Source organism: Conger conger, chromosome 12 (assembly GCF_963514075.1).
Source record: "Conger conger chromosome 12, fConCon1.1, whole genome shotgun sequence".
NCBI classification, from domain to species: domain Eukaryota; kingdom Metazoa; phylum Chordata; class Actinopteri; order Anguilliformes; family Congridae; genus Conger; species Conger conger.
Window position 1 is genome coordinate 36,711,045 of NC_083771.1, and position 144,179 is coordinate 36,855,223.

Here is a 144,179-nt window from a genome sequence, read left to right on the forward strand (position 1 = left end):
ATTCCTGTTTTCCCCTATGATTGATCTTCTCTGTTTGGCAACTGACTCATGCATACACATGATGGTGTTCAGCTTGGACCAAAGTTGTAAATAAAAACCACAAGGGGGCAGTGTAACTACATCGGAGGTGGATTTGACTTTATATCGTATTCATGTCACTAAAATCAATCTAAAAATGATCACCAGAATAAATAAGTGTTTCCTTCCCACGACATTAAATAGTTATTTAATGGCTGTGATTTTATTATCAGTGTGTACCCTCACTTAGAAGCTTCTCTTGAACTGAACTTTACATCACTTCCATAGATGCGAGTATTTGCATAGTGTATGTGTAGATCGCTGTATAATCAATATATCCCAAATAAGAAATATATTCCAAATAAATTACTGTATGATCTGTATTTACACTAACAGTGCAATTCCATCCTCTCACATTAAATCATGTACAATCCCTTGTGTTTCCTACAGGTGGCACCTTGAACTCAAATATTGTCATTCTTTCATATATTGTATTGTGTCCTGAGATATGGGTGTTTTCAAACATTGTATCCAGCCATGTATTAGCTGTTCATTTGCATGTGCTATTATAGAGTAAATTAAATGGGTACAATGCAACTGCATATTACTGTGGAATCAACCTGAAGTAGCATATGAGTCCCTGGACTGGAAGCCCATGGAAGTATCCACAGTCCTGCTGAGTAAATGGCACAACAGTCCACAGCACAACTAGCAGTGCAGGGAAGTTTTCCTGAGGAAAATCTGTGAGTGTAGTAATACTGATCTGTGAGCACACACCAATCCCAGATGCAATACTTAGATGTAAGGTACGTGCTAATACACTGGTGTCTTAATGTGGTTACAGTACATTACAGATCTATATTGTTTAATTAACCATACTTTTATAACTGTCAGTTGGCCATGGCCCCAATGGAAACAGTATCACCTCTTAACTATTTGGTCTTTGTCAAGCAACAGTGTGAAGGTTAGGGCTTATAAAACATGCTTCTGTTAAGCTAAAACAAGTGCAGCTAGATTAGCTTGATTCACTTTTTCTGAATTGTTGCCCTCATAATGGTTTCTCTAGCCAGTTAACGAAACATCAATTTATCAATATTTTATACACTTATATGCTGTGCCTTTCTACAGCATTATCCCAGTGTAATTTTGGAAGCTCATTGGCTTTCATGGCTGAACCTTTTATTTTATTTCTTTTGTTTGTTCCATTCATTTCCTGATTGAGGGACCATACAAAGGCATGTGACCCATAGACAATTTAACTGATTATGACAAGTTAACTTGATTAAACTGTAGTTGTGTGGATACTGACGTGTCATACGTTCTAAGACAGAGCTTATGCTAAACTGTACAAGGGTTTGAATATATTTGCCAGCCTCCAAACATCCTTGAAGTCCTACTTGGCACATGACTTGTCTCACTCAAAGAAGCAGGAAGGGTGGGCATGTCATTTGGCCATTCTCTTGCTTCCTGTCTTGCTGTGATTGCTCTGGACATTTGACCTTGTATGGGTATAAGAGCAGTGAGCAAGGAATGTTACTATCAACATGTACAGTATCCTGAAATATTTAGCCTTTGTAGAGCGCTTATAATTAGCTTGACTTGACTTGGAGAAGATGTACTAGTGATGTATGAACATGTACTAGTGATGTATGTTAAGGAACTACTTAATACACCTGAGTAGCTTTTTTGGTGTTTCTATGCTTACATAACACTGGGAGCTCAGCTGTTCCTACAATGTAGTTCAAACGGTCCACACACTACAATATAATACTACAATTTTGCTACACTACAATGCCCTCAACCCAGTAGAAAATATATTTGTATTCAAGATCATTATTCATTATTTAACCAATGAGCTGCTTAAAGATAGATACTAGTAAAGATTCATTCTAGTTCTTCCTACATGAGTAGCACACAGAACGGCGATGTGGATCAGTGATTAAGGTACTCTAAACTAAAAAGAAGGCAGCTCATGTAAAAGGTCATACAGTATGTACAATGTAAACAAAGCTGCCCTTTGATGTGGGTATTGTGGGACTGCTTAGTGAGAAAGGTTTCCCTTAGTGAGAAAGTCACCCATCCTTTAAATGCGTTTTATACTCAGACCTGTATGGAGAGATTTTAAATGTAATACACCTTATGAGTCATGACAGATGAAAGATGCTCAGCTAGTTCAGATCTTTGAAGGCATTTTGATTCTGGTATCACCACTTAAATGATTTTTGAACTCTATACATTACACTTGTATGGAATTTCAATGTGTTGGCAGTTTACTTAGCAATAAAATAGTTACCCTTGTAAGCAGGAAAAACACTGTTGTATCCTTGAACAAATACTGATATGCTTCAGCACATTCAAGTGTATAAATGGAGGCTAATATGGCTTACATCAGGCTAATAATACAACAGTATATTGAAAAAAATGTCCTGAGCTGCTGCAATACTGCAGCTGGTTTACTGCTAATTATACCAAAGATTATATATTCTAATATGATTCTAATATGATTCTAATATTATTCTAATCATATAAATCTATTTTCAGACATGTCAAAGTATTCTTATTAAACTATAGCATACTCTTATTCAACTACAAGGCATTCAACAGAACCACAATATCCTTTAACTGCTGTAAACGTTTGCCATATGCTTGCCACAGATTTAGCTGAAAGCATTTTGATGGCTCTAAAGAGCAAGTCAGTATTCTGGGCCTGTGCCAAAGCAGCTGCCTTCCTACACAAACCCTGAGGAAGCACAGACTTACACTTGTTGAAAGGCGTTCCCTCTCCACCCTATTATCTCTTTTGGATCTAATAGATTACCAATACACATGCACCCCCACAAACAACAACAGCCAAAATGGATGGACTGAAATGATAAAAAATGCATGGAATGTAGCTCACCATATGCTTGGAGTATAACTCGGAACAAGGCGGTTTGACGGATTTTCCATAACAGGAACCTGTACAAAAGAGCAACGCATGAGGAATGGAGAAACAATGCACCAGCTTAGGAGTGTAACCATGAAAGGCAACCAAAGAGAATGCCTGGAATCACGTTGAGCCATACAATTTGAGTATTTATTAAGGCTTATCAAGATGTGAAATTGCCAATGGTAAATACGATTAAAACAATGCATACTGTACAAAATGTCAAAAGAGAAGGACACAAATACATTGATTTAAGAATAGGGGGAATAGAAATGAAAAGCCATGAGAACTATTGAAAAAGAAATGTCAACAAGAGCAAATGGAGTGAGAAGTGACCAGTGAGGAAAAACAAATGCCAATGATGGTTAAAACACAACAGAAGTGTAACAGACACATAGATATCTGAAAGATATTACCTCTGTACTGCGTGTAATAGTGTCAAAAGTCCCTTCTAACCAATCTACCTGAAGGGCCAGTATGAGCATTATTATCATGTAATCCTGCACGCAATACATGTTGAGACTGGGAAGCTGTGGCTCCAACAGGGGAACATTCATTTGACTTTGACCCTTTTTGTAGTGAATATGAGTCATTTTGAGATTGTATTGCTATGACCATTTTCCATGGTTTCTGTATGAGCAATTTATCACTCTGATAAAAAAACTGTTTAGCTGATTTTGTTCTTGCCTCCCTTGCTCCACAATGTACAGTATACACTTTGACCATGTCTGTCCTCTGCCCTAAGTTTCTGTCAGGCAGCCATTCTAGTTTAGATACTATATGTGGAAGGAGCCCTCAAAAGGACACTGTCAATGGCAAGCAACTGTGTATATATTATGCAGATATTTGCATATAGCATATATTTGTCCATATACAGTAAATACATAATATAAATTCATACAGAATATCTATTAGCATGTGTTTAATGGACAGTTTTCTTTATCAAATACCCAATGTTTCATAACAGGACCTTACCTCACATTCTACAAGTTAGCACCTAACAAGGTGGATAAGGCACACAGAGACTGTCCAAAACAAACACCAGATAACTTCATTAAGTGGTTGCTTTTATTTCTGAAATTCTGCCATCAACTTCCGTGTTGTTGGGTTCTCTCTTGTTCTGTGTTGTACCAACAGTGAGGACATTGCTAAAGAATGACACAGCTTGTGCTTAACTTGGAAACTCCACACCAAGTTGAACAGTTATTTTCTCCTCAAATGTAGGTTTGGAAATCTTAGCCAAGGCTTAACGTACCAAGATGACAAAGGGGTTAAGGGGAAGAACCTCTGGTTCCTGCAGAAATTATTGAGTTTGACTACCGTTGCTTTGCTACAGCTATAGCGTACAATGCGAGGTATCAGTCTGAACATAAATAAATAGTTACCTTCTCTACGGGACGCTTCTGTTTAGTTTTCGTCCTTTATGACCCGTGTTGTAGCTAGTCTACACATATGTCCCTACCTAAATAGTTTATGTAAAAAGGATCCAAATACGGTGTTATATAGGTGCTTTCATATGGCTGTGTCCGCTGTCAATGTGCTTCGTAATTTAATGAGCATTTTTTCTTTCTTTTTTGTGACATGCATGCACCTGTCGAAGTCAACGGGTTAAACACAGTCAGCCAGGTTGTGTATATGAACACGTGACGCTGTTATTGCCCGTCTTTCCGTGTGACCTGCCCGGAGCCTGAGGAGGGAGGCTGTCTACCACCGCACACACAAAATAAGTGAGAAAGCCGACGAGCTCTGCCACTCTGGAGTACCGGTGCTTTCTGGAGACCCTAGATCTGTGTGTTCGCACTGACTTTCCGGCTGTTCGTCCGTTCTTAAGTTGCGGAATAGGAGTAAATTCGCATTACATTTTTCTTGTTTTAGCTTAACGTGGACATTTCGTCATATGGAAAAGTTGCAAGGATGTGGGAATACTGATTGCTTATCTTGAGACCACAGGTTCTGCTGACGCGTGAATTGAGGTAACGTACAATTTTACTGTAAGCCAAAGCAACTGCAGCCAGCTGACATGTGTCCTTCTTCACGTTGGGTATTGTTACTTTGTAGGCTAACTGTTTTGTAATAGGAAGATCGAGGTGATTTAGCTTGCTGTTAACGTGCATGCTTTACAATAGGAGGCTTTATTGATGGCGGCTATCTCTGCGAGTTAAATTCCATATTAATGGGGGAAAACAAAAACAGCTTTTCTCACTGACAGCTCTACATACAGCATACAGTGTACTGCGAAACATTGTTCAACTTTAAGATAAATGGTAGCAGTGCTCATTTCTTTTCTAACATTGGGTTTAAAAAAATATCTGGGAAATGTTTAACTTTGTAACCTAGTTTATAATTGGAAAGTATTTCAAAGTCATTTCCCAGACAATTTAGCAAGTGACCATGTGGATCATAATAACATGAAACAGTTATGCCAACATGCACCACTTTCTAGCGCATTATATCCAACGTTCATTAGAGCAATTAAGTCTGTTATTATAGACTAGTCTGTTGTGTTGAAAGGGGGACTTTATAATTATTGGTAGTGTTTGTATTCTGTATAACTACTGAATGGTATTTGTACTTTCAATTTTGAATGATTTTGTTAATAATTGTCATGCTCTGATCAATACACCACATTCCTAATACATGTACATTTATATTTAATTTGATGCATATGTTTTTAGCCACTCTGTAAATTTAATTGAACTATGTGGCTGTGTTTGGCCAGTGCTATTTGAATCAGGACTTATAGGCCTAGTGCTATTTTAAGTTAACAAAAATCTGAATAACGGATTACAATTACAATTAAAGTAGTGAGACATTTATTCATCCGTGTTGTCAGGGACCTATGCCACAGAAAACTGCAGAGAGTGTAGTAGGCTGTAGTGGGGTGATGTGAGCAAGCTGGTTTACACAGTTAAGGGCATCGGAGAAGCAGTCTGACTGCCTGAGACCGCTCAGTTCAGCAGAGGGGTGACGGGAATGCACCATTTGTACGGATCATGGTACAGATTAATGTGTGTAGGGTACATTCCCTGCTGAAAATAACAGCTCAAGCTAGGTTTTGAAACAGCTGGTAACTGGATGACCAGTTCAGACCAGCTCCATACTCACCATGGTTTGGCCAGCTCAAGATATGTTTTGAAACAGCTGGTGGTTGGTAATTTCAAGATGGTCCTAGCTGGATTTTACACCCGGGTTGCGTGGGCCTACAATGTAATCGTATGAAACTGTTTGTTTTAGCAGGTTGCTTAAAATATTTCATCAGAACTTTTATTAGGAGAAATTGTTAATGTTAATACACACGTTCAAATGCAGTGACCTTTTCAGATAACCCTTGTGTTTGTATAAGTCCCAGTATTTTAATGTAATTAAGCAACAAGGCTACTTCGCTTTCAATTGCGCAACTATTAATTGTAGATGCATAGTTACTATGTTATGATTTAAAAGTACATTATAAAGTACATTAAAAACACTGAATAAGAGCTTTCATTCAGTTCTGATTGAGTGAGATTATTTCCCCAAATAAATTCAGGCTTCAAGGCAGAGGAGGGCATTATGGGTCACCATTCATTTGCATTGTTCCATGCAACATACAAAGCGCCTCTTTGTACAGGAATACAGGATTGTTTTTCAGATTGCAATAGTTTGCATGAACAAAGAAATATTGCATCACATTTGGAAGAACATTGTGAATATTTTGCTGCCTACTCTATCTTGTAGTGCTTTCTGCTTACTGAAAGAATGTAAAATAAACTGTGAGTGTGTTACCTGAACAGAGTAGCTGTAGAATGACCTTTACAATACAGCACAACATTGGGAGAATCTAAGCATTGTGTAGATGTTAGAAATACCACCAGTTTGTCTCCCCTAGACATGTCTCAATTATAAACTCAATTTTAAGACATTTGAAGGTACATTTAAAGGTACAATAGGTCATTTCAGACTTCTAACAGTGAAGAGAGGAATAGCAGCAACAAACACCTTCAAACCACAACACTGTTTATCCCTCCCCCTTCACTGTAAATGCGCTGACGTTGAAACGCTATTGGCTGTGGCAATTAGAACCAATTTTCAACCATTGAGCTTGAATTATTGTACAGTTGTACCATGCTTTGGTGCAGAGTGTCGGGCTGTCATCTGTATATTTTGAAACCCGAATTTAAGGACTATAAACACAGGCAGAGGATGGGTCAACATGTCAGTGAGCCTTTTTCAATGATAGGAAGGGATTTAGAATGGTCTTGTAACATTGTTTTAACACAAAAATCTTACCTATTGTACCTTTACCTGTGCTGTTGGAGTGTGTAAGAGGACCCTTGAGGATAATCATTGAAATACCAGTTTAGGTGGCGGGAAGGAAAAAAAATCAAAGTTGCCCAAGTTGTAAGCACAGCTTTTTGCAAATTAAACTGAAATGTTGTTCACGTTTATTTAAATAGACAGTTAAATGCAAAAATATTGGGACAGTGACACAATTCTTGTTGTTCTGGCTCAGCACTTCAGCAAATTTGAAATAAAATAATCAATATGATGTTAATATTCTGAATTTTTCATCAAAGGGCTGCAGACCTTTTCATCAATCTACAAATAATTGCTTTGGGAGCTACTGTGCTGCATATCCCAGCAGCATACATTGATGTTTCCTGCTTAACGAGACCATAGAAGTAAATGGTGAATAATGGTAATGGAATGTTATGAGTCCTGTTCTAAAATGTGAGAGAAGTTCCCTCTCACGATACGAGAATAGAATTTAAAAGATTGGATCAGCAATGGATGGACTATTGCCTGAAGCCTGTTCCCACTGATGAATTATCTCCAATTGTGTGATCGATCACGGTAAAAGCAGTGCAGTCATTGTTTTTTTATCAGTTCACAATGTTAGCACAAAGATAAATCTTTTACTGTGCATATTTGCAGCCTGGCGAACATATTGCTGTGACTAGAGATTGAGTTTAATGTCTATGGTAATAATTGTGGCTGACTATGAGGTACCCTGTGTGGCTGCTGGCAGTGGCACCCAATGGCAGTACTAGTACAGTCTGGGTGATTCTGCACACACTAATACTTTATCTAAATATGGTGTGCCACAGATACTTGCTCTGATCTGCCTGTCCTCATCTTAAGACAGAGTAATTGGTATGAAGTAATTCCAAATAATACTCATACACATATTCACTATACAGTAGATAATGTCATGTGCAAAATTAATGTATCTTTTTTTTCAGGGGCATGGAATATTGCTGACTTGGACATTAGTTTATGATGTGACATATTGACCCAGATTGTGGTGGGCTGAGAGAATGAATGGAATAGAAATTTCTAAAACCAACTCATGCATGCTTTATCAGTTCCAGCAGCAACCACAGCAAAGCAAAGCTTGAACCAGATCTATGATGTCGGGGAGAGACCAGGCCCCTTCTTAGGGTCACCTTGTGCCTGTGTGTGGTGAAGACTGCATTGTGATCTGCTCAGGAAGTGAGCACACTGGTGCTGGTGGTGGACAGGAAGGCGGTCTGTACTGATGGCCAGCGGTGGTGGCTATGTTTGCAGACAAACGCAAATTGTTTTCCTTGGTACATCCAGTTTTCTCCTTGTGACACACTACAAATGGTCTAGACCAAGGGATATGTCAGTGACTACTCTCTGCATGAGACTTCACAAACAGATCTACAGAGGCTATACTGCCAGATGTGGGTGGCCTGTAGCATAATGGTTAAGGTAAATAACTGGGACACGCAAGGTCGGTGGTTCTAATCCCGGTGTAGCTGCTATAAGATCCACACAGCCGTTGGGCCCTAGAGCAAGGCCCTTAACCCTGCATTGCTCCAGGGGAGGATTGTCTCCTGCTTAGTCTAATCAACTGTACGTCACTCTGGATAAGAGCGTCTGCCAAATACCAATAATGTAATGTAATGTAAGATGCAAATCAATAGTTAGCTGCAAAACAGGATGGCCACTAGGCCAGGTTACAGTTTGTTATGTAGTACCTAAAAGAGCCTGCATATTTCTGGAAAAAGGACTTGTGGACAAATGAGACCACAATTCACTTGTATCAGAGTTATGGCGAGAGCAAAGTACGGAGGCTAAAAAGAACTGCCCAAATTCCTCCAAAATCATTGGCCGGTGCTTCATCTGGCAATAACCTCAAGCATACACCGGTCCTGTCTTTCTTGTGATGTTCCAAACAAGCCTATATATCTGACTTATTTATATTTCTCAGCCTCACAATGGCTTCCTTGACTTTCATTGGCACAACTCTGGTCCTTATTTTAACAAATGCCAATAACAGACTATAGGTATATATAAAAAGGGATGCATTTCCTTTATGGATCTTCAGATATGGCTGTAGGAACCCTCAAATTGGTGGTAGTTTGCACCTTAACCTCATACTCATTATTTCATTTAAAATCCTATATGCTGGACTGCAGAGACAAAAGAACAGACATGTTCTTTTTATGTTCATTGTATGAATTTCTTATTCAAGTCGGTGTGAACAAATGGACAAAAGATAGAGGGCACATTAAACAGCCATTGATACAAAATAACAATTGAAATAGTTATATTGAAATTACTAAAATTGTATCCTGAATGAAATTATCATTATATAATGCTAAAGGAATAAAACCTTTATTTATAGGTATATACAGCTGCAAATACCAGTAAATATATGAATTACAAAGCTGACATTCAATTCAGTTTAACTTTGAGTTGTCATGGACACAAGCTATTAACAAGTGAGAGAGTTAAGTGCTAAACCGTGAAGTAATAAAACTACTGATAATGTACGCCATGTACAGCAGCCAATTTAATTGCAGAAACCCCTAGATGGAATAACCTCCTGGATTCCCTTGTGAGCAAGCCAGCAGTAACAGTTGCTATGGCACATGAACAGCCACAAAGCTCCAGGAGAACCAGACTCAAAGGGGGAACTGATGACTTATGGATATTTGCATGTAGATAACAGGGTGATTTCCCCATCTGCTGGTTCCGGGTACAATATGTTGTAAAATATAACCTGGACTGCGCATTCAATTTTTTATTGAACTCATGATAAATACAGTGCCCATTCCTAAGATACAGTGGTGTGAAAAAGTGTTTGCCCCCTTGATTTCTTATTTTTTTGCATGTTTGTCACGCTTAAATGTTTCAGATCAAACTAATTTAAATATTAGTCAAAGTTTTTAAATGAAGGTTTTTATTATTAAGTGAGAAAAAATCCAAACCTACATGGCCCGGTGTGAAAAAGTGATTGCCCCCTAAACCTAATAACTGGTTGGGCCACCCTTAGCAGCAACAACTGCAATCAAGCGTTTGCGATAACTTGCAATGAGTCTCTTACAGCGCTGTGGAGGAATTTTGGCCCATGGCCTTTTTAAGGTCATGCCACAGCATCTCAATAGGATTCAGGTCAGGACACTCCAAAGTCTTCATTTTGTTTTTCTTCAGCCATTCAGAGGTGGACTTGCTGGTGTGTTTTGGATCATTGTCCTGCTGCAGAACCCAAGTTAGTTTCAGCTTGAGGTCACGAACAGATGGCCGGACATTCTCCTTCAGGATTTTTTGGTAGACAGCAGAATTCATGGTTCCATTTATCACAGCAAGTCTTCCAGGTCCTGAAGCAGCAAAACAGCCCCAGACCATCACACTACCACCACCATATTTTACTGTTGGTATGATGTTCTTTTTCTGAAATGCGGTGTTACTTTTACGCCAGATGTAATGGGACACACACCTTCCAAAAAGTTCAACTTTTGTCTCGTCAGACCACAGAGTATTTTCCCAAAAGTCTTGAGGATCATCAAGATGTTTTCTGGCAATATTGAGATGAGCCTTAATGTTCTTTTTGCTCAGCAGTGGTTTTCATCTTGGAACTCTGCCATGCAGGCCATTTTTGCCCAGTCTCTTTCTTATGGTGGAGTCATGAACACTGACCTTAACTGCGAGGCCTGTAGTTCTTTGGATGTTGTTGTGGGGTCTTTTATGACCTCTTGGATGAGTCGTCCCTGCGCTCTTGGGGTAATTTTGGTCGGCCAGCCACTCCTGGGAAGGTTCACCACTGTTCCATGTTTTCGCCATTTGTGGATAATGGCTCTCACTGTGGTTCGCTGGAGTCCCAAAGCTTTAGAAATGGCTTTATAACCTTTTCCAGACTGATAGATCTCAATTACTTTCTTTCTCATTTGTTCCTGAATTTCTTTAGATCTCGGCATGATGTCTAGCTTTTGAGGATCATTTGGTCTACTTCACTTTGTCAGGCAGGTCCTATTTAAGTGATTTCTTGATTGAGAACAGGTGTGGCAGTAATCAGGCCTGGGTGTGGCTAGAGAAATTGAACTCAGGTTTGATAAACCACAGTTAAGTTATGTTTTAACAGGGGGGGTAATCACTTTTTCACACAGGGCCATGTAGGTTTGGATTTTTTTTTCTCCCATAATAATAAAAACTGCGTTTTGTGTTTACTTGTGTCTTTGTTGTCTTTGACTAATATTTAAATTTGTTTGATGATCTGAAACATTTAAGTGTGACAAACATGCAAAGAAATGAGAAATCAGGAAGGGGGCAAACACTTTTTCACACCACTGTAGGTAACATATAATGTTCACTGTTCATTTTTCATAAATGTTTGAATGTTTCAATTTGTTTCATGTTTCATATGTTTCAACCTTTATGCCCAGTATTACTGCTGGGTTTTGTGTTGGAAGCTTTTCTTTAGGCAAGCAGTGTGAGGACACTGGCATTGTTACTTTTGTTGTGCCATTGAACTCCCTAGCTGCTAGGTGTGGTTAATGTAGTTTTAATGAATCATTTTTGCTAGTATACGAGAAAAAAGACAAATGGCAGGCCAGTTTAATGACAATGAAAGAAATATGAATCTTGCTGGTTATACACTTTTCCTAAGTTTCCCAGTGTTCAGAGAGTAGGCGTTTCACATAAAAATTATTGGAAAAGGATGAGTCAGACTCATTATACTTTGTTCTACATTTTTGAGAAGATTAAGTTTCTTTCATAGCAAAGGCTGTGGGATATTTTGCCCAATTATGGGAAGGTTTTGTTCACCATTTACAAAAGTTGGAGACAAAGGAACACTACAGATATTATCAGAATGGAGTGACCATATGCTTTCTTTCTATACTAAGGCAGGCGCACTGTGATTGTGGTTCTCTGCCTCAGACTGCAACAGGCTGCGGAGAACTAAAATGGCTCATGACAGACTGGGTGTTATCTCTTGATTGTCTTGTCATTATCAAGCCCAAATTCGCAGAAAAAGAACATTGAGATAGGCACAGATCTCATCTATGTCTGAGAGCTGACAGGTGCCATCCATTGTAATCAGTAGTCTTCCTTATAAAACTGATATTACATAAGAATTACATGTAGTTGGTAGCCTTGTGGATATCTGCTGTAGACAGCTACAGTATTAAAAGATGCACATCATTTGTGCTTGCTTGGAAGATAGGACAGACACTAGGAAAGAGTAGGAAAGATATACAGCCTAAGAAAATCATTATTCTACACAATAAGGACCAGCTTGAGCGGCTTGTATTTTTTTCATATGATGTGCTATTGCCTAATCTGATACTGTTTAGAAAGGAGACTGGTCTGTTTCGCTAGATGTGAAAAGGCCTGTGAGTCATTGATAAAATATGTACAACTGCTTATGGTTTATTCCAACTCAATTTTATTATTTTGTTTTATTATTTGTCTTTTTCTGAGCCTAAGCCTGGCTACTCTGAAAAAAACTTGAAGTGTTTCCATTACCTGTAATGGGTTTCTGTCCACTCCTGCTGTGTAGACAGAGTTAAACTCAGTCTGATTGTGTTGTGTCTGCAGATGCTGACGGAATGGAGCTGAGCAGACACCAAGTGCCTTTATATGTAAGTAGCCCCTCCACTGTCATCCTTGTGACTCGTGTGATCATTGAGTAGCAGGTGAAACCAGAATCAGCGTCAGTCTGTATTCACCCAAGAACATTAGTTCTATGCTCCATTAAAGTGTAAACAATTATCATGTGAATGAAAATAAAACGCCTTCAGTATCCATATAAGTTCACCATTAACTTGTTATTTTTTATTTGTCTGCCTTGGATGAATGTCTGACATTAAAAGTGTTCACAGAGGTTTATTCAGACATGATGCATGATGTTGGATGAAGTCTTCTAAGCACAGCAAGATGTTTGTGTAGCTATTTCTATTGTATTTTTATCACTTTCTTACATTTCTGCGCGTACTGAAAAGTGAATGTAGGGGAAAAGTATGGACACTTTGCACAAATCCAACATCTGTTGTGTGGAGAGCATTGGCTTCGATACCATGCCGCAATGTCCATTATGAATGATCATTTCTGAATAATAGGAGGCGCATCCTGTGTAGTGCGGCTTACTGTTCTGGCTCGGGTTCAGGTCCTGAGCGTGTGATGTCTGGACTTTCCACATGTGTCTGTGAAGTGAGTGTGTTTGGCCCTGAGAACAGTCTGATCTCCCTGCCTGTCAGTGTAGTGTTCAGCGGGAATGTTTGGGTAACGTGCTACTGTTGGCCAGCAGTAAGTCATCACCTGGTTACAGACTGCATGCCAGTTAGGAGATAAAATGAGAAGAATGCTGAAGCCTAAGGCCTTATTCTGAGGGAACCGAGGAAGTCAAAGCCAGGCCAAGTCTGAGCACTTTGAGCAATGTTTGGTTGAACACTGTCTAAACGGTCACATAACAGTCACAGCCCAATTACCACTCTTCATTGTATTCATCGACAGCATTTGCAAAGAAATATTTTTTTGTATTTTTTAGAGCAGATTAACTAGGTACATTACGTTATTGCTTTCTCCTTCATTATTTTAATTTAATGGGAATATTCTAATGAATATTAATTTTTCTATTCACAATTCAGGCCTTTTGTTATAAAACAGTGAGTACCCTTTTGAAAGCTGCATAATACTGCTTGCATAGTGCTGTCTTTTAGAAAATGGTTTCTCAGTTGAGAGGGAAAACAGGAGTTGCTTGGAATGGGTGGGGGCGGGGTGGGGGGGGGGGTGGGTGTGGAACAACAATCTGTAAGCATGCACAAAATCAGAAGGGAGAATGCATCATTTAGCTTGCATTCAAGTAAAACAGTAAGCAGCCATATCTTACTTGGACATTGGTCAGTAGTTCCATTTCCATTCTTCATATCATTAAGTGTTTGATATATTTAATGAAGCCCCAATGAACTGTTACAAGCCAATTCACAGTGCACTCTGAAGAGATTAATTACAATAATATGGAAATATATTTCGGTAAAATGAAGCAATTCCTTTTTTTGTTGGTTTGCCGCAACCTATAAGCAAATGTTCATAAGATCTAAAAATGTAACAGAATTTGCTTTAATAAGAGCAATTATTAGCATTAGTGTTATTAGTCCTGTTTTTAAGAAGATTACGTAGTATTTTTAAAATACATTTTGGACCAGTAAGTTTATGTTTATTTGACATCTGAAATGACCTATGCTTACATTAGTTTGATAGAAAATATTTAGGTTTGTTGGAATTAAATTGGATTTGGGCTGACTGCATTGCTATTACAGTACATGCCAGTTTGCTGTACTGAGCAATTATTCTCTGGACCACACCTTAGCAAGGAAACCCCAGAGTATGCACAATGCAGGAAATGACATGGGTGTGCAGTCTACACAAGGCATGCCCTGTTGAACCAATGTACATTACCTCAGTTCTGTCCTCAACAAAACCCACTCCTGTGCATTGCAAGATTTGCACAATTGATTATTTGGAGTTTGTGTAGTTAGAAGAACTGTTGTGCAAGGGAGACACATCAGTAAATATAAAAGAACACTTTAATGGGAACACCGACATGAGATTCGTTTTCTTTAAATTGATTTGATTAATATGGTCCTAAGTTCATCACCTTTGTTCGATTTTTACTAACCACCACTATTCACATCTGCAGTCACACTTTGCCAACTTCTAAATCACATCCTTCGTCAGCGTCAGAGCCAGATAAATACTTTTAAAAATCGGCCTGTTTTCCATTTTGTTGAATGGCCATAAGTACTTTCCTCTCTCATCAACTAGTACTACACAGTACTGAACTCTTGCTACCAGTTGTAGTAGATGTCCTTCTGAACAGCTTTTTTACTTAAATATTATTACCACCCATGTTCCAGCATTCTGTTGGCTGTCTGGGGTTGTTCAGAGGTCACAGCCAAGATAAACTAAGACTGAATAACAAGCACACATCAACTGTCTCCCCACTGGCTGTGACATAATGCAAGGCCAATTACATGTCTTTCCACTGGCTTCAGCCACTCTGGGACAGTGCGAGTGATTTGCTTTCATGTTGGGGCTAGAATTGCGGCTGCAGTTTAAACCCACCGTTCTTGGTTTTTAGCAGTCTCTGCAGACTAATTATGGCAGGAAACTAAACACCCATTGTCGGGGCCCCTTACAGATGGGAGAGAATCACAGCCTCTCATTCACAATCCTGAGAAATGACTGAAGGGGCAGATGGGAGAGTGACATGTTGATCTCACATGAAAGGTGTTCCTGGAGGATTTTTCCATCATAGATTCTCCAGAGTTTGGAAGTACCAGATGTGCAGGAAACTTTTTTTTAAATGTCAAAAAAAATGAATAAATGTGATGATAAACTTATTTTTCTGATGTTCTTTTAGAAATCATTGCTTTCAATTAACTCATTGCTTTCAATATTTTGCCATTGCTCCCATTGATGGGGTAAGGATTCAAGGTTGTAATGATGTAGGTTTTATGCCCGAAAGAATGATAGGCATTTTCTATTTTTCCAGTCCTTGACAAGTTTTCCATTGGTTTTATTCCCTGACAAGTGATGTCTTTATGCAGAGTGTACCCATGAACATTTTTGTAAACCTTTTCAGTTAATTGTTTGTGTAATGTCAAGAAAGAAGGAAATGCTTTTGTGGTTTTGGGTTCCCAAAAAAGTGCTTTGTTTTGTCTGATGATGAATTTTGCCAACACATCTGCTGTATCATTGTACCTCTTTCCTGATTACCAAAGCTACTACTTCTACAATCTCTTCGATTGCATTGACTACTATGACTATAACTACCTTAACTACAACTGCAGCGCTGCTATTACTAATATTATGATGACTACTATAATTATTTATTATTTAATTTATACTACCAAACTGCATGTCTGTATTCAAGCAAATCTAGCTGTTCCTACCTAGCTATTTTCTTCATAAATTGCTCTTCTGAACTGAATACATATTCTTTAGACTATGCTCCTCGGTAGTACTTAGGTCATTATCTGTCACAAATCTAGCTACAGGCCTGTTTTTACAAGCATATCGCTATCCTTAAAACCTCAGGGAGAAACTTGCCAAGAATAATCAGTGTTACAAGGTCATCCAAGAGGAACAGAAGTGCATGCTGACTGGTGTTAGGTAGGGCTATGTTTATTGCCTAACAGAACAGACCCCCTGTTCCTCTGCATGAGCCACACCTTTCCTGGTCTTGTCCAGTTGCCACAGTAACCGGCAGTTAACCCTTTTAATGCAGGTCCCTTACCTTCACTGTTGTATGTGCTCATGCAAAATCCTGTCCCTATTGCCTAATATTGCAGTGTGAATCCAGCAGCCATTTTAGAACTAACAAATGCAGTCCTCATTCAGGCCTCTTTAACCACAAATATAATTTAATCACTGTCACATAGAGCAACATCATATCTAGCCAGATGAATATGCCCATTTGTGCCCAAGTGTCTTTGTGATATTGGGACAAAATCCCTGGCACACACTGTGCAAGACAATATCTACTGTATATACACTCAGTGAGCACTTTATTAGGTATGTTTAGACATTACATTAATGGCATGTGGCCGATGTACAGTTAATTAGACTCCAATGGCTGTACGGATCTTATTGTGGCTACATTAGGATTAGAACCACCGACCTTGCGGGTCCCAGTCATGTACCTTAACCACTACGCTACAGGCCGCCCGCCTAATTTTTTATTAGGTTGATGCATTGCCACTGTTGTAATGTGTGGTTATTTGCGTCACTGTCACCTTCCTGTCAGCTTCGACCAGTCTGGCAAAACTGCTACTCACTCAACGTTTTTTGTTATTCGCACCATTCTCTGCAAGCTGTAGAGACTGGTTTGCATGAAAATCACAGGAGATCAGCAGTGTCTGAGATACTCAAATCACCCTGCCTGGCATGAACAATCATTCCACGGTCAAAGTCACATAGATCACATTTCTTCCCAATTCTAACATTTGGTCTGAACAACAGCTGAACCTCTTGACCACGTCAATGCATGCTTTTATGCATTTAGTTGCTGTCACATGATTGGCTGATTAAATATTTGCCTTAACAAGCTGGTGAACAGGTCTACCTATTAAAGTGCTGACTGGGTGTATATTTATGTGCATACTTGTGTGTCCTTCTCCCAGGGGCAGCAGAAGGCCAGTGCGGTACTGCAGAACCCAGAGCCTGCTCCTGAGGAGGCCAGATTCTACATGCTTCTGGAAGGGTCCACACTGGAGCACATCTCTGTGGCTGAGAGTGATGATGATGCTCGTACCCTGCGCTTCACTGTGCCCAGTGAGTCTAACACAGAATTGCACACTGCCAAAGATCTACCACTGCTTGGCATGGCCTCAGAATCCATTCTAGTTTACATTTTTCTTTGATGTATGCTAAATTGCATTTTCTTGCGCATATTTATTACAATTATACCACGGCACTGAAGAATAACCAACCACCTAGTTATTCACCATAACTATGTTACTTTGGCAAGTATATACCCTATGAACGGGTCAGTTATGAGGAAATATTTGCCATTCAGGGTGGTAGCACCGTAGAGTATTATCCCTTACATATTATTTAATTGTTAATTAATTAAGCATTAATCTGTTTTGAAATGATCCTGTGTTCTAGCTTTTCTCCCCATTCCAAACTCTGATCTCAAATAAAAACAGGTCCATTGGCCCACCATCTTACAGAGACATGCCTCAGGATCCAGGATCTGAAATCTAACGGGTGTGGTCCCACCGTTTCTCCTGGTGTCATAGTGCCATCTGATATGAGAAATGGAGAAAGGCTTTGAGACGCATACAGAGGCGTGTAGAGTTGCTGAGGGTAACACAACTCCGAGGCAGCTAATTGGATACTTTGAACAGATGCTTCTGGTGTTACGGTTTGGGAGATAAATAATTTCAATAATAAAAGGGAGAATTGCGACAGGCCAGGGCTTTGAAAGAAGTGGTGCCTTTCTCATCTGTGTGGGAGAAAAAGCAGAATGCCCTTTCACGTCTGTGGAGATAAATGAGCCACTTCCTGAGAAGCTAGGTCAAAACAAACAGACTTTGTGCAATTGTTGCGTGAGGCTTTTGCTGTTAATTTTTAATCAGTAACCAGCCTGTATTTGTAACTCTTAGCAGTCAACTTGACTTCCTGGTGTTCTGCATCATAACTGGATCTGTTGAATTCAAAGTACTGTAAGCAGGTGTTCTGAGCAATATTTTATAATCACTAAAATATTGTGTTGCCTAATTCCATAGTGCTTATTTATTAAAATTATTGTGTAAATTTGTGTACTTCCATAATTAGTATACAAAACATACCTGAAGTATGAGTGGTGCTATTTAATAACAAGCTGATGTGTCCGACCATTGTTGTTGTCTTTTCACTTCCAGGCCATAACCTCGCGGAGGTGGTCTCTGTCACAGCTTACCTCTATGTTGCGGGAAGGCCCATCTCCTGTCTGGAGAGATCCTCTCTTGAGTATGTCCTGGACGATGCTCAAGAGCTGGCCCAGCACTTCATCTCCCATGCTCAGTGCCTGACAGCCAGCAGCTATGAGGACCTCTTCCGCAGGTTTGGATTGGAGGACGAAGCCACCTGCAGGAGGCTGGATGAAAATGTCACAAAGGCCATGGTGAACCTGGGCTATCCGACTGCATGGGATGTCCTTGGAAGCCAATCTGGAGAAGGTATTTTTAAATATTTTTTAAAGATTTTATTACTGATACTCTAGTTTATAGACATTTGGTGAGTCTATGGCCTGAATTGCCTGTTCTCACCAATATGCATTCTTATGTTCTTTTTTCTTAAGGTTGAAGGTTCAATGTCAACCTATGCCCAACAAGAGACTATTTAAATTGTGTCTAGACTGTAGATCTGTTCATGCTATGTACCATCAGGTTTCCCCATATCACAGCAATCACAGTATTCTCATGATCAATGCAGACATTGCTTCGATATAAGGAATGTCCTAATTAGCAAACCATTTTCATAGTTAAGCTTTTTGTTTCCCAACATTTCGACTGTGTTTCAAGGTTCAAACTTTAAAGATCTTTGCCTTGATGTCAATGTTATTGTCTTGACTCTTTTTATTAGTCTACATTGTTCTAACTTGAATTAAATGGGCTGCTTACATGATATTCCCTATGCTCTGTTTTGAAGCTATGCCAAGTCATGTTAAGTTTCCCGTGATTGTTTCTGACATCAAAATGTTTTCTGAATGTATTTTCCTAGTCTTATAGATTACAGTTAACAATTGCCTTGTGCCTTATGCATATTTCTTGGAGCAACTGTCTCTACTAATTCCTCATAACATCTCATTTAACAATTGTATATTTTCAGAAGAAAATAATTAAAGCCAATTATCACCACACAAAGCTAACAAACAAAACGAAAATTGTATGCCACATTGTAGATTGACATTGTTATAATATGAAAAAATCTTTATCTAAATATTTTTACATGAGTAATTAACAACTCCCATGTGATGAATTTCTTCTTTTCTTGTGAGGACATAAGATAATCCAAAAAAATATTGGGCAGCTATTCAGCATTTCTGTCTCAAAAACATTGGTACTGGGACAGTTGGGCAGTTCCATCAGCACTGATGACAGGAATGCCATGCGTATCATCTCTGTTGCATTGGCATTCGTACATGTATGTCTGTCTGCATGTTCTGCAGACTGACTGTTCTGTACTCCCAGTGTGGGGACATGCTAGGTCTTGGGTCTTTGCCAATAGGACGGCAAAACAGAACATTGCACTGTAAAAAAAATAAAGAAGACAAGCCCCAAGAGAGCAAAGAAAATGTGTTCTCAAAGATGGGACAATTACAGCCATTAGTGCAAGGAAGATTAGTACAGAAGAGGTTTGCTGAAGGCTCCAGTGTCTGATCCCATGTGTTGAACTCTGCAATAACAGTAATCAGAGAGCTCAGATCTGACTGCCTAATCTTCATAACCAGGGTAAAAGGCCTTGGCTAATACCATGTACATTTTTCAAAGGAGAGATTATGAATTATTTTGGAAACTATCCTCCATTTAAAGAAAGTGCCAATTCACTCTCATTTTGTTTGTCGTTCGATTCGTTGATTGCCATAAAGACCCAGATAGTCAGTGAGAAAGAAGGGAAGGGCTGTAACAGGATAAAATCTGAACAGGATATGATTACTAAAGGCCAGACGTGCTGTATCCCAAGGGTGTTTCCTGGACTGAATAAGTGAGTGTGTGTTTGCTTTTTTAATGCATAGTGCAAATCTGATTCACCTTCTAATGCAATTATGGTAGCTTCTTTTCTGGCATGACAAATGAAATGCCTTTTTTGAGCTGTCCGAGTAAATTCTACAAAACATGTTGAGAAATTCATTTTAAGGAATAATTACTGCATAGCTTCTCAATAATGGTATCATAAAGCATAATTACTAGTCCAGGTATTGATTGGAAGATATTTGAATAAATAATCTACGCAATACGTATAATACCACATGTTCACATCCTGATCACCAGCTGCTATTTGTGAATTTTGGAAAGAAAAATGAGCAATAAATAACATGGTGAAAGATTCCTGGAGCACGATCTTAACTGCTTTGATGTAGTCTCAAAGTGTCTTAGTTACTGGCTGTTCCAGCCTTCCTTTGCAGGAGGAGCGAAAATCCCAGAAGCAATGAGGTGATAATCATATGAAGCTGTTGTTATGAAGAAGAGAAATCACATTATATTGCAATAATTTTCAAGTTTGGTCTGTTTTATTTTATTGTACTATTAGTAACTATTTGAATTGATCACATTGTAAAGCCAGCTCATCTTAATTTATTTTTGTCTTAATGAATTATACGATTAATAATTACCATAATTCATAATTACCATCACTCTTGCCTATGTGTGCTGAAGGGTTCGATTTGGTTTTAACAACATTTGCAAGGGTCATCACATTTACTTATGCAGACAGTTATGGGGAAATGAGTTAATTTAGATGTATTTCTAGTGCAGCAGGAATCATCAGTCTTCACTATACTTACCAGATCTACCCTAACTTGAAAGTATGAACGTCCCAATGCTGTCTTTTGATGATTTATTCTTTCGTGGAAATAGCAAGCTTTTCTCAGACAGCTCGGTAAGACTCTGACAATGCTCATGTGTCTGTGCTGGCAGCCCATGCACTGGGATTACTGCTCGCTTTCAGTTCTAACCTCTGCTCACCCTCAATAGTATATTACTTAAGAGGAGATGGTAGACTGGCACAATAATCCCTATATAGGATGGCCAATGCTGGGGACAGAATGGCTTGAAAAATAACTGTTGAATTAGCACCATAAGATTTCAAATGTATTTAAATGTCTAGCCTGTGGTCATGAGGCTACAGTAGTTTGTTCTCATATGTATGGACCAGGCTTCTTTTCATTATGTTTCATTCTCTTCATATTCTTCTGTTAACCTAACCCAGACATTATTTGAAATGGGAAATGTTGTTTACTATTCTTTTTCGAAAGCGCCCACCTCTATAGTGCAGCACAGTGCTCTGTGGTGTCGCAGTGTGAATAGCTGCGTTGTGTCACTTTGTCCTCTTCACCTTTTGTGTGGGATAAAACGTTTCATGTGCAAAGCTGTTCCCCTCGGTTGAAGCAGGCAGGCATACAGTGTGAATGAGCGGCAGTGTGAGCTGGCCTCCCTGGGGGAAAGACAATGCTGCCAATAGTTGACATTTTTCCAGAGGTTCTTACATAATAGAGTGTGTGTGTGGCAGATTGTGCTGCTGGATTTGTGCTAGGCATTGAGAATTGATTCAAAATTGGTGTAACTGCGAGACAGTTTGATTTAGCAGAGGGATGCCCATTTGATGTTTTCAAAGAGAAACATTTTACACTATTTATTTATTTATTTCATTTTATTTTTTCAAAACGTGTGGTAATTTCAGGAGGCCCTGCAAGGAGTGCTGCTTGTGTCTGAAGGATCTAAAGGCACAGGTTCATATTTAATGAATTTACACAATGCATTGATCATGTTAAATAATATTGTGTGAATCATTGTATCCAGTGAATGTGAATTCAATGAAAAAGAGAAATGGATGCAGTCACACAAGCTGCTGCTGTGCTGTTAGCCTGTAGCTCAGAATATCAGAAGAACTTATTTAGACACGATTACACCTATTTTCTTTTGTCCAAGAAAAAGAAAAAGAAAAAAGAAAAATAGATGCAATCAGAGAAACCTTGATCTGGAGTGGTACAGCAATTGTCAATAATGAAAAAAAAAGAAAACATAAGTACATTGTGTATCTAAAACCTGTAAAAACACGACCTTCAGTACACCCTTGTTTGAAACACTGGACAAACTGGTTTTCTGAAGTTTACTCTGTGATACTTGTCTCCAGGGTCTAGCACGCCTAGCACAGCACTCAAGGAATTGTGCCTGCAGAGTCACATTCTATAAAACCAATCATAATTAAAGTCTTCACAAAGCCAAGAGGAAATGAACAAAGGAAGACGATAAACTGATGACATTTATTTCCTGTTTCCCTTTATTTATTGTCTTGTCTTTAATATGCTATTATCTTTCTTTTAATATAGTATACTTTCATGTTTTGTTTTTTAACATTGCCTTTTATGTTCTTTTAAATTCTAAATAATTAATTAAGGCATTCAGATTACAACATGCCCACAAATTCTATGCCACTTTAACCATTTTATTTTGGGTATGTCATTTTCAAGCTTGTGTTAAGAAAAGGGGGTGATACTTAAGGGGTTAAGTAACTTCAAACAGCTTGTACAGCAATGCTATGCCTCCAGAGGCTGTGTGAGTATATCATGTATACTGCATGATTACTCTTCAAAGAAAAGCTTAAACTTATTTTCTATTGGAATTATTTTTGATGGTACATGCAACATGAGACCACTGCTAAGAAAGAAGTTTGCACAATATAAAATCTTACATTGTCTATGAATGTCAATAAACACTATAAAATTAATGTTCATATAAACAGCCTCTGGAAATATAACATTTGTACATGTTGCTTTGGAGTTAAAAGAAAAGGTTCCAAGGCTCTCACGTGGATATTAAAAAACACTGGCAACCCTGATGAAATATGTTGAGCTGCTATGAATTGGTTGTGAGTATTTTATTTTGTTCTAGCCCATGGAATAAAGGCTTTTAACATGCATGTGAGTGCCTTGGAACTTGTTTCTTTTTATTCATTTTCAGTACCTCTGCCTCCAATGAACACCTGTAGCTATATGCTTTGATACCCTTGAAGTACACAGAGTACTCTTCCTTTTCTAGATTTTGCTTTCTAGTCACTTGAAGTCTATTTTCATTACAAAAAACCCCCCAACGGTCCCTAAACCATCCATTATAAATCCAGCTTATCATCATAAACTTCTGTAAGCATCTAAAATATAATTTATTGCACATGCATGGTGTCTGGGCTAATTTAAAACATACACTCAAACTGAAGTAATATCAAAACCACAGAAGATTAACTATTCTTTCAAGAACAAAATGAGTGTCCCAAAAATAGTATCAATTAAAAATATTATAATGCTGAAATGATTTACTGGGCAAAGTGCCCTTCTTTGAGCTGTGACAAATGCGTTATGGCAAGTTTGTCACAATAAGACAGACAGGAGCAGAATGAGGCCTACAACCACAAAATAAATGTGTCATGTTCATGTTCTGTGATACAGGACAATGTCAACTCATTCAGCTATTATAGATGTTGTTTTTAACATCTCTTCTCCATCCCATCAGCATACATTACCAGTGTAGTCTATCAGTGTATATTTAGCAGGCAGTTGCTCATATGAATCAAACATTGATCTGTTTTGCACCAGAGCAATTTCATGAAATTGCTAGCAGCGCTGATAATGCTGGCTGATTCCCTAAAAAACAGTATGCCATGTATAATCCCTTGACCTTTTCACAGACTAGAGAAGAATAATCTCTCTCTCTCTCTCTCTCTCTCTCTCTCTCTCTCTCTCTCTCTCTCTCTCTCTCTCTCTCTCTCCTGTCTCTCCCTCCCTCACTCCCTTCATGTTTGTCCTTATTGTCCCCAGCCCAGCCCAGAGAGACTCTTCTCCACCTGGCTGTGCGTCTGGGCCTGTTGAGCCTCACACAGCTCCTGCTGCGTCACCCCGAGGCTGTGCTGGCCCTGACCCTGCCCAATGAGGAGGGGAAGACGCCCCTGCAGCTGGCCAGAGAGGCCAGCTCTCAGGCCCTGCTGGAGCTACTGACACAGTGAGTCCACAGACTGCCCAAATCCAATATTTACACACCCTGTCGGGCTCTGCTGGAGCTACTGACACAGTGAGTCCACAGACTGCCCAAATCCAATATTTACACACCCTCTCAGGCCCTGCTGGAGCTACTGACACAGTGAGTCTACAGACTGCCCAAATCCAATATTTACACACCCTCTCAGGCTCTGCTGGAGCTACTGACACAGTGAGTCCACAGACTGCCCAAATCCAATATTTACATACCTTCGCAGGGTCTGCTGGAGCTACTGACACAGTGAGTCTACAGACTGCCCAAATCCAATATTTACACACCCTCTGCCATGACCTGTCTACAAGTGGATAGACAATACACACCATATTTCCATTCTCAATGTCTAGGAAATAGCCGTCTGACCATTGTCCAACTATAACAGTTTGACAGAGACAAATAAGTGCATTATGTCACTGACAGTTTTGTTTGGTGTGCTATGACATTTTGTCCCCACAAACCAAAGACCTTTAAAAATATTGTTTTATGTGCTTTTAAAAATAATAAATGCTCATAAAAATTTAATTTCAGTCCACTATGCACACTATGCAGTGCTCTCTCCGGTGGCATAGTTTCATAGTCCATTATTTAATCATAAAATAGCACAACCTTCAATGCAGCATGTATTTTCACTTTTGTTTGACCTCTAGAAGAAATCATTTTGAATGAAATTAAAGCTGAATAAAGCTAAGGTAAAGTGATATGGATGGACATCTCTACCTCATATCAGGATAGATTTTCAATAATTACCCCAGAGAAATCTAAGAAACAAAAGTTCAGAGGAACAGAAGGTGAGTCATGGCAGCATGACAATCTGTAACAGAATTATTTTAAAATAAAAATCTATATTTCCTGGCTGGACCAAGCACTGCAGCCTAGAGATAGTCTGTTTCACACATCACAGCTTTCCCTTCTCTTTTTTTAATCATGAACCTGAAGTAGCAGACCACCAACACATCTGTTATGTTCGGTTAAGTAGTATAATCTGTTTGTTATTTTTAATGGTCTAAATGTGTCCCTTAATGCTGAATTATGCTGACAGATGGCAGTGTCTTTGTTGGAGACGGACTGGTTTCCCTGAGTCTGATCCAGTGCCCCTTGCTGCACTGCTTGTCAGAGGCTCTGATCCCTTAACTGTTCAGAACTGCCTGCTCTGCGAAGCATCAGTTTCTGATACTCCATGCATTATGCTTACTCTGACATTTATGCTGGTTTCAAGTCTCCATCGGAACCATATTATATTCAACCAGAACAAAAACACAACCCCCACATGTTTATGTAGCGCTAGGCAGCCCACCTCCTGGACTTCACTCAATATTTCACCAATGGCCACATGTCCATTGCATAGATTCAGTGTGAAAACCGATCAGACTGTGTAATTAAGCCTGTGTGCTGGACTTCTCCACCGGTGCGCCTGAACACAGGCACAGGTGTCTTTTTAGATCTTTTTATACATTAAAAATAGTGTGTACTCATTGGTTAAAGTTCAAGCACTCCAGGTGTGTGGTGAGGGCAAGGAGTTAGTACACATATGGAATATTTCAGCAGGTCTTTGGCTATGATAAACAAAATAGTCTACAGCTATTAAACACAGCTAAAATTGAGTAAATGGTTTTGACCTGAGCAAGTTGTGGTGAAATCTGCAGTAACAGAGCAAATATGATTTTGTCCATTTGGTCAACTGCATGTGTTTTGACAAGGCAATGCAAACCTTTTTTATGATTTGGGATTTCCAAGGCAACAGTATGACATCATTGAGCAACCATGGTGACCGAGGTCACAGAGAGCGCACAATATCTAAGTATGGTTTACAGTTATAAATAGATTGAACCACACTACCGTACCTGCACAATATTGGCCATTCTGTGTGGTTTATGTCCCCTAAAAAAATCTCATTTTCAGCAAAGGAGGAAGGTGGTTATTTAATTTATTTGGAGATGACACAATAGATCATGAGACTTAAAGGTTGAACAGGGGTCTTAGCAGTTACAGCTCCTTGAAAGGAAAGCATGAAGGGCAGTCACCCTGAGGCCCTGAAAAATCAGTTTTAAATATAATAAATAAATGGCAAAAAACAATTTGTGCTTGTTGTCTCAGTGATATGTCTGTGTTTAAATGTATTCATGAAATCGCTTGTTAAAGGAGCAGACCCACAGAAGGAGCACTCGTTCGGTGTTTAATGGAAGTGTTTCACTCTGCAGCCCCCCTGCCCCGCTGGCCGTCCCTCAGGCCAGCCTGGCCCCGGTTTGGGCCGACAGCTCCCACACGTCATGGTTCTGCCAGGACTCAGAGACCCTTACAGTCCAGCGGGGCTCTGACCAGAACCTGGAGGCCAAAATTCTGCACTTAAGGAAGCACTTAAGGGATGATAACCTACTGAGGAAAGTGAGTAAAATTCCTGGCCTCACGAAAGCCTTCATATTACCTTCTAAAGCATGGATTATTAATAATTAATCACAGTTTTTTAAGTTAAGTAGCTTCGGCTTGTGTTGTGGTTTTATAGCAATGCAATGCACAAAAATTCTATCCGCTCATTGTCATAGAAAAACACAGTTGTGCTTGCTTGTATCCCTAATGTTGTTCAATTGAAACACATGTTGTTAGACAATTAAACATATGTATAGTTATTTTGCCCTCAGCTACATTCAAGGCATATTAGCAAAGATTTTTACTGGAATTCCTTTCCAAGACTTTAGGCTCTCATTCAATAGACCAATTCAATAGACCATGCAGATCCAGCACATTGCATTCTAATTTTTGCTGGAATACATTCTTTCTGTGACTTTCTTGTAGAAGAAATCAGATGAAATAAGTGGATTGCATGATGAACAGGAAAAGGAAGTATCTGGAGAAGAAACAAACAAAGGTTTGACGTTTTCTGTTTATTGTGGAATGTTTTTATGCAGAGATTAGTGTTTTATGTTGCTGTCATCTTTTCCTTTACATTTTAAGAGGCAAAAATCTTGAGCTAGAAATGTGGAGCTAGAAAGACGTCATGTATACATTAAAACAGAATGTTATATCATGCTCTTTTACGTTACATTACAAGAGCGACGTACAACGAAGTGCAGATCAAACACAAGTACAAGTGTGAAGAGGACAAAACACCTCGTGCTCTTATGCACTTAACACAACAGAGCGGTCATAACTACAGCCAGTCAAGCCCAAACGAATCTGCTCTTCCTCAGACAGTGAAATATAATGATTTGAATTTAAAGATTGTAATTTAAAGAATGTAATTTTCAATGCACAACATTAAAAATACATTACATGCTGCCACTTTCATATGTATTATCCTTATATTTCGGAATTTATTGTTTCTGTAAGTTTGCTGGTGACATTATAACATTTATAGCAATTATTCACTTTAAACATTTTAGTCCATATGTTAATCCAGAGGCAAATGCGTATGAATACAAGTTTCGTCTGTAACAAAGGATTGGACATATATTTTTGGTCACTGGAATATTCCATGCTGTCTCCCTCTGCTGGTCAAGCTTGGCGCAACACAATGTTTTCTTTGGATAATAAATTGGCTCAACGTGCATTTCCTGGGGTAAACGGTCTGTTTGATGTGCTTTCAGTGGCTGTAATGTCAGCTCTTATCTCTTTGGGACATCAGAGCATGTGGTGTTTTGCGATGTTTTGGCTTGGCTGAAATTCTGACATGCATCCTGTTTCCTTAAGCACCGGTTTGGACTGTAGAGTGTAAGAGCTATGACAGCACCCTGTTCAGCGTGAGCAGGTTGTTCCTTTCTTTCCTGTTGTTTGTTTGTAGAAGAACAGTTTTCCTTAAAGGCGCAAATTGAAACTGAAAGGGTTGAGAGCCGGACCGGACACCGGGGAGGCTGATAGATGGCCTTGTTCTGGCCTTCTGTACCCAGCGTTGATGCTTGAATATCAGCTTATTAGGTTACTTCAACTCAAGCCTGAGCTGTGATTTTGAAAGTGTCTTGAGGGGTTCAAGCTGGATACAAGCAAAGTGACACAAAATGCTTATACCAGGATTACTTTGGCAAAGTCAGGCATCATATTCAAGCATTCCACAAATATTATATTATCACTGATTGGCTGAAGACTTCAAAATGGTGTCTGGCAGAAAAGCCCTTGATGTGGAATGGTTTGCTGGCTGTTTTCCTGTGAAAAAATCCTGTCTCATTTGTCCGGATGATTCCTTGTGTAAACAGTTCAGCTCAAGTGCTGTCTGTGTCTGCACTTGGAATGCCAAACTAGTGACCTAACCAATAAAAAAATAAGATAAAAAATCATTGGGCACTAAAACAATAAAGCTCTACAATAAATGTCTAGCATTGTGTGTGAGTTCTTGGTTTTGCAGATGTCTACATGCAAGGGTTGCCCATATTTGTCTTACCTGTGTTGACTGGCTTTCCTGGAATGAGAGATTACACGTCTCATTATCTCAGTACTCATTGCTGATTTATCTTTTTGTTAGCACTTTCTATGAAAGATACTGCAGAAGAACTACAAGAAGCCCCCATAAACTCTGAAGGACACCTCCAAAACCACTGACACTGACATTGCCTGTCGTAAGATATGAAATTAAAATGTATTTTACATCTGAGGCCTGACCAACATACACATCATTTGTAGTAAGCACTGATGGCTATGCTTTATGTGGGTCATGCATGCAGGATCCTTCACTAAACATGTTGCCCTATTTTCTTCTTCAGTATCGCTAACTGAGATGGCATAGTTGACAACCAAAGTAATTGTGATTGCCAGCATGAAATTGCGGAGAATGGTAGGATATTTTCTTTTTTTACATTGCAGAAAGTGGCATACAAATCATTGGTGTCCGTGCCAGGACTCCTTGATAAAAGCCAGATTGTGATGTCTGATTCACTAATCACTATGAATGGCCGCTGGATTGTAATGCCCCCTGCCTGTGACTGTGCGTGCATTTCCGATATGGGTCGAAGGGACTGGCCCCGTGGCGTGCCGCGCTGGTCCCCTCAGTTAGCCGCTCTGCCAGAGCAGGGGAGACAGTGAATCGGTTTGTTTATGACATTATTCGGCGGACACAAACAGGCCATTGTGAAACCTCGGCAGCGTTTCCCCTGGCGTCTCGATGTGGAAGAAAAAACACACTGGGTTTCCCCTGGGTGGGCCAAACCAGTGCCTCAGCTGCAGTGGTGCACAAACATTTAGTCACTCTCTGCTTTGTGGATCCCAGTTCCTGTTGCAGGTAACCATAGTGACAGGAGGGTTGATTGCAGCCCCATTAGCTGGGTGGCTGGAGGCAGCTGTAAGTCGATACCGTGTCTTCTGTGTCTTCTGACCTGTCATTAGCTGCAGGACTGAGGAGAAAATGATTCAGTTCACATATTTTTTTTGTCTGTGGGACACTCACGGAAATTGGCATTAATTACTGTTGTGAGTGTTGTAAAAAATATTGATTTGTTGAAGACATTGATTTGTATTTGTAAATGGAATATATTTTCAGTAATAAGGACAAGAAATTACCTGTTATCCTGTGAAATTACCAACTTTTTGTTATATCTGGTGTTTCTTACCAGTGGGAAACTGGTTAGTATTCAAATCCAGAGGGCGAATCAGAATCCAGGTCCAGCTGTATTCTTAATATGTTCATAGACCTAGAGACCTGCTGAGAGAATAGCTTTAGTATTTACCCTTGTACTCACTTACTTCATTTGAATATATTATATATATATACATAATATATTTTTCAATTAGTTATTTTTTTATCTATCAGCATATTACTTGAAAATACGTGCACTTACAAAACACATATAATGTGTCATACTATGTATATATAATATAAATATATGTATAATTTCTATGTTGACTTGCAGATTCGCAAGACATTATATTAATTGCACTTCATATACAATTCAGAGTTGTAAAGTATAGCCAATTCATATAACAGTTGCAATGAGTATAGTATGCAATGAGTATAGCCAATTCATATAACAGTTGCAATTAATTACTGCTAAATGACACAACGTTAGACACAATTGGCCAGCTAGAGAAGCATGTTCATTCAGTTGTGCTCTCACAGGAGGTTCAGTTCAACCATAGAGCTGCAGAGATGAGCCAAGTTGGGTGGGCCCTGCTGGACTTATAAGCGGTCTTCAGAAGGTGATTGGCTGTTCCAGCACCGACCGGCAGTTTCCAACACCAGTGAGGTGCCAGCATTTGGGCCCCTGATTGGGGTCACAAAGGCAGGGTGCAGGCAGGCAGCCAGGCAGTGCAGTGGAGAGACACTGTCTGTGCTGTAACAGGCTGATGGCAGCCCTGAGAGTGTGACACACGTAGGTCTGTCAGGCCCCAGCTGTGCACGTGCTACTGAATCAGTGGCTGATTTCTGCCTTCACATATCCTGCTTTTTCTATTCTCTGTCAGATTCCCCCCTGGACTGTGGAGTGGAGCATGCACTGGCAGAGAGTGTGAGTATGACCATGTTAATGCTGGTATTACCTGACCCACAGCAGGTCATATTTACTTCACTTTGGGACTTTGGTGATAGCGGCACTAATTTGCCCAATTACAGATAACTGTATCTTTGTTTAAAGATTTAAAAGATACTTTGGTCTTTTACTAGTGTTATTCCTGTTATTTTATTGCCCATTTTGAATGACCAAACTTTAAATAAAAAAATCAAATTTTATCTTTCATTTTGCTACATGTTACAGAAAAATGGTAGACATTTATTCAGATAGTGTTTTCATTAAAGGTAGATTTACATTACACCTAAACAAGGCAGCCCTGTGTCCTTTTGCCCCATTTGCCAGTAAGAAATTTAAATAATTCATGATTCAGCTGACTGAGTGTTCTTCCTGAAACGTGTTGCCAGCGATACTGGCTGGCGACATTTTGGCTGTTAAGTTGTTGGCACATCCAGTAGACTGACTCCTGACTGAGGACTCAGACTCACCACAGAACATGAGTTCAGTTATTTCAGGCTCAGCATGGACTTCCAGTTATCATTTCCTTGCTTCTTTTGCTTATGCCTTGGTGGAATGGCATCTCCTGTGATTAGAGTCTGTACATGCACCAGAAATGTGCTTGGGTTAGTCATACCAAAGAAGAGGGGCAAAGTGCCTCTCTTCTGGGCAACCCAAAGGATTGAACTGAATATTCATCACAATATGCAATGGAAAAATGAGGGTACTTTTATAGAAGTCCTTGTTGACTTCTACTGTTCGTGTTTATGCACCTTAGCTTATGTTTGTCTATCAGGTTGAGTCTGTGCCAGGAAATCAGAATTGTATTCAGGACAAGAGATAATACTTATATTGCCCGCAGGTACTGTAATTAACATTAAACCTGTGCAGTGGAAGCTCTATTGAACTGGTGCTAGAGAGTGCTGTGTTCTCTGTAAGTGGTTTTCTGAGAAGTAGGTGGTCTGTCTGCTAATGGACTAAACAGCCATACTTCACACAACTCTTTATTTATTGCTTCAAGAGGTGCTGTGTGTGTGTATGTGTCTGTGTATATGTGTGTGTGTGTGGGTGTGTGTGTGCGTGTGTGTGTGTGTGTGTGTGTGCGTGTGTGTGTGTGCTGTCCGGCACTGTCACGTCTGACAATGCTGTCTCTGTCCCAGGCTTTTGAAGAACAGCTTGTGCCTTCCCTAAAAGAAGATGAGGAAGCTACATCATTTTACTCTAGTAAGTTTTGTATTTAATATGCTAAAATAGCACCTACGTGCTGCAGGCTGGCCAGAATTTCTTTGGGTTTATTTTGTAATCACAAGACAGTTTTGACTACACTCTAATCTAAGATTTGAAATTGTAACTTAAAAAATCAGAGATGTAGCAAGGGACATAGGGTCCAAAGGAAAGGCGGGTAGTTGTAGGCTGTGTTCAGAACCGCATACTCCCATGCTGCACTACATTTCAGGCTGATTTTCATTCAAATGTAGTATGAGTAGCATGCTGAGCATGCGGATCGCGTAGTCTATCATGGTGATATAAAATGCATTTCTACATTCCTACTGGTTCTGCTACTACTACTACTACTACTACTACTACTGCTGCTGCAGCTGCTGCTACTACTACTACTGCTGCTGCTGCTGCTGCTGCTACTGCTACTGCTACTACTACTACTACTGCTACTACTGCTACTGCTACTGCTGCTGCTACTACTACTACTACTACTACTACTACTAATAATAATAATAATAATAATAGCTCATATGCTCTTCGTACAGGATGTGTTGCTGATTTTATTAAGTGCCGTTTCCAAAATTGAATGGAATTAAGAATCAAGGACGCTGTGTTGAATTTTAACAGTGGTAACACTGTCTTTAACAACCACTGGAATATCTCCAAGTGCTATCTGCAAGTGACTTAACAGATGGACAGCTTGTGCTGACATCAAAACATGCATTTTTCATCCTTCATCCGTCTGAATGGCACCTGGGATGGCTCACTCATGTGTGTGATCTGATTAGGATCTGTTTGCAGTAGATCTGCAGTTTCTCATCTTCTCTTGCGGAAGATGCTGCCAGGAGACTAGACTGTGTGCTGAGCACTTCTTTGTCACCTTTTCAATGTAAAAGAGAGAGTCAGGAAGATTATACATTTCTCAGGATTCAGGAACAAATGCTCCTGACATGAAAGGATGGTTATGTGCCTACAGGTAGAAAGAAGCAAGCGAGGTAACCAACATGAACCGGTCTCTTTGAAACGGTTCTTACTGAAGCAGTATAACAGGATAACAGGTTTCTGAGCTGTGCTGCGGTTCTAGACCTGCTGAGTGCTGTGTGGCAGACGCAGGAGAGGAACTCTGTTCAGGCCTCTTTCACGTTGGCAAGTCAACACATCTCTGAGCAGACACTGACGCGCCACGTTGGTGTTTATTCATTACTCCATAATGCTGCCTCAAATGAATTTCTGTCATTTCTCAAACTTCAATTACTTCAACTACTGTTTGAGAGATTAAAATACAATTTTCTTTGCTGGTAAGTAGGCTGCCTATGCTTGTTTCATGTTGACTTACTAACTTTTTTTTCTTTGAACACTATTACTTGTTGGATAACAAGCAAATGTTTGTTGTGTGATAATCTTGCTGCATTAGTTGGGTGTGCTGTATATGGTACTCGTGAAAATGTTTGGCATTATGGGATGAAGAGAGTTATTACCTCTGTAGCTGAGGGTTTTTGGGGTAATGCTGCACCCTGGCTGTTCAGACGGGTATTGTTGAAGAGAAAATGACCGGACAGGATCATTGCCATTATTAACTTATGGTTTGGGGTATGGCTTATGGGTCATGGTTTGCAAAATAATGGACTCTCTGATACTGTAAAATGCCACACAATATGAATAAGTGCTTCGGGAAGCTGACCAGAGTACAATGGTAATGCTCACCCCTCCATCTCTAATCTAACTCAATCTTCTGCTCCTTACATACTGCCTGCTTCTCCGCCCTCCCTCTCCCCTCTTCCCTCTCCCCTCTCCCCATCTCCCATCTCCCCTCTCCCCATCTCCCCATCTTCCATCTCCCCTCTCTCCATCTCCCATCTCCCCTCTCCCCTCTCCCCATCTCCCCTCTCCCCATCTCCCCATCTCCCCTCTCCCCATCTCCCCATCTCCCCTCTCCCCTCTCCCCTCTCCCCATCTCCCCATCTCCCATCTCCCCATCTCCCCTCTCCCCTCTCCCCATCTCCCCTCTCCCATATCTGTGTACCAAAAGCATCAATCCAGGAACGTACATTTCTAGTAGCAGATTATGTTGATTTCTTGTCTTACACATTACAGCCACCATTCCGCTGGCTACAATATGGATGAATTAATGAAAATCTGTATTTAGTTTATGTAGTTTTATTATTTCTCAAGCACTGACTTAGTAGACTTAGATAATTGAGATTGGGACTCCTTTGTTCAGAAGTGTGAGAAGGCAGTATAGTATTGTATAATGCATTCAGAAATCCACAGTTAATGTTTTTGTATATGTTTAACTGGTCTACTGATTGTGTGCAATTATAATTATTACAATTATAATTATTACTTAATAGGCTGCCAAGAGGTGGGGTTGCAGATTGTATAATGCATTATATAATAACAGCAGGCATCCAGTCAACAATGTGACAAGCCTTTCTGGCGAGAGGTGTTAGAATACGAAAGCAGTCCCTCTCATGCAGTGGTACAGTGTTGCTTTGCTGACGTTTCCATGGGACTGGGCACAGATCTGCAGAGGTGTCCACCCTGAGTCCCTTACAATGAGAAAAGACACCACACATAGCCCTACAGTGTGGTTATGGATGTATCTAGGTATTTGAGGCCACTTCCTCTGGGATTTTAATGCTTTTGACATTAATATACTGTATGCTTAAAGGAATTTTGTGACTGTAAGCCCAGCATTATTCGACATGCGCCTGTGTGTGGTTGCCCATTGTTTAGCGACAATAGCTTGCTGATTTAGGTATTGTAGTTGTAAATGTTTGTGGCCATTTACTTGGCTTGGAAAGTGATGATCCATTGTTATCTGAGCCCTGGATTGCCAGAAGTAGGCATTTTTCATAAATATTTCTACATTATATAAGTATCTTCTTGCTTCTGTCTGAGCAGTCCTTATTATTCTACTCTTAATGTTCATTTATTTATACAACAGAATGGCATTTCCCCGCTAATTTGATCATTATCATTATCTCCTGTTACTGTGTACCTTCTGATATTGTATGTTCATGAGTGCAATTTTGATCTGCTCACACCAGAAGAAAATGAATGGAGTACTGTACCGTATATATTAATGCTAAGAAGCGCTCCATCGCCTGAGTTTATTTCATCTCTGGTACAGTGCCCATGGCTGTGGCTGCGACTCTTCCATTACATGATGATTGCTCTGTATTTACATGTGCAGAGCAATGCTAGCTCTTAAGTATGTTGATTAAGGGGGTGGTATACATCATGTAAAAAGTACATGCTGCCAGCCATATGTGTAATTACATGAGCCAAGTAGAGCCTTTCCCACGCTATGTGGTTTTGCCATTGGGATGTGGGGTACTCTAGGAGTATATTTCACACATAATGATGACAGCCATCTTCATCACAACATTAAATCACACTAATAAGCCTCACACACTATGCGATTGAGTTGAGTTCTACTCAGCTTCAGCCTGTGTTGCAGCAGAAAGTATACTTTCACTGACTATCTGTGTAGGCGGGTGTTTTTCCAACCACCTATGCATGATAATGTGCAGACTGACACACTCCAGTTTGAATGAGTGAAGAAGATATCTGTCCAATGTTATTTTTCCACTGTGAGCAGGCAGCACCTTTAGTCTGAAATTACCTTCTTCAGCTTCCATGGTTTCACACAACCAAAGAATCTTCAGAATCTCATAAGCCAAAAGCAGGAGCTGTCTTTTAGCTGGAGTCTCTAGCCAGCTCACAAAAAGCACGATTATTTAATATACCTGTTCACCAGAGACCCACACAGTATATTTAGCTGTGCTGTTATGTAGTCCATTTTCAATATTACAATGAAGGTCTTGAGATGTTTTATAATGTTACCTGTAATATCATCCTGTACATCAGAGTCTAGTGTTTGCACTGAGGATGTAAGTATAGGGCTCACTCACAGGGCTTAATGTTATATTATATTGCACAACATTACAATGTATGTCATATAAGCAGTCATTTTATAGTTTCTGTTTGCTTTCTGAATGGTGCAGTAACATTTTACCGACAAGAGATAGATTGATACACTCAGTAAGAACTTTATTAGGTAGACCAGGACACCAGCTTGTTAATGCAAATATTTAATCAGCCAATCATGTGGCAGCAACTAAATTCATAAAAGCATGCAGATGTGGTCAAAAGTTACAGGTGATCGAAGTGACTTTGACTGTGGAATGATTGTTGGTGCCAGACAGGGTGGTTTGAGTATCTCAGAATCTCCTGGGATTTTCATGCACAACAGTCTCTAAAGTTTGCTGAGAATGGTATGAAAAAAAAAGCATCCAGTGAGCAGCAGTTCTGCGGGCAGAATTGTGTTGTTAATGAGAGAGGTCATAGGAGAAGGCTACAGGCCTCTAGTACAGACCGTGTAATTCAACAGTATAACCCTAACCCTAACCCAGTCCAGTTTTAAATGACCTATATAGGCGACATTTTAACCAATTACCTAACATTCCACCCAAAGTACAAGATTCTTGTAACAAGGCCGAAGAGAGCCCCTAGGGTTGCTGAAGTCTGTTGGACAGATTTCAGATTACATGTTATAGGAAAACAAAAGAAGCCCTCATGTAAAATGTATAGCATCTCTTTCCAGTGTGCAAATTGTGATGGAATTTGTTGAATGAAAAGTACCCCCCAGGCCTGGAACATTCACCTGGATTAGTAATAACCGTTTATCTCACTATCAGTCAATCTATACAATGGCATTCAATACAGTCCCAACAAATAACTTCACTAAATACTTTGTACTTTGGAAGTTGTATTTTCCAGAGAAGATACTGGAACTGCTACATTATTCCCTGACCACATATGAAAAGCTTGATGAGAACACAGCTGGAAGATGGTGTGAAATATTATACCATAAACAACAACAGATATTGCACCATCACGATGCTTCAACACAGTATTCAATTTACAGGAAAATACACTATTCACAGTTTGATTGTGTCTCAGAACCTGGGTTTACAGACTGCGGTCCCCTTGGACATTTGAGGTTGAAGTGCTTTAGTTAGAAAATGAGTCCATTGTATGGATTTCACTTTGTGGCAATTTTGATTGTGCACAGATGTTCATTGTTGCTGTTTCTAAGGTAGCATTTACTGAGTCATTTTGCAAATCTTTATTACCCTTGAGAACTCCTGGTCATATTCATATGCAGTAATGAGATCATGCATTTCCAGGGAAAATAACAATGAATGAAATGGAACATTTTTGGTTAATTATTCACTTACAGTAGTTTAGCGAGACCCATTCCTCAGCAAACAGAAAAGATTTATTTTGACTTAGCAGACAGCAATGGCACTTCACCGTTGTACAGTGAGGACTACCAGGCTTTCATTTGATGCTTATGACTTAATCGTCATATCTTCCTGCTCAAACTGCTAGCCATGTAGCTGTATAATTTACACTGTTGCACAGCATATTTAAAAATCACTTTCTTAAAATGGATGTGTGAGTGACACCAGCTGCTTAGTCTTGGCTGATGTGAAATGTTTTGTTCTAGTCACAGTGCCCAGAAGTAACAAGGGGGAGTAATTCCAGACAGAGGATGGAAAAGAACATGGAGCTTTATTGCATACAATTGTTTAGTGCTGAAGGGTGTCTGACAATTGTAATTAGGCCTGTCAACCTCGCAATTAACTTGACCTGTATTGTTTAGACTCATTTAGCAGTTTTTTGTATTTTACATTTTTTTTATTTGCCAATATAATAATAAATGGTGCACACACTAATTTAAGTAAATGACAAAATGTAAAAATGGAGTGCAGTACCCCATGTTTCTCGAGTTGAACATTAGGGTCTCCTTTCACAACAAAAAACGTAAATAACTTTCCTGAGAAGTAATTTTCAATTGCTGAACTATGTATGGTTTATCTAGTGCAACCTGTATGAATAATTTTCTCAAGTTGATGTAATACATCTCTTAATGCAGTCATGGTACGAATGCATTGGGATGTTGCTAGGTGATCCAAGGTATGGGAATCTTTAAAGCAGACAGCACACACACCGCAGTGGGAAAGCAGGTTTATAGAAACAGTGGAAGCTTGCAATCTGTACAGCATGGCCTCTTTGTGACATGCTGTTTGGTTTTCTATGCAAAGAAATGTCTCTCGCAGAAAAGTGTGATAGATTACTTTTCTGCTCTCTTAGACCTTTAGATACAAGTCACATCAGTGAACTGCATGCCAGCATAACAATTTTAATGAGAAAACTATTTAGCTACCCTGTTTGCTTTTCTTTATGGGTGCATTATAATGTCTTAACCTTTTATTTATTGGGTTTGCACAAACCTAAAACGGTTACTTAGTAACACATTTATGTAGGTTGTTCACTCAAGTGTTTAATTAAATAGACTCTCCCTGTCAGACAAAGAGGTAGGGAAAGCAATTTCAATATCTGGCAGAACATTATTAGCAGGTTTATATTTTATCGTACCAAGCCTTTAACTAATCAGAGCTGCTTTAGCACAAATGTGTTTTTAATATTTTCATCATTTAGAGGAGCTGTGACGATAACACAATATGTAGTTTCCAATGCTGCGCGTGATTACGGCGGTGTCCTGCTGTAGGTGTGTGCGGGGGTAGGAGTTGTGCGTCAGCAGTGTGAGCGCAGGGCACCGTGGCGGGGCTGTGTGCTCTGGCCGTCAGGCGCTGAGACAGGTGCAGAATGTGTTGTGTATCTGAGAGAAGCCCTCTCCTGCTCCAGCTCCAGTGAGACATTCTACATCCTGCCTGCTGCTCTCCCATGGCCTCAAAACCAGGGGCTATCTGTGCTAATGGAAGGCTAAATACATGTTTTCTCAAATGAAAAGACGCACCACTTCGGCGATTTAGGTTCGGGAAAGTGTGTTTTGTATGTGGTTATTGCATCGCATTTGAGGTGGTTCCTTGTTTGATGTGATGGATATGGCATATGATGGCATAAGTTATCTTTATGAGTAGAACGGACAAGATGAAGTAGAGTAATTGGATTGTGAATGCTATTTTATTTTCATGTGGGAAACACATGAAAGTGTGTATTCCTGCAAAGGAAGGTTATAGGGTTTCTGTAGTATTGTAGTATTGGCATATAATGTATGTTTACTTCTGTATTATGTTACCCTAAATAACTAGTTTTTCAAGAAATATAATGAATGTGGTGTTATATGTGGTGTCGTTACTGTCCTGTTTCTTCAAATGAAACTCTTGTTGTATAATTTCACAACAACATTTATACGCACACAAATAAATGATGAAAGATGAAGTCCTAGTTTCCCATCCTCCATGTTTAGACTTCAGTTGAAAATGAGTGAGATGTAAAGGCCTTGATGTCGTGCCCTCTGGCTGGGAAGGTCTCCTACGTTGTTTAGATTTTGAGAGGATGCTAAACAAAGCCCCTGTTTGTTTTTCTTGGGGTGGAAATGTTGGTAGGTTCAGTTCTCAAATTATTGCTAAACAAATTACATTTAAAATAAAAGAAAAGAAACTAAGAGCAGAGAAAATACATGCCCTGCAAGCACATTCTTCTGGATGTTACTAAATTGATGAAAAATTCATTCTTAAAATGATTAAGTCTTACATAACTACAAGCAGGTAATAGGCAAATGTCATTCAACAGATGTACAAAGTAATGTCATTACTATGAATTTATGGGTGTGGACTTTTGGTTTACATTGCAACAAGCTCTAATTGAGCAATTTTTTATTACATCAAATGTTGGTGTTCTGTCAATTTACTATACAGTGAAAAATATTTTCCTGAAGTTTGCAGTCAAGGTGCATTTGTCAAATGCTAGTGGTAAGAGTGGGAGGTATTTTGGTAAATAGTCAAACTGAAATATTTCTTGCTTATGTGCTATGTGTTCATGCATTCGTATGTGCGGCACCATATGTCCACCAAAGCAGTACAATGTGCCAGTGTTTCAGGTAAACCCTGGTCTGTTTAAATGAAAACAAATTATTCTACAGCAAACTTGCTCAGTGTCCAATGTTTCTATTGACATACCTCCTATTGCACTGGCCAACATACAGTATGTTGACACAAACAGGGTTATTACAGACAACAAAAATACGAAACCTGGAGCAGGCAAAAAATATACAATGAACAATTTCACTTGCGTTTTCTCCAAAATAGGGCCCATTGTGCGCTTATTTACCGATAAATATTTTGTTGATAGTATTCATGAATGTGAACATTGAAATTCTGTGAGTTATCAATGCTTTGCTGAAAAATGAATGAAAAAATATTTTTGCTCTGCATTGTTTAGTTTCTTACTTAAAATTATGTTCTAAGAATTCAGATTCTGCTTTATGTAGAAGCCCTGTTCCTGCTTAAACTCCTAAGGTTAACATCATGTTTTGTTTTATTCAGTTCTGTTTCAAATGGCACTCAGATTTGCTCCATGGAACAGAACAACCTAGCGACCTTTAAAATGGTCGTTGTTTTCCAGTCACATTTTTAAGTAGGATTATCTATAGCTGACATGCTTTGACTTCACTACGCTGTGTAACTACAGCGCACGCATTTGCGATGTCAGCAGGATACAGGGGGGGGTGGAGGCCTGTCCCATCTCCCACTCTGGGCCCCAGTTGTGAGACTCATAATTGAACTGAAATCAGGAATGTTAACAAGCTCAAATATCATGTTCTTACCAAAACTGGCACATAAGATGAGCCACTCATTTGTTCTTTTCTCTACAACCCCCCCCCCCCCCCCCGTCTCCCTTCCTCCCAGCACTCTCCACTCCCCTTCAGTCTGCTCCAACTTGCTTCCACACTGCTAGCCACACACCCCCTTGTAGCCCCAAGGCCCAAAAACCCAGGAGTGCTGAGGGGAAGCCGTGAGGGAAGTTTAATGTGAGTTTAGTGAACCTCTTTTTTTGGGCAGTCTCGCTCTCCAGCGAGCATGTATGGAGCACTGGAAGAAAGGAGTTCTGTGCGGGTGAGAAGATGCGGGGGGAGGGGGTTGCCAGGGCCATGCTGAATGCTAATTGCTCAGCGAGTTGTTCTGGGAGACTGTATAAGAATGGAGGACTTGTTGTAAAAGCTGCCGCTGGGGCTGTTGTTACCGAGAGCAGAGGTTGTAAAAGTGCCAGACCCCTACGCTGCTGACTGGGGGGGTTTGCAGGCTTCACCAGCGCAGGCTGACTGATCTGAGAGCCAGTGGAAACAGTCAGAACTTATTCAACTCTGTCCACTCCTGGAGGACTGCCCTCCCTCCCCCCAAAAGGACCCAGGACTGTTACCAAATCCTTCTCTCTCTCTCTCTCTCTCTCTCTCTCACACACACACAACCTCTCACTCTCTCTCCTGTCTTTTACGCATCTGCAGTCTTTCAGCGTGTCTGTGAGTGGCGTGAGTGACATTTGTAGCGAGGGTTATCTCGCTCTCGTAGCTGCCAAGCTCTGCTGTCTGCCTGCGGTGCGCACTGAGGGCGGGGGTGGGAGAACGGGGGGGGTCACAGCATGAGGGTAAAGATGGAAAAAGCGTGGAAAGAAACCTGTGGCTCTCCTCCTGGCCCGCAAGTCTCTCAAGTCAGTGTTTGTGCATGGAAAAGTAGGCTGTAGCTTGGTGGAACGGAAGCCAAAGACAACAGGAGCTCTGTCACAACACTCACACGTACTGTATCCAGCGTAGCTGCCCAGGACGTAGACACAGCTGCTAGCCTGAAGACGCAGACCTCCTGCAGAAGCCTCTGCTCCGGCAGTGGGGTATTAAGAGTTTTTCCTCCGTGGGGTAAAGGGGTGGTCCCCTACCTTGCGAACTTGCTAAACTCCTGCGGCTCACATTTGCATGGGAATTGAAAAGGTGAGTTAATGATTCATTGGCCTTGGCTGACCTTCCGAATTCTTCTGGACACTTCGTCTCGGCTCCTATTTGTCTCCTGGGAGGATTTGAGGACTGTCGTCTGGTGGGGCGGTCCCTGTTCTCCGTGTACCTTCAGACCCCCCCACTCTCATGTCAGAGTTACGGATGTCTGCGCAGCCAGTCCTGGAACATGAACTCAGTGCTACTGGAGAACAAACTGCAACTGGACCCTAAATCGGACACCATCTGGAGAAACACCGTTCTGTTGTGAGGAATGCTGGGGTTCATTGCTCCAGCTGAACTGTCTTTCTGAAACACACCAGAAACAGACATGGATTCTGATTCGGATTCCCCCTTTAATTATTCCTGGCCCTCCTTTCCCAGAATGCGGATCCGTCCAAGGACGTCAAAACAAGGTAAAAAGCTTGGGAATGAGCAATCTAATGACGCACTAATTCATGGGAGTTATTTAACTGTTATGGCAGCTGCATTGAATAAGAAAGTTGTAGAGAAATATAAGTGTACACCACTGCCTTTAAATACCTCACCATGTACTGCTTTCATCTGATTTACTGTAAGAAACTGAATGCACAGCAAAGTTGCATTGTCTACCTTTAAAAGCAGTGTTAGAATAGTCATATACAGTTGTCCCAAGAACTTCTATAGGGATCATTATACTATCTCATATGTTTTAGGGCAGTTTGAGACCTTTGTTCTCCTTTACCAGTGCTGAGTTCGATGTAATTGGGACTGTTCCTTGGTTGTATCGATACGTTAGAATCTTGTGAGTGAACTTACTGCCTTTTCCATATGTGCATGTTGCAAAGCAATTTTTTTAATAATGACTGACAAAAGGCCTTACGGTCATTCTCTGAATGTCAGATGGGTCTCGTGTCTGCTAGATGTTCTCATTAAACACTGTGGGTTCTTAGCTGACAGCAAGTCTGTTTCTGTACCGCAGGAAACAAAACTGCATTTAGCAGGCACTACTCACAAATTGATAAGTCCCAAAGGAGCACTCTCATCCCCCAGAGAAACAAACAGACATGTACAACCTTTCACTGAATGTCTTTTTCTGGAGGGTTGTGGCGGCGATGCCTTGTGGGGTTCAGGCAGTTCAGGCATAGTGTTTTCTCCTGAGGTGGAATACCATCAACTTACGGCCATGTTTGTGACATAGGCATAAAGCCAGTCATCTGGCCGTTCTGTTGGGTGGATGATAACAGTAACCAATTGAACTTGAATAGTTTTCATCATTTTTCTGCAACATTCATAATACTTTCAGTGTTTCATGTCATTTTCAGTTAGATAAGTGGACAACCTTGTCCTTGGTGGTTAATCATTTTTTGGTATGAATTCAAATCGTTCATTTGATGTGATCTGGCATGCTTTGAAGGCAGTGATAGCTATCTTGTCTGGAAAGTGTATTGCAGTAGAGGCAAGTTTGGCAAGAAAAAGCACGAGAGACATATTGCAGAATGTTTTATAAACTTTATCCTCAGGACTTCATTTTATTATCTAGGGGTAGCACTTGGGGATATTCAGGTGTGACAACTCCACGGAAGTGTATGGGAATATGGGGGAAATAACTGGAATATATTTGAATTATTGTGAATAAAAGGGGAATTTGTACAGGCTGCATTTACCATGACATACCTGTATGCATATTGAAACATAAACCTTTTATCATGAGCAGATACAATTTTAAAACCTTAACAATTCACTATTTAGTTTTTATTCTACAGCAAATAATTGAAATGTTGAATAATGTATGAGATAAGAGAATGCTCTCTGTATGCAGATGGTCCCATTAAATGGAATGCTGGCAATTATCTGTGCTTGAGATGGAACAATGCATTGCATATGCCATGCCAGTTCAGGATTGCAATTCAACTTATTTTTTGGGGAGTTTTAACCAAAACTTGCTGCAATACCTATAATGATCTTTTATGTATATTCTCTTTCAAAAAGTATTCACTATTATATGCTTATATAAACATTTTATATTGAAATTGGGAAGATTTTCCCAAATCCCCAAGCTTAACTTCCCATGGAAAGTTTCCGGAAAGTTTCTGGGAATTTACCAGAAATGTTCTGACCCTTTACAACCCTAGTTACCACATTCATCCAAGAATCAATCATCACCCTGCTGTGAATTACTGTACTCTGTTTTTCCAACTTTTTAGCAAATACTGTACAGCAATGGAAGCATGATCAGATTTAGGTTTAGGAGCAGGAATTGAGATTGTACACCCTAGGAACTGGTGCTATCGTTCCTTGTCGGGTTTCTATATGCATTTCTGTACAGTAAATGGGCTATGAATATTTAAGGTATATAACTGTATTGAAGGCTCCTTGTAAAATGGAAAATATATTTGTCACTGTATGAATGTCTTTAGTACTGCACATAGAGGGAACCTTTTTAGCAGCTGGCTAAATTATGAAGCTCTTTTACAGCTGACCAGAGGACACACATATCACACACACAAACCCCTCTTGGTAATTTTTTATTTTGGAGGCTTCTTCTGTCTGGTGATTATAAAGAAGGATGTTGCACATGGTCTTTTAGATACTACTTTACTTCACAGCGATTAAGGATGTTGGCAGTTGATCCACAGAAGGTTCTGCCCCTGCTCTGTGACTGAACCCCCTGTCCTGACAGATGGATAGTCACCCTCCTGAGGTCCTAGGCTACCCACACAAACACCGATCAGCTTGACAGGAGCAGTACTTCAGCAGACAGTCTGCGGTCACAGTTTCAAGATAGAAAACAAGCAAGCATTAATGAGATTTATAGCAACATTATATCATAGTACTGTAAACCTTCATGCAAGCCATATGTTTTACCTACTTTATATTTTTGAATGATTTTGTCCACTCTGTTTGGCTCTTGGTGGGATTATGCTGGATACAAATTGGCTTACCAAAAAATCTAAATTGAATTATTTATATAAACAGAGGAAGAAAAGTCTTTATTTTACATTGTAAACACTCTTTGTCTTGCCATCAGCTTTGCCTTCTTTAAAAGACACACTCAAACTCTTAAGACTTAAGACCATGGCAACACCAATGAAACGCAAGAATAATTATGGGCTGAACTCCACGGTACAAGGTTGAAAGCATTGTGCTCCATCCAGTTAGTATAAAGCATAAAATCTTTTGTTACCATCCCATGAGCATTTATGAACATTTGCGATGAACGTCTGACTGTACAGTGAGGCAGAACTGGCCACCCAACTGAAAGGGGTTTCTGCTTTCATTTTGTCTTTTGGGGAGTGTATTCACTGGGTATTCAAAGTTTCCCCATAATTATAAATCAGCCACAGAAAAAAAGGACTGTTGAAATTTCTCTTTTTCGGAGCTTTTGTGGGGAACAGTGGGAGCTTGGCGCAGGCCAGCTTTGGAGTGCAGCTCTGCTCCTAAAGCTTGGTGCTTTAAGCTGATGTGAGGGTTTGTTTCATTTTAAATGCCCTTGTTCTATTACCCTGGTTGTGAGTGGAGTCTTTGTGTCCCTTTGTGAAACTGGCTTACAAGTGGTGCTGGAGACCGTAGATTGCTTTCCACCGAGAGGCTCTTTTTAAATACGGATTGCACTCTATAAGGGTTCTCAAAACAGTGGGAAGTTGAGTAGTTTGGTGCAGCTGTTCATGGCTTGATGATGGCAAAAATGGGAATGACAACTCAACTGGGGCCAAATGGCCTCTTGGCATGGTTATTACATTTCTGCTCGTGTGCACTTCTCTGACTAAAAATCCAGGATGTAAACCAAACATGTCATGAATCAAGTCTTGCGTTTTTTGAGAAGCGCAGTGATATAACAAGGACAGCATAATAGTGTAAAATGCTGAATATACTGTCTGATTTTGCTTGTAGACAAACATTGTCATCAAGTGATTGTGAAGGCTGGATTTACATTTCAATATGAGGAGCTGTATAAAGCATGCAAACACCATTCGGATTGATCATCCCCCAGATCCCACAGTGATTCTCGAGCATAGAATACAGTATAATAGAGAGTTTTATTTTAAGACTGCATTTCCCACGTCTGTTTGTTGCCATTATTATTGTGGCATTTTCTTTGTATGGCTTGTTCTGTACATGTTACTGGCAGTCAGAATCATGACTATCCTATGCTAGTATTTAGTCTTTTTTGCAGCTGTTTGATCTTTGTGAACTGTGAAATTCCTTTTTCATGTCTTGTGGACAAGCACTATTATCATACACAAGTATAATTTTGTTTGTTTTGATATTTACCTAATTAGTTTTACAACGGTCCAGTGACTTTGGGGTTGTCACTTCTTGATGCAATTTGCTTCATCACTATGCCATTAGGCATTTGTATTTGCAAATACATTTTTATTTTGTACAAGGAAACACATACTTTCACTTCTACAGATGACTTTGGGACACATTAAAAAACATCTGTAATTGTTTTTCCCTTGGATTTGAATGACTTGATTCACAGAAAGAAAATCCTAATGGTAGGTTTACACATGCACATGATTCATTGCTTAATTTCTACACTATTTTGGTAATTCAATATAATTTGTTTGAATAATGTTTTATGCTATTGTAAAGACCTATTCAAACACGGTCACAGGTGTATTAAACATCTGTGGAAGGTCCAGGAACCATAAAATAAATTGTCATCTTACACTGTTGCGCGCGTGTGATTAATCTTTATTTGCACACCATGTTTCAGGCAGTTATTTCTTCTGTCACGGGAACCAGATTTCACTGGCTAGTCACTATTAACTTTCTCTGCAGCTGTTCAATGTATGTTATGCAAAAGAAAAGCTATTAATATGCATGTTAAAACCACAGTTCAAAAAATGCTATCACAGAGATACTGAAGAGATACAGAATGTGGCTTGCCACCCCGTGTTCACCTTTCCAAGGAATCCTGTTACAAGTGCAGGGCAAGGCACTTATTGCCTGGCAGTGAAATACAAACTGAGTAGTGTTCTGTACATGTGGCGAGCAGCTGTTGGTCCTGTTTTATCTGGTGTGGTTTGAGATACACCTCGCCTGTAGGCCCAGGCAATCAGTGGCCCGGGCCCCGGAGTGCTCCCGCTGCCGCGCCTGCCTATTGATAGCTGAAGGAGAAGCTAGGAAGGGGGACAAACCGTGCGTTTCCAAATTGTTTGGCTGGATTTCAGCTCTGCCCCTGCACTGTTAATGTCCTCCCGCTGCAGAAGAGAGAGCCCCCCCGCTGCGGAGAGCTAATTCAATCCGGAAACTCACACAGCCCGGCGGAGAGCTCAGCGTGTGTGAACCTCGCAGGGCGCCGCTTTCCTGCCCTGCTTCGTTACACGCTCCTGTTTAGCGCAGGAGTGACGGGAGCTGGCTCTGGTTACAGCTCGGGGGTATAATCCATCCAGGTGTCAGGTTATTGACATGTTTTGTTGTAAAACATTACAGGGACAGCTTTGTGGTGCTTTTCAAATGTCCTCATGAGGCCGAAAACATGGTTTCTTCCTCGAAAAGGCAACAACATATAATTTTTGCAAGTAAAATGTGATGCAATGTTTGTTCTGTGACTGTATGTCTGTACTCTGTGACTGTGTCTGTGCTGTATTTTTCCACTGGTTGATGAGTTATTGTTGGAAAAATCCTCAGTGCTGGCTGAATGTTTCAGTTCTGCATGGTTGTTGTCTATCCAGGCTACTCACCAATCCGGTCTAGTAGCGATATGTCATATATTCTTTTCATACGTGAATATTTTAATTCACATGTGAAAATGTTCCATCGACGTTGTGGTTTTCATCTGGGAAAAGGCTTATTTTGAATTTGACTTTTCCCTCATCATGTATATATTAATTCTCCTCTGGCCTTGAGACAATCTGTTGATGAGACAATCTCACACCTTGACCAACTGAATGCACATATTCCCTGCTGTTTTAATTCCCAGTTGATTTATAGTTTCATGGACTCTGTTGTGCATTTAACTTTGATTAACACAATCCTAATGTTGTGGAACTGGAAGGAAATCCAGGAAGTCTCTGCCTTTTACAGTATATCTAAAGAACGAATGCTGGAACACTATATTATTATAACTTACATTGGTGTATGCATTGTTTAATATGTCCGTGCTCCTTCTGCACGTCCATACACTTGAATAAACATGTGTCATCATCGTTCAACTATGCTATGAGCCGCATTCACAACTTCAGAATGTGTGCTTATGTATGAGGGGGGATTTCCCCATTGACGACCTCATTGTTTGAATGTGGTCTGCTGTGGGCATCTATGGAGGAAATTCCACTCGGATTAATATTTTCCTCCTTGCCGTCACATGCAGTGAGGTTAGTTTGAGACATCAAACAGAGTGCTCAAATGATATGCTCCTTTAGAGGATCAGTCAATCCCTGCCTTTTCATAACGAGTGAATGATCCTGGTGGTGTTTTCACAGCTGTGCAGAGCAATAGGAGTTTAATATGTGTGTGGTAAAAATCAACACCGAGGCACTGAGGTCATTTCAAACAGAAAAGTCCATTTGTAACATGTTTCGCTGTACTCATTTTTCATTGTAGTGCTTTTCATCGTGTTCAGATTGTGTTCTATGAACAGACACACGTTGTAGGTATTTAATCACATGCTTATCTGTTTGCTTGTCATGCTGTGTCTATTGTGCATTGCATTTCAGCTGTTTAAAATAAATTCAGTAAAACATATTGTTAGGCCCTTCGGTCAAGCTCAGTTTCGGAAATTTATTTTTCTTGTTTGACTCAAAAACAAACAAGAAAGGTGATGCATCATGGGAACTTGTCGTAGACATTCCAGTTAATTGTGTTTTAGCCTCTGCTTTATATCAGTATATTAGCCCTGGGAAAGATAAATATTGGCTGCTATTCAATGACAATATTACCTATAAATAAGCATTCACCTCCATTCCTTAAATTATAGTGTATATTGTTTAATTGACAACAGTTTTGTCACTTTTCAATGTTAGTAAAAAAAATTTTTTTTAAAGACTAACAAGCAGTTAATATGTACCTAGTAAAATAAATAGTGATAGTGTACATCATTTATTAGTTAACCATTAATGAAGTAAGAATTAGCTTCACATCAGAGGAAGCAGGATGTCAACATCAAACCCATTTTTTATTGTGCATGGTTTATTTATGCATGTGACTAACTAGGAAGAATCATGATCTGCAAATACATATTTTATGTCATGACACATAACTGCAGTGGATGTGGTGGTAGAATTATGGTAGAATTATGCTGCTGTACAATTACGCAGCGCATCAAAAGTCTAGAAGTGAAGCAATATAAGCTACAGTTTGAACCCATAGTGTGGGGTCTGGGCTAACAGTATGAGCTGATGTTCTGTATTTGAGGCCAGGTTCTGTATATTATGTACCCCTCATAGATAAGAACTGTAACTTTAAAGGAATGAAAACACTTTCATTTTTGTCATGACATTTTTTTCTAAATTACATTTCAGACCCACGCAGAACATAAACACAAGCAGAAAATCACTAATTTAATTTATGAATCCGTGGAAATGGATAGTGAAGAAACAACCAATAACATATCAAGGGAAACGAAGTTAACGCATTATTTATATGTGCTTTTTTACGGTAGAGAAAAGCCAGTCTGCGTCCAGCAGCAGACACCCAGGCCGGTCCACGTGGTCTGCTGCAGGGAGACTCTCTGCCATGATCAGCGGGAGGGACCACGTCTACGCCAACAGCATGCTGGTGGACCAGGTAAGCAGTGGGCTCCGCAGGGCTCCTGCAGCTGTAACTGGCCTAGGTGCTCACCTGAAGTGCAGGCTAACTCTCCCCCTGGTAGTGTGTGCTCCGGAGGTTGGGAGCTAGTCGCTGGCTCACGGGCCAGTGCTTCAATGGAGTGTAGTCTCATAAGCTGCAGTGACTCTGTTGTGGTCATTTGTAGATAAAAAAAAGGATTCTACGTTCCCTTGCATATATATTCAACCTGCGTGCAAAGTACACTTCAACTACTATTTGCTTCCAAGAATATACAAATGTTTTGCCTGGAACTCAGAATATTTTGAAATGTCTCACATAATATATTTTCCCCACAATCTTCAAGCTTGGCCAATTTCACAGTAAATTGACTACTACAGCAATAAAAAACAAATCAAAAAACAAAAATGTATCCTTAAAATACTGTTAAAATGCATTCAAAATATATATATATCAGTGATGAGTGTCCAATGCCAAGGATTTCAAGGCTGCACTCCTACCATACCATACCGCCCACAAGCTCAGGTCAGAGGGATGAGTCAAGTTGTTTGTTCTTCAGGGAAATTACTTGATTTCTTTCTTCAAACACTTGTGGCACGAGCCCTGATATAAAAATCCTTCTACTCAGCATGATGAATGGAAAATAAATTGTTTGAACCTACAGTGAAAACAAGGCTGTCACACATTTGAATTGGAACTGATTTCCTTTTCTAAATAGTATACATGGGGGTGATATATCACAGAGAGAAAAATAACACAATGCATCAAGTGTTGTACCAGGCTATTGAATTCAAGCCTCAATCTTTGTTTTAGTTCTCTCCAGTTTCACTGCAAGCTAGTCTTATTTCAATAACTGCTGTTGCTGCTCTGCAGCATAGGTTATATGGGGCATACTAGCCTATAGCCTAGTGGCTAAGGTATATGACTGGGACCTGGAAGGTTGGTGGTTCAAGCCCCAGTGTAGCCACAGTAAGATCTGTGCAGCTGTTTGGCCCTTGATTAAGGCCCTTAACCTCACTTTGCTCCGGGGGGGGATTGGCTCATGCTTAGTCTAATCAGCTGTAAGTTGTTTATTTTGTTTCACAGAGTAATCCAGTTGAAAGCAGGTCCCTTAGCTGAGGTCCAGTGAGCGGTACTGGCACTGTTTTCTCCCTGCCGTTGCAGGTAAATGACCTGGATATAAAGTACAGCATCGCGGGGGTGACTGCAGACGGCACGCTGACGGACAGTGAGGGGTGGGACCGTGTCAGGGAGAGATCCTCTGAGCCGACACCCGAAGCCCAGGAGGTCCGATCCGGGTCTCACCTCTCTCCTCTCCAGGCAGAGAAATCCCCCCCTCCCTTCTCCTCCCATTTGCCGTCCCCCTTCCCCGCTGAGCTGGCCCTGGAGCGAGCAAACCGCCCACCACGAACCCGGACCTCTAGCGGGGCCACAAATCCACTACAGGAGACCTGCGTACTGAGGTGAGAGGCTCGTCTCTCTCTGTCTCTCTCTCTCTCTCTCTCTTTCTCTCTCTCTCACACACATTCACTGAGTGTCATTTCATTATTTTGTCAGTTCTTCCAGTCTGTGTGCTCCTTCCCTCCCCTCATAGTGCTACGCAGTTCTGTATGGAGGTTTGTTCTTCCCACAGCCCCAGCTTGGTCGCACTGGAGGTGGACAGTGAAGAGGAAGATCTCTTGGACAAGTCGCCCTGTTCCCAGCCCTCCACGTCCCCCCGTTCGGGCTGCGTCCTGCAGGCCAGCAGTGGAGATGAGAGGGACTCCTTCGACACCTCCCCTGACCTCAGCTGCAGCCGCACACACTCCTCCTCCTCATACAGCCACCCCCCCTCAACGGTACTGAAGGCTCTGGTGTGTGTGTGTGTGTGTGTGTGTGTGTGTGTTTGTGTGCGCGCATACGCGTGTGTGCGTGTTTGTGTGCATGTGTGTGTGTGTGTTTGCGTGCGCGTGTATGCATGGGCATGTATGTGTGTGTGTGTGCGCACGCGTAAACACAATAGTGATGTTTCTGTGGTTCTTTTTAAGATTCCTCAGTTTCTGAAGTCTTGCAATGCAAATATGTCAGTCCTGGTACCTGTTACTCATTACGCCGACTCTCCTCAGGATTCGGGGGATTTGGGGGTCCGTCTGCGCTCCTACTCTTACTCCTCCCCAAAGATCAGCCTGGTGCGCCCCCGCTTCACCCGTGATGCGACCATCTCTGACCTCAACGAAGGTCTGTGTTTCTAACGGTCACCCCCCAAACTCATTTCAGTCAGGGCACCACTAACCTCCAGCAACACGATACTGCTTATTCAACATTTATTCAGACGATTGTGTTTGCATGAGAGGATAACTAACTTTGCTCAGAGCATGCTGTATGTCTTGTAATGAAGGAAATCTTGAGAATGTTCTATTCTGTCAGGAATGCCTTTTTTCCATGATGGTTTGCATATGTGTGATGCACAAAAAAAGCACTCATCATTGCATAGAGGAATGTACATCAGCCTCTCCAAATGAATAGAGAATTGTTTGTAGTGCACTTTTCTGCAAGTTTCTTTTATTTGGGACACATCTTTGTATGTGTCTGTGTGTCCATGTGTTACGTGTTTATAGTACACTTGTGTGTATATGTAGTGAGCTTCATAATCTTTGGGACAAAGGCATATTTTTTCTTGATTTGGCTCTGCACTAGTTTAGATTTGTAATCAATGCGATTGACATGTGGCTATAGTGCAGATTCACAGCTTTTATTAAAGGGTATTTTAAAGGTTTAACCATGTAGAAATGTCAGCACCGGACACCTTAGTTTGTATAGTATAAAACAATCTATAGTTTTTATACATTGTTTTATACAGTAGTCCCCCCATTTCAGGGCACCATAATGGCTTTGCGGATGTTTTTGATTAGTCAGGTCTGTTTAGTTCCTTCCTTAGTGCAGGTATAAGAGCTCTTGATTCTAGCCTTTTGATTGCCTTTGGAATCTGTTTGTTAACATGAAGTACAGAGCCAAATCAAGAAAAAAATATGTTTGTCCAACAGCTCACTATATCTATAGTATATATGTATATACACACACCGCATATACAGTATATCTGTGTGACAATGACTCAGTTTTGGCCTATGTGAAATGTTAGCGCTGAGCCTAGCGTGCGCTGTTGCAGTGAGCACCGTGTCCTTGCCCTGTAGATGGCGTGTACAGCAGCAGTGGTCGTTCCCTCCTTCAGGCTCTGTCTCTGTCTAAATCACTGTCTCTGCTCAATCCAGTTAGTAAGTACACCTCGCACAATCAAGCGCTGACGCCACTCCATTAACAGCATGTACCGTAGCGCAGACCGCAGCTTACTGTAATATACAGCCACATAGTGCCGCTAAGCTAGCTATGCTGTGCTTGAGCCGGAAATCTCCGTCCAGCAGATGTGCCCATTGTCTGTTTCACTGGTGACATAGCATTTTTCTGGTTGTATTAATTGGTGTCAGAAGGTTACAAAATGCAAAATCCTAAATGTTCAACCAACTAATAGATTTATTTGAGCCAAGCTGTGCTAATTGATCGAGAGAATCAGGGCCTAGACCGAAAAATAAGTCTTGCATTTTGTACCTTAAGACAATGGTGTGGTACTTTTGCTTGGCAGTCGTGGCCAAAGACGTCATTGTTCTTGTGTTTGTTTTCCCTCTCACCTCTGCTGAGAGCATCTGTTTCCATCACTTCTCTGCCCCTGGGATACTCTGCTAGTGTAAATGAGTTTTTTGTTTCCCATGTTCAAGTGATATATTTCCTGTGTCATTTTCATTTACACTTTGCATTGCTATCCCAATGTATAGATCATGAATTGATGCATTAATGTCTCTTATGTATTTATTGTAATGCGATTAACACTTTGGGATTGTGATCAGGGCTGTTTGGGGATTTCTTTTTTTTGGGATCCAATTGAAAACAATGTGCATTTGTACTGATGTTATGTTTACCTTGTTACTTTCTACAGAGCAGCGTGCTTTCAGCTTACCAGAAGCTCCTCAAGAGAAAAGGTATTTACATCTTCTCGTCTGTTTCAGAAAATATGACTGTACTTTTTCTATGTTACCTAAACATTTAGCTTAACGTTTGCTCCATTCTTACTGTAATTACATGTTATAAGATGCTGTGTTATGATTGTGTGTGCTTACTGTAGCTTTGAAAGGTCACAAAGATCATGGTTCTACCCAAATGTCGCTGCCATTCACTGCTGTTAAATGGGCCTTTGGTCTTACTACGTTTTTGTGCTTTGCACTAACAGTGCTCCTTTTCAGTGCAGAGAAATCGGCAGTAATTTAAATAAAAACAAAACAAAATGAGAAGTGGAAGAACTAAGCCAGTATACATTGCAGTGGGCTGTATTCCCCTAAGCACATGAAGAAATAATTGAGCATTTTACCACAGATAGTATGTGATAGAATCCACAGTTAGTCCACACAGTGAATATATTTATTTCAGTCAAAGAAGGGTACTTAGTATTCTATAGATAAAAGTGCTAATTTCTCAGGTTATTACTGTTGACATGCTGACCACCCATTGAGGGGACTGGACTGACCTTCAGTCCATTCATACTTTAAAAATGTATCCGGACTTTTCCTATTTTGGTGATAAGAGTGGCAAACAGAAACTGTGGGGCCCCTATGACACCACCTCCTGCTTTCCTGTCTTTCTCTCTCCAGACAGGGCTTTTAGCATTTTTTTTTTTGTTGTTCGATGACTGAGTAAGGTCAGTTCACACTGTTAACACTCCATACAGAGTAGTGTGTGAATATTCAGCCATATGGCTCCCTGCAGACATGTGGAACTCACAGTCTGCCAACAACCAAATCTTATTGTGATTAAGATTCCTGCTGGTTATAATAATCTTCGATTATGTTGTTAAATCATTTTGTGTATTGTGCAGATACATCCACACTTACCACATCAGTCCTTTTTAGGTTGTAATTCATAATTGGTGCAAGTATTATTTTCATCTGGATTTAATCAGTATATGTCCTAGGCTTTGCCTCAGATGCTGTTTGGCAAGTTCAGCAGTTGCAAGTTCAAAGTTAAGGGGAAATGTTGATTTAATTGAAATCCTATTTATTGATTTATTTTTATTTTTTATAAGCATAACTTTTATGTTGAACAAAACTGCACTAACCATTTAAATGCATTTTCATGTTTAACTGAATTCACCAATATGTCAGTGTTGATCTCACTAACTGGTGTGAAGTTTAACACATTCACAATTTCCAACATTATACTAAAGGGGCTTTCATGAAGTTGAACGTACAATAGCACAGGCAGTCAATCAAAGTTTTTTCTGGAAAAGGAAAACTTAATTTCCTGTGCTGTTCTTATGTCTTGGGTTTCAGGTCAAAAATGTTGATTCTTATTTTGATAAAAGGATTTAATTATTTTATAATTATTGTCCTACTGCTGCTCATAAATGCAAACATTGCATCAAAATGCAGTTTTATCATTTATAATTTTGAAGCCAGCTCATGTTGCTTTGGTGTTAATCAAAATACTCCGTTTTTTGTGCTGGTTAAACAAGTATATGTTATTGTAGCCAATTTTACATTCTGTATGTTTTTTTAGTTATGCTATAACTGACTCATCGACTTTCAATTTTCCATTTTTCCCACTAATATAAATTTCATTGTGCATTTAAGCTTTTTTTGGCTTCACCATTCTTTATTTCATTGTATTTCTCTTCAGATGGAGCAATATGTGCAGACAGATAAAATGTTTTTTTAGACTGAGCAGTATTCATTTCATAGACTGTCCCAGTTATGCAGTTATTGCAGCCCCACCTCTGAAACCAAGCTTTGTACTTATTTCCCATTTTCACTGAGGCCAATCGTAATCACGCAAACGTGGCCTTGGCTCGCACGCCCACCATTTGCACGCGACAGACTTCAAAGCCGCTGCAGCGTTAGCGCTTCCGTCAGAAGCCGATGTCCAGGCATGCGAAGATGTGTGCGTTTCCCCTCTCTGGCCTGGCCACGTTGGGAGAACTGTGTTGTTTCCTGTAGGGAGATAAGTTTCCGCAAAAGGGCACAGTCAGCTGAGGACGAGGGCAGCGTGGCATTGGCAGACTCCCTCCATCACCTCACCCTCTCCGAGTTCCTCAAAGAGTATGTGGGAAGAGCCTGCCTCCTGTGCCAAGCGCACGTGGGTCAGCCTGGCATGACTTATTAACCATTAGTGCATCCTGCCAGCCTTTCCCCTGTAACCACTCTTACTGTTCCCTCACCCCTGCTACCTACCCATAATGGAGCTTCTGCTGCCAGTGACATTCAACTACCTATAACAAGCCTTAACTGTCTTACATCGTATCTTAGTGCCGGTAACTAGAAGAACCCCTAGTGTCTAGTATCCTAGCACGGTTAAGCATCATGTAGGATGTTGGCTTCCCTTTGAACATAATGAAACTATGATTATTTGAATGAGAAAAGAAGGAATGGTTTGTGGTAGCCTGCTGAGAGTTCCATGGTTTTTGCTTTGTCTTGCATGTAATGCATGCCCTGGCTTACCCCTTTAACTCCACTGTTTAAAGGTTGCAACCACCAACAGTCTGAACTAACCAACAACTGTGTTGACATAATAGTGCTATGACAGAGATGGTCTGACACATTACACTGAAACTATTATTCCTGAGGAAGTGCTCGCATATAGCATGGGTTTATGAACCACAGGATGAAAGGACTGTGTGTGGAATTTTAGGTTTCCACTGTCACAAAAACGTACGTCCTTCTACTCTGCAAAAAGGAATGACTGTTGAAAAAATGGGGGATTCTGTGGTATCTGGGGATTCTGAGCCTGGTGTGGTTTTAAATATATATTTTTGACAACAGAATGGAAGAAGAGGAGTGGGATAGGTACATTATCCCATCAAAGGCAGAATCAGAGAAGTGCAAAGTGAGTCGCACTTTCAGCTTCCTGAAGAGCAGGATGTCAAGCACTCGTAACAAGAACAAGGTAACGCCTATGCTCATGCCTTTCTCTGTTGGTTAATATTGCGGTGCTTCTTCAGTTCATTCTGCTTAGCACTGTACCAATTTTCCCCAGTTTTAAAGACAAAATGGTGGGCTATTTATAAGACGGCTGTCATTTCTTCATGTTGAAACCAAGATTCCAAAAAATGTCCTTTAATAAAAGCTATTCCTTAACCATATTTGAATTGTTTGATTACAAATCTAAAATTATGGAGTGCAGAGCCAAATTAAAAATATGTATTTGCCCCAAAAATTATGGAGGGATTGTACTTCAGTCTATGTTTACGAAAAATATGACACTCACAAATAGCTTTGCAAGCAGATTTCCCTCTCTAATCATTAACTCTTGTGAGCCTGTTAATGGTCAGCTGATTTAAAGAATGAGTACTTCAGCTGCGGACTTTAAAACACTTAACCGAGAGAACCAGACCACCAGTTCTGATGTTGATATGGATCAAACGCTTATGGTGCTCGTGTGTGATCACCGGCATCTGCTCGGCTTTTCCAAGGGCAAGGGGAAGGACAAGGAAGGGAAGGAGAAGCCAGTGAACGCGCACCATTTTGCGGCCGGGTCTGGCTCTAGCCCCACACTGTGCTTAGTGTGTGACAAGCCAGCGATGGCAAAGGACCTTCTGCAGTGCTCCCGTGAGTGTTGTCTCCATTGCCTGCTGGTCTGCAGCCTCTTTCCCTTTCAGAACATGCTCACTGTTTACTGCCATTCACATTCTGGACAGAGAAAAAAGCTCTACTTTCTATGGTTTCTATGCTTCTCTGGTTCAGTTCAGCCATTGCTTGAAAATTTCTGATTTAATTATTATTATTATCATTAGCAGTTGGTAGTAGTAGTTATAGTACTAGACTAGAGGTAGTAGTAGTAGAATATTAGTACTGTGTAGCAGTAGTAGGCAGCAGTATTATGTACAACATGTTGTGTAAATTTCTGGTATTGCACAGATTGGAAAAGAGCCGTTCAAAATGGCTCCAGCTTTGTATTTTTTATCTAGCTGTTTGCAAATATTTAATGTGGTGTGATGTCACTTCCTTCCCAGACTGCACCATGAATGTCCATAAAGGCTGTCGAGACTGCGCAACGCCATGCTTGAAGGTAGCGTGTGACTGCTCTGTTACTGTGATGGCTGAAACAACTGTCTACTCCTGTAAACTGGCCACAATTTAAACACAATATAATCCACTTCAGGAGTGGAATTCAAAATAACCTCATAAGAGACTGGGTATGAGTGCAGTACACTGGAGTCATGAACCTGATGTACATACAGTGTCCATGTGGCAAAATGAGGTTTTGCTTATATATGGCTAAGCACGTCTTTGTGTTTAGGTATCCCAATGAATGGCAGACCATAAATCTACAGATATCATCCTTTCTGTAATAAAATATGTCTTTAATATAAAAATGTATTGTGGATCCATTAAAAACTGTATTTTGTGTAGACTTGCACCATGACCTCATGTGGAGAACCTTGTTATGAATCACTTGCCACAAATCATTGCCATGACTCTTCTCCTTTTAGATACTTCAGAATAGTAACTCAAGTTTCAGGATATGTTGCAAGTAGATTAATCTGAGTGTTCACAATTACAAGTACAAAATGAAATAGACATAGCAATCAGACAAATAGCACGCACATACTGTATTCGCACCACATGTGTTGGACTGCATCTTTTCTTGAAGTCATTAAATGGGACTGACGTACATGTGAATCATATTTTATGTGTTTCATGTCTGCACAATTCTTACCAGACTGTTTTTACAGAAACTTCAGGACAAGTATGCAGTGGTGACAAAGAACAGAGCCGCTTCCCTCCCACAAAGTGAGTGAAAAGTTAAAGTTTTCCTGCTCCATTAATGTTTAGCACGCAAGATTAACATCGAGGCACTGTAGTGAGGGAGAGCCCGGAGGAGGAAGTGCCTTTGGATTGTCTGTTCTAAGTGATTAACATTTGCACTGTAAACATGCATGTCCTGTAAACAATTCACGCATTCATCTGCTGAGAGGAAATACAAGTAATAATGCAAACTTATGAAAAAGAAAACACATGTTAAAGCAAAGTGCAGAAGAGCACGATAATTTGATGTAGTCTGTATACAGAAATAAGACCATCTCCCTAATATGAACATATCCCTTCCCTTGTCTGACATGAAAACCATTCACTTAACCTTTGTCCTTGACATGTGCTTCCCTAGAACTGAACTTTTACTTCAAAATAATACACAGTAAATCCAGTCAACATTTATGCTTTTTAAGACTGTTATGGTCATACTGTTTGTGTCCTTTTCTTTCTGCCCACATGTGACATAAAGCCATTTGCCTGAATCATTGAGACAAATAGTACTTCAACCACCTGATACTGAGTGCTTCCATACCAGCATTATATAGCCGATCACATTCACTCAGAACCCAGTAAAATGAAGAAACTTATACAGTGAGCTTCATATGTCATGGGACAAGGACATATTTTGTCTCAATTTAGCTCTGTACTCCACAATTTAACATTTGTGATTGAAAAATCCACACGCCTAGTGCTGTTCTCAGCTTGGGACAAATGGCTGATCAGGTGTGTTCAGTTGTTTCCTTAGTGCAGATATAAGAGAACTTTGAGAATCTAGTCTGTTTCTACGCTTGTGATTGCCTTGGAGTCTTGTTTGTCATGTCTGACTGCCACAGATACACTTATCTTCATTGATGATGTAACTGCTGATAGCTGCCACTAATGAATTCTGAAGTGTACAGAAGTATGTCATATGCTAAAGTTCACAGAAGTGCCTCCAAACTCATTGCCAGGAAACTTATCCCAAACATATAGCTAACTGCTAATACATTCTTGACTGTCAGTAATCTGATCTGATCTGGTCTGAATCCAGTTGAACATGCATTTCATATGATGAAGAGAGGACTTAAGCATGAGCTGAAGATGGCTGCTGTGCAGGCCTGGCAGGGGAGATACTCAGCAGCTGGTGATGTCTTTGGGTCACAGACTGCAAGCAGTCCTTGAATTCAAAGGATATGCCACAAAGTATTAAACATGACTGCTTTCATTTACGTAGCATTCCTATTTATCCAACATTATGGTGCCCTGAAATGGAGAGGTATGTATAAGAATTGTCATTTATACATGCTGAAAGAAACAAACGTGTATAAAAATACCATACAGTTAAAACTTGACAATGTACACTTTAACCGCGTGTGAAATATTTTATTACAAATGAAAAAATTGTGGAGTGCATACCCAGATAAAGAAAAAAATATGTCCTTCCCAACACTTATGGCGGTCAGTGTATATACTGCGTCTGTGACAGAGCTGGAGCACTCCAGGAGTAGCTCTTCGGTTACTTGACTACAACATTTTGTTTGTGGACCCTGAGTGAAAGTGGTGTTGTAGACTGGAGGAAGAACTGGATCAAACGCACTGTGAAATGCTTTACTTTACATGTATGTCTTGCCAAAAAATAAAAAAAACACTCCTGATATTATTCAGCCTGACATGTTACGAACCTGTGTTAGGATGTTTGGTCTGACAGGGGGTTATGCGGGTGGACAGGTTCACGTCCAGGGTAGGGCCTTGAACACTCCTCACTTCCCCTCCAGGTAGCCCTGCGTGGGACTGTCCCACACCCTGCTCTATCCCCACATCTGCCTCTCTTCCTGTCATGACGTCCCGGGAACGGAGGGATCAGGTGTGCCTCCCAAACCCCCTGTCCAAGAGCGTGCCTGCAGTGTCTGAGCGGTGAGCCTGGGTCTCTGCACACATACAGTACAGCACGGCTGGGGGAAGACCTGAAGAAACCCTTTTATAGATTACAATACACCATACTCAGTAAAGCAAAGTGTTTTGAATCCAAATGCTGACACACACACCACTAAAATTAATGCACATCTATTTTATTATGTACTTATGGTGTGACATACATACAGTACATATTACATATTACATCAGAACTGTAGAATCTCTTCCCACCTTCAAGCGCAAACTGAAGATGCACCTCTTCAAGCAGCACCTCTCCCCGTCCCTCCCTACCTCCCTGTGAACCTTAATTGTTGTCTTTCTGTGATTTACTTTTTTTGTGTATCGGTATTTTTAGTTCGGCTAGGTAAGCAGTGTTTGGCTAGTTAAGTTTGGTCACTTTTGCTTTGTTGTTTGTTTGTTTGTTTGTTTGTTTGTTTGTTTGTAAAAAAAAAAAAAAAAAAAAAAATTCAAATAGGCCCTGGTCCTTATCTTTGTTGTACAGGTAGCAGTTGAAATTGTACTTCCCTCTAGGGTCTTTCAGCGCACTTATCCCTGGTTGTGGGTATGCACTTTGTTGTACGTTGCTCTGGATAAGAGCGTCTGCCAAATGCCATTAATGTAATGTAATGTACATTTGTAAGTGTCATATTATATATAATTGCAGTATTTCAGTTAACCTGTAGTGCTCCTTAGCCACTGGTGTTGTCTCACAGGAATCACAGTACACATTTACACAGTGAATGGTGCCTCATGGTGGTGCATTTTGAGTAGAATCTAAAGAAAAACTGTATTCATTAGTGAATGGATTTACACAGACAGTATGTAGCTGCCCAACATGAATATGCTGAATTGACTGGCCATGGTGTGTGTCCCTTCCAGGAGGATGAGCGAGAGTCTGGAGGGAGACGCTGAGGCCAGCGTGTGGAGGAACCGCTCCCAGTCTGAGGAGCTGCTGCAGGTCACAGAGTCCTCCCCATCCACCGACTCCTCCATCAATGGAGGTAAGGGGACCCAGCTTTCTCAAGATATTTCTGCATGATGTCTATTTGCACCATATCAGAGTGGAAATACTGTCTTTTAATGTCTCTGCAATACATGTAGATACATGTAGAACTTGTGTTCCTTTAAACATAGGCCTAATGAAGTAGAACTTGGGTATTAGTTTACCCAAGTTCTAGCATTTCTAGCATGATCTCAGGAGGAACACCTCTTCTAGAATTTGCAGTTCAGCGTAACCTCTCTCTATATTTGAGGCATTTAACCTTCGATTAATTATTTTGTGAATGTACACTGTGGTACATATAAGATCAGGCAGACTTAATGTGAGGTGTATTATGTTTCCCACTGAAGTCCTGTGCTACGCTGGCTGCCTCTCCTCAGACACAGTGGACGGCCCTCTGCGCAGCGACCTGAACGCTGATCTGCTGGACTACGAGGCCGAGTCCTGGAGCCTGGTTGTGGACCACGAGTTCTGCAGGAAGCAGGAGAAGAGCGTCATCAAGAGGCAGGATGTGATCTATGGTGAGTCCTGCTGCCATCTCGCAGCCCAGACTGAATCTCCTGCTTCGTCTGATGTTTTGCTGAAGCAATATGGCTACTGCTTTCTTGTAGATTAAACAGTTATGGTTTAGTTTAAAAAACTATAGTGTGATATAAAGAGTGGGGCCTATGCCTGGGGCCGTCTAAATCAGGGGTGTAAAATTCCAATCCTGGAGGGCCTCAGTGTCAACAGGTATGTGTGGCTTCCTTTCAATCAGCAGCCAATTAAAGTCTTGAGAACGAGGTGTTTGGACTCCTTAACCAATCAAAGACTCAAATGAATCATTCATGCTGTAACACACTGAGCAGCCACTGTGCCCCTCCATGGTCTGGTCTAGATACCAGGGAGGTTAGTGAGCATCAGTGCCTGTAACAGAGCTGCATGCTGTGTGGCTTTCTCAGAGCTGATGCAGACGGAGATGCACCACATCCAGACCCTGACCATCATGGCAGAGATCTTCCGCAAGGGCATGAAGGAGGAGCTGCAGCTGGACCACGAGGCGGTGGAGAAGATGTTTCCCTGCCTGGACGAGCTCTTCCACTTCCACAAGAGCTTCTTCAGCGCCATGAAGGAACGGCGGCAGAGCTGCACCCAGGAGGGCAGCGACAACAACTTCCTCATCAATAGGATCGGGGACATCCTCGTGCACCAAGTGAGTGCAAGAGCCGCAGATAGACTTCCACCGAATGCAGAAGCTGCAGGCCCATTGTATCACACGCAACGGCAGCACAGGTGCATGTGTAGCGGTAGGATCTGTGCAGAAATGGTAACATCTCTTATTTTTGGTTTCAGTTTTCTTGTGACAATGCAGAAAGAATGAAGCAGGTGTACGGGGACTTCTGCAGTCACCACATAGAGGCCGTGAACTTCTTCAAAGAACTCCAGCAGCAAAACAAGAAGTTCCAAGTGTTCATCAAAGTAAGTTCATTTCCACTGTCAGTCTCTTCAGGTCACCCGTAGCTGCAGAATATGAAATGACATGTTTGCTTAACCATTTTGTTTTTGCTGTGTGCTCTGATGATGTTTCTCCAGCAACAAAGTAATAACTTACTGGTCCGGAGGAGGGAGATCCCAGAGTGCATCTTGCTGGTGACACAGCGCATCACTAAGTATCCAGTACTGGTGGAGAGGATTCTTCAACATTCACAGGGTCAGTTTGGCTCTATATTGCCATCTAGTGTTTTACTGAATATCGCCATAACCAATCCTACTTCCCATAACAAGATGGGGTTTAAAGACCTTGAACATCTGCCTTTTCTTACAAGATAATGATGGAAAGTAATACAAAAATGTCCTTTTTAAAAGTATTTATAAATATGAGCGCTGGAGGTCTGACATGGCCTGTCCATTCTTATGGGATTTAACCAATGTGATTACTTATACAAAAACATTTTACTTTGAAATTCCATTCATGCAGCAGGCAAATGGCGTATCTAGTGAAAACCCTTCCTTTGGACCCATGTTTTTTCACTTTCATAATGTTTTTAACCAGACAGTGAATTCTTTCTGTTCTTGTGTGCAGAGGGCACAGAGGAGCATGCAGACCTCTCGCGAGCGCTGGTTCTGATCCGAGACGGCATCGCCGCTGTGGACCTGAGGGTCAGTGAGTACGAGAAGGAGCAGAAGCTGCTGGACGTGGTCAACCGCATGGAGAACAAGACCTTCGCCAAGCTGAAGAGCGGCCTCACCTTCCGCAAACAGGACCTGCTGAGCCAGGCCAGGACCCTCAAGCACGAGGGCCTGCTGTACTGGAAGACCGCCACCGGGAGACTCAAGGGTGTGTGGCTGGCAGCCATGTTTAATTTCATTCTCCTTTGCTCAATCTCAGTTCTGGTGCTTTGCACTCTTGTTTTCACTCTGACTGAACGGTGCTGTCTTCTTCCACAGATATCCTGGCACTCCTTCTCACAGACACCCTGATATTCCTGCAAGAAAAGGACCAGAAATATATATTTGCTGCTGTGGTAGGTCTAAAACTAGTAAAAAAAAAAAAAAAAGTTCAAAATGTGAAGTTCCGTTACAGACTACATACAGTTGTTACACTGATTACTATTGTGAAGTGTTTTTATAGTTTAGAAGATGGTTGGAATTGAACAGACCTGGGTCAATTATGAAATTATTTTGGATTAAAATACTTTAACTTGTCTGGTGTATTGGAACCATGAAATACTCTCAAAAAGTGAAAACCCTTCTGGACCTCTTGGTCAGCTCATTTGCACAAGGCAAGTCAAGCACGGAAAAGTATTTGGACCTAAAAAAATGTAATTGACTCAGATCTGGAATTAAATGTTCATCATATGAGTGGATTAACTTGAGTGGAAGGAATACATTTTTGATTCCATTGTAATTTAAAGCATATTTTAATTAGCTGACCTACCAAATCGTAGCTAGAATAACTTAATTTAGAAGAATGGATTGGAATCATAATGGATTGAACAACCATTGTTGAACACTGGTCAGAATAGGACCAGGACCAGAGCTGAATGTATAATGGTTGTAATGTTAATGGCCTGTACAGGACCAGAAGCCCCCAGTGATCTCCCTCCAGAAGCTGATAGTCAGGGAGGTGGCCAATGAGGAGCGAGGGCTGTTCCTGATCAGTGCGTCTGCCGCCGGCCCGGAGATGTACGAGGTGCACACCGCCTCCAAGGAGGAGCGCAACAGCTGGATGAGGCTGATCCGGGAGGCCGTGGAGAGGTGCAGATTACATCACCGTGCTGTAATATGTCTTTATTCTGTCCCATACCCGTGCTGGACATTAGCCTGAGCTTTTCTGTGCATTTGTGTGTGTGTGTGTGCCATGTGTGCATGCCATGTGTGTGTGTGCCATGTGTATGTGCACGCGACAGAGATATATTATAGATTATTTATGTGTTAATCTGTCTGTGTGAATTTAACTGTGTTTTTTCCACTCAAACTGAGTCAGATTATGTGTTTATTTGTGTCTTTGTTCAAGTGTATTTAGTTGTATCCGCACAAACAGAGACAGAGATTATTTATGTGTTTGTCTATCTGTGTCTTTGTACGAGCGTGTTTTAGTTGTATCAACACCCCTAACTACATCTTCTTCTCTCAGCTGTCCTGAGGAAGAGGAGCAGAATGCCAATGAGTCTGAGGAAGAGCGGCGAGCAGCTGAAGCCAGGGCTCAGAAGATCCACAGAGTTCAGGGTGAGTGGGAGGACTCGTCTGGCCAGCATCCCTTTAGCTGTCCAGTCATAGTACGCGTATCACGTGGGGTAACTCAACCGTATCACCACGTGGTGTGTTGAGGAGTAGCGTAGATTTGAGCGATGACTCTGACAGTGGTCTGCGTTTGCTCTGTACAGAGACGCTGCACGTGCAGGACCAGCAGATCTGCACGCGGTTAGAAGAGAAGCTGAAGATCTACACAGAGCTGGCGGGGCTGAGCGTGAAGGAGGAGCCTCTGGCACAGCCCCGCCTCCTGGTCAAGCCCAACCCGGACCAGGCTCCTCAGGCCATGGCCATACTCACCGCTGCTCTCCGAGAGGGTGAGCCACCTCTTCCTGCTGCGTCCTGTCACACTTCCTGTCCCCTTTAAAAGGAAATGACTCCACATATGGTCTCGAACTCTCCACTCAATGGCGCTTTCCTGTAGGAAGTGAAGTCTTAAAGTGAAGACTGAAAGAAAGAACATTCCGCACATTTTTGTATGTTCCATTGTGTCAGAAGCTTATATTGGTTGAAAAACAATGGGGAGTGGAACTGTTCAGCTGTGTCTTTCCCAGTGTTGACTGGGGTGTGTGAAATGGATTCTCATTGTGTCGTATGTTTCCAGCGGAGAACCTCACCGCCGCACTGAGTTCGCAGTCCTGTCCGTCATCCTGCGTTTCCCTGGAAACCCTCGGGGAGTCTAGCAGCTTCAGCAGCATCCCAGCATCCCCCACTGAATGTGAGCGAAACCCGCATCCTTCCTCGTCCTCACATAGCCTTGTTTTCACTGCCATCCCCTGTATTGTGCCATTCACGCTATTCTAAATGACATTGCAAGATATCCTGTTTGCTTAATGTGCCGTCCTTACCTCTTAATGGGTAACAATAAAACTTCAGCTCTGTTCTGGAATGGTCACTGCAGGTGCTGTTACATTATGCTGACTATCCATTGTGTATGACGATTTAACCATTTAGGCCAAAAAATGCAGCCCATATTACTCAACCACATACAGTATACAACAGTTTGCAGCTATTTTTCAAACTGATTCTAAAATATTATTTTCCAAAATGCATATTAGTGTATAACTATCAACTTGGTTTTACTGTACCACACTTCTTAGTCTCTGTAAAGCTTCCTTAAGGCTAAAGTCCGTTTAATGACTTGCTAGATTGTATCTCCTGCTATTGTCTCAGTGGTTATAATGCTGATAAATTGTCTCATGGATTTAAAGCCTTACGCTACTAATATCATTTTAATCTTTCCCTGTTTTCAGCCAGTTACTTGGATACGCAAAGTTCAAGCTCGACATCACTGGCGTCAGACTCGGAGACAAGAGACGGGGAGTGGATGGGAACAGACTCCCTCATCCTGCAGTCTCTCACGCAGCTGAAACAGGGGGAAGCCAACAGTCTGAACCTGAAAGTAGGTCTCACAATTTACTGTGACAGACCGTTATCCCTCAGATCCTTTATACATATTTTTTCATTTACAATTTAATTAGAGCCCTTGGTCACATTTCAAGACATTCTGGCGTCTTTGCATTTCACTAAGCATACCTGATCTATTGCTGTGAACATGAGATCAAACAAGAAGGAACTTTGAAGAAACTGAAGAAGAAACTCTTGTCTCCACAGATTTTTTACTTGAAGCGTCTATGAGATGAATCACTTCATCTGAGAGATTTGTTGCTATTTGAACAGACTGGTAAAATGAAAGCAAAAGAAAGGTGCATAGATCTGATAAAACCATTCATTCATTCGACCGGCTTCCTCAAATGCCTCAAGCAGGATTTTTTATCATTTCGTTTCTTTGAATGCTTGAATATAGATTATATTTTTGTTATTATTATTGGCTGGGATACATTTTAGGCTTATCTATTTTACCATATTTGTTTGATTCAAATTATTTATTGTACTTTGTACACTATATTTATTGTATATACACACATACTGTGTAGCTACATTTTGTTAGGGAGTGCATAAATATTATCAATGAAATAACATAGAAAGATCATTATCACATCATAACACACTGTTCATAATATATAATATAACCACAATACTACCCCACGGGTCAGGGGAAAAATCATAATCAGTTCTTCACTACAGTTGGCCTGTAATACATGATTTTTTACAATTCATCAGTACGCCTCCACATTGAAGGAAAATACATTTGTGTGGGCCAAGACATCCACTTTGAGCACATAGCTGATAGCATCGCTGCCTTGTGGTTGCTCTTCCCTGGGTTTGGATGTAGTAACAGATAATTTGCTGTGCAGTCTTCCAGTGAATGCATGTAGTTCATATTTTCTTCCATTCCCCAAGGACACGATGATGAAATCATTAATTATTCATGTGAGCCTATTAAAGTCACTCACATGCCTAAAGTAGTAAATTATGCATGCCTGGATAACAAACCAGGAGTTCTTTTCAGGTCTTGAATACTGTTCCATTTTTAAAAGGATGCTAGTCGTAGCCCGTGTCATTTATCATTCTGTTCATTATATCAGTTATACCTGATAGGATGGTTGCCTGAAAGTCATTTCCATGACAAAAAGAGAAGAATGGAAACCAGGTGTTGTTGATAATGAAATGTGATAATTGAGTGTGAACCACAAGGGGGCACTCACAACGCACTGAAGAACATATAGAGCAGTGTAACAAATGCATCCAATCATAAGTTTCAGATAGGAGGATAATAGGATAGATAATCCTATTTGATAATCCTGTGTGTGACATGATGAAGACAAATGTTTTAATTAACCGAATCAATAGTTCTGTGTAAGGCCTACGGCAGGAGTACCATGAAATACTTACAGACTCTGAACTAACCAGGGCAGAGCTAGGATGGGAGGATATAGAAAGAGAAGGTTATTGCGAGGGTGTTTAGTTTGTGCCATTAGGGGGCACTATTCCCTCCCTACCAAATTATCACCACGATGCACTGCAGTGAAGGTGTCAAACATACGCTACCAGATGCCATATTTTGGATGACATTAAAACTGGAGAGTCATAGACGGGTTGAGAACCGGCTGCGACATGGTCTCCCAATCTCTATTTGAGTATGTATACTGTATATGTACGCACGCACACACATACACACACTTTCACATATCCTACACCAATCTTCTGTCGTCAAGCTCATTGCTTGTGGTACTGTATGTAGCTGGCAGTAGGTCCCATGTTAAAGAAGGAGATGGTGTATTTCCTCATGAGGACACTCGAGCCTCACTTTTCAGCTGGTGTGTAATGTCCTATTGCAGGTGGTACAGAGTGTCCAGAGCCTGACCCAGTTGCTCTACAGTCTGCAGGTAAGAAAATAACAGCCCTTCACCCTTTCCATCTCTCATGTGGCCAACAAAGTGTCATTTAGCACCGTGCTTAATTCACTCATCAATCTTACAGATTATCACTGATTCTCAGTAAATAAATGTACATTAACGTTTATTGTTATTGGGTTGATTGGATGTTATGATAGAGGCATGTACTGTTCTGCGAGTACATGTGTGTTAAATGTGTTTTTTTGATTTGCGGGGCACTCGGTCATTTCACACCTCATTTGCTGGCAGAATGAACCGTTAATCCTCCAGATTTCACTGTGAAAAGTGAAAGAGACCAAACAATACATAGCATGGAGTGCGTACACTGTACAGGAGAACAGACTTTAGAAGAAGCCCTGCAGTGTTTCAGTTCGCATACGGTGTCCTTCATTGACTCCGGAGTTTCTGAACATAAATATTCAGTATGCAGCCATCTTGCTGGTCTTCAACCAACATTGCATTATTTGGCTGTTGATCTAGTTTTACCATTTGAGTATCCACTGCTGCAGTTCAGTTTTTAGGTGTTTTTTTTTTTTTGAACATATTCACTTTTCTTCTCTCAGATCTGAGAACTGAGCAGTGGCCATTGGACTAAGTCACTAACCTTATAAATGAGCCTCTGGAGTGGACAGTGTTCAGTGTTTTGCACTCTGGAATGCCAAGTTTTGTTTGTGAGTTTGTGCTTATTGGCAGAACCTTCTCTGTCAGCCGGGGGGAGAGCGCAAACATGCGTATCCAGTCCACAACACAAGATGTGGGCCGCTGCTTGTTTTCGCTCCACAGTGCAGCAGTTACCTCTGCGGAGACTTTGAGTCAGTGGAGGACATGTCATGTGCAGCTTGTGCAGGCAGACTGTGGCTGTCTGACAGGGTCAGGGGGCAGGGGGCCATCTGTGTGTGACGAGACAAGGACATCCCATAGAGCGGACTATACATATGCAAACCAACAGGTGACAGTTAGCATGGACTGTGTGTGTGTGTGTGTGTGTCCCAGGCGGCGGTGACCATGCAGGACAGCTGCTTCGAGGTGCAGAGGCTCCTCCTGCAGGAGAACGAGCGCTCGCCCCGGCCGCCCTGCCCGCGCGCCAGCGTGCTGCAGGAGCAGGAGAAGCAGCGCAACCTGGAGAAGCAGCGGGAGGAGCTGGCGGGCGTCCTGCGCCTCCAGGGCCGGCTGCGGCAGGAGCGTCAGCGCTGGGAGAGGGAGTGCGGCCTGCGGCAGCGGGAGCAGAGCGAGCAGGAGGGCCGTCTGGAGCACCGCGAGCGCGAGTGCCAGCAGGAGGCGCTGCGTCTCCGCCGGGAGCGCCAGGAGCTGGACGGCCAGCGGAGGGAGTACCAGCAGAGCCTGGAGCGGCTCCGCGAGGGCCAGCGGCTGGTGGAGCGCGAGAGGGAGAGCCTGGAGGCCCAGCAGAGGCTGCTGCAGGGCTGGAGGCACGTCCGCCAGAGGAGCCTGCCTGTCATCATGATGGCCGCCAGCCAGCACCAGGTGGGTACGACCGCGCCGGCCTGCGCATCCACTGCATGCGCCACCACGAGAGCCTGACTGCCCTGCCACCAACTCTGGCTGCGCTACTGCACTCTCCCAGATACAGGGATGAAAGGTATCTCAAAATATACAGTGGAGCGGTACCCTATAGGTACGTAAGATTGTACCTCTGGCAAACTATTTGAAATTTGTATTCTTTTTGCTTGGAAAATATGCTAATTTGTACCCAAAGAGAACATTTTTGTCCTTTCAGGGTACATTTGGGAAATTTGATCCTTGAAGAAGGAAAATGTCCCTGTCCCTTTATTTCTGAGAGTGCAGTCACCCGGACTGTGCTACTGGATGTCTCTGGTGCAAGGGGCAATAACAGTCTCATCATTCATAAACATCGTTTAAACATCAGCCGCATACACAGCTCTTTTAATCTTGTTTTAAGATAATCCCCGTCTGCATTTTCCGCATAACCTGGCGGGGGAAAATCAAACACGCCCAGTAACATGAAAACGCTAAAAAGATCCAAAGCACAAGCTGTGATGTTCATACAGAGGCGACGTGCCAGGCGTAATCTGGGAATCGCCGCGTCGCAGCCCACCGGATGCGGGTACTGAAGTGGAACTTTCCCAGGTTCAGTCCTTTTCCAGTGTTGCCAAAACACCAGGGAATAATCTCAGGGAAGCTGTCTGAAGTTTCTTTTGTCTACTTGTAGGAAGAAGTAAAAGTGTGAGAGAGGAGTGCTATAAACGAGAGCTCACACTAAAACAGCTCTGACCTGAAAATAACATGCATGTTGCGCTCACAGAAAGGACATCAACTAGACTACTGTACTGTATCAAAGCATTTCATTTTGAGTGAGAATTTTAATATTGCATTATTGATTTACAGCTTACATCTGTATATGTCAGTTTATATGGATATTGAAGCCGTTCACATTAAGTGCCTTGAGCTACTGTAACATAGCTGAATCCCCGGCTGAATCGCCCACTTGGGATTCAGCCGTGGAGCTTTCTGGTCCAGTTCCTTTATGGGTCGTTGAATCCATTTCCTTAACCTCCGTATTGCTACCTATTCAACATTCTAACAAAGCTTAATTACTCCACACAAGTGGCCTGCAAAGTTGAAAATTCCCTCATTCTCGGGGTTAGAGTGTGTCAGTGGGTTCACTGCCCATACACCAGAGTTAATTGAAACCTTCATTGAAATTTTGACAAGGTGCCGGATAATGGGAGCAATTTAAAAATCATTAGTCTTAATGTCAAGCCTCTCGGTGTTTAATAAACAAGGCGGTGATTGATATGAATTAAACTACCTGGGCTAAAACACAGACAAAGTCATCGCAGCAGCACCCATTCAGAACCGAACCTATTCACCAAAATCCTTGAAAAGACTTTGATCATTCATATCAAAGCCAAGTCTTTCAGAGTCCGAGGTCAGAACACAGAACTGTAGCGCTCAGCAGAAAGCTAAAAAGCGAAACAGTTACTCATCCAGCAGTTTTCTTCACTTTCCCTCAAAGTTCTGCATCAGGTTTTCCTTTTATGAGAGTACTGATAGATCCTCTTGACAAAGGGCTTTGCCAAAGAGAGGCTATAACATTCTGAGTGACCCAAACCTGTGGGCTTATGGTGGTGCATTGAAGTATTGTTTGGCAAGAACAGTTTTCCAGGGCGGTCGACGTGGTCTTTGAGCGCTACCTGGCATTTGGGTTCAGCGGGGGTGTTAGGCAGACATTTCCTGATGAAGATGTTGTTCAGCACTATAAGCGCTGTGTCCCCAGATGCTCCTCTCCGCCGCTATAGGCTAATTTCATTACGCTCGCTTGGCATATCTGCTGACTCTGCGTTTCCTGGCGTTCAGGGCGGATTATGAGGGATTCCAGGCCCCGCCGCTGTGGAGTAAATTAATTTAGCTGTTTACATCCTAACCTTTGTCATTGAAATGAGCTCAGTGAACACTGCACAGCATCGCAGAGCAGGCAGGGGTGCGTGGAGGGGGGGGGGGGGGGCGATGCGTGCTGTGAGTCACACATCCTGACGGTGCTGTCCGCCCCAGTTAACAGCCCGCACTTGGCCGAGCACTTAGCGGTATCGCCGGCCGCCTACATTTTGCTGCTTTCACACAGCTCACGAGCAGGGCGCCATTAAAAGTCTCACATATTGTACTCACATTCATTATTCATTAATGCAGTCCAATATATTTCATTGCACATAATGCTTTTTTCATTTAATTATACTTGATGAAATATGTGAGTCTGTCTTGAAAATCCCTTAATTTTAGCTGGATTGTATATTATGTCTTCGAAGTTTACAGTAGCTGTAGTTTTAGAAACTATAGTTTAGTGTATTTCATGCTTGCTTACATGCATACTATATTCAAATATGGATTGCACTGAAAATTAGTGCATATACTGTCGTCTATAATTCTAATGCCTTGAGGTGATGAAATTTTAATTATCCATTGAGGCATTGGGTTGATTGGTCGAATGGATTCTTGTCTATAGGACTCCAGTCACAGCCAATCCGCTGTCTCGGACGAGGATGGTTCGATTTTCATCAACGAGGCGGCGTTCCATACACCTCGAAACAACCGGCACCTTCGGCAGCGGCAGAAGTCCGAGTCGATGGCGTATCCCGACACGCCCAGTGCCCACAACAGCCTCAACTCACTGATGGCCTGCACTGAGCATGAGAGAGCATCCTGTCACCAAAACCACAGCAGGACAGGGGCCGTCACGTTTCCCCCCTCAGAGAATGTGAGCCAGAGTGGGAGAAGGCGGGATTGGGACCCGGCAGACAATGGTGAGAATATCCATTACTCATGCACAGTGCTGAAGTGGTGGAGGGGATTGTAGGTGAAAATCTACTGAACCTTTCTTACTCTGACGGGAAATGAAGTCCATTATCAGTTTAGATGTGCTCAATAGACAAAAAGCTGACTTAGTCTCCCATCAATAAAATATTTATTCAGACACAGACTATGATATTAGACTGGACCTTGCTGTCTCCTCAGAGTTGTTTGTAATTCCAGCAAGATGTCATTGTAAATTATAGAACATTCATTACTGTGGGTTTGGCGTGGGTCTTAAAGCACACTGCGAATCAGCAGTGCTTGGATCATTGTGAGGACTGCTGTTTGGAGAACACGTTACAGATTCACAGTGCCAGATGTAATGCTGGCATGGTTGCTGGCTTACCTCACGCATGCATTAAAAAAGCACTTCCAGACAGCAGTGGGCATGATGTGAAGAGATGCAGTGCCACCATGGAGAAATATAAACAGCAGTAGATCCCAGCCTGGGGTTTCCACATGAGACCTTGTCCATCCTTCTTTCCTAGTTAATCAGTGTCTACTGACAAAACAGCGGTCTTTCCCCTGGCCTGTGAATCAATCGCTCCTTATTTATTGAGCACTGGAGCAGGCAGCACTGGGCGAATCACTGGGCTGTGAGCTGTACCTGACCGATTGGAGAATTGATTGGAAAATCTTTACCAAACTCATTTACAGCTCCACTTGTCACTGCAGGGAAGATTAAATGACGGGGCACGCAAATATTTAGCCGCACGTTATAAACGAGGGCGATGTCTGTCGACCGCTTCGATGTTGACCCATCTGCATAGCACTGAAAAGGCTGGGTAAAAGTAAAAACATGTTGTGCCACATGCGTTGTTTCACTCAGTGACTGCAGTGAATACATTATGCCACCAAAACTGTTAGAAGCATCAGCTTACATCCATCTTTAAATTATGTTGTATAGGTACTTCAGTTTACATCTTTTCTTTTGAAGAACAGTTGGCAAAGCCATAGTTTTTATTATTATTCACAGATATTATGTGCATTGACTTGGCTTTCCTTTGATGCATTGTTTGGTTCCAGTTGATGCCATTTTGTGCGGTTCGTCGACTGATGTTGATGAAAGGCTGACAGTATGGTGTTGAATTCAGAGTGCTTGAGTTTGCAATACCAGGTTGCTGTTCTACCCTTGGGCAAGATATTTAACCTGAATTGCTCTCATAAATACCCAGCTTCATAAAAGGATAATTCTCTCTGTTAGGGCCTCGACTAAGCAAATAAATGAATGGAAAATAATGTTAACCTTTCATGGTATTAACGCCTCTCGGGCCCCAGCTAAGCCATCATTGTGCAGTAACAAGATGGAGGCTTTGTCTACAGCAGAGCAGTTGGTACTCACCATCATTTGCAGTATACCCCAGGGCAGATTCTCACCAGCCAGACTCACATCTTCACAATCACTTTGATCTCAGCAGTTGACAGTGGAATTAATGACAATTTCTTGTTATTCCTGTCCTACAACCAAAATGATAAGGTCATGAGGTATTTTTACGCCCGTACAAGAAGGATTATTCTGGTTTTCTTACCCATGCGAAAAGGCAATCCAGATTTTTTGTGACGATTGTTTTGTTTTTCCTTTTTGAAATAAAACTATTTTTAGTATAGAAATCATCAAGGCTTGGAACGGCTGTGAAATGTACATTAGCTCAGCCCTTATCAGTAGTGTTTCTTGCAGCTTGTGGAGCGAAGCGTGTTATCCGGGGGGGGAATGTGAGTTAACACGTGGAGATCGTGTGCGAACGGAAGCTACACTTAAAGGTCACCAGCCATTTCTGAGCTGCCATTGTGTTTTACAGCATAATTATTGGAAGGGTAGAAAAGGTCAATTCAACACCCAATATAAGCTGCGCTTTTACGGTATAAAACCCCGGTCTAAACCTGGCCCTTCTTCTCACCTCACTGACAGCCGTGAAAGCACCTGGGAAGAGCGGCGAGTGTCAGATGACAGGGTTTATGTCCCTCTAACACCACCCATCCCACGCCGCTGTACGAGCGTGGCTGGTCATTTATCACAGCCCCGGCAGCAGCCCGCCCCTGCGGTACACTAATGAAGTGCCGGGCAATTAATCACGCGGGAGATGCCTTCCTGGTGAGTTACAATGAGCCGATTCAGGGCCAGCTCGCTGACGGCAGGCTGTGGAACCGAGCCTGGCCTGGGGCCCTGTCCTCTCCCCTCTCCTCCGGTCACAGGCTCCCCGTGTCTGGGTCATCCGGCTCCGAGGGTGAAGTGTCACTGGAAGGGCAGCCTTGTGTACGGGGCTGTAATGGGCAGAGTCGCCGTACTGCATTACCCAGGGGGCTCTGGGGCCCTCTCACCTATTCACTTCCTCTGTTTATCGATGCCAGGAAGTCCGAAATCTCCGATTCGACTAACCATGCCCTAACCCAGAAACCAAACTCTTGAGCGTTACGATTCAAAATTCACCCTTTCCCGAGAATAAAGACCTGTTTATACGTAGGTTCCAAAGAAGCTGCATGGTGTAGGTATTTTATGACTTCTGTGTTGGGAGTTTGACAGCCCTGTTAACATTCTATTGCTCTGAGTTGTTGCCAACCTGTCAAGTTGAAACATGATGCTGAAATACTATAAGAGCAAACCACCAATGTGCAAAGAATATATATTTATGAAGTATTGCAAAAATGCATTTGTGTTTGAATGCGTGCAGAAACTGCCTGTGGCAGTGAAGACAAATATTTACTGTGATGAGAACAGAGTATTATTTACTGTGGAGGAGAACAGCCTCATTATTTGAGGAACAACCATATTGCTAGAACTGATTATCCAGCACAAAAACCACACTGCCTTCTTCATAGACCAACCATAGTTGAGTTCAGTCACCTCACCAGGTACAAAGCAAACCGGTTTATGTATGCCTCATAGGAAGACATTTGAGACTGAGAATGACAGCGACATTTTAATGGAAAATATATTTCCTTATTACAGGCTGTAAATAGCATATTTCATTTTAATGTCCATTTAAGGATGATAGTATTTTTAATGACTCCGGTTGGCTAAATGCCAAATGCTTTATGCTCCACTTTTGTGTTAATAAAATAAACGATCCTGACCCAAAAAATTCAGACCACAACAGCCATTTAAAAATTATTATTTAACAATAAGGTTAACTGGTTGTTATTGATAGTGATTATTAGATTATTGATAGTAATTTAAACTGATGTAGTGTGATCGAAAAACTATTGATACTTATCGTTCATTGGAATTTGTTGAAAGTGATATTTTAATGTTGACTGATTGTGATCGTGATTCAGGTTGGATGATAGTGATTGCTAGTTATTAAAAGTGACTAATAGATGCAGATTTCTTTCTCGTTGCACAGTCTCTCCTCCCCACTGAATGCATGGAGAATGATTAATTCACTGTAGCCTTGTAATTGATACCGGGGAATAAAACTAGCAGAGATGGTTTAATGGGTCCCCTCTTGGGATCCTTTTTGTACTCCCTATTTAAATAAGACAGAAGCTAAGTATAATTTATTAAAGCTATTTGACCTCTGGCTGGAGCAATGCAACATCAAATCCCAGGTGCAATGTTGCCAGTGTGCCCTTGAGCAAGATTTGTGACCCATAAAAATTCCCATCTGTAGACATTCATTCTACAATTTGCGCAATATAGCAATATAGCAATCCACACTTTGTCTTTGTCTTTGATATGGGCTTTCTCTTAAAAACTAATGATGAATTATGCATTATTTGATGCAGATGTGAACATGCACAGCTACAACCCGGAGAAGTGGTCTGTGGGAGCGGCAGTGAGTGGGACTGGGTGTTATATGGGGTTCCCCCCGTCTCCTGTGGGAAGCCCCCTCCGCCCCCAGCCATACATCTCCATGGAGACGGAGAACGGGGAGGACGGGGGAGAGGAGAACATTGTGTACCTCTGAATCCCGTTTGGGGAGGAGGGAACACTGAACCATGTACCTGTCCCTCCTTCAGGATTCCATGTGGAAACTGTCTATAGAATTTTTGTGCATTTGTGTATATACTGTGTATGTGTGTAATTAATTGTATATTGGTTGTCCTGTAATTTTGGGCTGAGTATGGTTGTCTTAGGTTGTATATTTGCTCCTGTCATTGTGTTAATGAGCTGGCTGTATGTGCTGTTGTTTTGGAGGTAAACACAGAGCAGTTCTGCCTTTGTACTCAGCTCAGGTCCTTTACTCTACCGAGACTCTCAGCAATCCCTGCCCCTCTCTGATCCCAGAGCCCCAACGGCCCGCTCTCGCTCCACCCCAGTGTCCTGCTCCTCGTGCCCGGTGCCAGAGTCCCTTCTCTGGCCAGCCTCCCCCGCCGGGCGTCTCATTCATCCCTCCCTTCCAGCCGTGAGTGTTTGAGGTTCAGAGGCTCCAGTGTGGCTGCGAGCCCTCAGCCTCTCGTGACAGAATAAGGTCGCTCAATCCCAGCCCACGCCGTTGGGTTCCCGCGGTGCACACGATCACTGGGAAAGGAAAAGGACTGCTATCGCTGGAATCGCTCCGCTGGCTGATCGTCTGGCCCCGAAAAAAGCAGCGCGGCACCGTACATCAGACAAGCTCTGTTTGCGAAAGTGGCAGGACCCAGGAAAGGCATTAGCAATGAATGATTAGCTCAGCCAGTCTTGCGGTGAAGCATTTGTCCTTTGTTCTTGCCCGGTCTGCTAAAGTGCCTCAAAAAAAAAATCATTTTATTCTTACATTTCTGTTTGGTAGAGGAGTCTCTTTCACAGATCTGGAGGTAGTGTCCTCTTCTTACCCTTTTGCAAGTTATTTTACAGTAAATTCCTATCAACTTAGCTACAGTCTGCTATTTTAATCGTAGCTATTTTACATGTGGGTGCACCAACCGCATTTGAAAATATGTTCTTACATATGCAAACTTAAATGTAAAGCACCTGTGGTTTGTACCCTTGTTTGCATATTGTCGTTTGTCTGCCTGGAGGTGCAGTATTTCTGTATCATCAGGGCACTTTAATTAAAGTCATTTAGACTTCAGCTGGAGCTGAATGATTCTCTGAATGTATTTGCCATTTTTGTTTTACCACAGTATTTGCAGAGCCAAAATGACAAATACTCAAGAAATACAAACCTAGCACGGGTAACATCTGACAGTTCAGCACTCAGAATGGTAAGAAGGATACAGCCTTGTTTCAGCGATTGCTCTTCATCTTCAATTTATTTCTCCGGTGCGTTCAAGTGGAATGCAAATCTGTTTCCGTTGAAGCATAAACATTAATCGTCTTCATTCACTTAAGGTGTTCTTGAAAATCTACAGTCTACACAGAAAATGAATCCCATTCAATGTCGTATTGCGGAAGAACTATCAGTAGCAGTGAGTGCCTAAATCATTGTGTAAAAGAAAAGAGACAGGGAAAGCTGTGCAGTCACATTGTTCAATAACCTTATTCAATAACCATGCTTTGTTATACCATTTAAAAAATAATCATGTCCCCAATGACGTGTGTATTGATATTTTATGGCAATGTTGTACATGTGTAGGATGTAACAATGTTCATGTCAGTAACAGAAATGCGGACATAATTATGTATACTTATCTGGATTTTGCAAGTTATTGTTATGCAGTACAGTGAAAACTTTTTGTGATAAACCTGTTTTTCAATTGTTTTTATTTATTTCTGACACTTCATTTTTTTTGTCTGTGTAAATGCTATGTGTCAAAATGTTCTTGTTTTGTATTCTGTCTTGTACAGAGGCCGGTTGACCAGAATATATTCTTGTGAGCACTGTACTGCTGTATATGCCCTGGTACATTTTAAGCTCCCATAAAGCTAATCGAGCCTCTCCTTCCAGTCCTCTCTCTATGTGTTTCTGTGATTGCTGGTTGTTATAAAATATTGATGACCTTGGATGATGGATGACCAGTTCCGTATAAGCTCTGCACTTTGGTGACCTCATTTCCTGTTGTTTTCAAAGGTGAGAGGGTACAGAACTCCCTACATTGCTAAAGAATTGGAATGGCATTTCCTGTTGTTTTCTATGGAGAGCGGGTACAGTAGTCCCTACATTGTTAGTTCATTGTAATGCCATTTTGCCCGCAGTGGACATGCTGCCCATTGTGCTTATGATGACCATTTACTGACTGCACTGCCAGTTCATGCTTTACCCCTCCAAAAAACTGAGAGACTTCAACAGTGAAGCACACCTCCAAAAACAACTGCCAATGAAAATATTCTCATATGAATATCATAAATAACTAAATGTCTCAGATTCCAGTTAACCAAAAATGTATCTAATTGTGCATTTGAACTCGTTTTCTATAAAACATAAATTTTAATAGTAATTTGAAAGTATGAGGTAAAGGCTTGGTTGCAGGCACTGAGAATCAAACCAAATCAACAGCCTACTGTGAATTTGCCCATCATTCTTGTGTATAGCAAACTCTTTCCCTGGAATTGATATGCTCCCAGAACTACCCTAGGTGCCTTTTAAATATTTTATCAGGCGCAGATGTAGAGTACAGTGCTGCTGCAGTTATTCAGAAGGCTGTGTGCTAGGTCAGCTCATTGAAACCATTTCCCACTTTGTGGGAATGAGCTCAGCAGAGGTTCCGTAAGCGGAGTGAAAAGACGGATCACTCTGGCCTGAGTGTCGGAGCGTCTCTGCTCTCTAAGTGCCTGGCCCGCCATTCAAAGCTGCCTGGTCTCTATCCTCACACGAGCATTGGGAGGGCTCTGGCTTCAGAGGATCTATCAAGTCAACCTTAATGCCCCATTATGACCTACTGAAAGTCTGGCTTCAAGTGTAAGCCAGTTTTATATTCCCACATAGCTGTGCCCTTCACCAGCATTAACTTAGCAAAAGCCTGCACATGATTTCCTCTTGGGCTGACAGAATAATAGTGACATGCCGGATGAGGTTTCATTGAATTGTCACAAATCAACCGAATAGCCAGCATCAAAACACTGCGGAACAGCGTGATACAGTGACTTTTTTTAGGATTCAAAAGCACACAATGGACCTCTGGATGTTACCATGGCAACAGCTCAGGATTCCTTGAATTACAGGAGAAAAAAAATGGGAGCAGATGTTGAAGTGTGTGCTTCTGTGTACTTTGTGAGGCTATAATGAAGATATTCGGCAGTGCAGCACACAGCCCAGAATACTAATGGGTCTTTTAGGGAAAATGTGACTTAGCTGGTGCCAGGTCACATGGTGTCATTAACACTGCGGAGTGAAGATTGCTCGCTGCCTTTTTAGCGTGTGGAACCTTTCTGTCACCGGTCATTATTCAGGTCAGTCTGCAGCGCTGTGTCACAAAGATAGATACTGTAGCTCCCTTAATTATGCGCATATTTGATCTTTAAACTGGACCAATACACTGGGCATGCTAATGCTTGACCACAATTACTGTTCTCAATAAAATGTCTATTTAGCAAATGTTGGTATATCCTATAAGCCGGGAAACATACTGTAAATGTAAAATAACATGCTAATTGGTGCAAATATTATGAACATGCTCTTTGTGGACCTCACAGCTATACTGTATAAAGACCCAAACGTTTTTTTTTGTTGTCTTTAAGCTCTGCAACAGTCAGTGTATTGAAGAAGTGATTTTTATAAAGCTTGTCTGTGAAACCATGGCTATGAAGACCAAATGGAGGCACCACAGCATCTCATCAACAGAATTTTCGTGAACAAAGACACAGAGATTCTCTATTGTCCACCAAGAGAATCAGAGTAGGCGTAGCAATTTAACATCATGTACGATTGCAACAGCCCTAGAGAGGGACAGAATACCTAGCAGGTCTCTTCTGAAAATATATTCCTTACATGCAGTCTTTTCATAATGCAACACCATGTCTCAACACTTCTTGTACACAACCAAATCCCAAGATTTACGTTCCCTGCATTCACCACCAAATCCCAACATTTACACTCCCTGCATTCACAACCAAATCCTCACATTTACACTCCCTGCATTCACAACCAAATCCTCACATTTACACTCCCTGCATTCACAACCAAATCCTCACATTTACATTCCCTGCATTCACAACCAAATCCTCACATTTACACTCCCTGCATTCACACCCAAATCCCAACATTTACATTCCCTGCATTCACAACCAAATCCTCACATTTACACTCCCTGCATTCACAACCAAATCCTCACATTTACACTCCCTGCATTCACAACCAAATCCTCACATTTACATTCCCTGCGTTCACACCCAAATCCCAACATTTACACTCCCTGCATTCACACCCATATCCCTGTATCTCATTCTCAGTAGAGAGAATAAAATCACATATGTAAGGATGAAATCAATGTGAGAAATCAATGTGTCACTTTCCTCTGTTCATAAACAGGCCATTGGGAATGCATCCCACTCAAGTGCACATCAGACTTGGCGTGGGCATTCTTCAAAAGGTAGCAAGAACAGAGCCTGACCATCAGCCTGAAAGTTGTGGAAGGTATTGTAGAGTTCACTTTGTTGCCCTTTTCTTCTTCTTGAAACTGTTCACAATGCTGCAAGCAGTTGATTTACCCTTGCAGTGTCTGACAGTTTGAAGTGTCTGGCTCTGACAGGATTGCACACCAACGCATGGTTTTTAAAGCAGTATGAGCCATCAGAAACTTTTCTTTGTAAGAAACGGAAGAAAAATCTAAAGTAGATAGATTCAATATTAAATTCCTTTAGGATCAGGATATATTTAATATTGCATTCCTTTAGGATCCAAGCACAATTCACCCTCCAACAATAGTGAATTATGCAATGCTGGCTATTCTGCAATATCAGATATTAAAAATATGCGATTATATGAAAGATATGCTGTTGTATGTATGTGTCAGGGTGTGGGACAGAAGAACCCAACGCAGACTCAGGGATAACGTGAAGAAGGCTGGCTTCATTAGCAGCGTAGATCCGAAACGTAATCCAGAAACAGGCAAAGGTCGAAACAGAAAGGTACATGAAGGGTAAGCAGAGCAGAAACAGGAGTTCAGAAACAAGGTAAACAGTCCAAGCAGGCAAAAGTACGAACAAGAGACTGAGCAGATGTTGTTTTTCGCTTGACCATTACTGTGTAGTTTTTCATGTATGGAAAATTGTATTGCCAATTTCATTTGATTTTATTTACAGTGATTGATTTGGCTGGCAATCATTTTCAGAAAAATATTGATTACTTTTTAAAAACATTGTTAAAAACATATAGATTTCCCATGTTTGAACATAACATGTATATAACCTGTATATTATTATCTGTGTTGTTCATTATCTCCAGCCATCGTACCATTACTGTACCGTTTTAACAAGCTACTGTCACTTTGTGAACATCAGCAACCATAAATTCTATTAGCTAGCAAGCACTCACTTTATCATCTAAACTTAATTTTATCATTTCACTGAAATGATAATATGTCGTACATAGTGTTACGAATCCCTCTAGCTGCTGGGAAACGTATAGATCAAATTAAGCCTAAAAGGGGCTGGCCAAACTGTAATGCTCCTAATTAGACTTACTTTACAGAGAGATTCCTAACCTCAGGTGTGTGCTGTGGGCCTAATGAAAAGGAAGAAAACAAAAGGGCTTGGAAAACTTCCACCATTTCCACAGGTGACTCACCTTGGTTGGAAGACGACCCTCCTGAACACACCTGACTAATCAGAAACAACTGAGAGGCCATTTGTCCCAAATGGAATGGCGCCCTGAAATGGGGGGATGGGGGAGGGCTGTAAAAGTGCTGTAATTTGTACTTGGTGAAACCAAAATGCATACACACACACACACACACACACACACACACACAAAGTTATTGATGTTTTTGGCTGGCAGGTTTTATAATCCTGGATCAGTGTCAGCTGTATACACAAGTTATTGGATCCTTTTTACGCTGAAATGCAGGGGTAGGCTTTTTCTTGCAGAATAAATAAAATATCACACAAACACACACACACACACACACACACAATATAACGAGGTAGTCTAAATGGAAAATTTTCAGAAACCTCTTGCCCAAACTATTTTCCCTTCAAGCTACCCATACTCCAGTGTTCTGTCTCCTGTGGATGACAAATGTTTGTGTAACAGTTATGCAGCAGAGGATTTTGGTCAAAGGCATTTATATCTCAGAATATAGCTTCCTGAGGGTAGGAATGGTTATGAAGCGTGATTGGATGAACTCGTGAATTTTCACCATTGGCAATGAAGACACAAATAGCGGCCTATAAACAATCTGTCATGATGACTTGCCTCTCTATCTGTTCTGGTGAGACAAGGACAGTCACTTCTTTAGATCTATTTGAGGAGAAGTTCGCTTATAAGACTAGGATGCAGGAAAATTTGGACATCAAATTGTGGGTTTCTTTTTCTTAAACATTGTGTTCAAATAACAAACCTTGAATGAAGCATCATGTTTTTTGGAAAATAATGAATCAAATTATTCATTTTGCAAAGTGAGACTTGCAGGCTTGCATTGGCACCACACAGATTTTGAAGGTTGAACCACACAGATTTTAAGTTAGCTTTCCCTAACCTAATTTGCTAGTACTAATTAGCTAGTTAGCTAACGTAGATTCACCATGTTCTGAAGACCAAGTTAGCTCACGATGTTTCGAAAGTGCAACTTTCATGACAAATAAATAAGAAAATACTTCCAGATCAGATTTAGTTTTTTGTATGTGTAAATTATCATTCCTTCCGTTTTCCTAAAAAATTAGTATGAATCATATACACAATCCATTTTAGCATACAGTGACAAGGTCATGGTGCTCACCTGTGACAGTGTGGTGGGGAAGCTGTTGCTAACGAGCGACTATGAACCGGGCAGGCTTATACGGCTCAGCCAAAACTGTTAATGGTAGTTGTGCTTCAGGTGCTGTTCGGAACATCATGAATAGGTGTTTGGAACATTGTGTGCTAGGCACTTTGTGGAGTTACGTTTTCTCTTACGTTGATGTACTTGGGCTGGGGTAGCTTTTGATTGACAACTGTATGCCGACTTGATGAATGATAAATGGGCAACATGATGCTAATGAATGATAAAACGTGGCTCTGTTCATAAATCAAATAATCAAATTGCATATGGGGATTTTGCTCATTCATGTGGCCGAGTTTTCATGCGATGGTGTTGCTTAATTCACCTGTTGCATTTTCATTATTAGACATGGTCATTTGATAGTTGGAAATGAGGCATGGAAAAAGCTTCCATAATATAGTGCTCAGAATATTGACATTGATCTTAAGCAACCCTGAAAATGAACATGATTAAGCATTATTTACTAGCATTACTTTCCTACAACTTCCTTGCAATTGTCACATTTTCCTCATTAATCAATGTGTTTGTTTTAACAGGTTAGAGTTTCAGTACAATTCTTCAATACCAGTTTTAAAAAAAGTTTCAACAATGAGATAAAATTGTTGTTTTCATAAGGATGCCTCATCCACAATGCTGACGGTCAGGCGTAAGAGGTAAGTTTTTATTTTTAGCGTTTGATATGAGTCAGCTGGCATGCAGGGATATGTGAGTATCCAGGCAGATACTCTCTTTCATGACTTGTTTAGGGGGAAGTGAACAGCCTCAAAGCTCAACTGTGGCTTCAGCCACCGTGGTGTTGTGTGGTGAAATGGTAAAATCCTGTCACTGAGTGAATCTCTGTGGTCTGGTCTCATCTGAAACTTACAGAGGGCTGATCCCTAGAGCCTTTGGAGAGACATGGTACAGCAGCCCTCTAAATTCCAGCTGAAATCAGTGGAACAGAAGTGAACATATCATTGTAACTATAATCTATTTTATTTACTCCAGGGTAGGCAAATAAGGTGATATAGTCTACTGTGTGTGCGTGTGTGTGTGTGTGTGTGTGTGTGTGTGTGTGTGTATGTGTGTGTGTCTTCTCTTTGTGCCTTGACAAATTTTCATGAAATAACTGGAAAGTGACATTACAGCCAATGATAATTTGTAATGTTTTGATCACATTAATGTTTCACATGATTGTATGCATGTATTAACATTGTAGGGTCACAGGTCACAAATTCCACCACCACTTTAGCTGGGAATTCAACTGTTAAACTCTGTACCTAGAAATTATTACTGTAATTATTTGTAACATTTACTGTTGCCGTCTTATATAACACTGGCACGCTATTAAGGGTTTTTAAGAATGTGACCCTTTGTTGCATTTCGTGCAAACACATAGACACAAACCTGTCCATACAGATGCATTAAAGTAGATTAAGAGTAAGCTTGAAAGTAGGTGATGGAAAAGCCTTTCAAATTGAATTCAGTTGTATGCTACTCTAGTTGAGATGACAAGGGGTCTAACTGTTACAAGGTTGGACTAATCCATAACTTCAAACACATTTGCACCCCCTGAGGATGCCTTAGGATGTTGAAATGTTGATTTGAGTCACTTCAAATTGTGCTGCTGTAATCACCCAGCGATTTATCAGCTTTGGTTGGTTTCACAGCCAGGTACATGCTGTTTCTGTGCTTTGTCTTCAGGAGTGCAGTTTTTGCTACCCAAACCATATTGTGCTAATTCAAATGTTAGCAATCAATATTATTTAATATCAAGCTATTATGCAAGTTTAAATTTTTTTTATTTTTTTTATTCACACTTTATATAAGTCTTGTGGGACTTTAGTATTGTAAGACACTTACCAGCCTGTCAGATTGTGACTTCAAAGAAAAAATACAAATTCAAAATTCTTCTGAAGAATTCTAACCTACAAAACACAAAGATCACATCTGCTCATTTGATATTAACATCATATTTTTCTTCAGGTTTGAGTTGACAATGCTGTTTTTCCAGCCCTCAGCAGCTAAATTCAAGTAAGTGTACAGTCAGAGTTTAAATCCCAGGTGAAGCTCTTGGATAATATTCTACCAGTGAAGGTATGTTGAGCTCAGACTGTAGCAAACCTCTTTCCTCTGAGCCTGAAACAAAATTTCCAATGTTGCATAAGTTGTTCAGACAATATATAGATTGTGATGTGAAACAGGTGCAGACTGTCACTATGGTTAAGGTTGGTTCCTTATAACATATAGTATTTCTTCTGAAGATATGGTATATAACAGGGATCATGAAATCACGGCCCTCGAGGTCCAACGAATGCTGGTTTCCCGATTTGATGTTGGCAGGTATATTATTACAGTTCGCAGTATCATTAGTGACCTGGACTTTGTGAATTGTGCCTGAGCCGTTCCCCCTCTGAAACGCAGCACAGCACTCTACAATGAGGGACACAATGTGTCACAGTATATGCTTATGAAAAATGAATGAATCAATCTTTTTTCTCCTGGGTTGAGTCACGCTTGACGTCATTCATGGGACTTGTGTTGTGTTACCTGAGCCCTCACATTTGTTTTCCAATTGTTACATTACATTACATTATTGGCATTTGGCAGACGCTCTTATCCAGAGCGACGTACAACAAAGTGCATACCCATAACCAGGGATAAGTGCGCTGAAAGACCCTAGAGGGAAGTACAATTTCAATTGCTACCCGTACAACAAAGATTGTGATCAAAATAACCTGTTTTCTTTTTTCAATTTTCTCAATTTGTTCAAATTTCCTATCTGCTATATACCGTATATATATATATATATATATATATATATATATATATATATATATATATATATATATATATATTATATATATATTGTTGTGCATGAAAATCCCAGTAGACCAGCAGTTTCTGAGATACTCAAACCATCCTGTCTGGTACCAACAATCATTAGCATGGTCAAAGTCACTTAGATCACATTTATTCCCCATTATGACATTTGGTCTGAAAAATAGCTGAACCTCTTGACCATGTCTGCATGCTTTTATGCATTTACTTGCTGCCACTTCATTGGCTGATTAAATATTTGCATTAACAAGCTGGTGTACAGGTATACATAATAAATTGCTCACTGAGTGTATATAATATTTGGTAACAACCCAGTATGTGGACATCTGTCTTCCAGTAATTTCAAAAATAATGTGGTGTTCCAGGCAGACTAATGTTTTGTTTGCTTTCTGTTCCAGATGACTGGAATACCAACAGCTGTTCTAATGTTTCCTGAGAAAGAGAGAAGATAGCACAAGCATTCCTCTCATACCTATGCAATGAGGTAACTCTGAGATACCTTGAGATATTCCTTGATTCAGTGTCTGAGAACCTCCAGCAGCTAAAACAAATAGGTTACCACACTACAGTTCTGTGCTGTGCTCTGAGCCCATTGCATCTTGGGTAGCATAATGTGTGGTCAGAGCTTCTTGCTCTTTAATATTCTAGTGGAGGAAATGGATGATTTATATTCTTACTGATCTGTTTTTGCAGCACTGTTTCTCTGGGGGGGGGGGGGGGGTTTCTCCTCCTAGAAACATAGGACGGACATACTGTCTAAGGAGGCATGGGTGTTTAACCCAGTGAGGTGCAACACTGCTGTTGTTTCCTTGCGCAAGGTGCGTACACCGAATTATTCCTGAATATATAACTCTTTGAAGTAGGAAGTAGGCATGGTGAAGAAGGGCCATCTTATTGCACCTGATATTAGCCATGTCTCTTGATAAGTTCAGAAATTACAGCTGAAGACTGTTCCTGTGCTCCAGCATGAAACATCTTATTGGTTAAACCAGCATGAGTGTATTCAGCAGATCACCTCATTTGGCTTGTGTAATTGGTGACAACAAACACCTGCAAACACACTGGCCATGTTATTATAGTTTTGGGTTTCTAAATGAGCTTTTACTGCCTTTCCGTTTTAAATTTTCATTTGAAATTCAGTTTAATCAGTTCCAGTTTTCAATCCTGTTTACTAGTCTTTGTTTCATTTTTATTTCTGTTGAATAGTAATTAGTATTAATTTTAATAAGTTAAATTTTAGTTTCAGGGACAGAATATATTTTTTTCAAGAATTGAGTTGTAGCCGTACAGCAAGTGAACTATTTTTCGTTTCAGCTGAGAAAAAGAGAAATAAACAAACAGACTTGTGTGTTTCCCCTGTGCCATTGCATATGATATGCAACATATATTCTATTCTTTATTAGCTGGATAAGTCCATTTGCATATAAAAAAAAGAAAAAAACTTTTCATTGTTACATAAAAACAAGATTAAATATAGGATTAAATACAAGAAAGGAGGCCACTGTCTTTCTATTGTATAACTTTTCAGCTATGTTTATGAACTCTTAAGCAGTATACATGCGCCTGTCATCATTTCTTTATGTGTGCTGATTGGCTCCGGGGGAACTGAACAATATTGCATGCAGGACAAAGAAAGGAAGGCCTTGAGACACAGATGTCCTGTTGACAGAGAGGAATTTAATCATGTGGGGCAAATTGTCCTTTTAATCTGTCATCAAGGGCAATAGCATGATAGTTAACAAAAGAGGAAACGTGCTTGTTAACACAGCATTTCTCTAAGGCTCTTTTTAAAATGGTAACTATAGTGCACTGGGAATAGAAGCAGGTCAAAGGCAAAGCCAGTTCTTAGGCTCCAGTGACAGGAGTCAACCTGGACCATGTCACTCATTAACTGGATGCATCCAGCTGACGTTCTCACTGAAAGAGGCGGCCTTTTGTCCTCCAAACCCTGACAGTTTTTGGAGCAGACCACTCTCCAATTAAGAGAGTAGAATTCAAGACGTAACAACGGGCAAAATTAACCAATCCTTTGTGGCGTTTTGTACCGAGACACTAATTAGGAATGGAGGGCGGGTGCCTCTAGTCTTTAGGAACCCAGGGTAATTGAAAAGGGAACAGGTAATTACAGTTCACAGGTCACATCTTATTACTCCTGAATGCCTCCCTTTTGAAATATTGTATAGATTATTTTGTCTTTTGTCATTCTGTAATGAGTGTCATGTGAAGATTGCCATGTCAAGTCTGTTTATCCTGCAGAGCTTTTTATTTTTCCACTGTTTAGTTATTTACAGATATTTTGTATGTCAACCTAAAGTAATGGTAATAGTCTGGTGTGTGTGTGTTTGTGTGTGTGCCTGCGTGCATGTGTATGTTTGTGAGTGCGTGTATGCATTTGTTTGTATTTGTGTATGTGTCTTTCGGTAGTGCGTGTGTGTATGTGTCTTTGGGTAGTGCGTGTGTGTATGTTTGTGCTTGCGTGTGTGTTTGTGCGTGCGTGTGTTTGTGTGTGTATGAGTGTGCTTGTGCATGTGTGTCTGTGTTTGTGCGTGTGTTGTGTGTGTATGAGTGTGCTTGTGCGTGTCTGTCCATGTTTGTGCATGCGTGTGTTTTTGTGTGTATGAGTGTGCTTGTGCATGTGTGTGTTTGTGCGTGTGTGTGTGTGTGTGTGTGTGTGTGTGAGTGTGCGTGTGTGTGAGTGTGTGTGTGTGTGTGTGTGTCCATGTGTTTCCCCACATTCTATGACAATTTCCACACATATTGTTAATAATGTATTTGAGGGCAAAGAGAAAGAAAGACATTTCAAAAATGCTTGCATTTATTTATGTCTTCTAAAAATTGTTTATGTTATTTTCTTCTGGTTTGCTGGTGTGTGGGTAGGGGATTCGCTACGGGTTGTTGTGTGGTGGGTGGATTCATCCATGTTTGATCTGTGGCTTGAGGGGTCCATACACAGATATAGTTATTTACTCAAATATTTATTCAGAATATTTTTACTTTATTAAACCTACTTATTCATGCAATTGTGAAATCAGCCAATTGTGTGGCAGCAGTGCAATGCATACAATCATGCAGCCATGGTTCAGAAGTTTTAGTTAATGTTCATCAACCATCAGAATGGGGAAAAAATTGATGTAAGTGACTTTGACCGTGGGATGATTGTTGGTGGCAGACAGGGTGGTTTGAGTATCTCAGAAACTGCTGATCTCCTGGGATTTCCACAAGCACTAGTCTCTTAGAGTTGACAAAGAATGGTGCAAAGAGCAGCAGTTCTGTTGCTCCTTGTTAATGAGAGATGTCAGAAGGCAATGGCCTGACTCGCTACAGCTGTAGAAGTCTAAAAAATTAGTCTAATAAATACCTAATAAAGTGCTCGCAGTAAGTGTATGCAATAACTGTATTACATTAGCACAGTTGACCGCCAAAGTGGGAGGTGGTGGGGTTATTAAAAATAAAAGTACAAAATAATGCATTGGGCACTGTATGAAACTAAAATCATAACCAGGCAGTCAAAGGGAAACTTGCACTTGTTTCAGAAAGTCTTCAGCCACATTCCTCATTGCTGACTTTCTTGGTATGACACTAAAGTATGCGCTTGTGTGTTAAAAATATGGTTAGCACCTTGTTTAAATTTACAGAAATAAATCTCTCAGCTTTCAGGTGGTTTCATGTCTGGCTTTTTCCTCTGTATATTTCTGAGGAAATTCCAAACAGATTAGGATCGATCAGTGCTGGGTTGCAGGAAGGGAAAGCGGTTTCATTTTTTTTGTTGGCCAGTTCCCTGGAAAAACTGATGTAACTATGTGGTAAATATGGGTATCTCTGAACGACATTTCAAAAATGTTTCATCGGGACTGATATAGTCTTATGACTGATATTTTTCCTCAGCACACGGGCAGCTTGCGTCAGAATACCTGGAGTTCATATTCAGGTGAAGTGACCCTCATGGAAGGTCACAGTGTAACTACAAAGGCCACTGTTCCAATAAGATGCCTGCTGAGCCACGCTGTATACTAACAGGTAATTTCCATAATACCAGCGCCTTCTGTTCATGTACTATATGCAACTCACTTAATAATATGCTACATTGCAGACTTCTTATGGAAGCCTTACATTAAGTCTGCTTATTTATTTATTTTTCACCTGAAATATTTTCCTGAAGACCAAAACAACACTTGTGAATAACAGGTTGGAACCTGGCAGTCCGTTTCATTTATTTCAATCCCACCTGTCACCAGCTTAACAGCACATACTCCAGTACGCTCTGTCAGAACCTTATGTCAGCTTTGAATCATACTCACAGACAGCACCTCTTATCTTTAAGGGCAATGTAATACTAAATACATTTATTTTCAGAGTTTCTTTGTAAAGCATGCCTACAATATGTGTGAATGGAGCACTTTTACAGTAATTATTGTTTTACCAAGTCTACGAGGCAAGCCATTTTAACATGACTTAAATCCCATTACTTCAGTGAACTTCCAGGATCAGGTTATAAAGTAATTACAACCTAACCTTTTAAAAGACTTTGCCCACCCTCTTTCATTTGCAGACATTTTTCTCCCCGTTTCAGGGAGCTCTTCTTCGAAATGATTCACGGAGCACTCAGTTCCATTAGTAGGAGATTAATCACACGGCAGATCTTCCTTCCACTCTCCATCAGGTGAATCAGCCTTCATAGTGACTTTCAAATGACAGGAAGTATTCTGTTCCAAAGGGAAACAAAGCTGTATTTGAACCAAGCTCTTACTGAGGAGAATGAAATGGCTAAAGCTAAGCTGCATTTGTCGAATTTAGTCTGATATTACCTCAAATTTGCCAGCAAAGTCCATTTCAGGAGAATGATCTCTCTGAATGCAACTAGTGTATTGCAAGCTCTGTAATGATCAGATTTGTGTTACTGGCCAGAGCTTTTCGGATTTGAAAATCCTAAAAAATAGTATATTTTCAGAATAAATGATTTATTCTGAAAATATGAAACTTTTCCATCATTCTATGAAATAATGATTGTAGAGTATCAGTAATGCTCTCCCTCTGTGATCTCATGCCGATGAACACTAATGACGGCTGAAGGTCATCCAGTACCACCCTCCAAGGATGGCTGTGTGCATCACTTACTGCAGCACCATTACAGCACACCCATTATACTAAACCCATTACAGTTTGTGGTAACTCCCACCCAGAAATGGCAATTTCTCAATAAAAGGGTTCTGTCCATCTAATGGAGGCAGGTGAAAGAAAGGAAAAAAAAGGAAAAGAAAAAGACCATCTTATGCATTCTGTATGCGACTCACATACACTCAGTGATCACTTTATTAGGTAGACCTGTGCACCAGCTTGTTAATGCAAATATTTAATGAGCCGATCATGCCGCAGCAACTAAATGCATAAAAGCATACAGATGGGGTCAAGATGTTCAGGGTGGTTTGAATATCTCAGAAACTGCCAATCCTGGGATTTTCAAACAAGAGTTTGCAGAGAATGGTATGAGAAACAAACTGCTGCTCACTCAGATTCAGTGAGCAGCAGTTCTGTGGACAAAAATGCATTGTTAATGAGAGAGGGCAGTGGAGAAGGGCCAGATGGAAGCAGACAGGAAGGTGAGAGTAACACAACACATTACAACAGTGGTTGTACATCTCTGAACACACAACGCATTAAACGTGTCTAAGTGGATAGGCTACAGCAGCAGAAGACAAATTATCTGATAAATACCCAATAAAGTGCTCACTGAGTGTATTTTGGATACCACACATTTAAAGTTTGGCTTTTTGTTTTGAATTAATTTGTTAGTTTATGTGAAAGAATCAATGCAATTTAAAGCTGACATTTGCAACAGAAATGTCATATATTTCATGAAAAACTCAACAATCCTGCCCCGAAGCCTTCAAAACTTTTCAGTTGTTCACTACTAAAGCCCAGGGTGCCAAATGTTATGATTTTCCTCCCCCTTGATGGAATTTTACATTTCTCACCTCAGAAATCATTGCTCAGACTCTGTCATAAATAAGAAACTTATTTTGATTGTTATGTTTGCGTTGGTAGAGCTATAGGCTGGTTTAGGCATCTGTTTAGAAGATAAATAACATTGATTTATAAAGTCCTAATGGTTAAAATTCAGCTGAGTGTTTCTGACCTTTAAACCTGTTCTGGCTTAATGTCTCCTTTCGCCGAGGGATGTGCAGTGTTATCTAAGCCTGAGATATGTGCTACTCTCAGCTTAATTCCTGTCAATATTTGAACATTTCTGAGAAGTACCCCTGCAGACATCAAATACGAAGGGCGATTCCCTCTGAAGTTCTCCCTGCAACTTCTGCCTGCCTTGGCCAGAATAACAAATGAATTCAGCACATTAAAATTTGATGGTGCTTTCAGGAAGAAATCTTATTTCATGACCAGAAGATGCAAAGTAAAATCCCACTGTAGCATCTAGCAAGTTCTTGATTAATAGATTGTAAAGATTTATGCAGACAGGCTTTACCAGTGGCATTAATCAAAAGTTAATTCATAATAGGCCATAACTAATGAATAACCCACACGTTTCCATTAATCAGAGACGCAGATCAATACAAGTGTTACACAAACATTGCTGAGAGCCAGGGAAAAAAGAAAGATGGCTCAGTAATGTGCCATTGATTTCCAACAGATTACTTACTGTAAAGGGATCACATTATTGGAAAGGCAGTGCATTAGATTTATTTAACAATCATTTGTAAACAAATCACAAGTCACTGCTGTTTTATGGCATTAAAAGTCACATACACACACAGCCACACACACACACACACACACTGATGGAACTAGAAATAGCTGCTGACAGGATCTTGGAACATCTTGCACAAGGTATAGGACAGCTCATCACCAACTTAAAATATGTGCACTGATGTCTGAGAGAGGCTACCTTAACAACAGGACTTTTTGGATTGTTTTCAGTTTGAAAGAAATGTCCCTTTACAGAGGAGTGCTGAGCTGTTCTTCCAGCAAGACTGCACACTAACAGGGCCATTGAATGAGCCTTGCGGGAGAAAGTGAACACTCCCTCTGCATCCTGGTATTGTTATTTCGGACTGACAGTTGGATCTTCACTGGGGGGCTTGAAGGATGGAGATGAAGACTATGAGATGGACACTGAATTATTTAGTTATTTAGAAAATGGTTTTGTCACTGCTAATATTAGTGCAACATAATTATTAAATTGAGAAAAAGAAAAATTCACCTGCCTTTGCCTATTTGGTGATAATTTCAAATAAAATGATAGACAGTACTTATAATAATAAGTGCTTAATAATATAAGTGCTGCATTGCCTCAGGAACTGTGCATGTAATTTTGGTAAGGTTGTGTTTCAGTTGTTGGTTGGGTTGCCGTTGACCTTTGGGATTGTGTTAAAAGCACCGCAGTCTTTGTGCCTGTCTGAAAGGCTAACTTCACAGAAGCTCAAATGATATCTGTCAGTCTAATCCCCCCCCCCCATGTTTTTCATATCTGACAGGCATGGCCCCCTAGTGCTTTCAGTTTAACCCCACATGTCTGTCCTGGCCCTGCCAATACGCCCGTGTGGACCGCAGAGCCCTTAGCTCGATGAGAGGCAGAGAATGCTCTCATTAGGGATGGAAGTATGGGGGCAGGACAGTAGAGATCAGGCTTGTCAGTGAAAATGGCAGAATGTCAGTGGGGCCATTCTCTTGTTAGTGTAGTACCCTGTCTGAGACAGGCACTCAGACCCAGATTGGCAGGTTATCCTGTAGTTTTCCTGACTGATATTGGTGGCAGGTGCTTCATCCAAACCCCCCAATAACAAATTAGATTTTTCTCAAAAACACGATTTTAAATGCTTGATGAATATCTGGCTGTAATATTAGATTTAACATTTTCACTTGTTATGCTCCAACACGTTTATTCATAAAATACCACCAGCCAGCACTGAATGAGAAACTCTAATAGGAACATGGCTTGAATTGATTTTTTATAATCTATATTTTGAAATGTATAGAATAGTATAGGGTACACTAACTTTATTTATCCCAGGGGGAACTTCAGGATGTACAGTACAGTAATGTGTGTGTGTGTGCGTATGTGTATGTGTGTGTGTGTGTATGTGTGTGTATGTATGTGTATGCGTGTGTGTGTGTGTGTGTGTCTGTGTGTGCGTGCATGTGTGTGTGTGTGTGTGTCTGTGTGTGAGTGCATGTGTGTGTGTGTGTGTGTGTGTGTGTGTGTGAGTGCGTGTGTGTGTGTGTGTGTGTGTGTGTGTGTGTGTGTGTGTGTGTGATATAGCTGCATGTTAAAGAAGGCTACTGCCTGAAGCATCAGTGCGAGCATGCAGAGCCACTATGCTTCTCTCTGGGGGTGGAACCTATCAGCTGGCAGCAGGAATGACTCATACTGCTGGGACACATTTGTGTGTGACACATGTGTGTTCGCTGGCTGCTAAAATTTATACAAATGTATCTTTCTTAAATATGGTGTGTGAATTTACTGTTCATAGGTTCATTCTGAGTATGGATGGAGCACCAGCATCATAGCGTTAAGGAAAACTGAGCTTTTTACATGTTGTCTAATAATATTGTCGGTTATGGGTCAAAAAGCGTACTGTACTCAGATTTGGCTTTTTGAGCAGAAATGACAGCTCCTCCTAGGGGCATTTTGCCATTGCTCAGAACAGCTGAACAGCTAAAACAAATTGGGATTAAACACACCAGCAACCCAGGCTTCGGTATTTGGTGAAATGTCTCTTTAACAATCACTCTCATTACCCCAATAGAGCAGGAACTCTCTGTTCTAGCCTGTGCTTTTCACACTCTCTGAGTCCCGTCCAGTGTGTAAAAGGTCCATTATGGGGGAGGTGGCTTTGTTGCGCTCTCTTTTGATTTTGGCGGCCAGGCCTTGTTATTTCTGTACCGCGGCACAGAGAGAGCGCGCTCACGGAGCCCTGCCGATCCCGACACCCACGGCTGCACTTACCCACGGCTCCCCCGTCACTCCGATGCCTTTTAATTACAGACCTCAGTAACCAGTCCAGTGAAAATTTTACAAACTGTCTGCCAATTACTCCACAGCCCAACTTAGATCCTAATTAAAGAGCTGTGGAATTAGAGCTCCCACCAGCCTCCTGTCACAGAACAACAGTCTCTTCTCCTCCTGCCTTTTCCACGAGGTCTCACCGCCAGCTTTGCGCCCGTTTAGCGTCACACCAAGGGCGGTTTAACAGAGTCACATACACCATCTCACCCAACAACTTACCCTCACATAATGTACATAAGCTGAGACGAAAAGGCTGAATTTGGTTTCACTTCACTGTGTCTAACCCATTCATGCATACATGTGTTTTTTTCTTTCTTGTGGCTCAAAATAAGGTCCGGAAGAATTCCATGTCAGAGGCAGACATCATCTGACTGACAAATAGTTAACAGATTATTTTATATTCTTACATCCACTGTGGCTTTTTCATAAAACACTCTATAGTCTATGAGTTAATTAACTGTGCACAATAAAACTATTTTGGTGTTATGCAGTCACTGAGCAAAAGTTTCTAATAGTAGAGAAAGACATTACTTCAGATTTAACTGTGGAAACTAGGAATTAGTGGTTCACAGCAAGCAGTGCAAAATAAACCATTTAGACACATTTATCCTTGTAGAACTTTATGGAAAATGAATTTAATGTTGACTGCATTTATAATACAAATACATCAACAGTAAACTTTGATGGTGGTTTGTAAACTGCTATATAGGATTAACGCTGGCTGAAGAAACTTTTCCCCAAGCAGATATTCTTTGATGTGGGTATGTTATTTTACTCTTTATGGTTGTGACTAGTGCTATTTGGTAAAGAGACAAATTCAGCATACCACTTCCCGAGGCAAGTATTGACTGAAAAACCATATGGTAATTTCGAATGACCAAGGCATGCATATTTCAGGGGTCATGACTGAGGAATGAATTGATTGCTATTTTGTTATTCAGATTACTGAATGATATTGATATTATAGCTCTGTAATTCCATGGGGAATTGTGATGCTTGCATACATTCCACTCTTCAATTCTCTTGCATTAACACCTTTTCTCTTGAATCTTAAACAGCAGCTTTCAAAAGAACAAAACCCAACCCTTTGAAGTGACCACACTTGAGCCAAGATGGAATACTGCTGAAAAGATATGAGTCTTCCTTCAATAGTGGGAAAGCTCACTTGGGTATGCCAAGATACACTTCACTGCAGTTTAAGAGCATGGATATGGCACAAGGAAAGGGAAAGCTTTTACTCTTATTATGGAGTTTACATGCATTACAGTATGCATTAAAAACAGTAGGCTACAAAGTTAGTGAAAAAAGTGGCATCAAAGTAAGAAATAGCTGCCTATTCTACTTGATGAGGGAAATAATCACCCACTTAAGGGTATACAAATAGCTTTCTCATAGGATGAATGGTTGAGAGCTCTGTTCCACAATCTGCACCACATGGTGCTACATAAGATGAGAACTTCATCTGTGATTCACACTGCTGCTGATAAACAAAGAAGCGATCTGGAAAATCGTTTCACATTCGTGCCGATGTAATTGTTTCAAGTGCCGCAGCGTGGTATTATTTTGTCGGCTTGTTCCGGTTGTTTGCCGCTGATCAGACGAAATGAAACTCTGCTTCAAAGGCAGCGGGGGTGGCTCTCCCGCAGGGGCGAGCCACGCCCGTAGGGCGCGTGGGTGCTCGGAGGCGCTAAACTCCTTCACCGAGCCCCGAAGACTCCCCCTGACCTGGATAGCTACATGTCCTTGGAAAATAACGCAGCTCTGCAATTTTGATGATAGAATAATGGGCCCCGCACCAGCGGGAAAGGCGGGTCGTCAGGAGTGACAGCTCTTTTTCTGGTCTAATTGATGTTCCCGGGCCTCTCCCGCTGATGACCTCTGTGATTGCCTCCGGGCTATTGAGGAGGCAGGGGCCTGCCACATTAATTGTCGCTCACAGCCATGTCTCACTCAGTCATTCATTAGTGTCTGAAGAGCACCGGTCGGCCTGTGGTTACGGGGGTGATGGGTAATGAATACATGGGAGGTGCGTGTGTCACACTATGATTTCCCCCAGGCTTTTGTTTTCTTCTCCTTTCTGCTATTTTTCTGTCTATTTCCGTCTCCCTGTTCGCACAGAACGGAGGCGTCTCCCCTGTAATTGTGGGCAGGGAGGCCTCTGATCCATTGAGCCGCGTGTCCCTCTCCTCCTCAGTCATGCACGAGAGGCGTGGAGACGTGCGTGACTTGTGTTGCGGGAAGAACCACGTTTCTTTTCAAATCCTTCCCCGTGTCACAATGTAAGTCCTCCCAAAGTGACAAGTTTGGTCTGCGTGTGCATACAGTTCCCTGTATGTCAGTCCCACTAGTTTGATGACAGTCTTTTAGTTGGGTAAAGCATTAGGGAGTTACATTTAACCTGTTTGATGGATGGGCTGATGAGAGCAAATTACCATTGTGAGAATCTAAATACATATGTTCCAGCTATTATGGAAATCTATTCAACCATGAGTCAAAAATTACATCTGTTACCCACAGCAACTGTCAGTCAGCAAACCCTGAACATTCTATTTGTAAAATATGCAATATATTCCAAAGGCAGCCAATGTAAACAAGTAGACCATGTGTGATGATGAAATTTACTATGTGTTTGTGGATGGGCACTCACTCCAGTACCATATAATATTTTGTGGTACTAAATTACCTGCATGTCAGAGTTGCCTCACTGTATTTCTGTCTCAAAGATATTAATTTATCTCACATCAGTCCAGCATCATAAAGAACTTATATATACATTTTAAAAATATACAACTTAGTATATAACTGAGATTTTTGATAGCAACTGTACTCTTGGTCTAAATCACCAAAAGTTACTTGCCACAGTTTTCATGGAGAAAAATGGAAAAGGTTTAGGTTATTGGTAAGTCAATGGGCATATGTTGATTGATACAAGACCAATGTAATGGGATATTAAATGCATGTCTTTTGTTAGGTTAGGTTGCATGGAGATTTTCTGGAAAGATACTGTACTGATACTCCTCCTCAGACACATCAGTTGGTTCTAATACCAATACTTGTTGTTCAAAGAGGTTTGATTATTTTACAATACCAGACAAATGCATATTCCTTCATATCTTTTCTTCATACTGAATATGTTGCACAATTATCAGAGAGCAGACAGCAAACAGAGCCAATGTATGGAAAATGTTAGATGCAAATCCTTAGACAAGCCTCAAATGAAATCTGAGTGTTTTTGCAGCAACCTCATTAGTTCATTAAAGCAGATCCACCACTGTGAGGCAAGCACATTTCAGCAGAACTACCAAGCAAAACAACAACATGTATAGCATGCATAATTAGCACATTTTGCTTAAAGCTCCACGGAATAAAACCAATTTATGCATTTTGTATCATTCTCTTTGCAATTTACTATTTCAATGCATGCATTTTTATACACACTACAGTACATGTGCTTAACACTTGTGGTTTTTATCCTGTGTACTGGTGTGATTCATGCGTGCATTCATTCCATTCGTGAATTAATTACCTCCACATGAGAGTTCCACAGAGCAAACATATGTACGGTATATGTAAAGTATTCTTCTCTCTATGCCATTTTGAAGCCCTTGGTGGCATGTTAATGTGAAGTCGCTCAAAATAACGATATACAGTAGATGCTGTACAAGCTAATTTTATATTTATGCTATATTTATACTCATTATGTTCTCTGTTTCTTGTTTACACCTCATCAAGTCAGTGAGGTATGTCTTAAATAAAACAAAATATTTGCTGAGAACATTTAACCCTTTACAATTCATTATATTTCCAGACATGCATCGCTCTTGAGTGTTATTCGTTTTTCTTGGTTTTCTTGTATCATGTTTTTTGTCCCAGGTTTTACAAAGATCTTAAATAATTAGGCATTTAAAAAAAATCTCTCAATTTAAATGTAGCTTGTGTGTTAATTATCATTCAGAGCACATTTTTCTGCCTTTATCTTAATATCAAAAGAGTGGGAATCAATCTTCAAGGGTTGTCAAGATTACAGAACCACAGGTGCACATTGCACATACTGAAGATCATATATCAGGAGTAAATGTGTTCAATTTTCACATTCAAATGAAATGTGGATGGATGCTCACAGGCAACATAGATGCTTTGTATTTCTATGGTACACTTATTAGTGAGTGCTAGTCAGTCAGAGGAAGACTAAACTTTCAAAAAGGGCTGCAAGAATTCAAATGGTCTGAGTGTATCATTATCAAGGACTTTAGCGTTGTAATATAATTCAGATCGCTCTTTTGTCTGAAGAATTGCCTCTGAGGATCCATCTTTAGTCATTTGCTGGCACATGTCCTTGTGAAGGACAGGATGCAGCTGCTAAGATTAATGATATGATACCATTCATATCAAAGCACGCTTCCAAATGGGATGACCAAAGCCTCAAGGCAATCTAGCATGTTTCACAGGAAACTGTATTTCCAGAGTGTATTGAAACATTAACATTGTGTCAATATAAAAAAAATCTAAATAAATAAATAAAGAACTGTGCATACATACACCACATGTTTAATGCAACATGTCTCGTGGAAAACTACAGTACTATATATAAACAAATGAAGCTGTCACATTGCACCCCATGCTTTAAATTGATGCATGGCTAAGGTGACCTGATTCCACTTTTGGGCTCAATAGAAATACATGCATTGGATACAAAATAGGATATTTTTATATACAAAAATGGTCATGTTAGATATCTAAGCTGAGATGTACTCAGACTTTAAAAAGTGAACAACAAAATGGTGTCATGTGGAGAAAGCAGAAGGGGAGTTGCAACCCGAGGGAAAAAATGATTAACCTTTTCAGTCTTCTCTCTTCATGTCACCATTATATTGTACTTCAATTTAAAAAAATTGGTCTGTATGTCATTGCAATGTAGTAATTAGAAAGGTGAGTGGGTATATAGTGATTACAATTAAAAAAGATGATTACAATGAATCATTTTGTAAGTATAATCTTTTTGGTGAATTAATGTTTTTTTAAGTAAGGTGTTCTGTAAATTGCCTGCAACACACTGAACACATGTTGTCCATAATTAGTCAAGTGCCAGATGATTGCATCGGCACTCTCTGTCTCTAGGAACAGAGCAGTCCTCCCCAGGTGTGGCACGGTTATAACGGCCGCAGACCTCAGATGAGAGGCAGGCAGCTTGGTTCTTGGTTCAGCACTGGAGTATCCTGTGGAGGGTCCATGTGGCGATGGAAGGAATGGTGTTACACCAATACTGGAATGTAGGTGATGCTGTGCTTATTACTGGCTCATTGGTGACAATGTGAGACAAAAGCTACTTTACTAAATACTTGGGGAAGGGGAACACATTTTTGAGAAGCATTTTCCAACCTAACTATTAGGGATGCCCTTAGAATTCTCCACTTGGGTTACAGTATGTACAGTTAGACATAAACATATGCAGAACTCACTGACTCACTCAACTTGAGTATGATTTTAATATGGTCCATTAAGAACTTACATCACTGGTTATCTATTTGAAACTCATTTAAGAAATGCACATACTGCTTGGCGCTGCTTATTTTATTGAGCCTATTTATTTTGCTCAATCAACATTCACAGCAGTAAATACAAATATATATATATATATATATATATATATATATATATATATGTAGGGACTACAACTTCCACATTCCCACAGGAGAATTCTGCGACGTCCACCACGAATGACGTCTAACTTGGTTCAGCCAATCCCGTAATGGCGGGAGCAATAAACGGTCCCGTATAAGAGCAAGACACGTTCTTGGGATCTCTCTTCTGCTTCTTCTGTTCTTCTGCTTCTTCTCTTCGACGCACCCCTTTTGGCCAGTCGCTTCAGCTCATCTGCTCCGAGACTCGGACAGAGGCTGAATGCTGCACAGCGCACTACCAGGCCTACGGACACACCCAGTTACCTCGCGATAACTACGTGGCCTATAGTGAGTGGAAATTGTTGTACGCGGAACGCTACATCAGTTTACCCCAATAAAGCCCAACAACGAAACAGCAACGAACTTTTACACCTGGAAAAGGACCAGCGGATCAGACGACAACGCGCTCGGACACCATTCACAGCACCATCGCCGCTTCTACAAGGACAGCATGTCTTTTGGATCCAGCAATGCGTATGGACTCAGTAAGAAAACAAACATTCAGGCATAGCCAGTGTTTAGTTTAGTCTTAACTGTTTTTGTGAATCTGTGTTTCAATATTTACCATCCAACCATTGTAATGTGTTTGGTTAGCTACATATATATGTACGTGAATTGATTCGCCGTCTTTTGCGCATATATAGAGTAAAACTACGCAAGTAGTCCCTTCTCACAGCTAACTCTAACTCATTACCACACCCAGAACTCTAGCGACACGCGCGCTTGCGCGCGGCACACACACGCACACACACATACCAAACTAAATTTCCTTACTAACTTCCCGTTAGTTTATCTGTTATGTGTTTGTATGTTTGTTTAATAAATATATTTTATTAAACCCCGGTGTCCGTTTTGGAATCGCATAGACATGAGAGCCGAGTTAAAGCAGTCTTTCGAAGAACTTCCAACCTTCAGGTTATCGGTATGTTCAATCATTAATATTGGTTATTTTAATTAATTGAAATACTATATTTGTGGTTGGATATTTCTGATAACAGTAATTTTATGAGACTGATTACTTTTCGCAGTTATACTGCAACACAACGTTTAACTGGCGCCCCGGTTTCGTAGAGAGTAAAATCCCTGCGTTATTTGGCGGCCCGTGCGAGGACCCTACATAATTTGGAGTCCCGTGCGAGGACCCCTACATATTTTGGTGCCCCGTGTGAGGCAGACTAGCTTTGGCTCAAATTTCATGTCTTGTGACTTCATAACGAATTCCCCTTCCTAATTTGGCGCTCTGCGTGAGAAAGACGAGCTTTGGCTCATGTCACGTGACTCCAGAACGAATTCTCGGCATTCTTTCTCAGCTAAATTGCCACCAGTGCAATTTTTTGAAAATACCGCTAGATGTCACCCTTGTACCATTTTTGAAAGCCTGCATGAGCCGCTTTCTCAATATACTGCCCCCTCGTGTAACATTGTGGCATTACATTCGTAATCTTACACGGTAGTTTGTTGATTGGCATTTGCCTTCCGGTATAATACGTATTATCAATAATAGTATTATTAGCCGCACTGTATTATTAATTATAATTACTTTGTCAAAGTAATTTTAATAATTAATTGAATTTTACATTTAAATCCAAATTTAATTGTAATTTCAACCAATCACATTCTGGTATTTAGGATTAATGTGATCAGCATCACAGTTCCTATTTTACGGTCTGAATATCCGCCATATGTTCGGTCATTTTGCTGTTGTTGCATTGCAGTACCGCTAGTGCAACTCGAGTCCCTGTGTGATGCTATAGCTACCTTGTACTATAGTTAGAGAATATTCAAAGAGCGTTTTAAATTCTTTATCCTTCATCACAACTTGTATGTTGGATTGTGATTTTGGTGAACAATTCATTGCCAACTTTTAGGAGCTCAAGGCCCTTGTGAAATAGTTAACTTCAAGAGTACCCTCTTAAGTTACTGATTCAGCTTTTAGCTTTATTTGGCGTGAGATATGGAACCCATATCTATTGATGAGTACCTTTCCTTTTTAGCCCAAGGTTTAGCACCTGGCTACGTAGCTTTCCTGAATCAGATGAACCTCACTGATTGTAGGAAAGAAATGTTCTCCTTAATCAACGAGAAAGGTCACTCCCCCACCCAGTCAAAAGACCCAATTCTAAGTTGTCTGGTCTTGAATTTTGCCAGACAGATTAGTCTTGCTCTTCAGAGCAACAAAAACTTAGAATCAGAGATGGCATACCTCAAAGGACAACACACCAGTGTTTTACTTGAGCTTCAAACTGTTGGCAAGAAAGCAGTACAATACTTGCGTGATCTGCATTCAGCCGAATCAGATCTTTGTTCCTACAGAGAGGAATTATTTCAGTTGAAGAGTGGATGCCACAAGCTACCACATCCACTCTCTTCTGTAAGCCTGCTTTCTCAGGCTTGCCCAACTCCAACTTCTCCTGCTTCCTCCTTACACCACAAGGCAGGGGAAGGGGGGTCACAAATTGATTCGGGTTTGTCAGATCCCGGTTCCACAGCTTGCTCTGATGGAGACTCGTCAGTCTCCTCAGATTGCAGTGCTGTTGACCACCCATGCAATGGTTTGCCCACCTCTTCCCTGGAGAGGGAAAGGGGGGACTCCGTCCCAACGGTGGTCCATCTCCGCAAGGGAGAAACAGTCAGGCAAGTACAGGACTGTACCTTCCATGCCCACCCCTCTCGTGAGGAGGTCAGGGAACCCTCCCGTGGACACGGTAGAGGAGATCTAACGTTATTAATTGGGCACACAAAAAGCAACGCTAATCCCGCTAGCTTGCCCTTTATAACTGAGAGGATAGGTGACAGCTCTGTACAGTACACTGACAGCGACAATTCATCTTCTGCCAACCATTGTGAGAATGACAGTTTTGTAGCTCCACCCTCTAAACCAAACCGAGGACGTCGAGCTCCGCATGAAACGCATTCACATTCAAATGTGATTTCAGGCTCTCCTTCTCCAAACAGGCAGACTAGTGCAACTTCACATGGTCTTCGCTTTGAGGAGCTAGAGGCCATGGCGAAGTATGTCCACACGTTTGACCCCAAGGACTCTGAATTTAACATTCAGAGTTACTTGAGAGAAGTTGACTACTGTCTCTCGGATCTGCCCAGGGCAACCGATCGAGAAAAGTTTCGACTTGTATGGAAAACCTCTACCAGAGAGATCCATACATTTATGGAACAACTTCCACCACAGGTTCGTTCCAGCTATCCCAAGGTTTGTGAAGCGTTGGTAGCTGAGTACCTGCCACGGTTTGATCAGGCCACAGCCATGATCAAATCTGTGGAGGTTAAACATAGCCGTACCGAACGACCAAAAGACTTTTACCAACGACTTAAACATGCATTTTTCCAGGGCAGAAACGGACCAGGCTTAGATGAAGATCAAGCCTTCAAATCCCTTTTTGTGCACAACCTGCACCCCTGCGTCCGAACTCATGTTTCACTGTTTTCAAGGGGCCAACACTCAGCCCTTGAATTAAGAAATGAAGCCCAAATGGTCTGGGACACTTTAAGGATTGTGCCCAGGAACGAGGTATTGGAAACAGCTAAGCACGTTGTTCCAACCAAGCCCGCCGGCACTTCCCAAGTTGCCCCATTAAAATCTAATGGCTCAAAACAACGGCATGTGAGTAAGTTCCCGGTTAAGAGCCACCGTGGTTGCTTCTCACACTCTGATTCCAGCCGGAATTGGAGAGAAGACCGACCCGGTAGGCCCAAGCCTCAGAGTCACCAGCATGACTCTGATAGGGAAGATACCTTGTCTGAAGAGAGCTTCTTCAGTTCCTCGGAGGACAACTAAAGCCTCTAACCTTTGTTCAGTAGTGTGTATGCCTTGAGTAACCACTCCAAAGAGCTATCTGGTCTTGTTCAACCTCCATCAAAAGACTGAATAAGACTGATCTATAGCCGTGGTCTCCTCACAGGCAGACTCCCAGCTGAAGCTTTGACCACTTTCTTTTGCACACCTTTCCTACCAAAGGGGGGTGGCAAAATAAACTGGTAGTTTATAGCAGCCACTTAGATTTGCATGTAGCAGCAGCAAACGCAGATCGTAAGTAGGTACTGTAGAGTTAAATCCGACACCTGTTATAACTCGTAAACGTTCATTGCTTCTTTCTACACCTACTGAACCATCGTAAAGTATTGCATGTAGAAACTACAGTGTAATCTTTACAAGTATATTGCCACACCCCAGTGTGCCTTACTCCACCTCTTCCCCAAGCAAGACAAGACCACTTGTGAGCTTACCACATCATTTAGAAATGAGACCACCTCTCCATTTCCTTCCTGATGACACAGCCATAAGGTTAAGCTTGGATACAGAAAGCTGCCCTAATTTGAAAATGCCCCCACATATTTCAGATGACAACCCTCATCAGCAACCTGACTGTAGGGACTAGAACAATTGGTCAGTCTGAACAAGACTTCCAAAAAGGCTACAGCCTCTCCATCCTAGACCCCTACATCATCTGAACATTTTCATGGCTGGGTCATTCCTGTTGGTGCTCCACCTTCTGGACACCATCCAATAACTAACAAAACACCTGAACTAACAAAACGACTAACCCTTTCACCAAGGTTTCTCATGTTTTGTGACAATGTATTCACTGTTCGACCTTAGTGTTTCACATTGTTTGTATCATGTGTTTTAGACCAGTTTAGTTAATTGTTGATAAATGCCTGGATGTTTGTCAGTCAATTGTGAACTGTGTTACCGACCCAATGTACTTGACCTGTGGACTGTGAACTGACTTTTGTGCTCTCGAGGAACACTGGCTTCAGCCGCATCCTGAGACCACAGGGGGGATGTAGGGACTACAACTTCCACATTCCCACAGGAGAATTCTGCGACGTCCACCACGAATGACGTCTAACTTGGTTCAGCCAATCCCGTAATGGCGGGAGCAATAAACGGTCCCGTATAAGAGCAAGACACGTTCTTGGGATCTCTCTTCTGCTTCTTCTGTTCTTCTGCTTCTTCTCTTCGACGCACCCCTTTTGGCCAGTCGCTTCAGCTCATCTGCTCCGAGACTCGGACAGAGGCTGAATGCTGCACAGCGCACTACCAGGCCTACGGACACACCCAGTTACCTCGCGATAACTACGTGGCCTATAGTGAGTGGAAATTGTTGTACGCGGAACGCTACATCAGTTTACCCCAATAAAGCCCAACAACGAAACAGCAACGAACTTTTACACCTGGAAAAGGACCAGCGGATCAGACGACAACGCGCTCGGACACCATTCACAGCACCATCGCCGCTTCTACAAGGACAGCATGTCTTTTGGATCCAGCAATGCGTATGGACTCAGTAAGAAAACAAACATTCAGGCATAGCCAGTGTTTAGTTTAGTCTTAACTGTTTTTGTGAATCTGTGTTTCAATATTTACCATCCAACCATTGTAATGTGTTTGGTTAGCTACATATATATGTACGTGAATTGATTCGCCGTCTTTTGCGCATATATAGAGTAAAACTACGCAAGTAGTCCCTTCTCACAGCTAACTCTAACTCATTACCACACCCAGAACTCTAGCGACACGCGCGCTTGCGCGCGGCACACACACGCACACACACATACCAAACTAAATTTCCTTACTAACTTCCCGTTAGTTTATCTGTTATGTGTTTGTATGTTTGTTTAATAAATATATTTTATTAAACCCCGGTGTCCGTTTTGGAATCGCATAGACATGAGAGCCGAGTTAAAGCAGTCTTTCGAAGAACTTCCAACCTTCAGGTTATCGGTATGTTCAATCATTAATATTGGTTATTTTAATTAATTGAAATACTATATTTGTGGTTGGATATTTCTGATAACAGTAATTTTATGAGACTGATTACTTTTCGCAGTTATACTGCAACACAACGTTTAACTGGCGCCCCGGTTTCGTAGAGAGTAAAATCCCTGCGTTATTTGGCGGCCCGTGCGAGGACCCTACATAATTTGGAGTCCCGTGCGAGGACCCCTACATATATATATATATATATATATATATATATATATATATATATATATATATATATATATATATATATATATATATATATATATATATATTTTTTTTTTTTTATTATTCAAAGATTTGAAAGTTTCACATAAAAGCTTTAGAGATCCATCTAGTTGCAAAGATTGTTGCCAATTTTATCAGACAGCACGATTGCTTGTTGTGGCTACAGCTAACCAAATTGACTGACAAGCTGTCCTTTCCTGCAGGTAGCCAGGCAACGAATATGGATGGGGCTGCAGTGCTGAAGGGGGGGTAATCATTTGCGGAATCAGGCACAAAGACCATCTGAGAAAAATAACGAGCAAGAAAAAACAACAAAGCCATGTGGGGCTGAATAGCAAACAAAGCACAATAAATATGTACCTGAAAATAGAAAAGCAAACAGAAAGGTGCTGCTCTGTGGCATGCAATGAGAAACTTCCTGTTTTAAAAAACCTGTTTCCCATAAAGCCAAAGACATGGGAATGGAAGAGAAGTCCAATGAAATCAACTCAAGTTTTTAATTGCAATCAGAATGTGTAATATGTTGTCCTATACCAATTGGATTCAATGGCTGTGTGAGAAATATTTTTTATTATTGTCAATTTTCCTTTTTTCCCTGCAGTTGCTTGTTGGTGTTTTTAACACCAGGCCTCTAGCCCTCCAGTGCAAATGCACAGTGGCTTAGTGTATAGGGAACTCCTTAAAGGAAAGCCTAGATCATGTACTACATTGCGTTTGCATTGCAGAGATGTTTTAGCGAATGTAGAGTTTTTGAATGTTTGGATCTCACTGACGGAAGCTGGGGAAGGCCTCAGGGAGATGAAACAAGACCAAAAGGCCGCACTGTCAACTCAGAGTGAACCAAACATGGCACACAGAGAACAAGAACACACTGCAGGAGAATATGTCAAAACAAATGTACATATTTCTAAACTTAAAAGACTATATCTTTCTCAGTCCTCCAACATGAGATATGGGGCTGGATAGTAATGCAAATCCAAGAGGTGATTTATATATGTATTTGGCCGTTGTCTGTTGCAGACAACCCTATTTGTACTTTGGAGTTAATCATTAACTCCAACCGGCACTTTTTTTTGCGTTAACATCAGTCCAAATAATGTAATTTTGCATACATTTGTTCTTAGGATTATTTTCAATTTCACCAGCAATAGCCTAATCTTTGAGTACCCAAAACAAGCTCACTAAATAAATACTGCATGGCTAGCTGGAAAGAATCAACAACCTGAGGCTATAATGATGTAAAATAACAATGTGTTGTTTTTGTGGAAACTCTTTTCCTCATATCTCCCTATCATGTGACTCACAAGCAGTCATTCTAAAGCAGTGAAGGTGATGGTAAGGTATGGTATGGGAGGGGGAGTTTTATCCTTAAGGTGCAATCCTTGATCTATCTTGATCTCTCAGAGATGGGAAAGGAGTTGATGATTGACATAAACAGGGATCTCAGAAATTAATATGGAGTTGATCTAAGCTCCAGTGTAAAGCTGCCTGCTGCCTCTAACACTATGAGCAATGTGCCTAAAATTACATGCAGACTGATGATATACCCATTCAGCCTGGGCATGACTAATGTATGTGTCTGCTAATACCAGTTTAAATGTCCTCAATGTCCAAGTCTTCAGGTGAAGTCTTCACCTGCATCTAAATGTAAATACATGTTTGAGAATGAATGGGTGTGCATCAGTCTCATAGGTCAGGGTGTTTAAGTGAATAACTGTTATATCAAGCCCAAGATTCCAATTAAAATATCAGCCCCAATCCCTTACTAGCAAACACATGCACACATACTGTATCTGTCCAATTACCAGATCCTCGACTCAAAATGGCTCTATTTGTGAAAACATTTCATCTTAGGCCTGTATCATGAAGCACAATTACTTAGTTAGCTGAATGATTGTACTGAGTTAAACCCTCTCAAATCTGGAACATGGAGTAAATAGAGCTGTTGCAGGTTTTACTCCAGGTGCATTCATTTAACACAGTAACTTTGCTTCATGAAACGGCACCCAGATTTATGCTACATGTTGCTAAAAAGACAATGTCATACAGTACATCTCAGAGCCTTTACATCACTGATACATACAGCATACAGGTACATACAACAACATGTTGTATAAAGCACAGATTGCATACTTCAAAATAATTTTATGTATCAAAATTTGTATTCTTTACTCATTGTGCCTTTACTTTGTGACCCTCTTCATCTCTATTCTCTTTCAAATTTTGAGTCCTGTTTTGTTCAGCCGTGTAACCTTGGAGCTCACTCAGACATTATTGTGCCCTAGATTTGAATAAAAAATGACCTTAGAACGCCATGTAGGTGAGCAGATGGGCTATACCTGTCAACATGCAAATAAATATCAAGAGTCAGTCTTGCATATTAAAGTCTTCTCTAAAACACAGTGCTTCCCTGAAGTGCCTCTAAATTTAAAATGAATTATCTGATAAAGCATTGGAGCGAATCAATATGTGGAATTAATTTCAAGCTTCCATATAATAGCTCCATAATTTTTACAATTTTAATTTTATATCCAAATGATTCACATGTGGTTAAAGTGCTTTTATGAAATAGTATTTCTATCCCGTGTATGTCGAAATTAACTTTTTATACATTTCAGGGAGCCATAATGAAGAGACAAATGTCTTCACAAGTGTTTTAATTAGTGTGTTCAATCACTTCCTTGGTGCAGGTATAATAGCTTTAATTATCCAGGCTTGATTCCAAGCTCTTAATTGCCTTTGGAGTCTGGTATTGGTATCTAGTATACACTATTGGCATTTGGCAGACGCTCTTATCCAGAGTGACGTACAGTTGATTAGACTAAGCAGGAGACAATCCTCCCCTGGAGCAATGCAGGGTTAAGGGCCTTGCTCAAGGGCCCAACGGCTATGCAGATCTTATTGTGGCTACACCGGGATTAGAACCACTGACCTTGCGTGTCCCAGTCATTTACCTTAACCACTACCCTACAGGCTGCCCCATACATTATCTGTATACTGTATATATATATATATATACTTAGCATCATATTAGCAGAAAGGTCAGGCCAGTGATTCAGCCCAGCCCTGATATGATTTCATATGGGGCTCATTGCCTGGGTGTTTCTGTCATATTTTCTTGCCTGGAATGAATTATTAAACAGGGTTGTGAGGTGCTCTATGAGTACCTGTGTATGTGCGATCTGAAGAGAAAAGTAGGAACTAACTCCATAGGGTACGAGTGAAAGCAGCACAGATCAGCATGGCATCCAGGCCTCCAGCACACCGCACAGGCCCTAATAAACCGTTCAGGTTGTGTTTTTATTTCACAGCCCTGGAGCCTCCTTTATTCCAGTGTTTCCTGTAAATTGCTAGGATCTCCAGAGCAGGGCGAGCCATGGAATCCCCTCTCCAATAAAGCGCAGCCCCTGTACCATTTAATGTAATGGAAACTTAAGGGAGGTGATGCAGTGGGACAGGCTGGCTTTATGCTCCCTCTTTCTGTATTTACTATAGAGGCTCAGTGCAACAGCAACTGAAATTCAAATCTCCCCGGTCAGCCTGGGGGTCACCGCCTTTCACGGATGAATTATGAGAGATGGGTTTGCATATGAAAAGCACATTTCTGCATTTCCTACAGAGCTGCTACACAACAGATAAGCAGAGGATAGCCAGGGGGATTTTGATAACTTATAAAGGATACATCCTATATTGCAATGAGCCAACTCCCTTGAGTGGAAGCTAATGAAAAAAAAGTTTGTATTAAATGTAAAAGCGGATGCTTTATTGACATGTGCTCAATGTACGTGTAAGTATGTGACTTTATTCATTCTACACTCTGTGCTCACTTATTTCTTTGAAATCCCAGATAATAAATCTGACAAGAACCATGATGTAACACATACAGTGGAAGTTCTTTTTGTCTGATATCTAAAGAAAGTCAAACAATCTACAGTATACTGTATGCCCCAGTTTACAACCAGCATGACTCCAGTCTTTCCCATATTTTAGGAGTGATTTTAGTCAGTGCTGAATTTTTTGGAAATGAGGCCAAGTTTAACTTCATTCAAATGTAATAGAATATACATATGTAAGCATACTGAGAGATCCCCAGTTAATTGAATTTCTGGTAATGGCTTTTCAAGTGCCAATGAAACAGATAAGGTCAGTAGGCTACTGTGGTATGTGCTGGTCTGTTCCTAATTTAGTCTGATTAAAATGCAGGTGTGCATTTAAAATATACTGCAGAGTGAGGGTGAATGAGATGTTATTAAACCATTACGTGTGTGTACTATTTACTATTTGCATACAGCCAAAGGTTTTTCACCAGGATTGCAAAGATGTTGTTGTCTAATAGTTCCCAGACTGGCCACAAAATAAATGGCTCTTGTGATTTTTTTTCAAAATTCCAATAGCACATCCAGAAGCATAGTCAAATTAACTACATCAAATAACAATAACAACTAACACATGTCTGTATTACCAGAGCACAGCATAATATGCCAACACAAAGCCCAATATGAAATCTCTGGTGCATAACTTTGCAAATACAAATAAAGGAAAACAATATACCAGGTTTCTTTGTATATCCCTGAACACATATTTTACCCGTTCTGTTGAGCAGAATATGAAAACTGGAAATGCATAAAATAATGGGGTAAAAAAACACGACTACTTGTCTTGCTCTTGGCTGAGCTTCTCCTACGTGTATGAGAAATAGTTTCGTTTTTTGTAGTCATCAACCTCAGGTCACAGATGTGACTCATAGCTGTATAATGATAGCTTATTGCTGATGCACTGTCATGTCTGATGGCATCACAATTTATTGCTTCTCCCTATGTCTGTATCTAACATTCTGAACTCTATTCTACACACCACCCCATCTCACCTTTCACCTCCAGACTGGCCTGGCCATAGAGAAGGTGAGCTCCGGCCATTACATAGATCTCCTGATAAATATGTCATCAAAAGTCTTCTTCTTCAAAAGTGTTCATCATTCGCGCATGCAGGTAACACAAGGCTCTCTGTTGATCTGTGCCTACCTCAACCCCCCCCCCCCCCCCCCAACCCAACCAAAATGAGGTCCACCATTGGCATAATTGTGCCCATTAGCAGTAAATTGGGCAAGGTTTGTAGACCCTTTGAAGTTTTGCTGAGACAGATGAAAGATTTATGGCTTTAATTTTCAAACTGCACTTGCTACTGACAATTTAATTTTATGTTGAGGAAAAGGAGCTTACAAATGTTGAGCACAAATCTTGGTTAAATTGATTATAACGTAATATTTCAGTTTAAGCTGATTTTAATGCAATATTCGTGTTTAAGTTGATTTTACTTTAATATATATATTTTTTTTTTATTGAAAATTCACCCAGAACTGCAAGGTTCTGAAACTGTGAAACCATTTTTATTTACATATAAGACACTGGATGAAATGTGTTACATGGGAAAGCACTTGCTCAGTGTGATTCATTCACAACTACAACTTTGAAATAGTAATCAACACAACCAGCAATTTATCGTCTTTGTTGAAAGCACAATGTGAAACAATAAGGTAGTATATATTTTATGTATCATTGTCTTAAATCAGCCACATATTTACGAGATATATTGTATATCAAATATTTTTGCTAAAAATATACACTAGTGAGCTCTCCATTTGCCCTACTTCCATAGTTCTTACCAATGTGTAAGGGGTGTACTGGAATAATGCAAATTAATGGTTTTCACTGAGTTTCTGTTCATTTTTCCTACTTTACCCGCAGTCTGGGAAAGAGAACTATGCATCAAATGAAGTTTAATATTTATGTGAAGACATATTCTCAAGTCATTGCTTTGCAAGCTCGTGCCTACAATAATCAGACACAGCATAATTAGACATATCACTCATGAGCTGAAGTGTGCAGGCTTAGAAACGAAATTGCATCTGATCCCATTTTGAAGCTTAGAAATGTGCCCTGCCAATGACATCATCTGATTGAATAATAGATGCTGGCAGTGCTTTCACGGGGCAGGAGATTGACTGATTGATTGAATCTGACAATTTTAAAATGCATATGCACTGTAGTAATTACATTCAATTAACATTATCGAGGATAGAAAACACAATAAAGTCAAAATGGTTATTGCTATTGTGGTCCCTCTAAACACAAAAATGGCATGACAATGACTTACAGACAATACAATCATTTTACAGGCAACGAATGGCAGGCTGGATTTTGTTTTATGCTCTCTTCATTTATAAAAAGCTACAAATAGAGGCTACTTGCTACTTAGTAGCCATCTTTCCAATAACACTGCAGTATACTAAAATGTGTTTTTACCCACTGAACTCTTAAATGTTAAATCTACAAGGTGTTTATTGAACTGCCTCTGGTGTCATATGTGACTGCCTCTGATCAGTGTAAAATAATTTGGAACTGTGTTTTTAAAAGTGAGGATCATCTTAATATAGGTGACCATTTTTTCATTGGTCAGCCATTTATATACGCTTTCTGAAATGTATAACTTGAAGACTTGAAATGTATAACTTGTATGCAGATGACATTTTTAAATTACCCTCATTAGCCTTTTGTCGTTTTTTTAATGAGTTATGGCATTCCATTATACCAGGAGGTATCAGTGTAAAAAAAGACTTTGAATCAAAACTCCTGCGAGTAGTGTTGTGCTGTCAAGAAAATTGGCCTTGCATTACATTACATTACATTACATTTAGTCTGTAGGTACTTTTATCCAAAGCGATGTACAAGCGCATATCAAAGGCTGTTGGACCAACTACAGAACAGGTCGGATAAGGTAGTATTTACATAAAATATCAGTTGTCTACAGCCATAAGCATAAAGTCTAGTTCACATGGTAAATATAGGACAAGTCAGTCGGTAGAACATGTCAAAATAGAAGCACGGCATGATACAATAGATATGCTAACAGCTACAGCAGGGTGGATCCAAATGCAATATTACAGTGCTAGATGAAAATAGAAAGTACAACAACAGAGGGCAAGAATATTAAGACACACAAGTTATACATGAGTGATACTAGATTAGGGTACTTTTGCAGAGGAGTTGTGTTTGAGCTAGTCAAGGTACTGTTTGAAGAGTCTTCAGACTGAAATGGAAAATGAGCAGAGACTGAACAGTTCTTAAAAGAAAGGGGAGGTCATTCCATCACTCTGGCATTTCACTTAGGGCAGAAAGTTCATTGGCTTACTGCGGCCATATTCTTTGGAGTGGGAAATTTATTTGAATAACTTTTAATAAGGAGGATCTCCTGAACAAAGTTGTCCAAGGTATGTGCCAGTATATCAAATGACCTTGGAGGAGATCCAATGTAGGGGACTTGCTTGGCCTTAGAGACACATTTGTTCCTTGTGAAGAGATGTATATTAACAGAGATTATTCACAGCTCTGGTCAGTATAAGCAAAATATGGGGAATTTTTGTCAATCCATATACATTTTATAGGCATTTTCATAATAATAATAATAATAATAATAATAATAATAAAAATAAAAATAAAAATAAAATAAAATAAAATAAAATAAAAATAAAAACAGAACAATTACATAAGACTTCCAGCAGCTTTGGTGCCTGAACCCAAAATAAAAAAACGCACAGTACCAAAAACCTCTCCTGATCTCCCTCTAAATGAAACAGCCAAAGTGAGCTCTTAATGCCTCTTATGGTGGACTGGCTATCAGGCCTCAATGACATGAAGTACCTTTTGTGCAGACACAACTAAAGTGTCTGAAATCCTGAGCAGAGGTCAAGTGTTGATGAGAGCAAGAGGATTGTGGGAAGGGAGCTGCTGAAATTCCATGGAAGTGTTTTGTTATTGGTGCTGGCACTTGAGCTGAGGAAAGTGAAAATGAATGGAATGATTCAGAGAAAATGTGACCTGCTGGCAAGCCATCAGCATGAAACTGTCATCTGTAAAAGGGTGCCGAGAGCACAATGGAACAGTGACAGATTACGCCTCTGAGAGATTTGCCCTGGAGGACTATTGTAGCATATTGACTTGCGCTGGTTTCACTTAGCTTGTGGTTAGGCAGCTATGCCTCATCAATACACCTGCTCACCTTTCTCTGCATGGTTACAGAGAACTCCTGTTTCAGTCTTGTTTATCCTGTTTTGAAAATCAGCAAGATAGGCTGTTCTGGCTACACAAATAAATATATAATCAAGGTCATAACAACAGGTTCCTCAGGTTAGACTAGTGAAATATTCAAAGCCTTCCAGTTATAGTTCAATAACATTTTGAGCTCTTTGAGCAGCACATAAAATGAATGAATAAGTACTTTAAGCTTCCAAAAACATCAGACCAACCTACTGTGATTAAGGAGATTTAGCCTTTTTTCCCTCCCTTGCTAGGCATTTAGCAATCTAAAAGTAGCACATCAAGTGTTACATTTCCAAACCCAGTCATGACTTTATGGATATGGGACAACCCACCTATTCACAAAAAGTCCCTCCTTTCCATCTCAGCAGGCCAAGGTGAGGTGCATATCTTTGACAGTGATTTCTCACTCATTGAAAATACATTAATTATAATAGTCCATTCTTAGTGGATACAGAGACTTTTAAGAACGCCAGAGCACATCCCTGGCCTTGCTGACCCCTGCGGCCATGATGGATTGTGGGCCATGTGCACGCTGACAGAGTGGGAGGAGTCTCAGGAATAGGGTCAGAAGAAATGACAATACTCCTGAGACTGTCATAGACCCTGCGACCCAACCCTGTTCACATCATCCCGCTCTGTCTGCACTTTAAATATGATGAAGTCTCGGAGTTTGTTAAGATATGCATGCTTACTGCGTATGTGCATGTGTGTGTGTGTGTGTGTGTGTTTGTGTGTGTGTGTGTGTGTGTGTTTTATATATATATAAAACACAGCCAATCGCCGTCGGTGTGTGAGTGTGTGTATGAATGGGTGAATGAGAAGCATGAATTGTACAGCGCTTTGGATAAAGAAGCTATATAAATGCCAACCATTTATTCCTGCCTTTCGCCCAATGTATGCTGGGATAGGCTCCAGCCTCCCTGCGACCCTGTTCAGGATAAGCGGGTTAGGATAATGAATTAATGAATTAATATATCTATATTTTATCCAATTTGGCTGCCAATTGCACCCTATCTATACCAATTACCCATGTTATCTAGGATACACTGCATACATATGACCACGTCCCCCGGCAGCACAAATGGATCTAACGATCCGGAGAGTGACGCCTTCTCCTTTATTTATTTAATTATTTATTTATTGCATCAAATCAAAGTGAGCAATATCATGTTCAACTGTTTTACATACTGGCTCAAAGGGCCCCTTTTAAAGAAATCTAGAACATACAATATTTCTGCTTTTTCTTCTGTGAGGCCGTGTTCTCAAAATGTAGCCAACATGTTAGGGGGTAAAAACTGGATGGAAATCCTTTAACAGTTAAAAAGTTAATTATACATACATAGTATACCTAGGCAAGCATTTAAATGACAAATGAACTGCAGTGAGAAATTGTCACAAATAAAGAAAATATCACTTGGATATAGAGTGCCATGTTTACATTTTAGCACCAGGTTTATCTCCTCAGAATGAAACCATAAATATAAAAATAAATCGAATTATGTTCAGCATAATTTTTTTCCCCAAATGCGAGAATAAGTACTCCTACCTCAAACATGAAAGAGCCCGTCTGTATAGGCACATTCTGCCCGGAAATGCATACAATGTGCTCCGTATTTCACTGATTATAGTGTGGCAATTCCTTTCCAGCAGAACCCAGCTCACTGGGACCATTTCACAGTCAAATGTCACCTCAGTGACCTGACCCCACATCCTGAATGCTATCCTCCAAGTTGTTTATTGTTTAAAGACTTGAACAGCAGTTAACAAATGTGAAATCTCTTCCTGACAGTCATAGCCCATTAACATTTGATAGTTTCCAGTTTCCCTGCAAAGGTTTTTTAAGTGATGTTTTTGCCATTGCAGTTGAACTTTACCTTAGGTCTGTTCCTCTGCCTAAATACCACTGGCAAGAGAAGGTAGGACTGGAATCATGTTTTTCTTTTTGAGCTCATCAGCAAAAATCTGTTCTAAAAACTTCCATTTTTAAAGTAGTACCAAGGTTTGAAAATACTTGGTATTTTACTTTATATGAGGTAAAATAATGAATTGCGCTGTCTGTACGGCTGTTTACAGCTGTACCCTGTCATATCCACTGTGTAGTCTGTGACTCTAGACACATAAAACTGATTCACACGAGTAGGATTGAAGTCTACAGTTTGTAAAGCCTTTGTAAAGGGGTTAGGTTAGCTTTGAGCATTTTTAATATTATAAATGAATGCAACATCTACATTTAGTAGTCACTGTATCATAGACCTTGTGGTTATTTGTAATTACCAATGCTAATCCGATGCCAGCCTTGCATTCACATCACATGCCCTGCTAGTTTAAGGTCAACTGACTTTTACAGAATGTGTGAACAGACCATTCAGCCAGACAAAGCTCGTCTGCACACTGCCTTGAACATATTTCTCTATAAATATGCACCAACCACTAGTCAACATCTATTGAGCAATAGTGCTTGCATGTGAGAGAGTGAGAGAGAGAGAGAGAGAGAGAGAGAGAGAGAGCAGGGAAAGAGTGAAAAAGACCGATTGTTAGTTTCTTTGTTTTGACCATGGAAATGTCAGTACTGTAAGTAAACAAAGACATTGACATTTTGCAACAGAGGTACAAGCAATAAAAGCAAAAACTGGCTAGGATTTGATTTGAAGTAATGTGTGAAAAACGTTTTGAAATTCAAAGAATCATGGTTGACGTAAATTTGTATTACGTAAAATTATGAGTAAAGCATACAGAGCCATGCATGTTGCTTAGAACATATTTTATGTTGAGTGTATGAATCTTAACCAGAAGGGATTTATCTTCACAATGAATTAGGCTAATACATTTCCAATGAGCTAAGGCATTTTCATGAATCATAAGTCATAGCTTGTGTCTGATATATGGGTCAGACTCACAGACAGTTTCAGCAACGCGCTAGGAAAAGAGGTCATAGAAAGTACAGAATACACTAACATAGACCTCTTCTCTCTTTTAAAAAAATACATTATCTGTGGTGTGACAATATAACTGTAGTCCCCCTCTTCTAAAAATGTGATATAATTGTCTCCCCTGCTCTCAGCTTCCCCTCTCCTGCACCAGCCCTGCAGTTCCCCAAACAAGGCCATCATTCCTCACACATCCTGTATACTTATAATGCTCAGTGCCAGACAGCACTATCAATTGGACAAGGTTGCCCACACAAGGATAATTGACACGGAGCAACCCACTAATTGACATGGAGCAAATTAAATTGCTTAATTAAATTAAGAAACAATTAAAAGTGCAAAAGCACTCTTCAACTTGCTCACATACTGCAACTTATTTGATTAGTGTGTGACTGGCTGGTTGTGCACATACAGGTATAGCTCCTTATAGATCCCCTGATTTGATTGTCTGTTGAAGCATGGAATGACAGTGTCCAGTGTCCTGAGTTTTCCCCCTCCCTCTTATCCTGTATTGTTTTTTGTCCAATATTGTAGTAATTGTAATATAGTATCATTACAATTTTCTCAATGGCCGTAGGTTGTTGAGTTAATATTTTACCTCAAGATTGATATCCCCTATATTGTAATGATACTATATTACTATTTTCTCAATGGCCGTAGGTTGTTGAGTTCATATTTTACCTCAAGATTGATATCCCCTATATTGATATCTGGCTACAGAGCAGTTACTTGATGGTATAGCATTTTTTAGAAAACAGGTATTTGTTGAAGTATTGACCTAAAGTACGCTGTTTCTTTAAGGCACTCAGTATGGCTTCCCAGTTGACAACAATACAATGAAACAGATTAGGACATCAGATGCTCAAACAGTCCTTTAAGACCTACGTCATTTGATGTGTCTGTGCATACTCTTTATACATAAATAAAAGCACTATGTTCATTATGTAAATATGTAAATGACAATGCTGCACAGCAAAATGTGTGGTGTTAAATCAAGTCTGTTGGAACATATTTGACTCAGAGCTGCTTTAACATGCTACATCATGCTATGCGAATAAACACTGCGGCAATCTGTTGCCTCTTCAGTTTTCAATTTTCCCATGAATACAATGACAGCATCTGCCCTTGGCTGGCATATAAACCACAGGAAACAAGTAGCTGAACAACTCTCGCCACCTTGAAGACTTTCTGCTGCATTTTGATTAACTGCTCCATTATGTAAATGCAGCTAACAGCCTCACAAGTAATCTGTCATGCACAAGGAAATTTAAATCATTACAGTATATTGGCATGCCATTTTAAAAGACTTTAATAATGATTAATAACTGAAAAAAACAAAGGTTTGTTTTGAGCAATGTAATCCATCAATGGCATGAACATTGATGAAGGTAACACGTTTGCAGTATTCATAATTGCACATTCATGGCATACTTTTTATGGTCTGATAAGGGACTTTTCATATTTTATAATTGACAAGGGTATTTTGCATTGTGAATGTTGTGGAATAACTGCCGATATCTGGGGCCATGCAGAATATCAGACAGTGTTAAACAGGCTGAGAGGAGTAAACAGTCCTTCTCTGAGGCAGAGCAGAGTTCCAGGCACTGCCGAGAGGAGTCTGACGGGATCATGTGCTGAACACATGCTCACCATCACCCCCACCTAGGCTGAGAGTGCACTGAGATCATACCATCTGTGCTGCCTTAAGCCACGGCTGGGAGATCTGCAATTACTGCTCAGGATGAGAAACTGTTGAAACCCAAGATTACCCCTGGCTCAGCCGTTATTTTATATAAACCACTTTTTTAAAGTGTAATACCAACCAAGGCCTTCAGCTTCCATGTTATTGACAAAAGCGCATCACATGATCATATGGAAGCTGTACAACCTTTCTGTTGATTGGCTGTCTTATAAACACCCAATCAATATCAGTGCTGATGTTTTTTGAAGCATTTCATGGGGCTTCTAAAATTTGAATGTTTACTACCCCAATAGGTATGACTAAAGAAAATTTTTCTAGAAAAGACGGCAACCTATATGCAGCCAATATGCTGCGTGTTTGCAAAGATTGTTGTTATACTTAAAAAACATTTGATAACCATCAATTTGGCATATTACCCAGCCGTGCTTGCATTATGCCATACAAGACCAGTGGAGATTGACTGGGCAACACTTAATTGCTTCTAAGCAACAACAACAACAACAACAACAGCAATCAGCCATGAGCAGTGTATAACAGAACCACAGATTCACACTTCTGAATATACTAGATGTCTGGTGGTAGAGAGTAGTGAACAACATGTACAGTATGTAGGATGGGGTCATTGTCATGGTCTGTGTGCTGATTTCATACATCTGGAAATCAGTAAAGGGCAAAAGATGTAAAGCTGAGGATTACGACAGCAAAACTGGTGCTTTGCTTTCATATTAAAAAATACCTTGAATCTGATTTCCAATAAATTACCAACATGTCTATCATTTTAAGTGTAATCTTGCCACTGCAGATCATCCCGTAACAGAAAACTGGTACTAATGAACAGTAGGTGCCATTATAGGTTTCTCTGTGAACAGATAGCATAACTTTCCTGTCACTGGTATACATATATTAAATATTTGATTTAAGAATGATTCATGCGTGCCTTTCATTCAGATGGTGTGTATGTTGAATAAGTTCAGTATTGCAGTCAGGCAGCCATTAGTACTGGGCTGGCCCCTTAAACTGGCTGGATCTCCACAATGCTCCTTTCAATTCTCTTACAATTTGGCACTCACCACCTTCGGGGTCTGGCTATCTAAACACTATTGACTACAAGTCTCAGGACTGCAATAATTGAGAGTGAGCAGTCAGCAAGACTTGCATATGCATGTGAACAATGGTGAATCTAAAGAAACCCACCTGTGTCTGAAAATTCAGCCTTGACAAGGACATTCCTGCCCGGTGTCAGGTGACAACTTTTAGACCCCCAAAACAGAGCTTCTGCCAGCAATGGTGTTTTTTGTTTTGCTTGGGTTCATTTTACAGACCATCAGAAAGGTCTGAGTTTAGCTTCCCACTGCTTTGGACCTATATCACTTATACAGCTTGGGTCTAACTGGGTGTAAGGTCCCACAGCAGCTCAATTCACACATTTACACCATTCATTTATGGTAAATAGATTGCATTTATATAATGCTTTTAGGCAAAGCGCTTTACAATTGATGCCTCTCATTCACCCATTCACACACACACTCACACACCAACGGTGACTGGCTACCATCCAAGAAACAAACCAGCTCGTCGGGAGCAATCGGGTATTAGGTGTCTTGCTGAGGAACAGTTCGACACATGCAGGGCAGGGGTCGAACCCTCCGACTGCCAGACGACCACTCTTACCTCCTGAGCTAACGTCGCCATTTGACCTATGGTTTGTTTACTTTCTAATTGTGGTAGCTTAAACCAATATACTTTCTCTAAAAATGTAATGAAGCCAGCTGTATAATTATGTAATGTTACACTTCAGAACTAATTTTGTCCCAGTTATTCTGTTAAAAGGCTTGGTCAGAACCAGTGCTTGTTAGCTTCAAAACAAAATGCTTTGGTGGGCTGTGCAAAAGGTGGTGCTGGCAGTTTGAAAACATTGCCTGAATAACTGGTTAATCAGATTCAAAGCAATTTCCCCATAGGCAAACATCTGGAAACTCTTGAATACCCCACATGTAATGGTCATGTTCAACCTACCACAAAACATGACCATCTTTGAACAAGGCTATAATAAAACAAATGTTTCTCTGGGGTGGGCCTGTCTGCCCTTTGTGTATTCACCTGATTACTGTTTGTTCACACTGCGGTGGTTGAGGAAACATGATCTTGTTCCTTGGCAATAGTTTATAAACCAAGGTGTGTATGGGTGAGGCATCTATCTTATGTTCAGATCAGCTGTAAAAGCTAAAAGAAAAATGTATGTTGCCAATCTGTTTGGTTTGTATAATATACTTGGGAGTCCTACTACTATGTACTGCAAGCATTACAAATAGGATAAAGGAGAGAGCTGCTCTAAGATAAGATGATAGAATACATACGACATTATTTGTGTTGTAATTTCAATAAACAGGAGAGGAGTAATACAACTGAAAACATTTTTACTTCCTACAGACAAAACATCACTCATCGAGAGTAGGCTCATGCACTGTCTGAAGGACGATATACTGACTAACTGAATGCTGGACAGTTTTTCCTAATTATTTTAGTGACCTGGAAATATAAATAACACATATTGTGATTGGATGTCAAGTGAAGGCTGAAACTTCTGTATATATTTACTATTTTTGACTATTCCATTGTCCAAAAATTTACATAAATCTGCGATTTTACAATAGGCTTCATGTGTTTTCCTTTCGATATCAATTTCACAGAATGTAATTAATATTCTCACCTTTCATTCGCAATTTTTCTTGGCACAGACTGTTCATAAGGTGTTAGGGTAAGGTGCATATATTTTACGTTTTCACTCAAATTCTTCTTACAAAGCAAGAATATTGTGACAGTGTGCATTGCATTCAGACATAGTAACCATATAAAAATATACAGACGAGTCCTCATGACCTGTGGTGTATTCCTCTTCTGCTTGCCTGCTGAGACCTGGACGAGGGCCTACTTGCAAACAGTGAATTTGTTATTTTTGAAAGACATTCCCATTAAACCCCTGTGCACTCTTTAAATCCAACTTTAAAGTTACAATTTAATTTGCAAATAAATAGCCATTTAACTCCAGTCTCAAATTCTTAAATTAAATTCTTAGCCAGACTCCAATTCTTAAAGTTCAGACAGTACAGAAAATAACATGGGTGTCTGTGTATACATTTGTGAAGCCAGTAAGTAAACCATCAGTGTCATAGACATAAAGACCGGATACTATTACGGGGATGTATAATACTTGTCCAAACAAAAGAAAGTCTCCCAGATAAAGTAGCTGCAGAAGTGTAATGCCTTATGAATATTGCCTTTATGAAAATATGTTTTAAAAAAATGAGAATTAAAAAATGGGAACAAATAAGCACTGACAGCTTGGCTAATTGCAAGCACCTGAGGAATAGAACGGTGGTGATGGTGAAATTTACAGCCATGTGGTGTGCATCACTTACTGGTGTCCCACAATGTATGCTACCCCAAACACAGCTGCCTCAGTGGAATGGAGAGAATGAAAGTAAACAGTATACAGAAGGGTTTATTTCTGAAGAGCACAGCATAAGAATCTGAAAGGCAGTACAATAGTGACATTGGAATGTGGGTTTAAACCTTTGAGAAATCAATAAAGTTGTAATATTAAAATACACCTTTCCAAATGCAGGTTCAAAATGGCTGTCAACTGATGAAATAGATTTCAATATGTTTCCATGCTGTTCTTTAGTCTTTTCTTCTATTTGAAAAAGCTATTAAATGTCTTGTTTCCTCCCACATTCAAAGACTTGCATGTCAGGTTCGGAGTGCTCCTGCCATATGTGGATATTTATGAAGAGTACCAATAATTCTGGAGCCCACTATGCCCACTTATCTTATCTTAATGCCACAGTAATTTTTCTAAAAATGTAATATTATAAATGATACGTTTCCTCCCAATGCAACTGTCTTTTTTTATTAACATATTTTCATTTTAATGGAATGCATTCATTTCTTAGGCTTGTTAAAGATTATATCGCAGTATTCAGTATTGTCTGTTTTTAAATGACTGTGCGACACTTCAATAAGCTTTTACTGAAGTTTGAAAAAAACAACAACATTTGAAGGTGGAATATACTTCTGGAGCTGTGATGCATGTGACCTCTGATTAAAGCTGATGTTTTTGATGCCTTGCAGAGCAGGAAGGGGAGGGGGCTGTCTATTACTGTTTCCCATATCCATTGTGTAGTCCTGGTAGGGGTAGTGACTCATTGTGTGAAGAAACATCCTATCTACCGGAACAGGGTGAAATCAATACTTAATTATCCTGTGAGCTTCGTGCTCTGAGTAGGGTATGGTAGATGTAGAATGGTAGTATATTCCTGCAGTCTTTTTTTGTGGGGGTTTGTTTTTTCCATAAAAAATGGTGATGGAATTTTTTTGAAATAGCTTCCGTTGTGTCTGCAAAGCATACATGGCACTAAATTCTTAATGAGATCATGTGTAATTTTGTGATAAAATTTTAAACAGGTCATGTTATTTAGATTATATGGGTCCCTCCTCTGGAGTAATTTACTACCATAGCATCCAAGATGGTGAAATGAGATTCTTAATGGGATTATAAATTATCATTCGTCAATAGGGGGGTTATAAACAAATTGCATTTAAATGAGGTGACATCTGGTACCTTCTCGGCTCAAAGGCAGACCGGGCACCTGTGGCAGGAATGAGTTCTATGCAAATGAGAATGATGTCACCTTCAGTGTTCAGATTTATATCGGACAGAAAGGAAGTGGTCAAGACTTCACACCCAAAGGAACTGCTCTTCCCTACCAAGGTTGCAGTCAGGGGTTGGGAAAATGTGAAAGCCAATGTCACAGTTTTTAATCCTGCTTCCGTGACCTCTCCAGTAATGTGTTTATGTCGTGGAGAACAGGGCTCTTCTCCAGCATCCACCCTTAGGTTCTGGTGCTTGTCATTTCAACAGGGTTATGGGAGCACTGAGAAATCTAAAAATAATTTGTTTATAAGTCGTAAAAGATGGCTCTTCTGTAGTGTTTTCATGCTTTATGAGTGTTTAAGAGAACATTCGGATGTGAGACACTTGTATCGTCTCTCTTAAGATGAGTGACCAGCTGGTGGGAAAAAAAAACAACTAAAACACAAAGAGTTCTCGTGGTAGTGAAAACATTCACACATAGGCGATTCTCCCTCTAATCTTGGTGAGAACATAATGCTGGGGAAAACAACACACTCAGAGTGTCTATGGCCTTGACCACCTCCGGTTATTTTCTACAGATGATTTTCGTAAGAAAATTGAGAGGGAGCTCAAGATGCTTTTATGCACAAACTGTATTCTTCTCTGATTGTCGAGCTCCTGCACAGGTGAGCCACTGCTCCCGCTTGTCTTTTTGCTCTTTTGTGAATAATATTGAATGAGAATGTGGCAATTTCCATTATTGAATGGGAAAATCTATCAATCCCAAAATGAATTATGGCTCAACTCAACTCTCACAAATCAATAATGGGGTATTCACAAAAGAGTTTACCTGTAAAAATGAAGCAGATTTTTTCCCCCAAGATACTGTTCTATAGCTATAGTAGCACTGGTTTTGGATAAATAACCTTGCCTGCTGAGCAGTTCTCTGATGTTTTGGAATGAATGAATAAGGAAATAAAACCATGGTCTGCTCTGTCTACCAGCCCACTACATACTGTAAATAAAGCTTATATTCCCTTGGTTTGTGCAAACAACTTTTCTGATGATTGGTTCTGTTAAGCACCTCCAATGTACCTTTTTTCTTTTACATGTCCATTATATTCAATGAATATATGCTTGCTTACTGCTGTGGCTTACTGCTGTGGTATAACTGTTCAAAAGTTAAGTGATATTTAAGCAGGGGGATAGTTCCTGTAAACACACACCCATACGCTATTGCAGTCAATGTTTGGCCCAAAAATTGCTGTTCCTATGCTCAAATATGGCATACCCCCAGAGAATAAGGATTATTTGACTTGTCTCCATAGAGGAACCATTTTCACTTCTTCATGGAACCATCTATCGTAGGTACAGAATGAAGAGTGAAGGCTCCCAGATGAATAAACCATTTTGTCTGACAAAGAACCCTTGAACTAGATGGGGTTCTCCTATGGAATCAAAGGGTTCCTTTGTAGGCTGTATGCATCAAAAAGGGAACAGATGTAGTCCATTTTCTTTTCCTTCAAATATATCCTGCTATCCTGTTTGCCTTCAGACTAGACTGAGGCTGAGTTGATACACATGCATTGCTCCCCCTGTCAAATTCATGGCTGCTTGTTTGAATTTACAGAGTTGTCGACACCCAATATGTCAAAGAACTAATTTCCTGTAGCAAAACAGCAAAGCTCAAATTGCACTTAATCCAGTAAAAATAGTGTGTGACACATTCATCTGCTGTTGCTGGAAACATGTAATGGGATCTCCTGCAACCAAAGCTGGGCTGGAGGTGCAACATTTATACTGTATCAAACCAGCAATGAGTATTCTGTGTGGCTCACTGGTTTAGACAGTGCAGATGCCTGATTTGGTGAGCTTGTGAGCAATGCTCCTCTGATTTTTCACTGAAAAGACAATCAGAAGAACCTAGCAGGCCAAGGTGCCGGTGGATTACAGCAGTAATGTTGCGTGGCGAGGCAGGCTTGGCTGGGGAAGAGACTGCCTAGATCCACAGAGGTGGTTCCTAATGAACTAAATCTCATTAAAAGGCAGCAGATGAAAAGGTCAGATGTACCAAAGTTGTGGCATGTGATTATTAACCAGCTTACCAATTTTAGTAAGGGTCACACATTAGCAGCCAGAAGGGTCACACATCCTGCATTGTACTGAATTTTCTAGACTGAAATATATGCTAGAAAGCAAAGTATACAGTTTGACATGCAGGGAACTGGCTAGTAATTAGGCTAGGAATCTTCCTGGAAAGAAGGTCAACAACAAAATGTCACCTACTTGTTATGCCAATCAACTAGCAGCAATCATAGAATACCACAATATGTATCATTCAAAATAATATGATAAAAATAATAAATAATTAATCATACAAGTAATATATGTGTTCATAAGATCCCTGAAAAGGTCTTTTTTTCTATGCCAGGTAATCAAAATACTGCTGTTCATAAATTACTAAGATTTTATAGTTGCTGTTTCATCTGTAATGTTGCTCCGGGTTTGTGCATTCATCTCCTCACCTGGAGGGAAGATGCACTTTGACTGAAATTTCACGGACTCGTCGTTCAGTGTGTTGATCTAATGTCAGGAATTCCGTTTGACATGCTGCTGTGTGTTAAACAGGTGTGTTGGACAAGCACAGTGTTTGCTTGTGAACTGGCTTTATTACTGCCACTTGTTGACAAGCTCTAACAGAGGAATGCAAACTGCTTTTCCCACAGGAAAAGGAATTGTTGTTGTGACTCTCCTTGCAAGAATAATCAGAGACAAAATATAGTTTTGAGGCCCTGACTGAGGCTTTTCCTGAATTAAAATTAGATTGGCATTGACAATGGAATTTATTCTGTACTTTACCGAAAATGTGAAGAACTGAACCAAACTGAAACTGAGATTGAAAATCTAAATATCTTATATCTGAAAATCTTATAATCTTGAAGGAAACCATGAGTTTTGTGAACCCATAATACTGCACCCATAATATTGTTTCTGTGTGTGTGTGTGTGTGTGTGTGTGTGTGTGTGTGTGCGACTGTGTGCGTGCGTGTGTATCTGAACTGTATAGGCTGAGATGGGGACTGTTACCACAGAGAGAATTCCATCATCTGAAACCACAGCATTTTGAAACCATGGTAACATAAAAAAGGTGAAAGCACACATAACATATGCACAGGGAATGCAACATAGGTGCCTTTGTCTGCATCAATTCATTCTCCAGGTGTTTCTCTTCAGAATCTGGGGAAAGCATATCACAGTCTGGGTGATAAGAAGTGCAAGCCCCTTTTGGTAGTAGTGCTTTCCTCCTGCAAGGCAGAGTGAGTTTGGCAGTTGCACAGATGAAAGAAATCTGTGGAATGGAGCAGAGATGCGCTGTTTGAGAGCGGAGAAGCCATGTGTCAGGTCGCTGTGACAGCCATCTGAAGAGTGCTTTTGAACGCAATGCGTCAGGGTGGGTGCAATGGCTGCCCTGTTGTCCTCATTCATTCTGAGTGATCAGTCGTCACTTCCAATGGACGGAGAGCGGAATGTGCCACAGTGACAAATTACCCCAGTGCAGTTACTAAGAGTGCCCATATCCAGGCTTTTACACGTTTCACTTTCTCCAGAATTACAAATAATAAACCATCTGTTTTCCCAATGGAGCCTGTGCTAATTAAAGGAGGTAGCTATCCGTACAAAACTGAAATGTTGTTTGGAACTCATAAATTTGAAATGACATGAGAATACACCAATTAGAATATTCATAATTTCTGCATTGGATTTTCAATGTGTCTGACTAATATAATAAAGCACAATAAAGGTCTGTGGTTCGGTGAATATTAAGGATTTGTTTTAATGATGTGATGCCATTCTGTGTTATAGTTAATTATGCATTTTTTAATAACAGAGCTACAGTATAATGTGACTGATCTGATTTACATGGAAAAGAATGGAAGAGCAATTGCATTTCATTCTCATATTCAATAAGAGCATCACTAAGGACAACATTGCCAAAGGATATAGAACTACAGTAAATGAATTCAAAACCCAAGATATGAGGAAAGGGAACAATCTTACACTTGTGGACCATAACTCTGAAGATGACAAAGGGAGAAATCAAATTAAAATTCAGTATTTCAGTATATTTTATTGAGTGACTTTGACGTGTTGCAATAGTAACCGAGACAAATGCTTCCTTTCATTTTTCTACTTTATAACTATCACTACTTTATTGTTATGCTGGTCAAATTGTGAGGAATTTGAAGTGCACCTGCAAAGTGCACCTGTTTATGAGTATATTTTCACTAAAGACTAAATATTTACCTTTTTCATATAACAACTCTTTGTACAATTCCTGTCATTTACAGAATAGCGCCTCACGGTATCTTTACCCTGTCTCCTGAAGAAAGAGAGGAGCCTTAATTGTAACATCTGGCATGTAATTGTTTGGCCCATCGGTCTGTCTCTACCATGTGAACTGCTCAAAGAAACTGGTGGCCCTAATTATTATGCAACTAGTACTAAAAAATATATGAGAAAAAAACAAAAACAATATGCACGCATTACTGTGTTGCTTTTCAATCAAAAGTATATTCTTGCTTTATTTAAGCTTCTTTCCAGGTGCATGCTACTTTAATATACCAGACACTGAGCTCAGCACTGGAATATCTCTCTGTGATTTGTGGAAATGAACTTTGTGCAGGTGGAGGGCTGTTGTATATGAACAGTCACTCACAGTCACTCACAGTGATTAGTAATTCTGCTTGGCAGAGCTTGGCAGATATTAAAAGTTACTAAGTGATATTCATATGGATGCCAACCTGTTTTTGAAAAGAAATTGGAAAAGAAGGCACTAAAGTCAATCACATGCAGGCTATATTAAGTAGATCTGCCTGCCAAGCAACTACAGCATGGTACAACAGGAGAATATAATTTTAAAACATTTCTGAAATAAATTTCACTGTATACATATGAATAATTATCCTAGCAGTCAGATCAAGATAATAAATGCCAAAAGTACAAATACAAACATGTACTGCACCAATCATTTTTCTGTGTCTTAGATTTAACTGGTGCTTGTATTTTAAGAGCTTTGTTTCATTTCTCCTTTGTTTCATTTCAAATGATATTATTTTCCCTTATATAACAGATCAATAATCCTTCAGTGAATTGGGAGATAGGGGCTGATTTGGGAGTGGGAGTCCCTGAGATAATCTGTTTGTTTGAAAAATGGATTATTAAAATAAATGAATCTTAGCAGAAATTCCTCACGGTTCCATTACAGCAGTGCTCTAATGGATCGAGGCTGCTTTTGGAAGGTAGTGGTGGGGCTTGGCATTCATTAAAAACAACAAAAACAGTACAGTGGGTATGGGTCTGTTTCTGGGGGGAGGGAGAGGGGGGCATCACAAGAAGCTGTAGCCCAGGATCCGTCAGACTGCTGCATTTTAATTACAACACTCTACGGAGACCAGCCACACTATGTTCCATAACAGTACTCTATGTGGCTAAGAAAACAGAATTACTGCTAATTCTGAAGTCATTAGCATTTCAGAAAACATGAGCAACTAGAAGAGTGTTTAAGATGAGGACAGAATAGATATTTTTAATGTGTACATATAATTACTAAGAGAATAAAATGATGTCAAAAGACTTGAACATCATCACAGTAGTCCGCGTTTTATGTGCACATTTTGGTGGGAGCTTTCAAGTTGTGCTCATAATATGTTTTTAATAGAGCTCTGTCCTTGATGGTAATTATAGTAATCTGTTTGCTTCTTACAGTTCCAGGGCTCCGGGGAATCCAAATGGGGTGTATCCATCTGATTTTGCTGCATAAGGTGACAGCACAACAGCTTAATGGAAGGATTTTTATGACTCCATATGAGACGTGAAAATATGAGCTAGCTTTCTTTCTTTCTTTCTTGTTTGTATATGCGCTGGACCAGCATATTTGATGACATTAAATAATCATCATATTTGACATCTGGATTAACCTCTTCATGCAAGCCCCCTAGTGGTCATGATGCCAGCATCCTGAGACTGCTCAACTCAGGCATTCAGTGCTCCTGCAACCTAACTATGAGTGGAGGCAACAGACGCTGTGTTCTAGCTTTATTAGTAGATGATACATAACAACTACTACTTGGTCAAGTGTTCAAGTTTTTATCTGTATGATCACTCTGGCACTTGGAACCGTATAGTACTTCCCTCTAGGGTTTTCAGTGTGCTTGTCCCTGGTTATGATTTGCACTTTATTGTATGTTGAATAAGAGTGTCTGACAAATTACTATAATGTAATGTAATGTAACAACTAAATCAAATATGGAAGTGCCACCGTGGCCCTCTAATTCGGTCAGGAAATAAGCACCCCCTGCCCAGTCTCATTTGCAACTAGAACGATAACAATAACATCCATCTGTTCATAAAAATATTCTTTCACCAACAAAAATGTGTATTCCGATATAGCAACAAGGTAAAGGCAGAAGTATCTCGAAGGTATTACTATACAGTGGTAAAAAAGCTGCTCACTGCATAGTCAAATAAATGAGAGGAATTATTGTGTCATGTCATTCTACTATCAGTAACTATGACTATATATGGAGTAAATATACAACCATTGGTTTTACATGCAAAGATGCATAGCATGTACAATTGTAAAAACAGAAATGTGACTGAGCACAGCGTTTGTACAGTCATCCATAGCATTACATATTAACATGCAAGCACTGAAGTCATGACTGTGGTTTCCCTCTGCCTTTTGGATTTTTAGCCATTTTGGATAGATTTGAACATGTTTTACATTTATGACACTCCATATTTCATTGGCAACTAAAGAAAAACAACTTGTTTGTTTTTGTGGCACTTTATTTATAACTGGATTATGAAAATAAACTAAACTAAGTTAGTGTTGTAAATATGAAGAAGTGTCTTGCTTCATTTAAGCCTCTTTCCAAGTCTCTGTGATGCTCACACCCGGAGTTATAAAGCCTTAAATACAACACTATAAATAGGTGAGGATTGGCCAGATTTTCCATCGGCAGAATGTGTTAATGGACTGTATGCAATTTTGCAAGAATTATGAAAGTATTTTGATCAAGTAAAATTATTAAGTGAAATTATATATTAAGACTGTATAATAATAGCACAGTGCTGAACAATTTGTTTGATACCTGTAACCATTGCGACATATGCCATAACAAAATTTATATCTACTAAACGATAATTCTAGAAATAATGAAAATGGGAACACATAATAGTTCATTATAATGAATAAGTCAGCCCTCATTATATTGTTGTTAGGAAGGTGAGAAACTTATTTTTACTGCCATCTAATTTGAATAAATCATTCTGCTCTCCTAAATGCATTCATGGAAGTAACAACTGACTGAGGCAAATACTGCATGACATAATGTAATTCCACACGCTTTGAGTTTGTACAGTTCTAGTGTACAATCAAAGCCTAAATGCCTCTTTTCTTTCACTGAGCTGGGCATATATAAAAAGCTATATTATACCATTTTATCATACTATGACATTTTCTTGAAAAAACATACTGTATGAGCCACTGAGTGGAGACTCTTTCTTTTTATTTATTTTTCTTTCAAGAAAAAAATAAATAATTCTGAACACACCCAACATAGTTTTGGAGCTTGGAAATGATCAGTGCTTTCACTTTTATGCACAGTGCATGTGGCTTGTCTGGCGGCTTTCCTTACACACATTGAAACACAATAGTTGCACTTCCCTGCTGCTGTGTAGGCTAACTCATTCAAAAGAATGAGCTAACGTTATCTCAGCGCCCCCCATAAAAAACCCATATCCCCTTGAAAACCACATATCCCCTTGAAAAACACTCTTTCTACACACTCAAGTCATTTGAAGAACATCAGCTCTAAAATTGGTCTGGAATGACAGCAGTTGAGCAGGGAATTTTAGATTAATCTCTAAAGTTACTGACAGCAGTAGCCTGCTGCAGTTTGCGAGTAGTCAAACAGATGTTTTGCCATGGCTGCAATTTTAACTAAAAAAAATCATCCGACTTTGACAACTTTCTTTCTTTCTATGGGTCCGTTTCCTCTTGAGATCGGAAGAGGCCCACAGGTTGGTTGGGTGATGTAGTTCAATAACTGCTGTGCATCAATGAGGTTCGCCCTCATGATTTCTCCATTCATACGCAAACAGCAGTGTGGTCAGAGAGAAGCCCAGCTGCTCTTCTCCTGAGGGAATATTGTTGGCAGACAGAGTGGCCAAGTCTTCTTAACCTCACCGATACAAAGCCATACACTTCTGAAATAGGTAGTTTGGTCTGTTGTTATTATGTGTGCCTGCTGTATTGATATTAAGGATGTAAATGAGCTGTCATGTTGACACAGGACAGGCAATTGGAACTAAGCGCGGAACAGATTTAACTGTTTATTAACAGTTATGCAGTCAAAGTTCAAGTGCTTGTGATCAGAGTTTGTGGTGACAGGACAGGCGACGATGGGAAACCCGGGCAGACAGGGCGATGTGGACCAGGCAGAGTGAGGTTCAGGGTGAGCGAGGGTCGAAACCAGGAAGTCAGTCCAATGGGAGTAGGAACGGGGAATTGGACTGACTTCCTGAGCCTGGAGACTGGAAAGAGGAAAGGATATGGAACCGGAAACAGAGGAACATGTAACAGGAAGCAGGAACACAGGACACAGGTAACCAGGAAGCGGAAGCAGGTAACAGCACAAAGCAGGAGACATAACAATCTGGCAGGGAACAGAAGGAAACAGGCAGACTATATAGAAAGATAAGGAGACACAATGTGATTCAGGTGAGTGCGATTATACATTAGAAAACAAATAACAGGTGCGAGGGGCGAGACTGGGAAACTGGTGAGTGCACACGTAAAAACACGGAGAGAAAAACACAGAAACTGGGAAAACAACGAAACAAACAGGGGCACACAAAACGTGACAGTCATGCTTTCGCTGTATGACCTGGCTGTGGGTGAGTCAGGAATCTGTGATTGCATCCCCTGGTTCCAACAAATATACATTTTGCTGCTGAGATTACTGTCCATGCCTTTTTGTATCCAGAATTGCATAAAGGTACTGTAAACACACTGTAGGCATTGGAAATTAGGCATTGATCCCCTAATAATTCAATTAAGCTTAATTAAATGACATTGATTTTGTGTTATTTTATATTCAAACAAGCTTGAATTTATTTTAACCTATATATATATATATATATATATATATATATATATATATATATATATATACATTTATTTTAATGTATTTATGTCTTTTATCACTATAATTTATTTGCTTATGTAGTAATCTGTCCAGGTAATTGACCTTAGGAAGAAATAAGCCAGTTCTACCCGCCCAATGCATTCCTGGGAACACAATGGTGTATACATGATGGCATTGTAACATTTTGCTTCCTTTCCTTTTGTATTCATAATGTATCATACATAGAAAATAAAATGTGGGAACATGTGAAAAATAGAAAGCATTTCATTGTGGTTTTCATTGTGCCTTATTCATGATATGTGTATACAGATGATCTTGGGGATACTTAAAGAATGTTAGCTATTCTCTGCAGAAACCTGTTTTGGGCATCAATAGAAATTGTCTATTCACACACCCAGTTGTTTGGAGTTTCTGTGATCATAAAAAAACAAATGGTTCAAAGTGTGCATACAGAATTAACCATCATGTCTAAAGCATTATGTGCTTTGAATGTCAAGATAAAAGCATGCTAATGACTAAGCCTATTTGTCTGCTGTATTGGCTTGAGGAGTATTAGAGGAACAATAGAAGGTTCTACTGTAGTTGCAGTATCTCCAAGTGCATTTTGTGTATGCATAAAATAATTGAAAAGCATTGCAGGTAGTCTATGGGAAATGCAGCAAAGATCTCTGAATGAAACAATGATTGGCATGGAAATAAGAATTTGGCTTTTTCAACTTCAGCTACTTTTTTACTTTACATTTGTGTTTATCATTGCAAGTACTGAATTGTTCTAAAAAGTTAAATATTTCAACACGTCCTATCAAAAGTTAAATTATTTTATATAACATCCAGTGAAGCTATGGAAAGCAGAAAATATGTGCATCCAACTCATGCAGTCTGTCTCTTGGAGTTATTATAACCTGCAACTTTTGCTGTAAAAAATGCACATTTAGCAAAAAGCAAACCAGTTTTACTCAGCAGAGTAAAACAATCATCATTTGTTTCAAATACAAGAAGTAAGCAATCTGATTCATTTTTAAAACTGATTTTTGAATTGCTTGCCTATAAGTACATCCAGTTTGCTTAGTTTTCTGGGTTGCATTGGACATAAGACCAGGACATATCAATTTCAAACATAGAAAACAATTTTTTGATTTGTCTCTTCTTTACAGTTTTTGTTATAAATTAGCATGGCACATCATTTGATTATTTATACATTTGCTAAACCTCTGTTTGAAACATCTTCACCTTGCAAAAGAGGTACCCTTAAACTGCCAAACACAGGGACATTGCCAATATTTGTTGTTTTTACACTTGGTTGACCAGTTCTCTTTTTTAGATAGCCAGTTAGCTGTTGTTGTCTCAACACATCGGTCACTAAGTTATACGTAAGAGACAAGTCAAAATGAGCCGCTTGACTGTATGTTCACTGTTTATGGAAAATTAGGCTTAGGTAGGCTACATTACTGATGGTTCAGTAATGGAGTTTTCCCCTTTAGTGCACCTACCATAGCAAGGCTTGGTTTCATAGTTGTATTGCTCTAACAGAGTAGGGCCTATATTGTAGTCCTGTAGCTCCACTGGTAGTGCATGGCACTAACACTGCCAAGGTTATGGATTCAATTCCCACTCACTGATGCCAGCCATACTGAAAAATATATGTGCTCATGGTGTTGTATGGTACTTTGGATGAAAGCATTCATAAAATGGCATATATTCAAATGTAATGGTGAAGCATGAGCTATTGATAGGTATTAGACTTTTAGTTTATAGCCCTCCCATCCAGCATCACCACCAGCCGCCACTGTCTTGGACTGTGCAAGTTGTCTCTGAAATGAACTCGGCATGTTTGCCTTCACTGTGAAGGTTACATTTGAAGTTATCTTATCAAAGACATCCGGCAGATTGAAATTCCTTTCCTTGTTTCCTGCCAAAATGGAGGATCCAAGGTTTTTCTGATCACTGGTGTTAATACACTGTCTGCACTTGTGCTTATATTTTTCTTTTTTGCTTGACTTTTTTTCTTTGGCGGCAGTTGTGTTGTCTGAGGAAGGAATAGTTGCTTGGAAGTGACAGCAGGAATTCAACCTGCAAGGTTGAAATGGAATGGATGCACATCTGAGGACAAATTGTTCAGTGAGGTGTTTGTACATTGTGCCCTGTTCCGCTGCCTGTGGCACTGAACAGGGCACAACAGTCGGCATAAACATACTGTGTACTGTGTGTACTGTGTAGGAAGCAAGTCCCAGTTGCAGCATACATTAGTTGGACAATGTTATATACTTTCAACACGACCATAGAATGTATTTATGAATAGTGTTGCATTTCTGTATATGAATGTAAAATAGCATCAAGAAATGTAAACATTTATTTTCAAATATTTTCTTTTCAAAGAAAAAGTGAATGGACATTAAAAAAAAAAGATTTCCATTAGAATAGGACTTTAATTCAGTGACTATTCATAACAGTCCAGCACTGATTCAGAGTAATTTGCATGAAGCATTAATCACAGCAGATATGGTCCATTAAAATCACTGACATGATGAAATGTAGTGACAGGTGTGTGTTGTTTTTTGAGACCTTTCCCTCCTCTTAACCAGATGTTTCAGCTTCAAAATAGACAAATAGGGCCAGATTTACTAAGTCATATACGCTGATTTTCATGTGCACATATGACGCATTCTGCCCAGGAAACATGCATTGTATGTATCAAACTGGCACACGGGGCTGGAACCACAGTATGCATGTCATCTACTCATGAGGGGATTCCACCATTTCTACCAGAACATCTGACATATTTATGACATTTTAAATGTCATTTTCACACCTTTATTCATAAATTGATTGCTTCTTTCCCTACTTGATTCCTTTCTTCCTTATAAAATACACTATGTTTGCTGGCTGCTTAAAGCTCAATGTAAATAAAATATGTAACTCATTTACATTCATAGTACTGTTGAAGGTTGGTATGTGACATGGTTTGTATAAGCTGCCACCAAGGGCACAACATAAATAAACCCCCTTTAGAACTGCCACCCTATCCTTTACCTTTAACATGTGCATGCATCTAAAGCAAGACTGGCAATCGTTGTGTGGATAACATTTATTGCTACAGTTTTTGTCTTTAAACTGAAAATGTGACAGTTTAGGCATTGTAATCATGATTCATCATTATGCATGAATTATGTATGAATTGCTGTATCTTTCACAGATATATACTGTAAAGGAGCCTGCACAGTTATGGAAAAACTCCTCGTGGACAGATGAGACCAAGACAAGCAGGACTGGAAAAGATACTCAGCACCTGGTGGGTCACAGTTTTCAAACAGTCGTTGCATGTCAAAGGATATGTGATACGACAGTACTAAAAGTGTATAATTTAATTTACACAACATTAATATGGCTCAAACATTATGGTGCCCTGAAATAGAGAGACTATGTATAAAAAGTAAAAAGAACATTTTTTACATAGTGTAGAGAATCAGATTTTCCCATTGATGCACACCAGCTGTCAATACGAACCCATCTGAGGTATGTGTAGCAGGCAGATGCAGTATGTGTATACAGTCTTGCAGCCCACACCCTGGTATGTCATTGGCCAGCCCTGAACCTTCGCCCCCCATGAGCTGGGATGAAATGAATTGGTGTGGAGGGTTTATTACACTCATGTCAGCAACATCAATCTATGTACAGTTTGCCCATGAAACCTAATGAGAAACTGTAAATGAAATATTGGACAGAAATTGTAATTATTTGCTTGTATTTGAAATTACACACCACATAGTGTTACAATCATCTATGCAACTTGCAGAAATAGGATCGTACATACATATAGCATGTGGCATACAGTAAACAGGTTTGTGTAGTATAGAAAGGTAGTCAAAGTCTTCTGTGTTCCCCGAGACTGGCTTATTGAGACTAAAATGAGCAAGCAGCTACTTATTTATTGTTGACAGTGATTCACATATTAATTCTCCAACGGTTGGTGTGGGAAGTAAAAGATACAATAAATCTGTTAAAGGAGTTGTTTGCAGTGTGCCAGGAATGTAATATAATTGTCATGAATAGGCTTTGTACTTTCCAAATGATAACCTTAACAATGAAATGGTGCAGATCACATGGTTTATACTGTTGTAAATTGTTTTTAATTACAATTTTGAATCCTTTGAAGATTTCTGACTGATATATGAGGAAAGGTAGACAGCTTCCTCATCATGATGATTTACTGCAGTTTAATTTCAGTGCACTAATGAATACTGCTCCCACAAACCTAGTTAATTTGATATGGATACATTTGGCCAGAAATCCATAACAAAAGTACTTGTTATTTTCATACTTTTTATTACTGTATTTAAAAAATATTATATAGCTAAGCATGTGTGGATTTGATAGCAACTCTGCTGCAACTATCTCTCTTTAAATGGGATAGAGATCTTTTTTTATATGCATACTGACACAGTACATTTAAATTGAAAAATTGAACTTTTCTGGAATGAGCACTTCCTGGTAAATATGCAGAGATGTGTCCTAAGATGGATTTTTTATTGTTTTTTATTTATTTATTTTACTAATGAATAAATGAAATCACTTACTGAAAAGTTGAGTGCTAATTTCAGTCTCAACTGTGATGTAACCCAGAGACATGTTGAAACTTGACATTCGCAAAAGAAGCCTTTGAGTTTATCAAAGAAACTGTTTACCTTGGATCCATGCCCTATCATGACAGACACAAGTATGGTAAATACTTTGTGACCGCACACCTATGCACTGTGCAACATAAGAATGTTATTTTATGTACTGCAGGGTGAAGTAAGGTTTATTTATATTTCAACCGCACCTACTGTTGTCTATGCCAGTGTATTTGCCCAGTTGTGGAGGTTTGAGGGGAATTTCCGACGGTGCACGCAAGGACTTACTTACAGTTAAATTTGGATGCCAAATCCTTTGCAAGTGGTAGGATGTTTTTATTTGAAAAATACAGTTTGGTGAGGCTGTGTTTGTGAAAGAGAAAACAAACACTTTTTGTGGGTCAAAGTTAAGGACAAATATTGATTTAATCCTGTTCAGAGAGAGCTTATTATGAGAACCAAAAGAGGAAGAGGAAAGGCTGGCTTTGTAGAGAGGTAGCTGATAAGGTAATATATGCGCATGGTATACATTGGAAAAGCAGTAAAAAAAAAAATCTGGAGAGTTGGATGCAACTCTCAAAACTAAAATGTTCTTTTCTTGTGCACTGGTGGGCACACATGTTCATCTGAAAAACACGGGTGGGGGTTGCCCACAACAATACTTTTTGGGGCCTGAGAGGGCAAAGATGTTATTATTGCAAACAGAATGCATTGCTACAATTTCCAAGCAGCTGCTGGTGATTGATATTTTTCTTAGTGAATCGCTTTATGCAAGTCCCTTAATGTTCTCAATCTCTGCAATTTGTTTTTATAAGGCACATCTTGATAATGTCTTCACTTGGCAGATGTTGTAATATTTATTCTGTTCGCAGAAAGCTGCCAAGCAGCAAAATTATCAAGGTTCCTAGATGTTCATAGCTAATGTTCACATTTATACATTTGTATTTGTATTTCTTTATTGCAAGCAGCTGCTAAACACATTCTCATGAGCAGATTCTCAAGTGTGGGGTACATTTAAACTCTGCAAAGCCCAAGTCACCCGAACAAGAGATATACAAAATACACAATATAATTCTGTCCAATGTAATATTAAGCCCTCTCATTGCCCTGGCAGGTGGTTACTGCTGGAGCTGTATATGGGAAAGCCATAAATCACACCCAAAAGCACTTTCCTTTGTTCTCTGCTGCTTTGAGAAAAACAGGCTTTCCCATTCTAATGCCACTTATGAGAGGTTTGCAAACCCAGAGATTTGTTTAGGCCAGCCACTGACAAATGGGCGTTTGGTTCAGGCACTGTGGCGCAATAGACCTTCTGTTCTCCTGTAAATATTTATGTGATCTTGAGCATGCTGAGAGTCATAGACACAGTTTAACATAATCTATATCCAAAAGAATAGTGCTGAAAATAGTGGTGAGTCATCCGCCTATACAGTAAATTAAACACAAGTTTGGAATGATATTTAGAATGGTATGCGATATAATGTTGAGATTGTGCTTCACGTACCGTAAACTGAGTGCTGACCCCATTATACAATATATCAGCTGGACCTTTGTTGAATAGTTGAACTATCTAAGCATTCTGCCAACACAAGCCTGCCCTGAATCCTGTGTACATATGCTTCAGTCATTGCTAAACACCCATACTGTAAAACCCGGTTACAACCAGAAATAAAAACTCTCATCACTGATTCCAAATAAAAGCATTTCTGGTGCTGGTGAACTCAATAAGTCTCAATATGAGTGCGTGTGATCCATCAGTCTTGCTCCCAGTCCTTGAACAGAAAGCCAATGTGTTGTCCCTGAATTGACCATTTCTCTAGGAGGTGACAGCTAACTGGAGGAAGGTCCATGTCAAACTTGCTTATCAAAAGCTTGCTTATCTCTGGCAGTGTGGACAGGCAGCTGGCCTTGCCGTCAACACAGGACCCTCGTGTGACCCGCCGATCTCTAAATGTGAAGTCTGAGGACCCAGAGCTAATTCTTCCTGCAGCCTCAATGACTGACTGACTAGAACACTGCAGTATTGATGAGGGACAGACACATCGCTCCAAAGACCTACAAAGACATAACAGGATCAACACATTGACAGAAAACTGCTGTAGGTTTTCAGGTAGATGAAAAGTGGTTTCCAGGAAATACCAGAATGTATGAATTTCATTAAGGAAATAAATGCCTGAACAACAGGGGTACAGTAAAAAATAAATAATGTTTTGTATGCTCTCTGCTTAGTTACAAGAGAAATGTGAATTCCAGGTTCATATTTGGGCTTTCAATGCTGTTGGAAGGTATGCCTTTAACTATTACTAATGTCACTTTTTTCAGAAGAGGTGTGAAACTACTGTAAGAATTTGCGTTTGAAAAGACAACTTTCCTATTTTAAGCTATGTTTCAATCTCGTATGATGCCTTTGTATTTTATGTGTATTTTATTTATGTGACTATTCAGGTATTAATAATGATAAACATTTGCATATGATTTGATGTAAATGAGACAAATGGACAGCTTCATTCTGGAAACTTTTTTGAGATTTGTTAGTTGGTAAATACTGTCTAAGTATAAAATAATATAAAATACATGCAATTTACAAAACATAATTAAAAAACTGGTCAATGTTGCATATACACTCAGGGAGCAATTTATTAGGTAGACCTGTACACCAGCTCGTTAATGCAGCTATTGTTCAGACCAAATGTCAGAATGTGGAAGAAATGTGATTGTTGTTGGTGCCAGACAGGGTGGTTTGAGTATCTCAGAAACGGCCGATCTCCTTTGATTTTCTTGCGCAACAAGAGTTTGCCGAGAATGGTGCAAAAAACAAAAAAAACATCCAGTGAGCAGCAGTTCTGTGGGCAGAAACGCCTTGTTAATGAAAGAGGTCAGAGGAAAAGGTCCAGACTGGTCGAAGCTGACAGGAAGGTGACAGTAACACAAATAACCACACATTACAACAGTGGTATGCAGAAGAGCATCTCTGAACACACAACACATAAAACCTCTTAAGTGGCTAGGCTATAGCAGCAGAAGACAAATAAGTGAGTGTAGAATGTTGTTTTAGCAGAGAACATGAGCAATTAATTTGAACTTCACCAAATACTTTAATTCAATGCACTGGTATGAAACATCATGTGAATCAATAAAAGCTGTAGTTATCTTGATCTTCAGCGAACATGCACATGTATGTAACAAAATTAAAAACTAACCGAGATGCTCACACTAATACAATAAATATTTGGTGTACCTGAAAGGTCACATTTTAGGTGTTGTTTCTGGTATTCAGAATTCCGTGAGTAATATTAGTCAGGGGAATAGACTGTACTCAGAAATACAGGTAGTACACATTTCTTAAAGCTTGGTACTGTGAGAATAAGCACCATGTATGGCTCTTGTCTTCCCCACATTCGGTCCATTAGTATATATTTCTGAGACCTCTGGTGAACAATATCCCATTTCAAGCTAAACTTATCCAAATGCATATTTTACTGTTTGTTTGCTATAATGCCTGCTGTCAGAGAGAAAGAGTTCTCTGTGAAAGTAGGTACATTGAGGCATCACAGGGCAGTCAGATCAAACGCAGATGGTAATATTTTTATATCCCTTGCAATGCAAAAAAAAAAAAAAATCTGAAACTTGAAAATGTGTGTATACGTACAGTATGTCTAAAGATAGGCACAGGCACAGTAAACTGTAAGTCTTTGTTAGGTTTGATATCTGTTTATCTGCCTTGTGCATTCTTGTCAATGATTTCATGCCCTTGTAGGTGATCTTGATGTTGATGCAAGTGGAGCAGACCTAAAAACAGGATGGAAAGGCAGGATTTTAAAGCATTCCATAGTGCCGTCTCTAAGGGCACTCCCAAAGGGCAATAGAACTTGCCTGCATTCCACAATGAATGACAAAGCCTTTGTAAGTTTCCCTGCGAAACAAAACATTTATCGGTATCTGCATTCACATGCCATTGCCATATGCACTGTGAAGGCCATACGAGAATTTGCCTGTTGGCTGTGGGATGTTTTTGGCATACGAATGGGGCAAAGCTATTCCAAACAAACCTGGAAGGTGTTTACTCTTAGAAAGGAATCCGTAGCTCTCCGTGTTTATTCCATTGCTTAATGTTGCCTTACACACAAAGCAGATTCCACCTAACCAGCTTTGATGTTGTTTCATTCTAAATTCTTATCTCACAAGTAAGGACACATTTGACCATGGCAGGTGTTGTTCATTACCTGGCAAGTCAGTTATTTCAGGTATGTCCTTGCTGTTTAGAGGGGAGGGAAAGTTTCAGGGGAAAAACACCACAACATGGTCGAACCTGCAGAGAATCATTACAGCATCCCATCTGCAGCTCAAGAATGCTTATTTAACATTGGTGTGACACTCTTCCTTCTGGTCTTCTCCAGCCCTTACATGTGTATGTCAGGAAACATTTCACACGTTTTTTAAAGGGCAAGGAATGTCCTGGGCTTGGAACTTGATGGCCATTGCTGTTTGAAGGCCTGTAAGAAAGATAATGTCAGGCTATGATCCCTGCTGAAAGTAAAATGTCTATCTGTGTCAGTGAGGGCAAGACAGGATGAAAATGAAACTAACAGCAATGTGCTTTCACCTGACACATAAAGCAAGTTTTGGATTCAGTAGATATACTGTAGTAGATGCTCTACTTTATGCATATCGACATAAATAAATGACTAAACTAAGTAGCTGTTAGTCATCTATTCATCAAATTAATTATTCTTAATTTGTTTGTGTATTATTGAACTACACAGGTGTATCATTTTCCAGTATTTGCTGTTTTATTTCCCACAAAGTTCAGTTGAACAGAACCCTGTTCTGAGTGGAATGCTAAGAATTCAGAATAATGAATTTCCTCACCACGAAGCCACAAAGTCAGCCATCTCTGTCTATTTGATCTGTGAAGCTTCCTGAATGCTAATTATCTCAAGTGACTGTTTGTTTGAGCATGTGCACCATCATATCTGCTTTGCTGCTGTACATGAGTGTGTTGGATTCTAAACATCTCAAGAATGCCTGAGCATATATGAATGTCCGGCAGTTTGTGTAAGCCTGTGTGTACTTGAGAAGAGCAACCATATCTTTGATTCACAATTATTCATTATGTGTGATTCTTTCATTATAGAGTAATGTACAATTAATTTACATGATTGTGTGTGTGCGTGTGTGTGTGTGTGTGTGTGTGTGTGTGTGTGCATGTAAATGGGCAGCAGCGTGCCATGTGTGAGTTTATGTATGGATGATTAGGCTAAATAAATGACCTCAGACAGTCCTTGTCTCTCGGGCACAGGTAGTGCGCAGGAGGGACTGAGTGATGGTTATCCAGCTCTTCCGGGTGGGTGGGTGGCCCCGTTCCTTTGATTCCTTCCCTCTAATTGCAGAGGAAGTGATTTTCCCTGGCACTTCCAGTAAAAGATAGCTACTTGAGTTAAGCCACCTGCCAGACCGCAGTGTTTCAGTAGGTGTGTCGCTGTTCACCACTAGCACAATGTCACACAAGAGGAGAACAACAATAGACAATAAAATAGACAGCAAATTGACAATAGCAGAAGTTTGCAATTGAAAAGTACGTACAAGCATTTTATCTATACTTGTAGTTCCAGGCCTGTTTTGATTCCATTTTAATGGGAATCAACTGTTTTAACACTCCATCATCAGTATAAAATAGAGGTTGTAATTCTGCATATTCCTTGTTTTTTATTTATTTTTATTTTTGTTATTGATTGCTCATCTTACCAAAGTGACAAAGATGAATGATTGACTGAGGAATAACACATCTGTTCCACGGTTTGTTTTGTAATTCTTACCCATTGTTCTCATATTACATGTCACCTCACATCTTCATTAAGTTGGTATGTAGAGCTTACTTTTGTCTCTATGACAGGCATTACATCCTTGTGCTTTTCCATTTAAAGATTGTTCCCTTTTCCGTCAAACAGTACATTCTTTAAATGTCTGCCATAAGAATTATTGATATATGA

General features: G+C 40.3%; 1 protein-coding gene across 4 annotated transcripts; it reads left to right on the forward strand.

The window, feature by feature from the left end:
* The first annotated feature begins 4,667 nt into the window (after window positions 1-4,667).
* On the forward strand, window positions 4,668-78,510 carry arhgef28a (Rho guanine nucleotide exchange factor (GEF) 28a). Of its 4 annotated transcripts, XM_061263673.1 has the most exons (37): window positions 4,668-4,917; window positions 12,770-12,813; window positions 17,356-17,506; window positions 18,601-18,897; window positions 24,252-24,432; window positions 26,664-26,847; window positions 27,256-27,328; window positions 30,847-30,890; window positions 32,048-32,111; window positions 49,499-49,623; window positions 50,788-51,086; window positions 51,257-51,461; window positions 51,729-51,840; window positions 52,794-52,874; window positions 53,591-53,633; window positions 55,641-55,742; window positions 56,463-56,586; window positions 57,113-57,248; window positions 57,653-57,708; window positions 58,376-58,433; window positions 60,209-60,347; window positions 61,227-61,348; window positions 61,728-61,868; window positions 62,289-62,539; window positions 62,680-62,805; window positions 62,920-63,037; window positions 63,410-63,664; window positions 63,775-63,851; window positions 64,406-64,584; window positions 64,964-65,055; window positions 65,214-65,396; window positions 65,684-65,797; window positions 66,333-66,481; window positions 68,322-68,369; window positions 69,372-69,860; window positions 72,358-72,655; window positions 76,428-78,510. In XM_061263673.1, exons 2-37 carry the CDS (start codon window positions 12,781-12,783, stop codon window positions 76,607-76,609), a joined length of 5,331 nt encoding a protein of 1,776 aa, XP_061119657.1. In that variant the 5' UTR covers window positions 4,668-4,917; window positions 12,770-12,780; the 3' UTR covers window positions 76,610-78,510. The 4 variants fall into 4 exon arrangements, with proteins under 4 accessions (XP_061119657.1, XP_061119659.1, XP_061119658.1 ...); XM_061263675.1 differs by lacking the exon at window positions 55,641-55,742; XM_061263674.1 differs by lacking the exon at window positions 52,794-52,874.
* Window positions 78,511-144,179: the final 65,669 nt, after the last annotated feature.

What these genes read in the sequence shown, in the direction of transcription:
- arhgef28a (XM_061263673.1), top strand. Translation starts at nt 12,781, where the DNA reads ATGGAGCTGAGCAGACACCAAGTGCCTTTATAT. An exon ending in GCACTCGTAACAAGAACAAG is followed by an intron (nt 56,587 to 57,112) that starts GTAACGCCTATG and finishes GGCTTTTCCAAG; the next exon opens with GGCAAGGGGAAGGACAAGGA. An exon ending in TGGCCGCCAGCCAGCACCAG is followed by an intron (nt 69,861 to 72,357) that starts GTGGGTACGACC and finishes TCTTGTCTATAG; the next exon opens with GACTCCAGTCACAGCCAATC.